Raw genomic sequence first — 144,179 nt, forward strand, 5'->3', positions numbered from 1 at the left:
CACATCATCAGATTTTTTATTCACTTGATTTTTAGATTCACTTGTTGATAGATATGTAATTGTTGTTCATAATTTTTATCTTTACCTTTTTCTTCTTCTTCCTCTTCTTAAAGAATACCCTTCAGCATTTCATATAATACTGGTTTGGTGGTGGTGAACTCCTTTAGCTTTTTCTTATCTGTGAAGCTCTTTATCTGACCTTCATTCTGAATGATAGCTTTGCTGGGTAAAGTAATCTTGGTTGTAGGTTCTTGCTATTCATCACTTTGAATATTTCATGCCACTCCCTTCTGGCCTGCAGAGTTTCTGTTGAGAAATCAGCTGACAATCTTATGGGTACTCCCTTGTAGGTAACTGACTTTTTTTCTCTTGCTGCTTTTAAGATTCTCTTTTTGTCTTTTGCTCTTGGCATTTTAATTACGATGTGTCTTGGTGTGGTCCTCTTTGGATTCCTTTTGTTTGGGGTTCTCTGCACTTCCTGAACTTGTAAGTCTATTTCTTTCATCAGGTAGGGGAAGTTTTCTGTCATTATTTCTTCTAATAGGCTTTCAATATCTTGCTCTCTCTCTTCTTCTGGCACCCCCATAATTCGGATGTTGGTATGTTTGAACTTGTCCCAGAGGCTCCTTACACTATCTTCATATTTTTGGATTCTTTTTTCTTTTTGTTTTTCTGGATGGGTGTTTTTTGCTTCTTTGTATTTCAAATCTTTGACTTGATTCTTGCGATCCTCTATTCTTCTGTTGGATCTCTGTATATTATTCTTTATTTCAGTAAGTGTTTTCTTAATTTCTGACTGGCCCTTTTCCATTTTTTTGGCATTCTCATTAAGATCCTTGAAGGTCTCACTAAGTTCCTTGGAGGTTTGTAGAAGATTCTTGAGTAACCTTATAACTGTGGTTTTGAACTCCAAATCCAGTAATCTGCTTTCCTCCATTTCTTCCATTTGTGACATGTTTCTTCGTCTCTGTATCTTGGCCGCTTCCCTGTGTTGATAGAGTGGCTTTGTGTGGTAGGTGTCCCACTGGGCCCAGTGGCTCAGCCTCCCCAATCATCTGAAGTGGACACTCTTGGTTCACCCCTTCATGGGCTGGGTGCATAGTCCTGTTATAGTTAAGCCTTGAATGCTGTTGGTATCCCTGAGAGGAAATGGCCTCCAGGTCAATTGACTGCTAGGACCTGCTGTGTCTATAGTGGAAGAACTGCTGTGCTGGAGACACCCTTATGGGGCAGGATTTGCTTCAGTGGGGCTTTGGTGCTCACTGAGTCTGCTTCTTGAGTGTGTCACTTATGGATGTGAGGAGTTGAAATCTGGTATCTGACCACTGGGTACACTGGCTTCTGGATCTCCAAGGAGGTGCAAATTCAACCACTGTGTGAGTCCGCCCAGCAGGAGCTACCACGAGATCTGCAGATTTCTCCTCTTTGTTTGGGCTTTGGAAATTTTGGAGCTCTCTGACCCAGCTGTAGTTTGTTACTTTAGGCTGCAAAAGGGCACATGATTCATTTGCGCCACTGAGCACAGCTCGGGTGGGGCAGGGTCTCAGAGAATCACCCGGGCAGAGCAAACAGTGGTGGCTGTCGTCAGCCATCTCCGAGACTCCGCCCTCATCCCTGAGTCCCGCACCCCCACATTAACAATGATCCCTGTGAGCAGTTCTGCAAGAAAGCCACCCTTGCTTTCCGACATGATGCCAGACAGTCTAGTTTCTCCCTGTAGGAGTCTGGGTCCCTAGAGACTCACGGGAAATGAGGTCAGTGCAGTCGGGAGCTTGTATCCCTTTCCGATTGAAAAAAATCGTGCACCCAGGAGCAGCCTGGTATGCGCGTCTCCTTACCTTTGCTCTTAGCGCCTCGGAACCTCCTACCCAACCTCAATGTGCTTTTTTCTTCCCTTCTAGTTGTAGAACTTCCACTCAGCCAGCTTTCCCGTGGTTCTGGATGATCACCATTTTGTCTTTTCATTGTAGTTTTAATGTGGTTGTGGGGAGCAGCACGTACAGGTATATACCCTTTGCTGCCATCTTCGTTCAAAGAGCATTATTCTTAATACTTATTTGTCTTCCTAGATTTTGGACTTGCTTGGAGCCTGACATTCCTCTTTCCTTCCAATTCCTCCTTCTTGTAATGGGACCCTCTCTCCTATATCTGTCCTCCTATTATATTTTGGAAGCAAGTAACTTACCTGGTTTCACAAATTCACAGCTGAGAGGATTTTGTGTTTGTGTGTGTGTGTGTCAATATGAATAGTACCTCACCAATAGTATCTCACCAATACTTAATTTATAAGATTATGATTTGAGAGAGCATGTGGGATTTCAGAAGCAAGAAGCAGGCACTGTAGATTGTTCAAGAGTGTGGGAGACAGACATCAGAGAGAAATGCTGTAGGCTTGCCAGGCAGCTTTAAAGATGCATTAGAGAATGGCTATCATACATTGACTGTGAGATCCATCATTATGGTTCATGTTTTCCCCAGCACATGCATTTGCCCAGGTCCAGAAGCAGAATTCAATCTGATTGGGGCTTGGGATTTTCTAGGTAAGCACCATAGAGGAGATAGCAGCAAGAAGGTGAGGGCTTTTGCAAGAGCCTGTGGAATCTGAGTTAGGCAGGAAGAGAACCGAGGACACAGAGAAGAATCACCAGAGAAAGTGAGCTGAGGGCTGAGGGAGGGGAGCTCAGGGAGAGCTTGAGGTTGAGATTAGGGTGGTGGCTACAGTAGTTGGTTATGGTGGGTTTTCATGTCTGACTGAGGTGGTGGAAGACAAGATAATTGGAGGAGAAGAGGCCAGGGAAGGGAGAGGCCAGATTATTTGAAGGTTTATCTGTGAGGATAATTGCCAACATTATGACAGTAATGCTGGGAAGAGAGACAGGAGTCCAGAGGCTAATATCAGTCCTGAGGTCTCCAGATGACTGTGAAGAAGGGACAGTTGAGCGGTGTGGCTGATGGCATGCATTTCCATGGAGCAGTGGAACTTCAGGGAGAAGCAAGAGACAATAATCAGAAGTGGTAATAAGGAAGAATTGGGGTACTTCCTCCCTTCCCCTCCAGCTCCAGAGAGCTTAGTAGAGAAGCAGCTACCCTTGAGAGGTTATCAGAAGCGGTGTTCTTAGGGTAGAGCCAGGTTTTAGTGAGAACAAAAATCTATGGCACATTCAGAGAAGGAGCCCAGTTGGAGGGGATCTTACTGGTGGCAGACCGGCCTACCTTGGGCTCTGTAAATCAGAGTCCTGGTTCAGTATCTTAATAATCGACACTCAAATTATGGTGGATGTAAGAATGGGGGTGATTGTTCTGATATTTTGAGACTTCCTGGCCCTCACATCTGGGACATCCAGCTCATCACTTGCTGAGTAGACAAGTGATTAAAATAAATGAATGGATGTCAGGAACAGTTCAGACTGGATGGAACTAAAGATATGTGCTCCTCTGTCTGCTCCTACTGAAGGTTGGGCCCACAAACATAGCTTTCTCTACCTGACTTTCAAGGTCCTTCCTATTCTAGCCCATTCCAACCTATCCTATCTTGTTTCCTACTCTTTCCAAATTCAGACTCTCTACCCGACAGATTGGGCTCCTAGCTGTCCTCTCCAAACACCACACTCATTCCTGATTCTTGGCCTTCGCACGGGAATTTCCTCCTGCTAGAATGGCCTATTGTAATCACATTTCCCCAGCCATTTCTTTCCTGTCCTTCAAGGTGAAGGCCAGTCCCATTCATCGGCAAACCTTTCCTGATATTAAAACCTGCCCTTCTCAGATTTTCTATAGCTCTTATGAAAGATACCACACACTGTAGAGTGAGTTATATCTTGTCTTTTATTATTCATTATTTAAAAAAGATTAATCTTGCTTTTCCAGATGAATCCTGAGTTTCTTGAGGGGAGGAATGTGTTTTCTAGTTGGTGTGCTCTCTTTTTTGCAGTCTCTCCCTCTGCCAAGCTCAGCATCCTGCAGGCTCTGTCCAACTGTAGGTTGTTCCAGCCACTTATGTTGGCTCTTGCCTTTCTCCTTTGATTTTCCTGACTCTGCAGATTTCCTGTCCTCCCTGACTCCCCCCCAACCCCCACCCTCTGGTGTGGGGTTCTCCTTACACCATGGTTTATCTGGCTTGCCTTCCATCTCCTTGAGTACAGGGCTCACACAATTGAGATCAGGATTCTCTTCTTTCTTCTCTGTCTCTTTCCCCCCGTTTTAGCCATTCTAAAGCCTTTACCAGTCCCCATTGAAGCAATGTCAAGGTTTATCTTCCAACCTGGCTACTTCCCCACAGACTAGAGTTACTTCCCTAAGTACATACTGAACATTTCCATGTGGATGGCCTGATGTGTCCTCCAACTCAACATGTTTAAAATCAAAACTGGCATCTCTCTTTTGATATTAGTTTTGATAGCAACACCAGTCTCTTTGAGCACTGAAAGGTTCTTTTGGCTTCTCTGTGGCCTGTGGGGTAAAATTTAAACTGTCATGATGCACAAGGACCTTGTAGTGATCTGGCCTCCACTGACCTCTCCAGCTTCATTTTCCTGACCATCCAACTTAAATCCAACGCTACTTAACTTCTCCATGCTCCCCCCAATGTAACATTCAAGTACATATCTTCATATTCTTGTCCATGCTCTTTCTTCTGCCTGGATGCCATTCCTTCCTTCTCTATCTGGGGAAGCTCCTAGATCCTTGTAAGTTGTTTGGGAATAGGCATCATTATTAAGCTACTTGTTCATACTGATTTATGGAAGAAAGATTAAGAGCTCATGATGGACATATGGAATGTGGGGTACTGGCAGACATCTCCAGGGGCAGCAAGTTAACAGCAAGTTCAAATTTGACATCTTTAAAGCAGTCTTTACAATTTTATGAAAAATTAAATAAGAAGAGGTCACAAATAATGTGACATCTACATTAATGATGCTGGGCCAATTTGTTATCTACCATTAATTGCTCATCTTTTCCCTCGATCCTGGGCTTTTATAATATCCTTACTCAGGTGGTGCGACCCACCGATTTATCAACTCGATTAACCCTCTTAACATTTGAGATTTATGAGGTGCAAGCCAGTCTTTCAGCTGCACTTTAATTGTGTTAACTGCAAATGCAATTAATTGTGTCACCTTTGGGGAAGAATTTCACAGCTACATTTGGGGGAGGGTGGTAAGTCCCTTATTAAAGTAGTATGTGTTGAAATTGTCAAGAGAAAGCCCAGATTCTATGATTTTTGTGAGGCTTGACTATATCCATCTTTTTTTTTTTCTTCCTGATTGCTGTTCATCAAGGCCACTGGTAGCTGCTTGCTTGCTGCAGTTACTTGGGGGATATTAGCAAATGAGAGTCATTTTACTTTTGGTAATACTGGCTGTCGAAATCAATACCCCGTGCCTCCCAGAAGACATAGGGTACCTGTTCTCCGGACTTGATTGGCTCTTCATCATCTCTTACTCAGGCTCCCTGCCCAAGGCCGGGCTCCTTGGGAAGGGCTCAAATGCCCTTTCCTGCTTCCAGCATGTGCTTGACTCCTGCCTGTAGTCACTCCGGGTCCTCACATAATAAATCACTTAACCTGTTTCTAAAACAAGGTCAGATTGTGCTGTGATTCTTAAAAAGGGATTTGAAAATCTCTATTTAGGTGCAATTTTCATGGTAGATCTTTTGGCCAAAAATGAGGACATTAACAGGGTCTATGGTGAAAGGTGTGTGTGTATTGGGGGAGGAGCTAAGGCAGGTCAGGGTTCTGCTTTGACCAAGGAACCTTTGCAATGTTTGAATGGGCTTCCATGCCATGAGCATGGGGGATGCTTAATATATCAATGTAAATAAAAATGGCATGCAGAGGGCTCACTTTTGAGGTTACCTTGTGCAGATTTGGGAATCCTCCATCTTTGTGGGTTTCCGAAATATCATAAATATATATTCTCGATGAGGCTCACTGTTTTTTTTTTTTTTTTCTTTTCTTCTCTTTTTTCTCCATGGCACTGATTTGCAGCCTGAAACCTGACCTGAAGACTCAGGTCCTATCAGTGAAGTAAAAGGCCAGCCCGGACTCAAGAGTCATTCAGGATTTTCTGTGTTGCAATTAAGCCTGCGCAGCTCACCACAGCCACAGAGGCGCTGTTTATTCAGGGAAAGTGCTCTGTAATTTATTTAAAATAATCCATCTCTCCCAAATAAAGGGGCCATTGAAGGCCCCCCCTGCAGGCCTCTGATGAAAGGCCCTCTCAGGATGCTGTTTCACTGGTCACAGCTAAATGTCCGACACAAGTGATTCAGGCTCCCTGCCCCCCACTCCCGGTTCTCTCCCACTATTTTTTCTTTTTTTAAATAAGATTTTACTAAACCTGCTTGTTTTCTTTTACACCAGTAATCAAACTAGGCTCTCCCCACCATTTTTTTTTTAAATAAAATAAAATAAAAATACACATTGGCCATTAAAAATGATTAATGCCAGCCAATTTGATAATCGCTGAGCAGGAGGTGCCAGCCATCCTGGGATTTAGTGCAGCCTCGGACCCGGCTTCTTTATGGCCCTTGGCTAATGAGGAATCGCATTAGGCTTTTTACTGTATATGAATTGATTAGCTGAAAATGAGATTACGTCCATGGTGCAACACCCGCCACAAAGAGCCCTTTCTTTCCCAACACTTCCCCGTGCCAGGGCGCTGCGTGAGCTCCAAAATGTGCTTTTCTCCGGGTTTTCCAGAAAAGTCTTGGATGAGCCCAGGTGTGGCTTTTGCAGAAACAGGCTTATCGATGTAAATCTCCAAAACAAACACATGAACAGACAAACGCAGGGGTAGGAGGCCACTTGTCTTTGGGTTGTAGGTTTGACAGGTTCCAAGGACACAGGTAATGCAGGTAACGTGAACAGGACCTGGCTTCTGAGTCAAACTGGCCTGAGTGGAGAGCTGGGCTCTGACACTCACTTGCTCTATGTTGTGGGGCCAACCATTTAACTTCCCTGAGCTTTGCTTTCTTCATTTGTACAATGGGATAGTAACATATCTTTATAGGGTTATTAGGACTAAATGGAATAATATGTATAAAATTAGCACAAGGCCTTTAAAAAATCTACTTTTTCCCCTTCCTCCCTCCTCCCTTCCTTCTTCCTCCCTCCCTCCCTCCCTCCCTCCCTCCCTCCCTCCCTCCCTCCCTCCCTCCTTCCCTCCCTCCCTCCCTCTCTCCCTTCCTTCCTTCCTTCCTTCCTTCCTTCCTTCCTTCCTTCCTTCCTTCCTTCCTTCCTTCCTTCCTTCCTTCCTTCCTTTCCTCTAGATGAAAAGGAGTTACTGAAGTTGCTTATTAAACTTACTCAGAAAGGAGCAGCTCCCAGAACTGAAGTGCCGGGGTCCAACCCCAGCGGGTCCAGGGGTTCCCCAAAGGTGTGGACGGAGTCGGCGAAGAAGGAATGTCACGGAGACAGCGTTCAGTTGATCAGCAGCCTAGCCAGGATCTCCAGCCCGGATCTCCAGCGAGGTTCTGTAGCCATGTTCCCTCGCTAGGTTCTCCAGCCAGGTTCTGTCCAGGCTCTCCAGTCAGGTTCAGTGTCCAGGTTCCAGTCAGGTTCTCCTGCCAATCTCTGTAGTCAGGTTCAGTCCAGGATCCCTTGCCATGTTCTCCCGCTAGGCTCTGTCTCTAGGCTCCGAGGCCAGTCCCGGTCCAGGATCCTCTGGCATGCTCTCGCCAGCGAAGTTCTTCTGTCTCTAGGCTCCGTGTAGGTTCTGTCTTCTGAATTCTGTCTCCTGAGTTCTGTCTCTTTCTGTCTTGTTACAACTGTATTTATACCAGTTGATTCAATCCTATCAATCTCTATTACAAAGGTTAGGGCGTTTCTTATCTCCATTCCAGGGAGAAAAGATTATGTAGTTTAAGCATGATTGTTCGTAGTTAAAGGGATTAATTACCCGCCTGGCACTTAGTTGAGGGGTTTTATTCCCTCCCTAACTTCAGGGGAAAATCCCTACCTGGGGATTCAACCTTTCTCGGAGAGGTGACTTTGGTTAAAACACAGCGCCAAGAAGGTGAGCAAACATATTAAGAACCGTATGCCATATATGCCAGGTCCCTTGAAACAGCAAGGATGGACCGGCTCCCGGCACTGAAGGTGAAAATGGCAGTATTCTGTCCAGGAAAAAACCATCTAGTCATCTGGCTGAGACAAGACAGGCCCTGCAGTCATATTGCAGAGACCACCTCTGTCTGTGTGTGCATGGTCCATGAGCTAATGGCGGTTTTTCCATTTTTAGTATTTTTTTAATTTATTGATTTTAGATAAAGAGAGATAGAAAGATAGACAGATAGATAGATAGATAGATAGATAGATAGATAGATAGATAGATAGAGACATTGATTTGTTGTTCCACTTATTTGTGCATTCATTGGATGATTCTTATATGTGCCCTGAATGGTGATAGAACTGGCAACCTTGGCATATCGGTATGACCTCTAACAAACTCAGCTACCCAGCCAGGGCCTCGTTTTTACATTTTTAAATGGTTGAGAAAGATAAATCAAAAGAAAAATACATTTTCAAAGATGAAACACATCAAATGTCATTATAGATCAGCATTCATAGGTGAGCATTTGTAATCAATCTTGATTTTGATAATAGGGAGCACCAACTTTAAACCCCAGTTATGCCAAATGTTAGCCCTCAAAAAAGAATTATATTTTCATCACACAAATATCATTAAAAACGCTCAATTTTAATGATATTTTAACCATAAAATATTTCTGGGATCTAACTTTCTTGTGACATAAGTGTCTCAGTTTTGCCCTTTGCTCCACAAACCCTAAAATGTTTACGGCCTGACTCTTCACAGATATACTGGCTAACCTGCTGCAGTGGTCTCTCACAGACACGCACTTCCTTTGGGGGAATTAGTTGTTAATCTGTGTGTTGGAGGTGGAGAAGGAAGGGTCTAGGGTTTCTAACTCAAATACAAATTTGAAGAGAGATTTATGTGCTCACTCTATTGGTCTCTGCCTTTACCTCATAATCTTCTCATTGTCCTAAATGGAATCTAGCCATAGCCGCTTTGGCTCAGTGGATAGAGCATTGGCGTGTGGACTGAAGGGTCCCGGATTTGATTCCATGGGCCTTGGTTTCAGGCTTGATCCCTGACCCTGGTGGGGCTTGTGTGGGAGGCAGCTAATCCATATGTTTCTCCCACATCGATGTTCCTTTTTCTCTGTCTCTCCCCCTCCCTTCCACTCTCTCTAAAAAAAAAATGGAAAAATATCCTTGGATGAGGATTTAAAAGGAAAAAAAGGCATCTACAGTGATTCTGGCTGCCGTCAATAGCAGGAAGATATCAAGACTGGGGGAAGGAACATATGAGCAGAAACAAGTAATTTTCCTTTGCTGATTCCTTGACTTTCCTTCAATAGGTGACATTTATTGGACACTGATTTCATGCTCACAGCACAAATAGTTTACATGCATTTCCTACTGATTTCATGCTCCCAGAACAAATAGTTTACATGCATTTCCTACTGGGGTATAAGCTCCAGGAGGCCAGGGCTCACATTTGTGCTGGGCACCACTGTATTCTTGCAACTCGGGGTGGTGCCCCACTCTACAGCAGGCATGTGATAAAGCATATGTTGAGTTATCTCATTTATTCTCACTTATTACCTGGTCCCCCCATTTTCCAGGTTAGGACACAGAGGCTCCCTCCACTTTACCAATTGATCTACACTGAGAAAGTGTAGGAGCCAGTATCTGAAGTGGGACTGCCCCCCTCCCCACATCCCTCAGAGAAGTGAGCTAAACTTGAGGATGAGGGGCTTTGCCAAAACCCTGGTTTGTCAGAAGAATAAATGAGATAATAAACTAGTAAACCTTTTGATATAGTATATAGCAAGCACTCCCTAAGTTATGGTTTTGTTATGGTGACAAAACCATAGCACATCAGGTCCTCGAATAACATCATTTTATTTAAAATCATGCTGTTATAACGTTGATGAGATGCCTAGGAACTTAACTCTGTATCAATTAGCCTATGGTAAAATTGGTTTCATTATAGGCTGTTTTGCTTAAAGTTGCAGAAGCTATCAGTGTCACTTTCCTGTATGTATGATGAAATCTTAACTGTTCTGGAAGGAAATTTGAAACCATGAGGAGGTGACATTGGGACCAGAGGTTTTCATGAGTAGATATTGAATATAAGCGCAAGGGGGTGGGTATAAAGTGGGACAGCTGCTTTCACCAAATGCATTTATTTCTTGACATTCTACTACATGTTGTGTTGGGCATTGAGATGGTTATTTCTATGTCTCAACTTGACTGAGTCATGGGATGTCCAGATTTTTGGTTAAACATTGTTCTAAATGTGTCTCTGAAGGGGTTTCAGGATGAAATTAACATTTGAATTGGTGGACTGAGGGAGGCAAACTACCCTCCTCAGTGTATGTGTGGTCTCACCCAATCTACTGAAAGCCCGAATAGAACAAAAGGTGGAGTGAGGTAGCATCTTCTCTCTCTCTCTCTCTCTCTCTCTCTCTCTCTCTCTCTCTCTCTCTCTCCCTCCCTCCCTCCCTCCCTCTCTCCCTCCCCCCCCTTCTGTCTTTGACCTGGGACATCAATGTTCTCCTGCCTTTGGGCTTGGCCCTGGACTAGAACTTATACCATTTTCTTTCCTGGATCTCAGACCTTCTGACTTGTACTGAAACTATATCATTGGCTCTCCTGTGTCTGGACTTCTCAGCCTCCATGACCATGTGCATAAATTTCTTATGATAAATCTCTGGAGAACCCTGACTAATACAGATTTGGGTACTAAGAGCAGATCAAGGAGCAGAAGGGAAGGAAGAGTTTTCAGAATTGGTTCTGGGGTTTCTGAACTTGACTCTTTGATTAGATTAAAGGTGCTAATGACTATTTCCAGGAGTAAAGAGCACCGAGAGTCCCTGGCAAGATCTGCGATAGAGATACGCAAAATATCTTCTAAGAAGCAGGGATGTGGGTGACTGTGTATGTGATATTTTCAAACATTTTTAGAAAAATTAATGAATAAAGTAGAGTTGGCTGCTTGCCGCTAATGTTGCTGGACAAAGTGATGAAAGAAAAGGATGAGGCCAGGGATTCGGATTCCCAGCTCTAGTGCTGCATGAGTAAACCAAGAGCTTCTGTGTGTGAGCTGAGATTTGTGAAAATTAAATGCAGAATCTCATTCTGCAATAGACTGAATTAAAAAGAAAGTTGATTTATCAGCCTCACTGGGTGTCTACTTTTTTATTTTAATATATTCTTATTGATTTCAGAGAGGGAGAGAGAGATAAAAACATCAGTCATGAGAGAATCACTGAACGGCTGCCTCCTGCATGCCCTAGACTGTGGATCAAGTGTGCAACCTGGGCATGTGCCCTGACCAGGAATCGAACTGTGACCTCCTGATTCATAGGTCAATGCTCAACCTCTGAGTCACACTGACTGGGCTACTTTTATTTTATTTTTTTAAAATATGTTTTTATTGCTTTTTAGAGAGAGGAAGGGAGAGGAATAGATAGAAACATTGATCAGCTGCCTCCTGCATGCTCCCTAGTGGGGATCAAGTCTGCAACTCGAGCATGTGCCCTGACTGGGAATAGAACCTGGGGCCTCTTGGTTCATGGTTGGATGTTCAACTACTGAGTCACACTGGCCATGGCAGAGTGTCTACTTTTAAATTGAGGACATGGAAAAGACTGGGATACTGAAAGCTATGATGAGGATGTGTGGGAAGAGACTGATGAAGCTGGGAACAGTAAGCTTTTAATTTCTAATGAGGTGTTTTTTTTTGTTTGTTTGTTTTTGTTTTTTGCCAGTGGAAGTGCCCTTCCTATTTCCTATGGAAGAGGCCTCTCCATCCTCACCTGAGGGGATCAACCCTGCATTGCTTGAGGAAAACTTAATGCCTCCCCTGGGCTGTTCTCCTTGGCATCCACCCCACTCCCCCCTTTTTGCTTTTAGACCTAAAGATGAGGTGCAAAGTATTACCCATAAGGAGGTATGATGCACTCATAAACAATGACTTGAGTTTTCTTATTTATGCAGACCTAAATATGGGAAATGTGTATGGGAATGGATATTAAGGGGTGGGATAATGATGGAAAGAATATACAGTTGGGTTAGGCTGAACTTATTGGTATGGGCTTACTGAGCAGAGATTCTGTATTTAATGTGTAGCTCAGGGAGTTAGAAAAGGGCTCCAACAGTTTGGTTGGTTGGGTGGTTGAAACATAGACTTGAAAAAGGTGGCCCACAGTGGGAAAGTTAGAAATGCTGAACTTACTGGTTTTAATGTAGGTGGAAGGATTCAGAGGCTTAAGGGGGTTGGAAATGTTACTAGGAGGATCCAGAAGACATAGTGTTGACCAGTACTTTGAGAAATAAATCTGTGAGGGGAGCCCTGGCATCATCAAAGAGCTCTGTGATTGCTCTCCTGTGTAGGCCAGAACTTATAATAGGGACTGCAGTCACTGAACTGAGACATGTAAATGCAATGGGAGTGACTGCATCCCAGGGCATTGGGGGTCTAGTGGTGGCACTTAACTACCAAAGGTGAGGTAGATGTGGTTTCCATAATGGACAGCAAAGTCAACCCAGCAATCAGATTACTCTGACTTGGGAAGACCAATGGCATTGGGTAGTCGATCATGTTGCTTCTAGAAATGAAAGAGATAGGAAGCCTACTAAATTCTTATTTGATCTATAAAAGCAGAAAAATTCTAGGTCAAGTGAAAAAAGTTGAACATGAATCACAAAAACAGAAAGTCACAGTCTTGAACTAGTTTAGTATAGACCCAGGACCCCTCAAATGAAGGGGAGACCGGGTCCCCTTGAGGAAGGATCCCAGTACACTGCCAACATTTATACTGTTAATCTTTCTCTCAGTCTTCCCCAAAGGCTGTGACCTTTGACCAGAGTAACTGTACCTCAGGGAAAAGGGAATAATCAGAACTTCCAGGAGCTACTGGACACTGGCTTTGAACGAAGTCAAATTCCAAGAGACCCAAATGTCACTGGGTCCACCAGTCAGAGGAGGGCTTGTGGAGGTCAGGTGGTCAATGGAGTTTTAGCTCAGGGCCAGTGGGGCCTCTGGTTCCCTCCCCAGTTGTGAGTGCACCATCGGGATAGATGTACTCAGCAGCTGACAGAATTGGAACCTCACACTGGCTTCCTGACCTATGGAATGAAGGCTGCTATGGTGGGAAGTGGAAGGTAGTAAAACTGCCTCTACCCAGGAAGATAGTAAACCTAAAGCAATACTGAATTCCCGTAGGGACTGCACAGGTTAGTGCCACTACCAAGGATCAGAAAGATGCAGGGTGGTAATTTCCACCAGACCCCCTTTCGACTCACCTGCTTGGCCTGTGCAGAGGACAGATGGATCTTGGAGAATGACAGCGGATTATCGTAAACTTAACCAGGTGGTGACGGCAATTGAAGTGCCAGATGTGGTTTCATTTCTTGAGCAAATTAACACATTCCCTGATGTCTGATATGCAGTTATTAACTGGGAAATGCTTTCTTCTCAATAGCTGTTCATAAAGACCACCAGAAGCAGTTTGAATTTCGGCTATCAGGGCCAGCTACACAATTTCATTATCCTACCACGGGGATATATTATCTCTCCAGCTCTGTGCCAGCATTTAGTTCACAGGGCTCTTGATTGCCATTCCCTTCCACAAGGTACCGCAGTGGCTTATTGCATTGATTATGCTGTAGTGATTGGACCCAGGGAGTCAGAAATAGCAATTTTTCTAGACTTATTGTTAAGACATTTGCATGTTAGAGAGTGGGAAGTGAATCTAACAAAAATTCTGGGGCCTTCTATCTTAGCAGAATTTCTAGTGATCTGGTGGTATGAGGCATGTCAAGATATCCCTTCTAAGGTAAAAGATAAGTTCTTGCATCTGACCCACCATCTGACAACTGGAAAAGAGATACAAATTCAAGTCTCTTTGAATTTCAGAGGCACCGTATGCCTCATTTGGGTATATTACTTGGTCCATTTACCAAGTGACCTGAAAATCTGCTGGTTTTGAGTAGGGCCCAGAATAGAGAAGGCTCTGCACAGGTCCAGGGTTCTTGGCCCATATAATTCAGCAGTTCCATTAATGGCAGATAGGGATGCTGTCTGGAGCCTTTGGGATCCCTTATTGGGGAATCATAGCACAGGGCCTTATGATTTTGGTGCAAAACCCTGACATTCTCCACAGATAAGTACTCTCTTTTTGAGAAATAGCTATTGGCTTGCAACTGAGCCTTAGTAGAGACGGGATGCTTAACCATGAACCACCAAATTACTATTCAACCTGAGCTGCCAATCATGATTTGGGTGCTATCTGACTCACTAAGCCATAAATCTGTGTGTGCCCAGCCAACACTCCATCATCAAATGATGCCGGGAGCCGGTCCATCCTTGCTGTTTCAAGGGACCTGGCATATATGGCATACGGTTCTTAATATGTTTGCTCACCTTCTTGGCGCTGTGTTTTAACCAAGGTCACCTCTCCGAGAAAGGTTGAATCCCCAGGTAGGGATTTTCCCCTGAAGTTAGGGAGGGAATAAAACCCCTCAACTAAGTGCCAGGCGGGTAATTAATCCCTTTAACTACGAACAATCATGCTTAAACTACATAATCTTTTCTCCCTGGAATGGAGATAAGAAACGCCCTAACCTTTGTAATAGAGATTGATAGGATTGAATCAACTGGTATAAATACAGTTGTAACAAGACAGAAACACTCAGAACTCAGAACACAGAACTAAGGACACAAGGCTTGGAAGACAGGACCAAGAGAGACAGAGCCTAGGCACAGAACCTACACAGAACGTTCTCTAGAGACAGAAGAACTTCGCTGGCGAGAGCATGCCGGAGGATCCTGGAGAGGGACTGGCCTCGGAGCCTAGAGACAGAGCATAGCGGGAGAACATGGCAAGGGATCCTGGACTGAACCTGACTACAGAGATTGGCAGGAGAACCTGACTGGAACCTGGACACTGAACCTGACTGGAGAGCCTGGACAGAACCTGGCTGGAGAACCTAGCGAGGGAACATGGCTACAGAACCTCGCTGGAAATCCGAAGCAGAACCTCTCTGGAGATCCGGGCTAGAGATCCTGGCTAGGTTGCTGATCAACTGAACGCTGTCTCCGTGCCCTTCCTTCTTCGCCGACTCCGTCCACACCTTTGGGGACCCCTGGACCTGCTGGGGTTGGACCCCGGCATCTGGCGCCCGAACAGGGACCCCTAGGTAAGCGCCCCGCACTCGGGACGGATCGGACTCCACCGTAGGAAGAAGGTGGATAGTCTTCACCGACTCCGTCCACACCTTTGGGAACCCCTGGAACAGGATTCCCATAGGTAAGCCCCCCCCCCATTGAGAACCCCCACACTCGGGACGGATAGGACTCCACCAGGGTGCTACAGACCCCCCTATAGAGGATAAGTAGGGTAAGAAGGTGGATAGTACAGAACTTAGATTGAGAAGATGTGCCATACTGAGTCCAAAGAAGGAAGACTCTGTATTGATCCTTAGATTGAGAAGATGTGCCATACTGAGTCCAAAAAAGAAGACTCTGTATTGATCTTTAGATTAAGAAGATGTGCCATACTGAGTCTAAAGAAAAAAGACTCTGCATTGATCTTTTAACATATGTGCTTGCTAGCAGAGGAATTAAGGTTACTCCCAGTCAGACAGAACGTTTTATACAAGAAGTATGTCCATGCTTTTCTGAGGAAGGAAAGGTAAATGTAATGGCATGGGAGAAGGTAGGCCCAAGGAGCCTTATCCTTAACCCCACTGCAGCCTTTCTACCCTGGGAAAGTGCAGGATTGGCAAGCTCTCCCTGGGATGATAGATCAGGACTCAGGTAATAGCGGAAAGCGCCAATCCTACTCTTAAAATGGATATAAGAGAGCATTTGAGGTTTTTCTTTTTAATGCTTGCTTTTAAAAAATAAAAAAGGGGGAATTTGCCGGGAGCCGGTCCATCCTTGCTGTTTCAAGGGACCTGGCATATATGGCATACGGTTCTTAATATGTTTGCTCACCTTCTTGGCGCTGTGTTTTAACCAAGGTCACCTCTCCGAGAAAGGTTGAATCCCCAGGTAGGGATTTTCCCCTGAAGTTAGGGAGGGAATAAAACCCCTCAACTAAGTGCCAGGCGGGTAATTAATCCCTTTAACTATGAACAATCATGCTTAAACTACATAATCTTTTCTCCCTGGAATGGAGATAAGAAACGCCCTAACCTTTGTAATAGAGATTGATAGGATTGAATCAACTGGTATAAATACAGTTGTAACAAGACAGAAACGCTCAGAACTCAGAACACAGAACTAAGGACACAAGGCTTGGAAGACAGGACCAAGAGAGACAGAGCCTAGGCACAGAACCTACACAGAACGTTCTCTAGAGACAGAAGAACTTCGCTGGCGAGAGCATGCCGGAGGATCCTGGAGAGGGACTGGCCTCGGAGCCTAGAGACAGAGCATAGCGGGAGAACATGGCAAGGGATCCTGGACTGAACCTGACTACAGAGATTGGCAGGAGAACCTGACTGGAACCTGGACACTGAACCTGACTGGAGAGCCTGGACAGAACCTGGCTGGAGAACCTAGCGAGGGAACATGGCTACAGAACCTCGCTGGAAATCCGAAGCAGAACCTCTCTGGAGATCCGGGCTAGAGATCCTGGCTAGGTTGCTGATCAACTGAACGCTGTCTCCGTGCCCTTCCTTCTTCGCCGACTCCGTCCACACCTTTGGGGACCCCTGGACCTGCTGGGGTTGGACCCCGGCAAAATGAAAGTGGTACAGACATGAGTAGACCTGAGCAGGCCCTGAAAGCAGTGGCCCAGATGCTGCTGGTGCCCACTCCTGCTACCCTGCTTCCTTCCTTCCTGCCTGCACATGTGGCCTCACGGGGATTCCCTCCCATCGGCTGACAGGAAGAAATTTGGTTTATAGGTGGTTGTATGTGAGGTGCATGTCCATGCACCTGAACATGGACAACTACAGCATTACAGCCACGGACTGGGACATTCCTGAGCGTGGTGAAGGGAAGTCCTCCCTGTGGGCAGAACTTTGAGCAGTTCACCTTGCTTGGAAGGAGAAATGGCCAGATATGTGGTCATGTCCCAAGGCATGGGTATGGCCAATGGTTTGGCTTGATGGTCAGAGACTTGGAAGGAACATGATTAAATAATTTGTGACAAGGAGAAGACATATATGGAGACACCTCTGTGAATAAGCAAATAATGTAAAGATATCTGTGTCCCATAGGAATGGTCACCTAAAAGTGACCTCAGCAGAGGAGGATTTTAATGCCTGTTTCCCAGTGATGTCAGAATGATGGGCTGAAGCTAAGTCTGTAGACTCTCCTTCCCAGCTGCTTGGCACAGAATTAGTATGAACTAATGTTAACTTCCGTTTTTCCATAGACATTTTCCTCTGTCCACTTCTACCACCTTCCTTTCTTCTGTGTGTAATACCATAATGTGGCAAGCATTTGTGAAATCTGCCAGTTAATTAGTTGCATGCTGTGTTGCTGGGTGGCTTAATCCCCTTTCCTAGTACTCCTGGGACTATATGAAATATAAGACAAGCATTCTTACCATAAATTTAATGAACAGAAAATGCCACATTCCATCTGTATCAAAATTAAGTATGTACGTTGTGTATCGACACAGAATGCCTGGGAGGCCTTGTTCTAGAAAACCTGTTTGCTCTGCCTGCCCACAGTTCTTGGAAGTTGGCTTTTCCTAATGTTGGCTTTGTGACTTCGCTGGTATCAGAGAATGTCACTGAATGAAGGGACTTTGGCCACCCCAGAGCCCACACTCATAGTGGATTAAGCTCATGGGTTCAGACCGACTGCCTGAGTCCAAATGCCAGCTCCAGTACCAGCAAGGACAAGTTCCTGTAACTGTGCCTCAGCATTCTCTGTAAAATGGATTAGCCAGAGTAATGAATGCCAGTTGCTGAAACAGAGCACCCTCAGTAGCTAGACACACTTCACTGTCTGATGAGGGAGAGTGTGGAAGGTTGTGAATGTTGGGGGTGGAGGAGCCATACCTGAAGGCAGATGCATCCTTTTTACCCACATTCCATAAGCCAGAATCCAGGTCCTTTTCTAAATGAAGGGGAACAGTGGTGGGAAACCTGACTTTTCTGAGTGTTGAAGGGTCATGCATTGGTGGGGCGAACTCCCGACATTATCACTGCTACAGCGGGCATAATGTCCTCTCTTTCCCAAGAATGCTGTGATGATGGCATGAGTCAACTCACGTTGAGTGCTCAGAGCATTGCCTTCCACATGTAAGCCACATGTATCACCTCTTATTCTCCGCCTCCTCTCACCAGTGGCACTGCCAGCAGGCTGACCTTCCTTCTGTGCTCTAGTTTCAGGGAACCCCAGGGAGGTAGAAACCACCATCTCCAGGCTATTGCCAGATGCTCAGCTGGAAACGTGGCTAAAATTTGCCCAGGTTGCCCACTTTTGGTAATTCGTGCCTCTTGCCATTGACTTTGGCTGCTCAGTTGGCTTTAGGTGACTGGTATTTCCCGTCAACTTCTTGCTGATTTCATGGGTGTGGAGAGTGGAAAGGGAGACTTGATTAGCTTTTGGGGAAGAGTAGTCACCAACTTAAACCTTTCCTATCCCTTTTCTTTGTCTAAGGGTTATTTCCCACCTTTATTGGGTTCTCCACTTAACTGCATGCCAACTTCACTTATTCATTTATTAATTTAAAAAATACTTATTGAGTGTCAGTTATATAGATGGCATTGCTGGGGAATATATCAGTAAACCAAAAAATTCATAAACCTTGCTTTTTAATGTCAGAAATAAGGTGGGAACCAACAATAAACATAAATGTAGGTATAATAATGCTATATCAGTTCTGAGTGACATGGAACAAAAATAAGCATTGTGGACAAGATATTGTTATGAACTAAATGTTTGTGTGCTCCTCGTTCATATATTGAAATCTAACCCTCCATGTGACAGTAGAGGAGGGTGGGGCCTTTTAAAGATAATTAGGCCATGAGGGTGGAGCCCTCATAAATGGGATTCATGCCCATAAAAGAAGAGACCAAAGAGCAAGCCACGTGAGGGTAAAGAGAAAAGTTAGCAGAGGGCATGCACTAGACCAGCCATGGGCAAACTATGGCCCGCGGCCCAGATCCAGCCCGTTTGAAATGAATAAAACTAAAAAAAAAAAAAAAAAAAAGACCGTACCCTTTTATGTAATGATGTTTACTTTGAATTTATATTAGTTCACACAAACACTCCATCCATGCTTTTGTTCCGGCCCTCCGGTCCAGTTTAAGAACCCACTGTGGCCCTCAAGTCAAAAAGTTTGCCCACCCCTGCACTAGACCCTAACTGAACTGCTCCTTGAATTTGGACTCATTCTCCAGAACTGTGAGAAATAAGTGTTGTCTAAACTCCCCTAGTAAATGGTGATTTATTGCAGCAGCGCCAGATGACTAAGGCGAGATACCTTGTTGGATGCACCAGAGATGGGGAAAGTGATATTTTTAAAAATTGATTAACTATTTTTAGGGAAGATTTAAGTTTACAGATAAACTGAGCAGAAAGCACAGGGAGTTCCCATGTACCATTTCTTTCCCCGTACAGTCTCCCCTATTATTAACTTCTTACATCATTGTGTACATGTGTTCCAACCGATGCACCGATACTGATAGAGTATTGTTACCAGAGCCCATGATTCAAGTTAGGGTTCACTGTGCTACAGTTCTACGGGTGACCTGCAGTTTAAAAGGGGTGGTGTCACAGCATGCCTTGCACCCGCCAGTCATCCTCTCAGCCCTCCTTTTTATTCCACCTTGACTGAGCTATGGCTCATCTACCTGTTGGGCACCACTTGGCCATTCTGATGAAGGCACGTGCAAACCTGGATGTGCAAGGATGTGAAGCATGTCACAGGAAAACCTTTGACCAGCGGAGGGTGGGAGCTGGTGGACAGGAATCTGAAACAGTTGAAGAGAAGGCTAAATGGATCTAAGGTTCTCAGTGAGCACCTGTGATAGAGGCCCAGAGTGGGAAGAGATTGCTCAGGACATAGCTCCCTGGGGGATGTTCTGGGCTCCTAGTACGGTGAGTGTGTGGGTAGGAGGAGGAATACAGAGGAGTTGAATGCACAGATCCTTCGGCCCAGGCCTCTCACCTTAGTTTACATCACTGTTATTTTTTCCCTTGTTATTATTAAGCAATGTATTCAAACTTTTATAAAAGAAAAATAAATACCTGCTTTTTAAAGAGCAGTTTCCAGTGACTCATTCAGGAGGAAATCTCCTATGAACGAGGATATTGGAAGACTGAGTAATGTGAACTGTGTTTGTTTTTCTGGCCTGGACTTACATCCTATGAAGGTTTCTCATCGATAGCTCTGGAGGTTGAAATAAAGTTTTCATCCCCTCTCCGTGCCCCGGCAAAGGCTGCCGAGACCAGCTCTCCATCCTGCTGGGAGGCCACAGCACGGCTGGACGGTGACCCAGACTGACCACATCTCGGGGTTGTTTAAAGCAGTTCAGTTTCCATATTCATTTAGTCACTGGGCTTTTTATGTGTGATTTTTGGTGACCATGAAATTGAGAGATGAAGAGGGCTGGATGCCTCCAGGAGCACTGTGGCCAAAGCTCTGTGTGCGTTCCCCTTGCTTTGCCAGCGCACTTACCCTGACGGCGGCTCTCCTGTCCCTGTCCTCAGTCCTCCCCGTGGCACCAAGAGTCCAAGAGTCACAGATTTTGGGGGATTAGGCAGAATGACTGTCCCCTCGTGTGACCAGGAATGTTAAATTTTTTGCCTTTTGTTTATTGTTCTCTTATTCTGAAATACAGAAATGAGGTAGAAAGTGTTAATAGCATGAACTTCAGAAATAATTTTTAAAATTGTTATAACACCAGCTATTCGGAAGGCTTGCCAGGTCCTCTTGTAAACACTTTACATAGAATATGTCATATTATGATCATCACTATTTCACTGTCAAATCAGGGACTGGGAGTTGAATTCCATCAGTCTGGCTTCAGAATCTGTGCTCTAAAATGCTAGTATAAAAAACAAGAAAGAACCTGGCCGGTGTGGCACAGTGGTTGAGCATCGACCAACCTATGAACCAAGAGGTCACCAGTTTGATTCCTGGTTGGGGCACATGCAGGGTTTTGGGCTTGAATCCCCAGTGGAGGGCGTGCAGGAGGAAGCCAATTGGTGTTTCTCTCTCATTGGTGCTTCTATCTCTCTCCCTTTCTCCCTACCCCTCTCTCTAAAATCAATAATATATATATATATATATATATTTTAAATGAGAAGGGAAAGGAATCATCACAGCCAACCTCAATTACTCATTTGTAAATTTACTCATGGGGCACAGAGAGGGGAACTGACTCTCCTAAAATCACATAATATGTTAGTGGCCGCTCATTTCCAGTCTGAAGTTCTTTTCCTCCCTGTGGGGTGCCTCTCCATCCCTGAGGTTTAGGGAGGAAGCATGAGGAGTTGGGGCCTGAAGCAGACAGATATTGAATGACCTTTTATTCGAGATGGAGTAACTTGCCTAGAAAGGCATGAGGGAGGTGGTGCAGCGAGTGGGGAGCATGTGGGTGGGGATGGAGGATGCTGAATTTAGAAATCATGCTGCATTAGGCTCTGGCCAACCTCCAACGATTTTTATTCATTATTATTATTTTTATGGGAAAAGGAACCTGCAACAATTTAGGCTCAGCTATTTGCCTGCAGGCATTGGTTGTCAAGTTTGGATCCAATGCCAGTTCAGCACAGTGGGTGTTCATGGGTGGTGGTGGTGGTGGTGGTGGTGGTGGTGGTGTGTGTGTGTGTGTGTGTGTGTGTGTCTGTGGGCTCAGCTGTTTGCATGTGCCCTTCTCTGTGTGTGTCCATGGTGTTGGCATAAGAGGCAGTCCATCCTATGACTTGCTCGCTACTTCTTACCTCCAACACACCTCCCTAATGTGTCAAGAATTATAAATTAATCACCTGGCTGGTTTGCACTGAACGTACTAGTGTTTATGAAAGGGAATTCATTGGATATGCCTGTTAATGGAACACGTGTAATAATACTAAAGCCTGTGATTAAAAAGAAATTTAAGGCCCATGAGTTTTTAATAGAAAAACATGTCATTTGAGTGTTTATTTGCTCGTGTAAAATGGCTGAGATTTTTTAAGGGGAGGGGTGCCGATTTTAATTTTAGAAGGACTTACCACACTGCAAGTCAGCAGGGCTTTGGCAGGATCCCTTTGAGATTGTGTTTAAGCAGGGGACTCCCTTGATAGAGCAGAAACTATTTTTAGCTTTGTGCTTTGTTTGAAAATATATTGCAGAGTGGTTCTATCCATGGGTTTCATTCATTCATTCAACAGAAATGTATCTCATGCCTGTCATGTATCAGGCCCTGGGCTAGGCTGTGATTCAGAGATGCAAACACTTGGTTCTTGACCTTCAATGGCCATAGGGTGATGGAGGGCAGACATGTGAAGAAAAAAATCCCAATACTTGTCTTGATGGAGGTGAGCAATGAGGATATTTCAGGAATCTGAGGCTGCTCAGACAGAGAAGGTGGGATTTACTGGTAAGCTGAGATGTATCCAGTTCATCAAGATAGGAGAGGCCATTCCATGGCTAGCATTGCAAATTCCTGGGGTCTTGGGAGCAAGTTGTGTTGAGAAACGCCTAAGTTGTTTCTACTTTTAGAGTGTGCCAGTTATCTAAAAATAATTGCTGCTTAAATTCTCTCATTCATCCATTTATTTCTTCAGTTGCATGCAGATGCTATTCTGTTCATATGTTGTTGACATATACATACACATATATGTATACAGCTGTATACACATATACATGTATGTGTAATATTCCTTGGTGGAGTGCGGTATGTTGATTTTCTTAAGTTTTAGTGGATTTAATCATCCACATTATTTTACAGTGAGGTGTAGAAAGTTCTGCATGTAAAATGAAGCTAGTTGATTTTGGCTTTTCAGAAGTTTGCCTGTGGGTTTTTTAGAAATCTTCTTATTTTCCAGGGAAAGTTTGCATAATTTATCCACAAATCCTATTTATGTTTCGAAATGGCAAGGAGAACAAACTGCTTTGGGTTTCAGGGAACTGGAAGACTGCAAAATCCCTACCTGTGTTCAGGACATCTGAGTAGAGTTTAGGCGTTTGGGATGCCTTTAAGAGAAAAGCTGTTTTTGTTTCACATTTTACTTTCAGCCTTGCTGATAGATTTTAGAAAAATCAAAATAAGAAAGACCCTGTGTACGTAGGCTTTCTAAAACTCAGAAAATATGCATTTATTGATTGTTCATTCACTACATATTGGTCAAGCATTCATAATGAAATTTAAAGGGGATGAGAGATGTAACCAATCCAACATCTGCTCTGAAGAAGCTATCAGTCTGTTGAGGGTGAGGACAGATAAAGGGTTGGAGGAAATGGTAGAGGTTGTTATGAAACCATTCTTGACAAAGAAGAGGCAAAGACAAGGTTGTTATGGAACAGTTCTTGACAAAGAAGAGGCATAAGTCTTGAAGAGCTAGAGCAGATGAATAATTGTGGACTAGGACAGGGAGGTGATGCTGAGCCATCATCTGATTTTTGAATGATCAGTAAGATGTCAGAAATTAGATTGTAAATATATGCTTTGAGGCTACACAACTCTGCTTCTTCCCAGACATAGAAATGATAGATAAAGCATAATAAAGGGGGAAATCCTCCACAGTTCAAAAAAAGGGTACACATCTCTGTGGTTCACAAAATAAAAAAATTAAGGGGCACTGAGAGCTTTGAGGGAGTCCTGGTGGTCTCTAGATTCCCCCGGAGGCTTGGAGCTAAAATCCTGTGAGGTAACTGGGACTTAGCTGCCTAATAGTGCAATGATCACTCATCAGTGCTAAGGTGCTGTTCTGTTCTCTCTCCTGTTGTGAAAAGTGGCTGTCTTTTTTAGTCTGTATGAAGTGTGTACATTCCAATTATGGGTTAAGAGAATCTCTTGGCTCAGTGACTATATCTGTGAATGCTTCTAAAGCAAGAGCTCCTAGCTTCCATTATAAGGCCTAGTTCTGGCCAGCAGCTCTAGGGGCTCAGGTGAAGGCAGAAAAAACTAGACACAGAGGAGTAAATGGAGGCAGGCATTTTGACTCCCACCCTCAGAGAGAAAACCCAAAGTTTTAAAACATATAAAAATATTAAAAGACAGTTAATAAAGTCCATGATTGGATGTGTCATGTCACATGAAAGAAAATTAATAAAACAGTCTGAAAAGACTTGCAAAAATATTTGAGGGATGAGAGCAGGGACACATGAAGGAAAATATCATGAATAAAAAACAGGCTATTAGTGAACCAAGAACATATGTACCTTAAAAATATTTTAGCCCTGGCCAGTGTGGTTCAGTTGGCTGAGTATTGTCCCATGCACCGAAAGGTTACAAGTTCAATTCCTGTGCAGGGCACAAACCCAGGTTGTGGGTTTAATCCCCAGTTGGGGTGTATATTGGAGATAGCTGATCAATGTTTCTCTCTTACATTGAAGTTTCTCTCTCTCTCCCTCTCCCTTCATCTCTCTATAAAATCAATAAAAATGCACATAAAATATTTTAAAAATAAGTTGGAAAATAAAAATATAATCATAGATCTAAAACATTCAATAGATGGACTAAACTCTAGACAGGACAAGGCTGAATGACAATAAATTGGAAGATAGTACTAAGTAATTTGTCTAAAATATAGAAGGAGCTATAAAGAAATAAAAATTATGAGAAGTGTGGAGAAGAGATTTTTGAAGATTTAATGGCTATGAATCACCCAGAGTGAAAGAAAAGACAGGAGAAATAAGTAGGATGAATAAAAAGAAATCTAAACCTAGACTATGATACTAAAATTCCAGAACATTAAATTTAAAAAGACCAGTCTTAAAGGTAATAGAGAGAAGAGTTAAATTAATGAAATAATGACAAATGCACTGATAGTAATTTCTCCTTATTAGAATAGTAGCCATAGGCAATGGAACAATATCTTCAAATGATGAGAGAAAATAACTGCCACTTTATAATTTTATACCCAAGTAAACTATCATTTTAAAAAATGAGGCTTAAAGAAAAAAAATTCAGACAACGATTAAGAGAATTTACCATTCATAGCTCTTATTAAAAGAGCCAATGAAGGATGTACTTAGCAAATGAAGAAAGCTAAGGCATAGATACAACTAAAAATAGTGAACAGAGAAATTAACAAAGTATCTTAGTGCATAAAAGTGAAAATAACTTAAAAATAAAAGTATGGATTTAAATGTCTAGATAATACAAAAAAGAAGATTGGTTCTAGGCATTAAAAAGACAGATATAAACATGATGAAGTCCTTGACTTATTTATGGGAGGACAAAAATAGTAAATAATTTTAAACTTCTCTGAAAATTATGAAATGTTAATGTTAAGTACTGAAATAGAAAAACAATTTATATATTGAAAACCAGGAGTGAAAAAAATGTAGGTATCACAGAGAATGCAAAAATTGAGAATAAAAAAGAAGTATAGAATAGAATGATGTGATGATTAATTTTATGTGTCAACTTGACTGAGGTAAGGTATGCCCAGTTCGCTGGCAAAACATTATTTCTGAGTGTGTCTGTGAGGGTGTTTACAGAAGCAAATAACATTTGAATTGGTAAACTGAGTAAAGCAGAAGGCTGTGCCCAGTGTGGTGGGCAATACCAAACCACTGAGAGCTGGAATGGAACAAAAAGGTGGAGGAAGGGCCAAGTCTCTCTCTGCTTAGGTTGAGACGTTCATTATCTCCTCTCCTGGGACAGGGGTTCTCTTGGTTCTTGGCCTTCAGACCCAGATCAGGATTTTTACCATCAGCTCCCCAGGTCTCAGGCCTTCAACTCGGACTGAATTTCACCACCAACTTCCCTGGTTCTCCAGTTTGCCGATGGCAGATCTTGGGACTCTGTCATCATGTAAGCCAATTCCTGTAATAAGTCTCCTCTTGTATATATCTTTATTTATATACTAGAGGCCAGTGCATGAAATTCATGCACAGGCAGGGTCCCTAGGCCTGGCGGGCAATCAGGGCCAATCTGTGGGGTGACCCCCGCTGACACCCACCTTGGCTGGCCTGGGGCCTGTGGTGTGGGGGTAGCTCCTGCATTGAGTGTCTGCCTCCTGGTGGTCAGTATGCATCATAGTGACTGGTAGTTCCACTGGTCGTTCCACCATTTGGTCGATTTGCATATTAGCCTTTTATTTTATAGGATTTCCTATTGGTTCTGTTTCTCTGGAGGATCCTAATACAAATGATATATGGAAATCATAAAAAATACTTATATAGGACTTGTTGTGTTGAATAGCATTAAAAACCTGAAAGATAAATTTAATTTTTATTTAGCTTATTTAAATTTTTTTGTTGTTGTTAATCCTCATCAGAAGATATTTTTCCATTTAGAGAGGGTGAAAGGGAGGGGGAGAGACAGAGAGAGAAACATTGATGTGAGAGAGTCAAACCAAACATTGATTGGATGCCCCCCCCCCCCCAACCCCATGTGCCCTGATCAAGGCTGAGGATGGAGCCTGCAACTGAGGTATGTACCCTTGACTGGAATGGAACCTGGGACTCTTCAGTCTGCAGGCTGATGCTCTCTCCAACCGAGTAGGGCTGAACGATTAATTTTAAATATATAAAAGTCAGTTGCAGAATGAAATATACAGTGTGATAATATTCTTTAAAATTTTACAAACTGTGGAAAACAATGCTACTTTAAAATGAATAAATGCATATCTTATTTGTATAAAATTTTTTAAAGGATAAGAAGGACAAAAATCAACATCAGGATAGTGGTTAGAAGATAAGAGGCTGAGGAAAAAACAGAGTTTCAATTCTATCTGTAATGCTTTCCTTTACAATAGCAAATTAAGCATATTTTAAGATGTGTTTGAGATGGGTGATGGCACATTATTTTCTTTGTTTCAAAATTTCGCACAGATTTTGATGTGAGGACCATGTGGGAAGCCTCTCTCTCTCTCTCTCTCTCTCTCTCTCTCTCTCTCTCTCTCTCTCTCTCTCTCTCTCTCATTCTTTTCTGGCAGTGATTTTAAGCCATGGTGGAATTTCCATAGAATCCTTCATCTATGCCACTCTGCCTCTTCTACTTGTCTGGAAGGTCTCAGTCATCTAAAAGAAAAACATCAAAATTGTTCTGTTAATGATGGAATCACCCAACTTCTTAAGGCCTTCCTTCTAAGGAAGGGCTGCTGGCTTCACCCAGCAAGCAGTCCCCACTCTTCCATATGCCTGACTCTTCCATACCTCTGTGCCTTTGCACACCATCCCTCCCATCCCCTTCAGGAACGGCCTTGCCTCCTAGTTTGCTGGGGAAATCCCTCTTGTTTTCTTCCGATTCCCTGCAGATAGAAGTTTCTTTAGGCAGAGATCCTGTCTGTCTCCTCCGGTGCTAAATGCCCCTCTCCTGTCGCATTTGTGGAATGAATGTATTTTTATGTGGGAGCCCAGAGTTGAAGTCACTGCTCCTTGAAGCCTTTCTTGACATAGCTTCCTTTACCTCCAAAACTTCTGCTCCAGATACAGTTGATCATGACAATTTTTCTTTGTTAATCCTAACCCAAGGATATTTTCCCATTGATTTTTTTAAAGGGAGTCAAAGGGAAGGTGGGGGAGAGAGAGAGTCAAGAGAAAGAGAAAAATCGATGTCAGATTGGTTGCCTCCTATACACACCCTGACTGGGTCCAAGCATCAAACCTGCACCCCAGGTATGTACCCATGACTGGCAATCAAACCCATGACCCTTTGGTGCATAGGCTGATGCTCTAACCACTCAGCACACTGGCCAGGGAGAATCATGGCAATTTTTTAATGACGGTTGCAATAGTACATCATATTGTAAATAATTGTCTCACATAGAACAAGACAGACTTTCAATACATACTTGCTGAGTTGACATATATCCAGGTGCAGGTTGTGTTCTGTGCATCTCCTGAGGCACTCAGCATCCTCCGGATGGTGCCTCCCCTCCCTGAGGCTTGGCTGCAGGGCCCCAGCACAGGTAGATCCTCAGCCACTTCTGGGGGAATCTAGAATTAGTTGCTTAAAATGTTGCTTAATCTAGGAGAGGTTAAGATAATGTGAAACGTGGGGAGATGAACTGATAGGAAACCTCACCTTACCTACCCAGGTCTGTGACCACTGAGTGGCCTCGGCCTGCACAAGCCCTCCTGCAAGGAGGACTCTGGGGCTCTCTCAGCCCCCCTGCTGCCATCTGTTGATGATTACTGTCTGGTCTCCAATGAGAATGTGTGATATTTCATATTTCCTCACCACTTGAACAAACATGGGGCAATAACAGAAAGGTACTTGGCCACAGGAGTAGAAAGATGTATTTGCATGAAAGAGTCAGTGTACACCTTGGGCCGGGCAAACAACTGCCTTCTCTTTGCACAGTTATGAGAAGTGCCCATGTTTCAGGACTGGGAGAATAGGTACATTGACTGAGGTTATATTTTTGGAAGAAAACTCTTAAAAATCCAAAATATCAAGAAGATTGGAAAACAAAACATAACCACCTCTTTTTACAACTGATGTGATTTTTCTCTTAATGAGCGACCGTGAAGTTTTCCCAGGTAATTTTCAGCACTTTTTTAGGGAAAGTTGATGCCCTTGCCAAGTACTAAGAAAGAATAAAAGTATTTTGTATATTTGCAAAAGAGCTCTCCTAATTGAAAGCCCCCACCCCTGTTTTTCAGTCCTGTTGGGGGCAGGGAGAAGAGGTTTCTAGTTTCATGTGCAGGTGGGGAAGTTGAACTTCCTGTTTTAAGAATCACAGGAGGATTCAACAGGGACACACTTTCTGCTCTGCTTTTTTCATACAATAAACTCTGGGTTACTGATGTGATCTGAAATAGGCATTTTTGATTTATTAAGAATTTGGATTGGAAGCAGAGAAAAGTCCGGCTGCCAATGGCAAAGAGATCCACACGGTCATTGCCATCTTCAGGGACTTGGCAGCTGGGGTGGTGAAATGAGGCAGGGGTGGGCTCTGCTTTGAGAACTGGAAGAGAAAATGAATCATTCCCTGGTCTTGTTCTCATCATCATTCATTTCCATTTGAGAACAGTCAATATTTATCATAAATGCATTCTTTATCCTTGACATCTGTTATGAAAATGTGCAGACATATTGAAAAGTTGAAAGAATTTCACAGTGAATTCCAATGTACCTACCACCTAGACTCGGTCATTAATGACTTGCTCTGCTTTCTTTATCTCTCTCATTTATCTATCTCTCTTTCTATCCATCAATCAATCCATATTATTATTTTTGATGCATTTAAAAATATTTTGCAGGTAGTCATAGATGCTTTCACTGTCCACTGTTATCCAAGATAAAAACTTCAGTTATCTTGGATGCCTATTCCTTTACCCCAAAGGTCCGTCCACTGTCTGTAGTAGGCTTTGTGCTGGGTACTGGATAGTCTGTGCACAAAAATGAAATTCAGTGGCCACTGGGAGGCAGGAGTCAAATGACAATAAAGACAAACAAGTTCCTAATTATACACAGGGCTCATAGCCATAAAAGGGAAAACAAGTAGACTAAAATGCCATCTCTAAGACAGATGCCTAGCCTTTAATCCACCCCGCCACTAAACCAACATCCTAGAACACTACCTGCGGGATAAATCCCAAGCCCCTCGCTTGACACTGCAATACTTTTAGGACATGGTTAAGCAAAATTTATTTCTACTGGAGGTCTATCCATTGGCTTCCTATTATGTTCTGGGTGCACTGGCATTAAATACTGTGGCTATTAGAATAAACCCCTTATAGTCTCTAGCTTTGAAAAGTTTATGGTCAATTGAGGAAAGAGATAATTTCAATATGATGCTTAAAATGCTGTGTGAGTTCAGAGGAAGGATGACCTAGTACAACCTTGGGTCCAGGTTAAGGACATCTTCCCAGAGAAAAATGGATGCTGTTAATCCTGAAGAATGAAGATGTGTCCAGGTAAAGAAGGATGGGAAAGTATCCCAGCAAAGAAAAGAAAAAAAAATTAGGCAAAAATCCCTGTGGGAAGGAGAAGCAAAAAACCACTCAGTATATACCAGAGCATAAATCATGAAGTCCAGTGGGTAGTGATGAGGCTTGGCTGCTGGCCCACACAGGGCCTGAGTAATCGGCAAAGAGAGTGAGCATCTTTTCTGTAGGGAAGGAGGAGCTTCGAGGAGTTAGAAAGACAATGCAAAGGACAGGTAGAGGGCACTAGAATGAGCAATACTGGAAGCAGAACAAGAAGTTAGGAGTGTGCTGCAGTAATCAATGTAAGACAAGCAGATGTCACTGGTAGCAAAGATGAAGAAATAGGGACAGATTGAGAGAAGGCATGAAAGGCAAAGTCAGGGGCATTTAAAGAATGGAGTGAATGCCCTAACCGATTTGGCTCAGTGGATAGAGTGTCAGCCTGCGGACTCAAGAGTCCGAGGTTCGATTCTGGTCAAGGGCATATACCTTGGTTGCGGGCACATCCCCAGTAGGGAGTGTGCAGGAGGCAGCTGATCGATGTTTCTCACTCATCGATGATTCTCCTTTCTATCCCTCTCCCTTCCTCTCTGTAAAAAAAAATCAATAAAATATATTGAAAAAAAAAAGAATGGAGCGAATGAGCACAGAGGGAGATGAAGGGGATGATCAAGAATGAATCCTGATCTTCTGACTGGATGGGTGAGTGAGTGGTGCAACCAATAACTACTGAAGACTAAGAACATTATGAAAAATGGGACAATAATGAATTTAATATTGGAGGTTAAGTTTGAAGTGCTTGGGAAAATCCAAGTGAAGATGTCCACAGCCTGGTAGACATGCAAATTTGAAGCTCAAGAGAGAACTTTGGACATCTAGGTAGATGCTGGTTAAAAACATAAAAGTAGATGTGGTCCCTTAGGTTTATCCCATGTGAGGGGTGAGGGAGCCAGGGCATTTTTATACCATCTGTCATTAGTCATGATTGAAAGCTTCAGGGAGGTGGAGTGTGTTAGAGATAAACAAGAAAATAAGTTCAAATTCCTTGACTCTCTGAGTTGACTTGGCTAGAACCCAAATGTCCTGCTTTCTATTTCAGTTTTATCTTTCTTGTACATTCATTCCTCCTCCATTCTCAATGGTATGCTCTCCATTCATTTGTTCATTCATTCATTCATTCATTCATTCATTCATAAGCTCAATAAACATTGATTAGGTACCTCCCACGTGCTAGCAAGGGCTAACTACCGTCTCTCCGAAGGTTCTGGGGGCAGAACCTTCCACATATGTACAACCTCAACATCACTCACTTCCAACTGTTTTCACTTCCTGAAAGGGGAGTTGTGTTTCTATTTGGAGGAAGACCTGAAGGATAGGAAAGTCAGAGTGACATCTCCGGGGGGTGGGGAGGGGGGGGGAGAGAGGCGGCCCTGGGAACTTGAATGACTTGGTGTTGAAGCGATGTGGAAAATGATCACTCGCCGAGAGACCCTGCACTACTTCGGCTTATGAAAAACTATAAAGAACTCCCTGTCTGCATTTACAAAAGGAAAATTCATGTTTCCTATGGCCTTTAACTCCTAATCTTTACTGGTTTCAAGAGGGTACTCCAGGCAGTAGAGTGCTTAATAAATATTATATTGTTTGCTAATGGCAATGCTATTTGGGGGTGATATTTCCTTCTGAATGTGCTAGCCTGGTTTAACAAATCTGCTGTGTGTAGTTTCACCTTTCATTGTGTTGGTAGAGTTGTCTCAAGGGCACCTTCAGCAGGGGCCAAGGAACAGCTCAGAAATGCAGAAGTGAATGAGTCTGCCGGATGCAGTAATAGTTTTGTCTGCACTGACTTCCCCTTTGTGTAGGAATGTAACCCATACCAAAGGGCTCTGATGTGCTAAATAAATGTGTGCATTCTTACTGAAGATGTGAGATGCTTAAAGGGCTGGCAGGAACATTTATCTACATACTTGTCTTGTTTGTATACCCTTTTGTATATACTGATGGTCAGTTCCAACCTACCTTCACCCTCCTCCAAATCCAGCACTTTAGATTTAGTTGGATAATTGACAGATGTTATAGCTATCTTTCTTTCTAACCCTCCCTTACCCCTGAAGGCATTGAATGCCATTTCTGGGTAATTATTACATGTGAGGTATAAAGACATGGAGTTCATGACCATTGTCTACTTGGACTCAAACCAACTGAACATTGAATCTTGTTTCTGCCAGTAGCTGATCTTTCTTTATTAGCTTCCAAACATATCCAAAAAAGCAATTCATTTTAAATAAAAACAAAAAACAAACTATCTTCATCTCCTATCTTCCTACTACTATCTTATTTTGTTTACTTCATTATAGTTAAATTTCTTAGAGTTATCTACAACTCTACATATTCTGTAGCCTCTGCAGCTAGGCTCTAGCTACTACTATTTCATGGAAAATATTCGTCTTAAGGTGAAAATATTTCCTGTAGATCAGTTTTTAACCATTATATTGTATTTGCAGAGGTAGCCTTGTGTTGATAGCATTTTCCATTTTTTATTGGTTTGTGTTTGCTAGTGTACTCAAGAGAAAACTTATATATTTTTTGCTGGACATTTTGTATATAATTTGGATAAACTCTCTTATCTTAGATGAACTACTGGTTATTTTGTAATATGAATCCATGGAGGTATCAGAATCGTGGTCAATGGGGAAATAAATAAGACTTCTTTCACACTCAATTGTGCTTTTTCTTAAAAAAAATACTCAAGGAGCTAAGCACAGAAATCAAACCCCCATTACAAACAATATAGTTAAGTAGGACAACAAGTTTAAAACAAAATATACAAGAAAACATACTTTTGTAAAATTATGATTTTATCGATCCTTTACCATTCTCCATCATTGTTTAGTCTAGCTCAGGTTTTCATTTTGACTTAATTATTAACTACTGATGTTCCTTAAACATTGCCAACTTTATACTTCCTGGTGAAAGTTCTGCTTGGCTGTATAAACATGTGCCCCTTGATAGGCAAGGTGTTTTTCGAATGTTTAAGAAACGCTCATGAGAAGAAGTGGAGGTGAACTCATCTGGTTGATTCTCTGGCCAACCTGAAGTCTGTTGACTTTAACGCTCCTAGGATCTACCAAGCCTAAGAGCTGTAACTGCTTTGTTACAGCATTAGGAGCAGAGTTCTTATTTTCCCTGACTCCTGAGTTAGTTGTTTTTGGGCTTTAGGTTTAATTTTGACTAAAGTTATATGAACAATGTAATTTGAAGATACACATAGTCTAATAGGACAAAAATAGTGATGTTTCCCGACCACCCATCTTCTGGACCTCACTCACACAGTTTTGTTTATCCTTTGGACATTTGTATCCATATCCTATCTAATAAAAGAGAAACATGGTAATTAGCCATACCTCTGCTACCCTTCCCATTGGCTAATCAGGGCGATATGCAAATTAACTGCCAGCCAAGATGGTGGCCAGCAGCCAGGCAGCTTGAAGTGAACATGAGGCTTGCTTGCTTCAGTGATGGAGGAAGCCAATGTTTCCCGCCTGCGCTGCTGGCCTCTGAGCTTGCAGTTTGAAACATTGCTATAAATATAGAAGCTAAACAAAACCCCAGAAACCTGCTTTCAGCCAGCTGGGATCTCAGAGCTGGAGTTGAAACAGTGTTTCGATTATAGAACCCAAAAAACCAGATCCCTGCTTCCAGCAGCCGAGGCCTCAGAGCTGGAGCCAATCCTCAGAGCTAAAGCTGGCCCAGAATAAAAAAAGAAAAAAAGGAGTGGTTGGGAGCTTCAGTCACCCGCCAGCCTGAAAATAGCCCTCAGCCCCTCACCCAGATTGTCAGGCACCCCAGTGGGGACCCCCACCCTGAAGGGGGTGTGACCAGCTACAAACAGCCATCAGCCCTTCACCCAGGCTGGCCAGGCACCCAAGCGGGACCCCCATCTTGATCCAGGACACCCTTCAGGGCAAACGAGCCGGCCCCCACCCGTGCACCAGGCCTCTATCCTATATAGTAAAAGGGTAATATGCCTCCCAGCACCGGGATCAGCGGAGCCGTGAGGCCTCCCGGCACTGGGATCAGCGTGACAGGGGGGAGCTCCCCAACCCCCTGATCGCCCTGCGGCTCTGTGTGTAACATGGTGCGGCACCCCAACTCCCCCCCACCCCACGGGCCCTGCTCTGTGTGTGATGGGGTAGAGCCATAACCTCCCCATCGGCCCTGCCCTGAGTGTGACAGTGGCGGTGCCCCAACCCCCTGATCAGCCCTGCTCTGTGGGTGATAGAGGGCGGCGCTGCAACCCCCTGATTGGCCCTGCTCTATGTGTGACAGGGGGTGGTGCTGCAACCTCTCCATCGACCCTGCCTTGAGTGTGACAGGGGGCGGTGTCCCAACCCCCCAATCGGCCCTACCCTGAGTGTGACTGAGGGTGGCATCACAACCTCCCAATCCCCCCTGCTCTGTTCGTGACAGGGGGCGGCGCCCCAACTCCCCAATCAGCCCTGCTCTGAGCCCGACCAGGGGCTGCACCTAGGGATTGGGCCTGCTCTCTGCCACCCGGGAGCAGGCCTAAGCCAGCAGGTCGTTATCTCCCGAGGGGTCCCAGACTGCGAGAGGGCACAGGCCGGGCTGAGGGACCCCTCCCCCCCAGTGCACAAATTTTTGTGCACTGGGCCTCTAGTTCCTAGATAACATGCTTACCCCACTGTTCCTGGATGTGTCAGTTTTAGGCCTTACTGATTGACTGATTTCCTGCAATGGAAGACAAAGATGTGGCTGTCTTCCCTGCCTCCCCTTTGCCAACATTTACACATTTTATCATCTCTACCCTACGATTATCCATTATATTATGTTGAAGCCTATGAAATTGTCATTATTCTTGGGCAAAAGTGTTTGAATATTGGCAATAATTTTAGTTAAAACAAAATGCAGTGTTTATAATAATAGCTGAGCAATGTGGCACATTATAAATACTTTCACTCTATTGTAGAATGTTTAATTTTGTTTGTTAATATACTTTATTGCTAACTCTTCCACAAGTTCTCTCCCAATTTGCTGAAACAGATAAGTGTAGCATTTGATTTTTATCACCTGGGAGACTTCTCTGTTTGGAGCCTTTTGGCTTAATCTAGTGGACTAGCTACTTTCTGGAATTGCCATTAGGATACTCATAAACCATCATTCTAAAGATGCCCTGTCTCTTGTGTGGGAGTCTCTGTTTCTAATATCTATGACTTCCACATTTTTTTATTCACTCCCCTTAGTGGAGGGCCTGCTTTGCTAGTTTCCTGAGAGAGGGAGAAAAAGAGTTAACTTTAAAAAAAAATCTGACATGTCCTTATTCTCTACTTACACTGAACTGATATTTCACTGCCTAAGTTGGTGTATTAGTCAGAGTTCTCCAGGGAAAGAGAAATGATAAGATGTATAGATAGGTAGAGACCCGAGAGCCCAGGAGATGTCAATAATTAGAATGCAGACTTTTACACAGTCTTCTTGTTTTCTGTGCACCCAACTTGAACTTGATGTAGTGTCCCCTAATCCACAGACATACTTTCTGTTTTACCTCCCCTAGAGAATACACCTGTATTTACTGCCAGAGTTGGAGTGGAGGAGAGGATATGGAGACCCAATGGCTTTTTAAAGAGACTTTCAACCTACCTATCCATTTTCATTTCCAGGTTTATGTTCATCTCCATAAGGTGCTGAGGGTGCTAATTCCTGAACTTTATAGAGGTACCCTGGTTCAAGTTGGCTACTCCTCACCAATGTGGTGTCTTCTAGGTCAGTTTTTAGTCATTCTTCTCTGTTCCTTAACCCCCCAAATTTCTGTGGCTACTATTTCCTTTCCAGTTCTCTTTGTCCTTGTGATTTATACCTTAAAACATCCCTTTACTATTATTTCAGTGAGGTGTTCAGGGAAGGTGATATTAAATGTGTGTTCAGTCCCCAATCTTCACTTGAAAGCTAGATCTTGCTTCTTTTACTGTTTGGTCAAAGGTAGGGAGAAGTGAGGGGAAATTCCATAACATTGTTATGTCCCTAAAATTCAGTCATTGTCTTTCTTTCTCCTCATCAAAATGGGTAATTTTTGCTTTTAATCATCTAAGTTGTTTCATCCTTTGAACTGCACATTTATGAAAAAATATTTCAAGTTTACTTACTAAATTATGAACTATACAATATATCTAGAACTTCTATAAGTAATCTTGAAATATTTCATAAACATTCATCATGTACAAAATCTTGTTATCTAGCTATATTCTCAAGCATTTTATGATCTGATGTGAAAAATTGGTCTATAAAGTAAAAAGAGGTAATAAATCAAGATAATAATACAGCAGTTTTATTAACTTCTACATGGCTGCATTCCACATACCCAGACACAAACTGATCATCGTCATGTGACTGTGTGATGACCTCCTCATTTCTGAGTGACTCGGATCCGTGAAGAAAGCACTTTATGATGATGAAGTGCCTTACTTAGCACATGTTTCTGATTTCCACCTCTCTGGAGGGTTTAGCATGAAAACTCTCAGAAGTAAGATAAGTGTGGCCCAACTGGGAAATGATGGGGCTTGTAGTGGCTGTTTGTTATTATGACCAAGTTCATCTACATGTAACAGATTATTTCAAGTTTCCTAAACCGGGCGATTTTATGGAGATAGAACCACCTGCTTTAGTTAGGTAACAGAGTACCTGGCTCCAGGACGACATCGTGCCATTTCACAATCCTAAGGATGGCTTGTTATTGTCCCCGATGGCAGAATAAGCTCCCTGTTCTCATTCCAACCAACAGGAAAAACAAAGGGCAAAGAAGGGGCTGTCCTTTCACCTTGGGGACACTTTCAGGAAGCAACACACATCTTACTGGTCAAAACCTGGTCAAATGGCCACACTTAACTGTGGGAGTCATGGAAAATGCATCTATTGCAGGCAGTCTGTAACTTTGATTATCAGGATTTCCATGTCTAAGGAAGGAAGAAAGAAGTCAGCTCAAGGATTCTGAAAAGAATGGTTCAGTTTGTTTGCATCAAGCACACTGGTGTCAGGGTTCAGTGTAATATCATTTAAGTGTCTTTGACAGGAAATTGGATGAGGAATCTCTATTAAAAATAGATCACGGAGTTGTGCTATTTGTGACTGAATTTTTTAAAAGAAATTATTAATTTTTTTCTTTCTTTTTTTTATTGTTTTATTGCTTAAAGTATTACAAAGGGTATTACATATGTGTCCTTTTTTTTCCCTGTCCTTGACAATCCCCTGGCCTATTTTTATTGATTTCAGAGAGGAAGGGAGAGGGAGAGATAGAGATAAAAACATCAATGATAAGGATCATTGATCAGCTGTCTCCTACATGCAGTCTTACTGGGGATCGAGCCTGCAACCTGGGCATGTGATCTCCTGGTTCATAGGTTGATGCTCAGACACTGAGCCACACCAGCCAGTCTAAACATTTTTTAATAAAAACATATTTAGGGTGGTAAAAGACACTTGGTTTTTCTGTAATCCCTAAAGCATATTTAAGGAGGTCAGACTCTGAGACTTTGGTTGGTTGGAAAGAGCCTGCTTTTGGAAGCAGATGCATCTGAGTTTGAATCCAGGTAGTTAGTTACTCACTGTGTGACTCTGGCAAGTCACACAACCTCTCTGTGCTTCAATATTTTAAACAAAACAAAGCACTTCTTCTTCGGGGGTCCCTCTGGACTCTGAGGTGCCCAGATTTAGGAGGGATCATGGCCAGCGCTCCCAGTGGAGTGAATCTAGGAGCTGATGTAGCCCTGACACATTTCCTGGCTGTCTATCAACAGAATTAACTTATCATCGAAGGTTCCTTGATGAGGCACCTCTCACACCAGGAGTGGCCCGGGAAGGTTGTGGAATGTGCTTTCATGTCAGAACCCCCTCCTGCCAAGCCTGCCTTAGGAATGGCTTAATTCTTTGACTCTGCTGTAGGAGGGAAGGAAAAGACAGAGAAGCGCAAGCAGGTGCCAGCAGCAGGGGGTACAGCCTCCCAGCCGGCTCCAGATCACGTTTCAAGCACAGGGATTCGCCCAGCACAGCGTCCCAGGCAGCCTCTAATGAGTGGCCCCCTCGTTCTGTCAGTGTGGAAACATAGGAGACTTTAATTAAGATGGAGGGGCTGCCCATAGGGAAGGGGTTGGAGGCTGTTCAGCTCCTGAGCTCAGCAAGCATGACTCATCCCCCAAGCTGGGGGCCGGGCTCTGAGACCATCAGGTTCCCTCACACAGATGCTCCCCTTTTCCCCATTTCTAATTGAGGGAAGATACGCTTTATTTGAAGTGAGAATCCCCCTGTGTTCATGAATGTCCTCCACTCCTGCAAATGAGCGCAGAGGGAGTCATAATTCAGGGAGTGCAGACAGAAGGCGGTCCAGTGATCTCACGGAGGAGTCGCTGGGCAAAGCAGGGCAGGGGATTGGAGAGCGTGGCTGCTCAGGCCCATCCTGAACTACAGAGTTTTCTTCTCCCTGCTCTGGGCAAGAAGGGGCAAAGCCCTCCCTGCCTCTGGGGGCAGTGGGGCAGGCGGAGGCTCTAGAAATGGGAAGGGGACGCGGCCCGTGGAAATCCCTGATCAATCAGTCTGGCAGCAGAACCTGTGGGATGTTTGTGGAACATCTGATACATGATTGCAGGAACCCAGTATACATTAGTTTCAAATGTTCTCTAAAGCATTCCCAGAAAAAGGGAACCTGGACCCTTTGAGCACGAAAGTGAGTTTCTGACTTTGCTGCGAACGTGAAACTGGCTGGAGACCTGCCCATGTGCAGGTGGTAAGTGGTGTTTCCTTCTTTCTTTCACAAGTAGCATTTTCCTTTATTCATTCACGTATTTATACTGTGAATAATGACTGGGTTGGGGTCTCACCAAAAGGCCCCACCCAATCCTGGGGAATTGCTTCTCCCCAGCCCCCTGCTTCAGCCTTTGTTCATCTTTGTACCTGCGCGACAAGGTCAAGACTGGCAGGTGGGCCTTTCACACCTGCGCACCATAGCCGCCCATCCTCTCATCCTGGAGTAACCATGTTCTTCCCAACCAAGGCTAATTTGTTCAGTCAGGGGTGGCAGTGGTCTTTGCAGGGCCCAGAACTAAATGAAAACACTGGGTAGAGAAGTCAGTGTCCCCCTCCCATGGCCCACTGCCTCAACCCTTGAGGGGCAGTGACCCCCACATGCTGTAACCGCCCCAATGGAGTTCGCTCAGTGCCAGGGTTGGGGGTGGGCGAGAGGACTTCATTGCATTGTCTGTAGAGCAACCCCAGGTGCTGCCAGCCCCAGTCATAGCTGGCTACTGCCTGCTCCTGAGGTGCTGGGAGGGGGGGGGGCGCGGGGACAGATACCTACTGGAACAAGAGGGCGATGGCAGGCACCCAGGGCGGTACCCTCCCAACACAACTCTGCCTTGTGCAGAGAGTAGAAATGATTCTGGGATGGGTGGAGGGACCCCGGGAGCCAACCAGGACCTCAGTGGGCAGCTAAAGATCCACCCGGGAAGGGGGACAGCTTGTTTGCCAGGGCTCTGTACCCTCAGCACACATTCCACTGGCAAACAGAAAATCAAAGGTACATGTATTAAGGATTTTGAGACCTTAGAGGTTTAGCCAGGGGTCCTCAAACTACGGCCTGCGGGCCATATGCAAATACAAATCTTGTATTTGTTCCCGTTTTGTTTTGTTTTTTTTTACCTCAAAATAAGATATGTGCAGTGTGCATAGGAATTTGTTCATAGTTTTTTTCCAAACTATAGTCCGGCCCTCCAACGGTCTGAGAGACAGTGAACTGGCCCCCTGTTTAAAAAGTTTGAGGACCCCTGGTTTAGACGAAGTGCAGGGCCCTTCTGAGCTACCCAGGCCACGTGCTCACAACTTGGTCCTGACCCCACTTCTCTGCTGGGATGGAAAATGTCCCCTCCCCTATTCTCTGAGAGACACTGGGTCAATAATGCCATCTCCCCCGCATCCCTCTCCATGCCTGTCCTCTGCTTCTTCACCCCTGGACTATACATTCAAATTTCAACTGTTTTTTGGATGCTGCAGCACATTTTTCTGTAGACACGCCCGTTTCTCCCTCTTCACAGGTGGACTTTGTGGATGAGGAGCCAACATTTATTGTGTCTTCACTGCTTCATGTCTCATTCAGCCTTAGTCACTCCCAATGAGACAAACACCTTTCTCTCCACAAAAACTCCCCTTGCAAAGGCCATCGCCGAATGCCTAGTCACTCCACCCAGAGGGCAGGTTTTCATTTTCTCTGATATTTGACAATGTTGGGAATTCCTCTTCTTGGTATCTGTGGCCAACTCTCTTCAGGCTCCTTCTCAGTCAACTCCCAAGTCTGGAGGCCAGAAGCCTGGAATCAAGGTGTGGGCAGGTCTGCCCCTCTGACGCAAAGGTACCACTTTGCCTCTTGCAGCTCCTGGTGGCCCCAGGCATTCACGGGCTTGTGGCTGCATCACTCTGTTCTTTGCCTTGGTCTTCACATGCCGTCTTCTCCCTGAGTGTCCCTGTTTCTTCACATGACATTCTTTTTATAAGAAGACCAGTCACATTGGGTAAGACACCGCCCCCCCTCTCACCCTGCCTGCTCTAGTGAGATCTCTTCTTAACTTACTACCTCTGTAATGGCCCTATTTCCAAAAAAAATCACATTCTGAGATAGTGGCAGTCAGGATGTCAACATATCTTTTTTGGAACACACAATTCAAGCCATAACATATTGTAAAAGTAAAGTAACATGGATAAAAATGCAGTTCATTTAATTTCTCCAACTTCAGTTTATTCATCTATGTAATGCAGAGAATAACACTTGCTCTGCCTACCTATGTATTAAAGATCAAATCTAATAGTGAATATGGAAGATTTTAGGAACTCAAGCACACTTTGCAAGTATTTGCTCCTTTTGATGATTGCCAGATAGTGCGTTCTCAGACACGATGCTTTCCACTCGTGGTGTGGAAAGTCCTTATGAGGCTTGTAGCACACACTGGGGCTCTGTTTCTTCCCGAAGGTCCTGGCAGCCCCATGTTTATTAACTCTGACTACATTTTCCCAGCAAGCAGGTACTGCTGGGCTGTGAAATGAGGTGAGATTTCATGCCAGATGGAAGGGCACATCGGAGGAATGGGGGAAGAGGAGCAGAGGGACTAGGGCTTTAGGTTTAGGGAGCACTGGAGTCAGAGTCCATCACAAATCACAGTGCCTTTCCCACTTACCCCGGTTTCCACAGCTGGAGCCACCTGACAAGCTGTGCTGGTTCTGGTTCTTGGAAGCATCAAGTCTTGAACAGTTGAATTTGAGGTGCTTTAGGAGCCACTTCAAGACGGCCTTCCTGACCTTGCCAGGAATAAGCCTTGCCTCATGGCTATTGTGATAGGAATACTTTCTCGGTTCTCAGTAACTGGTCTCTTGCCTCCAGAACCCTTTCACTCTACTCCTTTCCAGACTTACCTTCCCCACCCTCTGCGGGCCTGGATTTTACCATCACTCACACTTGAAAGAAACGTCTGATGGCTGTTACACAGCAAGCCAGAGGAAGACAAATTTTATCAGCCACAGACCCACTGCTGACTCACTACTGCCCCCTATCAGCCAGTCTGTGTAGTGCAGAAATGCCTGTGGGAAGTTGCCCTTGTAGCAATCATCTAAGATGCTGTGGTGAGGGGGGACGGCTTTGGGGGAAGAAGGTTCTCTGGTAGTATGTGAAATAGGGTGGGAAAAAAAGCTTCAGACCCTGGCTATGGCACTTACTGAGTCATCTTGGTCATTACCTTGGTTCCCTTATCTGTAAAATATATTTTAAAGAAGTTATACAATTAATATAGGTTCCTTAGAGAAGATTTGAAAAATCCAAAATAAACAGAGGATTAAGCAAATGAAAATATACTTCCAATCCCACCACCAAAACACACTGATAACATATCCTTCTGGCTATATTTTAAAATATTTTTATTGATTTCAGAGAGGAAGGGAGAGAGAGAGAGAAAGAGAGAGAGATAGAAACATCAATGATGAGAGAGAATCATTGATCGGCTGCCTCATGCACACCCCTTACTGGGGATCAAGACTGCAACCCGGGTATGTGCCCTTGACTGGAATTGAACCCGGGACCCTTCAGTCCATACACAGGCACTCTATCCACTGAGCCAAACCATATAGGGCTAAAATATTTTTATACATGCATTAAGAAATTATTGTATAGTAGTTAATGTATTGTTTTGTACATAATAGAGAAACCTCTAACTAGCAATAGATTAACACAATAATATTTTATTTTTTTCCTCAGGTTGAATTCAAGTGGGTGCTTCTGATTGGAGGGTGTCTCTCCTCCTAGTGATGAGTCAGAGGCCCAGGCTCCTGCCATCTTGTGGCTCTGCCATCTTTGATCCAGGACTACTAGGAGTGTTGGGATCTTCAAGGGAACTTTTTATATGATGACCTGGAAGTAGCCATGGCATTTTCTCTCATAGTTCATTGTATAGAACTTAGTTGTAAGTTAGTATTATGTTAAGTAATACATTAGTAGTATGGTCACAATTAGCTCTAAGAAAGGCTGAGCAATGTGGAGTGTTTGAGAGTTCAGAGGAAAAGGACATACGTTTGATGAACTTCTAGTTCAACCCTTTTCATTCAAAAACTTCTCTAAGTACATATTTTATAGATTATATTTGTACTGAAAAAAAGCCTCTCATATATTACATAATGCCTCTAAACTGCAGATAAATAATATTTTCCTAATATTACAGTTCGGGACTGTGAGATGAAAACTGAAATAACCTGTCTGAGGCCCCTCAGCCACTATACAGCAGAGTTGGTCCTCAACGCCTCACCTCTAGACTTCTTTGACAGTGCTTTGTAATGACATGTATTCAGAACAGCAGAAGGAAGAAGGGCAATGAGACTGTTGTCATGATAAACACCAGGAAGATAATCTAGAGCAGCGCTCACCAACCAGTGGTCCATCTGTGAGGTCCAAAAGTTTGGTGACCGCTGGTTTAAGGAAACCTTTGGAGCAGCGGTTGCCAACTGATGCTCCGCGGACCATTGGTAGTCCGTGAGGTCTGAAAGGTTGGTGACTGCTGATCTAGAGAGCATCTTGACGCCCAATTGAGTAAGAGATCTCACTGCTCATATGTTTCAAACCATATATATGTATATGACAGAAAAATAATAAACCAAAAACTGTCAACAAAAAGCAACATGAATGAGGCGTGGTGAGCTGCAAATGTTGAGAGTGCTCATCACTTAAAGTAAGTGGTTGGTTTGGCCCATGGCCACTGTTCTTTGAGTTAACTTTGACCCATGACTTAGTTGACTGATTGACTAGCATGTAAAACCATTCAACCCATGCCTGAGATTTTTAAGAGAGGAAAACAGGCCTTGCCTGTTTGTGCATAACAACTTGACTTTTGGAACCAAGGAAATGTTTTGTTAGGCTGACTATTTCTTTTTTGCACAATATCCCATTGAGGGTCATGGGTCCCTGAGGTGTGAAAATAACTGGGAAAATTCAGAATTCAACTAATGCCTATTTGCTAGGTTCTGAGCATACAGAAGGCTCGCAGAAGCCAAGAGCATGTTGATCAACACACAGAACAAACTTCCAGTCCTCCTGTAAAGTGACCCCTCGACGTGTGATATATGTATATTGAGTGCCCTGCTGTGACTAAGAGCTATCTCAAAAAAGAAAAAATATGGTCACCTCCTGAAGCATGTATAAATTGCTTTTTTAGACCCTATAAAATTTTAGCTAGCACCAAACATAGAACTTCATTCATCATCCTACAAGTGAGGACTGCCAAGGGAAGCCGGCTCTTCCTGAGCCGAAAGTGGCAACACTCCAGGATTGGCAGAAATCAAATGAATCATTTCCTGCTTTTAGTTTTAGATAAATAATCAAAAAAGATTGTCTAGATTATGATCCAAAGGCCATTTTTCATAGTTCTGAGGACCCAGGATCCTTAAGAACTTCAGGTAGAAGCTCAGATGGTAGGTAAACCCACAAAGTGCAACCTAAATTTTTAACAGTGAAAACTTTTGATATCTGTGTGGTGAGTGTATTAAGCACTTTTTTATGTCCTTATTTTGATGTTTTGACATCAGGGGACTTGCTGACTCTGGAGTGACTGCCCCTCACAGGGTTAACTAATTCCTAGAGATAGTAAATAACTCCCTTGGAAGCTTAACTTTCATACTCAAACTGACCAATCCTGAGCCTATATCCCCAACCAGCTCCTCTAGCTGGCTGTCACACTCTGGGCCATATCGCTTGCCCTAATTACCCCAGGGCCAGGTACCAGACAACTAGGGACTGCCCCTGTGCTCAGGAGCCCACTGCAGTGATTCAAACGACCCAATCCTAAGCCTGTTTACTCTGCCTCACCTGCTCTTTCCTGTTTCTCTCCTCTGCCTCCCAACTGGCCCGGTGCTTCCCTATGGGACCTCTCATGCCATGGCGTGGACCCTTCTCTTTGGATCTGTGATTAGAACAAACTATCCAATGGCAACTGTCCAGGTCTGTTGGCCTTGTCATACCTGAATAATAATAAAACCTACATTTTAAAATAGTGACATGAAAAAGCATGAAAATATGACTCAAGGACTTGGGTTCCAGTCCCAATTCTGTCACTATTTTCCTGGGATCTTATGAGATCTTGAGCAAGTATCCTCATTACTCGGAGTGCCAGTTCTCTTGTCTCAAAAATGAGGTAGCTATATATCTCCAAATGATTCCTAAAATGTCTTCAAATACCCAAATGCTAGGGGTTTCTTTCTTTAGCATGGGCAGGCTATTTTTTATACAGACTTCCAAATTATGTGATTTCTTCAATAAGCATTTATGGAATATCTGCACTGAAATAGACACTAAGAATCCAAAGATGGATACAAAAAATTCTTGTTTTCAAATGCATAATGTGACTTTCACATCTATGTTGATACCTGTAGAGGTCCTTGCAGGTTCTCCTAAGAAGGCCTGATCTGCCCCCAAAGCACTGGTAAGCCCTCATCTTAAAAGGTGAAGCATAAGCTGAGAAAATACAGAATTAACATTGAATATATACACTGAGTGGCCAGATTATTATGACCACCCCATCAGTACTTCATTGGGCCACCTTTTGCCTTCAATACTGTGGCAATTCTTCTTGGAATTGACTCCACGAGATGTTGAAAGGTGATGCGAGGAATCTGACACCATGCCTGATGAATAGCACTGTCCAGTTCTGTGAGATTTGATGGTTGTGGAACCAACTGCCTGATGGCTCTTTTAACTTCATCCCACAAATGCTCAATTGGATTGAGATCTGGTGATTGTGGGGGCCACCTAAGCAAGGTAAAGTCTCCCTCATGTTCTTGAAACCACTCCTGCACAATATGAGCACCATGGTTGGCGCATTGTCTTGTTGGAAGAAGCCATCTCCATTGGGATATGCCATCAACATGATAGGATGAACCTGATTAGCAATGATACTTAGGTATGTTGTGCTATTCAGACATTGTTCCACATGAATTAAAGGGTCCAAATCATGCTTGGAAAACATGCCCCAAACCATAACACTGCTCCTACCAACTTGAGGGGTTGTACTCATGCATGTGGGGTGCATGCTTTCATGCTGAATCCGCCAAATTCTCACTCTGCCATGTGCATGATGCAACTGGGAACGTGATTCATCGGACCACATGACTTTTTTCCAATGCTCAACTGTCCAATCCTTGTGTTTCTGTGCGAATTGGAGATGTTTTATCTTGGTAACTGCAGACAGCAAAGGTGTTCGAACAGGCCTTCGGCTTCCATATCCATACGATGCAGTGTATGGCTAATCTGTCTACAAACGTCAGGTGGTCATAATAATCTGGCCACTCAGTGTAGACTAGATATGATGATGAAATGCCCCTCCTTTTCCTACTGCATGTGTGCAGATGTTCCTAAACTGCGTAGTCCAGCAAGAGGGAAAGATGCCATTGGCTCCAGAGGTTTCCGTATTTCTAAGCTCCTATATGGTCTTCGAAGTTTCTTAATTAGTGATGCTCTATAATTGTACTCATTGCTCAAGAGCTCCAGGTTCCTTGGGGAAATGTTTTTCATACTGATAGCACCTTCTACCCTATTGCACCTACAAAGTGTCCCATGCTCCCTCAAAAATCAGGAGATTTTTCTGGGATTTCTGGTTTCTGTTTTTTTGTTTTCTTGGGGCGGGGGGGTGAGGGGTGAGGTAGGGATGTCAGAAAAAGACAAACTCCACCCTGAATTCCACTTTTCAGAGTTTTCTTCCATTACAACTGTCTCCTTATTCTGTGTATTCTTTATCTCCATGGCTACCTCATTGGCATTAGCCACAGTTTAAACTTTGTATTGCTGCCTCTCTGGCATTTTGCTGTTCCCCATTTTCAGGTATACTTTCCTAAGCCTGTAGTAGGGATACTATTTTCAAAAAAATATTAAAACAAGGTATTTTTCCTTCCCAGTAAACTATGTTGCCTGGCAATCCCCTCCAGGCAATGAATCAACGCCATTCATTGCTTTAGGGAGATCGTGGCTACCAACTAGAACAAAGAATTCATTGCTCAATTTTGAGTTTCATACTAGATTTTTGAAAACTAAATAGAGAGATAATAGTCTTGACAGCCTACTTTTCATGGAGTGATATTTTTTAAGTCCCCCAAATTTCCAGTTACTTAAAAACAACAACAACAACAACACAGGTCTGAATATCTGAGCTTTATTGCCTGTAGCGGTTATGTAGAGAAGACGAAGAGTATGTAAGTTTTCAAACAGGAGGGGAAAGCCTTGCTGATGTGGGGAAGAGACCCAGGGGGGGAGGATGGAGATACAACCCAGGGCTTGCTGAGGCCACCCACAGTCTTTACCCTCAGGATCTCCACTCAAGTTGGGGAACATGCTGGACGTGTCATGGACAGGCTGAGGGAGAAGCTGAAAGGGGAGAGAGCTTGCTTCCGTTTCCTTTTACATTTCTGGAAGGAGAACGTTTGAGTGTCCAACATGTACCAAAGGTGATGGCAGTTGAGCAGCAGTGGGGTTTGGCTGAGGATGGAGAGTGGCTCTGACAATGACACCTGCAGTCTTTGAGGAAAATTGAAGAACTCTGTGGGATCTCTATTATAAAGGTATTAATCCCATATATGAGGGCTCTATTCTCATGACCTAAGTACCTCCCAAAGGTCCCACCTCTTAATACCATCACATAGGGCAATAGGATTTCAACATATGATTTTTTTGGGGGGGGGGCACAAATGTTTAGACCATAGCGGATATCCTCACTAAGAGGGTATCATTTGAATAAAGGGTGGGAAAGATGGGGCATGAGCCAGGTAGACACCTAGGCAATGAGCACATCAACAGGAGTGAACAGCAAATGCAAATGGCCCGTGGTAGAAGTATTCCTATTGTGTGTGAGATGCTACAAGGAGGCCAGTGGGATTAGGAGGACAGAGTTGGAGTAAGTCATAAAATGACAGAGGCAAGACCCTGTAAGGACTTTGTGTGCATTGAGTGATGTGGGGCATCCAGAGGGTTCTGAGCAGAGGGGACATGATGTAGTTACTGGTGTTGAGCAGAAGCCTAGGCAACAATCTAGTGAGAGGTAATGGTGTCAGTTGGGGAGGCAAGGGGAGGGACCAAACTGGATATTTGTTCTCACCATGCGGTATGCTTACGCCTTTCACCATAAATGCTCTTCACAAAGAATTCAACTTTTTACATGACCATTTTTTTGGTAATATACTAGTATTTTTATTGATTTCAGAGGGGATGGGAGAGGGAGAGAGAGAGAGAGATAGAAATATCAATGATGAGAGAGAATCATTGATCGCTGCTTCCTGCACAACCCCCACTGGGGATTGAGCCCTGCAACTCAGGCATGTGCCCTGACTTAGAATTGAACTGTGACCTCCTGATTCGACGGTCGATGATCAGCCTCTGAGCCATACCAACTGGGCAACCTTTTTATTTTTTTAATATAGCTTTTTTCCCCCCACTTAAAAACAAAGGAAATAAAGGTGGAGTAATATTGCCACATTATAATTCAGGCAAAGGCACACTCAATAGTTCACTCAATGCAGCAATCTGTTGTTGGACACCATCAGGTGGAACGTTAGAATCACACCTCCTGTCTTAAGGAACTGAAGATGCTTTATGAGTGGGATGGAGAGGTCACACCTCCTACAGTTCCTCAGCCTGTGGTGTGAAGGCTCTGTTTACAGATGCTTCTTAAGAAACTTCTAATTTATCCCTCACTGTGCCCTGAAGATGTTCCTCTGCTCTATCCGTTTATTTTTAAGAGAGGTTTGGGTGCCAGATCACCAAAAGTTTGAAAAATGAAGAAAATAATGCCCCAAGAAGGGAGCTCTTTCTGGAGAATGCCACCCAGCGCCCCACACACTGTCCCCGTTCACTGTCACAGCTTCTCCTCTTCATGCTGAGAATTCACTGAGTTGTCCTTGCTTTCCATGTCATCTCCAGCTATATTTATTTACTTCAAGCTACTTTTCATTGCTTGAGTGGACATTTTAAAATTATATTTTTATTTACCTTTTTTCTTTTTCGTTTGCTCTGTAAAAATTGCTTGGGTATCTTGCGTCACAATAGAATATTCATCATAACTTCCGCATGAAAATGAATGGACATTTTAAAAAGTTAGTAGCACAGTCTTGCACTATACTGGTTAGTGAACGTCATTGTTTCTGTTGTTTAAAGCACCCCGACTATGGTTTTTGGTTGTGGCTGCATGAGCTGACTAAGGCATCTCTCCTCTATTTACCAAACATGTCCAGTGTACTACTTCTTTGGACATCTATATTTTCTTGCTCCTGTGGTTAGAATGCTTTCTAGCTCAGTTATCAGCTCCTTCAAGTGTGTGCTTACCCATCATGCTGTCAATTGGGCTTCCCCATGGTCAGCAAACTGCGGCTCGCAAGCCACATGCAGCTCTTTGGCCCTTTGAATGTGGCTCTTCCTAAGCCTTAGGAGTACCCTAATTAAGTTAATAACAATGTACCTACTTCTATAGTTTAAGTTTAAAAAATTTGGCTCTCAAAAGAAATTTCAATCGTACTGTTGATATTTGGCTCTGTTGACTAATGAGTTTGCCGACCACTGCTCTAGTCAACCATCTAAAAAGTTAGAATTGTAGCCTCCCCCTTGTGTAATAACCCTGGATTCTCTATATCCTTTCCCTGCTTTATTTTGCTCAGAGCATGTGGAGTCTCTAACATTTGTATATTGTACTTATTTAATTCTTATCCTGAATCTCTTCCCATTAGATTGAACACTTCGTGAAGGCAGGGGTTTTGTCTTTAGTGCGCTGCTACATCCATGTCTCCAATGGCATTTGGTGTGTAACTGGGACCCAATAAATATTTGTAGAGTCAATGAATGAAGTCAGGACATTTTTTTCTCGTTGACATTATGTCTAAATTAGAAATCAACACTCACACATTCCACACTGTTGTCGATGCCTCGGTTGAATTTTGTTTTTTCCTTCTTGGGTCCCGAAGCCTTCCTAGCCTCTGCGGCTAAAGTCTCTTAGGGTTGAGTTTGGGTCCAGCCCACCTAGCTGCTCAAGGCTGTGCGCTGAGACAGTATAATGTGTGGTTCCTGCACAGAGCCCTCATTAGAGAGAGTATCCAGGGTTCACTTGATTCCAATTCCATTTTCATCTGTGGTTCTTTCTTGCCATTCCAAGCCTGAGGTTGACTTTGGAACATCGTCTTTCTTGAGTTCCCACAATATTTGCTCTAGACTAATGAAAAAATGAATGATCATAAATATAATTACTCTGAAGGCCTGGGGATATTTTTGGTATACTTGGAAGGAAGATGGGTTTGAAAGAAAAGCAATTGACAGCAGAGGACTTCAGGCATTTTTTCCTCCATTGAAGCTTTAGGAAACAAAATTAAATGGAATATCTCATACCCATTTAAGTTTGGAACAAATAAAAAAATAAAATAAGAAATATGACATATATGAGCCAAAATATTACCTTGAGTACTGTTAAAAGTTGCTGGATAGACTAGTAGGAGGGCCAAAGAGGCCAGAGCCCAGGACCAGCTAGACATCACCACCCAGCCCTTGCAGTGGACAAAGCTGGTCTCCACCTGGTCAGCGGGGTGGGACCTCCCTGGTGACAGCAGAGGCCATTGGCTTCCCACAGTCAGCTGTCCAAAGAAGAAGCATAAGGATGGCCAGGTCTCTAGTCAGGGAGCACTCATGGCATTTCTTTCCTGTGGATGGAGCCTTTCCCAAACTCATCTGTTCATGGAATCCTTTTGTTGTGCGGAGTCTTGGGGAACTGGCGAAGCAAGCAAATGGTAGATGGGTAATGGAGGTGCCCCCATCTCATGAAATAACACAGGTATCAGTTCTCTGTGAGGTTCAATTGATCCTCCTACTGGAAAACATGTGTGGAATCTCAATAATGTACCATGCCTTGGGCTACTAAGGATAGGAGAGAGGAAGACACAAAGGCAAATAAGACAAACCCTGGCTTTCAAAGAATGTATAATCTAAGTGGGTGAGGTGGATACTTAAACTCTTAAGACCATTTGTGGACCTAGTTAGAAGAGTGTTGGTGGTGTGATGTGATGGGTCCTCTCATCTTATGTCACAGACCAGGTGACCTCAGCAAGGGGGAGGAGCATTGCTTGAGTTCGCTTCTTCATATGATCTTGACTCTAAAAATGGAAAGTGATATTAGAAAAGTGAAGTTAGTTAGTTGGACCAGTGAATTGAATTTTAATTATTTAAGATTTTTGTTGGACAAAATAAAAGTTAGAAACAAGTTACACACAGGCTCAGTCTCCTGCAGTCTGTGGGCCTAAATAATGTGGAGTAAGCAAAGGGATCTGAGTTCAAACTCCGACTTCCCTAATAACAGACGGTGTGACTTTGGACAAATGACTCAACCTCTCCAAAAACTTTTCTTGTCTATCTATAAGATGGGGGTAATCGTAACATAAGCCTTCTCACCTCCCAGAATCCTGAAGGGCAGGTAAGAGAGGGGATGTGAAATCCACCTATGAACTATAATATGCTAAACTAGAGTAGCTACATGATTACATGCATATGAAGTTTCTGGTACTGTGAGAGAAGTCCACAGCCTTGTTTTATATCTTTAATTCTGAATTTCAATACAAAATCTGGAAATATACAGATAGTGCTCATCTCAACCATGTTTTATTTTTTCTCCTAAATTTTGGGATAAGCTCTATGATTTTTTATGAGGTGCCTTTACTATGTGGATTATTTTAAAAGCATAGAGAAGAGGCACACTAAAATCCTATAAGAAATATCTTTGTTTTATGCCCAATTTTACTAAGTCAATTTTTCTTTAAATGCATTAATACTAAAAAACAAACCACTAAAAAAGGCTTCTGAAAGGAGAGATATTTTACCCAAAGTATCAGCATGAAGCGATTTTTATGACTGCTTTAAAACCCCCTTAAATTAGGGGGTTGTAATGGAAAGTCTGACAGGCTCACATAAGGCAGTTCAAAAATATACTTTTAACACTTAACACATACTGGACATGAAATGTATTTTTAACATGCTATATGTTTATTACAGATTAAATACTTAAAAATGGAAAAACAGCCCTAATGTTTCTTAAATATTTGCTTTATATAGTCAGAACACATTGCAAATTGTAACCATGAAGAGTACATGTTAAGTGTTTAACTAACATCAAATGCAATAAAATATTTCATTTGAAATGTTAAGCAGGCGATAAAAATGTCATATGAGACGACAGATTACAGTTTCACCCCAAATTCTTTCTAATTAAGGTGATACTATGGAGAGAGACACTCGATTGGCTACAGTCCTGAACTTGTGACTATCATGGTTGATTGGTGCCTTAATCCATCTTTCCCCCAAGAGATCTGTGGATGAGCATATGAAACAGATGCTCAAACATCTTGAAAGGTGAGCAAGATGTTGCCTCCTCCTGGAAGACCTTCCCGATTACTTTCAGGAGGGTTTAGGCACATCTTTTCTGCACCTTGTGTCAACCTGCATGACATCCTATATAATAAAACCCTAATATGCAAATTATCCTCTCGACCTGGGGGAAGGGAGCCTCTTCCTTTTTGTGAATTCTGTGCACTGGGCCTCTAGTTATATGATAATACACTTTATCACATGAAGCTGAACAGAGAGTGCTAACTCTATCATTATTAGTTGGGTGACCTTGGGCAAGTTTCCTAATTTCTTTGTGCCTCAGTTTCTCCTGTTGTAAAATGGATTTGATCCTAGGACCTAGTTCATTGGGTTGTTGTGAGGATGGAGTGAATTGAAATGTGCGATGTACTTGAACAGGTCCCAGCACCAAGTGTTAGTTAACAGTTAACATGGACTCATTCTAATGTCTGGAATGGCTTATAGTAAGAAAACAGTTAAGAAACATTTGGGGTTCTCCACCATTTTAAAGTAATTAATATGCAATAAACATATAACATGTTAACATAATTTTATGTGTAATATGTGTTCAATGTTATTTTTTTATTTTTAATCATTTAGGATTATTAGAGGGTTCAGTTCATCTCTCCCACTGGATTGTCATTTCCATCAGAGTTTTTGCTAATTTGTATAGATGCACCACTAGATACCTGTTTGCCTAATCCAGTGGTTGGCAAACTGCGGCTCAGCAAACTGCAGCTCTTTGGCCCCTTGAGTGTGGCTCTTCCACAAAATACCGGCTCTTCCACAAAATACCGACTTCTGCGCATGGGCCACGAAGTTTCAATCGCACTGTATGTGCGCGCCTGCATGTGCTATTCTGTGGAAGAGCCACACTCAAGGGGCCAAAGAGCCGCATATGGCTCACGAGCTGCGGTTTGCCGACCACAGGCCTAATCAATCTAATTGTTTTTTTGCAGTTTTTAGAGCTTCAGAGATTCCTTTAATACCATTCCTTTAATACCACTAATTATAGAAGTCACTTCTAAATTGCAAAGGGCTTGCCTTTTGAACCAAAAATCCAACTTCAATTAATGTGTCCATAAAATAACATCCCAAGCAAGGCAAACAGAAATGAATTTTGGCATTGCTGCAGATATTGTGAAAATACTTCCTAAGTCTATGACCCTAGCCAGTTATATAAACTCACTGTGCCTTAATTTCCTTATCTGCACAGTGAGAATAATAAAATATCTCCTTCACAGGCTAAATGAATTCACATTTAGAAAGTGTTTAGAACAGTGCCTGGCACCTAATAAGTGCTCAGTAAATGTAGGTTCATGTTACCTATTATAATTGTTACAACAATCTATACTAATAAAAGGATAATATGCTAATTAGACTGGGAGACCTTCCGGATGTCCTTCCAGACAAAGCCATGATGGTGGAGATGAGGCAGAGGTGGTTATGATTGATCAGGCCAGGAGGGGAGGGCAGTTGGAGGTGATCAGGCTGGCAGCGGGGGGGGCAGTTGGGTGCGAGCAGGCCAGCAGAGGGGACAGTTGCGGATGAGCAGGCTGAGGGGGGGGGGGCAGTTGGGGGAGAGAAGGCCAGCCGGTAGAGTGGTTAGGGGCGATCAGGCAGGCAGGCAGGTGAGTGATTAGGAGCCAGCGGTCTCTGTGGGATCAGGCCTAAACTGGCAGTTGGACATCCCTCGAGGGGTCCCAGGTTGGAGAGGGTGCAGGCTGGGCTGAGGGACACCCCTCCCCACCCCCCCATGCATGAATTTCATGCACTGGGCTGCTAGTTACTTATAATTGCTTAACTAATAATTATACTAATTATTATATATTAAATGTCTACTATATAGTGCATTTACTATTAGCATACTGAAGACATTCTATTTTGGTTTTGCTCTTGTATATTTTTATTCTTGCTTTCCATTTATATCTTTGTTAATATGCTCCTGGAAGCAGAGGGATTGTGTACTTTATTTCCATTGTAATTCCCAAAGATCTTCTGGAAAGATAGTCGATTTTCCTGTCTTCCCCACCCCCTGGTCCCAAGTAAATATTGCCAGAGCTTGAGGATAGAACTCTGCTATAAGTGAGTACAGACATTTCCAAGCAGCCAAAATGTCAACCTCTTAGATGAATAGATTCTCTTAAGATAACTGATCAAAATTCTCTCTCTCTTCCTTTAAAAGAAAATATTGGCAGCTTAAAAAAATTAGAAGGAAACAAGTAATTGAGTGCAGCTGGCTCAGCTTGCCAACAAAAGTGTCTCCCAGAGTCAACCTGGCTCAGAGTACTTGGAAATTAATGCTGCAAATTAATTTGAAGTTTAAGGCAATTTTTCACACAAGTGCTTTTAACACTAATCTCAGATTTGGCGATTGCTGGCATTGCCTCTGACCTCATCTTTTTATTTCTGCATCAGTAATAGGCCCATTACTTTATTTAGAAAAATTTCAGGATTTGATACATTGTCATGGTTTATAATTGAATTCTTTCTTTTAAATTCCTGTGATGCTGTTGTTAAAAAGACTGTCTGTGCCTTTGTTTATTTATCTTATACAAGTGATTTCTACAACTTTGGGCAAAAAGTCAAAATAGTTTCTGAAATGCAGCTAATAATTCCTCCAACTAGTCTGCTTTTAAGGCAAGTGCAGGGGAGGCGGTGAGCTTATTGGAGTTTGGGCACTAAATATACACTTGACAAAACTAATGAAAGACCTTTGGGGACCATGGAGCATATACTTGTGTCACCAATTTTCTAAATCAGCAGCTTTATTGAGATATAACCACAAATACCATAAAATTAATCCTTTTAAGGTGAACAATTCAGTAGTTTTTAATCTCTTCACAGAGTTTTGCAATGGTCACCATGATCTAATTTCAGGAAATTTCCATCACACATGAACCCATGAATACTATGTGCCAACTTTGTTCCTAGGCACTGGGGGTGCCACGTTGTGCAAGACAACATTCAGGGGGCTCTCAGCCTCCTGAAATGATTTCCTTCCTGCTGTCCCCCTGCTGCTGACTCCTGGCCAGCAGAGGACTTCAAAGGAAAGTTGGCTTTAAGAAGGCAGAGGGAATTTGTGTCAGATTAGAAAGTGCAATGGGAGTTTATGGCAAAAGGAGACAGTCAATGAAGCAAGTTAAGGGGTGAGGTTGGGGAGGGGAGGAGCATCCATATGGCATTGGAGTGAGGGGCAGGTAAATTATGGCTTTACTAGTAATGTGGGGAGACCTGTATGCCACACAAGGATCCCATAGTTCACAGGAGTTCAGGGCTGTGAAGGTCCCTGGACATCACACAGGCACAAAAAGGTGAAATAACTTACTCCAGGACCCATGGGCCCAGGAAGGAAGAAGCCAAACCAGAATTCTTGTCTCCCTACAGCCTCGCGCTCTTTGCTGTTTAATGCTGCATTGGGATCTTCTTTGTGTGCTTGGTGAAAGCCATGGCATCAACCCTCCCTTTTCATGACTATCTCCAGGTAAGTGGGTGGATGCAGTAGAAAGAAGTGACCTGGGAATGAGGTATGTAGATGCCAGTAGGAAGCTGACCAGGAAACTGAAAACTCAGTGAGTCTGGACCACCATCTCCTGGCCTCTGCCCAGGCCCCAATCTGGCAAACCTGCCTGGGACCCCTCCCGCCAAAGTGGACTGTTTGTAGGCACATTTCCTTCAGGGTCCTCTGAGGGCCTCAGAAACAGTGTGCACGTTTGATAATCCTGGCCCTGTTCCAAATGAGAATGCCTGCTGTAGAGAAATGCAGATGCCTTCTGCCTATTTGGGCCAAAAAGGTAAGCCCCACCTACAGAATTATTAGTTCTTGAAAATGCACTACTTCTACCCTTTCCATTGAAATTTAATCCCATTCAATTAAAATATCATGGCAGACTTCATGAGGGCACAGATGCCCTAGAAAAATGGTTGCGGGGGAGTTCCTTGGCTATGAATAATCCTTCAATGTGGAGGCGACCACACACGTGCTTAAAAATGTAAACAGTTCTGATGGCAATGGAACAATTCAATAATGTTGACTTGAATTTTTAGCACAACTTTCTTGTAAGGTTAAATTTTGGTTGGGTTGATCATAAGCTGATATATCTGGGTTTTGTCTCAGCACTAAGCTCTCTCTTTCTCTTTGCTCCCCCCTCAGCCCCTGAAGCCTTTCTTATGCCATTTGCCTCAGTTTCTCCCCTGCTCCTTCATGCCAGCGTGCTGGTTACAAATACTCTACTCTGATGACAGAATGACTGACGCTGTAGGAATTCTCCATCCAGGCAGTGATGTAGACCAGGTGGTGACCTCACACTGGTGTCTACATTAAGTCCCATTGGATTAAGGCTCTATCTCCTTAATAGATTGACCTACTTATTACAGAGCAAGTGCTATTCCTTAGTTTGGAATCCTGGGGCCCCCATCCTGACCCTCATTCATTGTCTTTCTTATGTCCCATCATTTAAACCAACCCTGGCCCATTCCTCCTCTGCCCTGGATTCAGAGCCCAAATGACACCATTATCTCCTCTCCATCCATTCAAATCTTTCCCACGGATCATGGCTCTATGTATTCTCCCGTTCTCACCTTAGAGCCTTTTCTGAAATTTAATTCCTTTCATCTATAATCCTCTGTTGTATACTATTTGGCTTTGTTGTACTATGTTAAAGTGTGTTTTGCTTCCAGCTGAGGGTGAGATCCTTGAGTCAGGAGCAGTTTATTATATAGCCTGGTATTCTCCTTGCTATGTCTTTTGTACAGTAGATGTTCAATGGTCATTTGTGGATTCATGTATTGCCATCAACTGAAATTGTCATTTCAGTAAAGCAAAGCTTTTTGGAAGTAGATTTAGGACCACGTGGATTTGTATGACTTGATCAAACCCCCCAAAAGTCAAATACCTACTTGGAGGGCCATATAAAGGCATTGGCTCTGGAGTCTGTGGGTTCAGCTTGTAGCTGGGCTCTGAGGTACACTAGCCATGATATGTCGGCAGCATCCCTGCTCTCTGAACCCATTTGTTCACTAGTCAGAGGAGAGAATAACAACAACAACAAAATACCCATCTCAGGTTGATAGTTAGGATTGAATTAAACCATAAAATAGCATTCTCAAGACAGCATGAGGTCTGGAGTTAAACTGCCTGGGCATAGCTCTGCTACTTCCTAGCTATATGACCCTGGGCAAGTTACCCAACCTGTCTGTGTCATACTTTCTTCATCTGAAAAAGAGGGATTAAAAATAATAAAACCTATCTTTTAGGGTTTTTTATTAGGATGGAATGACACTAATTTGTAAGGTAATTAGCATAGTGCTTGGCATATAGCTTGTTAAAGAACTGAACACTAAGAATGCATATAAATCACTCTGATCTGCAGCCACATAGATCAATGTTCAGTTACTGTCAGACTCTATTACTTCTTCAGCAGGAAAAGCCACTGTGGCCACAGCCAGTAATGCTGCTACTCCTGACAGCAAACCTTCGACCCAGCTTGTGTAGTCAACACACTCAAATCCCACCTTTACTTTCTAGGCTTCCATGTGAGAAAATGTAGGTCTTCGGTGTTCCTATCTATACTAATAAAAGGGTAATATGCTAATTAGACCAGGAGACCTTCTGGACATCCTTCCGGACAAAGCCATGGTGGTGGGGCCAAGGCAGAGGCGGTTAGGGATGATCAGGCCAGGAGGGGAGGGCAGTTGAGGGCGAGCAGGCCAGCAGTGTGGGGGCAGTTGGGGGTGATCAGGCTGGCAGGGGGGCCTTTGGAGGTGATCAGGCTGGCAGGGGGAGGCAGTTGGGGCAAGCAGACTGGTGGGGGGCAGTTGGGGGCAAGAAGGCCGGAAGGCAGAGTGGTTAGGGGCAATCAGGCAGGCAGGCAGGTGAGTGGTTAGGAGCCAGCAGTCCCGGATTGTGAGAGGGATCCCAGATTGGAGAGGATGCAGGCAGGGCTGAGGGACATCCCCCCAACTCCCCCCCAGACTACTAGTACTATTATAATTGATTCAGCTCTTTAATAGTTCCTCTATTTTATTTTATTGTGGGTTTTTCTCATGTTTTGCCCCTTTCCCCTCTAGACTGTGCTTTGGTCATCTAGACCGGATCCTATAAGAAACTTGGTACACTTTTGGATTCCATTGGGGCGGGGGTTTACTATCTGATACCTCAAGTCTCTGTGCATTTGCAATGGCATTTATCTTCTGGAAAATCCATCTCTATCTTTTGCTTTCTGGTGAAGTTCCACTTGTCCTTCAAGATAGCTAAAACATCTTGTCAATTATCCCTTTTACTCTCTGCAGGATAATTCATCCCTTATCTGTCCATGGTTGTGTGCAGTTTTTATATGGCATTGACTGCAAATCCATGAGTAGAGTAGGACCATTACTTACTTTTATAGTCCCTGCATCCACAAAGAAGTTGGCATAAAGTTGACACATGTATTCGTCAGGTGAGACTAGGATATGCTGAGTAACAAACAACCCCAAATTTCAGTTACTTAACACAACAGTTTATTTCTTACTTTTATTAATGTACCATGCGTGACAGCAGGAGGTGCTTCTCTATACAGTCACTTGGGGTCCAGGGCTAAAGGAGACTCGAGCATCTAGGGTAAGATCTGAAATTCATAGTCTCCTCTGTGCTATGTCAGCAGAAGAAAGAGAAAGACTCAAGATTTATGCATAATCTTCTCATGGTCCCAACCTGGAAGTGATACATGTAACTTCACTTATGTTTCTTTGATCATAACCAGCCTATGGCTACACCTAACTGTGCAAGGAGGAATGTACAAAGCAAAGACTTACTCTGTGGTGAATAACACTGTCTCTGTACCAGAACTCAGTGAATATTTGTTGCATAGGTGAAGGGGGCATTGTAGCCCAGTGGAAAATGTGTCTGCCTTATGTCCAACAACAAAACTAGACTTGACAACACAGACCTGAAAAAAGACATCTGGTATCCTGAAGTCTCAGATTCCTCCTATGAAAAGTGTGGGAAAAAATACATACCTTACTCTTAGTTTTGTTTTGATTGTGAGATGATATATGCAAAGCATTTAGCACAACCACTGATACTTAGTAAAATGACTGTGGTTTGGTCCTTGTGCTAGTTACTGGCTATTCCCTGTGTTCATATACTTTACCTCCTTTCCCTCTTCCTTTCCCCAGAAAGTTGTCTCTAAGAGCTGCTCTACCCAGGCCCCTTTGCTTCCTGCCTTCTGGTTGAGTTCAGCCAGTGGGAAGCACAGTGAGAGGATGGGAGAGAAAAAGGAGATGGAGGTTGATGCATTGGTTTCTCTCACTCCCATCCTGACTCCAGATGCTTCTGGCAATGTCTGACCACCCCTTTCTCAGGGCTCTGATCTCAACTGAGCTATCACAGTTTCCTCTCCTGCCCCTATGGGTCTACGTATGGTTATAGCTTCTTGCTGTTGCTAGTCTCTGGGTGCTTCAACATCCCATTTGGTTTCTTTAGCCCCAACCACATCTCTGTAAATAGTCTGCTCTTTAAAGTCTACTCACAAATCCTCCTGAGTATGCTGTCTGCTTCCTGCCCTGACCGTAGCTGATATTTACCCATCTAGACTCTGAACTCCTTGGGGCATAAGCAATGACTTATTTTTTTTTATAATTCTCAAGCCCAGCCCAGTGTCCAAGATAGAGGATATATTCACAATTTTTTTAAAAAGGAAGCTGTACTAGCTAATATTCATTGATTGCTTTCCATGTCTCAGGTAACATCACTTACAATTTCAACCATCTGTAAGGTAGTTACCACCATTGCCCTCTAATTTTATATGATGGTATCAAGGTTCAGGAAGGTTGAGCTCCCTGTCTTGCATTGTCTAACTAGAAAGTGATGAATCTGGGACTTGAACTCCACATGTTTGATTATGGGTTGCATGCTTATAACTCACATGTTAAATCAGTTTCTGGATCTTAAATGGAGGCTAAAAGGTTATAGTGACATCTCTAGGCTTCCAAGATCTTTTGGGTAGACAGCACAAAGACGTTCATTGACACTCCTTCTAAAAGTGTAGAAAATAAGGCTGCCTTTGTTTCTTGTGGGGTTCTAGGTCTATGGTTTAATTGATGTACAAATAAAATTTCAGTGTAAGTACAGGACAAGTTTGCCTAAGGCTTTTCATTTGCCTTCTCCAAGGTGCTGCCTCGTTAATGAGGCTATTGAGAGAAAGTTAGGCTCTAAGTCTGTGGGTGGGATTTGGGGGTATGGGTGATAGCCCATAATGGACGTCTGTGTCTGAAGCTTTCATGGGCTGGAGCTGAGGGTGGAGGGTGGTCATTTCAGCCAAGATAGGAAAGCTAATGAGAGGAGAGCTACTCATGAGTGGCTTAGAAATATAGATGCAACTTGGAGCCTGAGAAAATGCTTTGAGACTGTCCCTCTGCATGCCAACCGGAAGTGTACTCCCCTGTTCTCTAAACAAATGAATACTGAATCCTGTCAATATAAATCAGCTGCTAGGTCATCTCTGGATGATCATTAATTCATTTAACAAATACGTATTGAATGTCTACCTGTGTCAAGTGCCACAGGGAACTTGGAGAGGCATTCATAAACAGTACGCCTCAATATTCCATATTTTAGTAGAGATGGTAATAACCATGAAAAATATGCAAATTTGATCTTAGGTTAGAGGTGATGGTGATAAGGGCTACAAACAGAAGTAAAGCAGGGCACAGGGAGGAGTGCCAAGAGGGTATGGCTTTATGTAAATTTGACAGGGTAGTCCTCAACAAGCAGGTGACACTGGAATGACATGGTGAGGGAGTGAGCCATGGGGTATCTGATGAAAGGACCAGAAACAAGTCCAAGTGCAAAGGCTCCAAGGCCAGAGCTGCATGGTGTGTCTGCAGATCTGCAAGGAGCCCAGTTTGGCTGAGCAGAGTGCTTGAGGGGTGAGAGTGGTAGGAGCTGAGGTGGGAGAAAATTGAATGGTGCACTTTGTCAGCCACTGAAAGGGCTTCAACTTTGATTGAAACTGAGACAGGAAGTTATTAGAAAGTTGACAACCGAAGAGTAGATGACTTGGTTTAGTATTAACAGAATCTCTGTGGTTGTAGGGTTGAGCAAGGGTGGAGGCAAAGTACTATTGATACATGATGGTAGCTTAAGGTGGTGGGGGTACAGGTGGTATGAACATTTTTTTCAGGATGGAGGGAATTTTCTTTCTCTAGAGCTCCGTCCTTAGCCATGTTCTCACTAACATTTATATCAACAGCAGGAAATCTGCTAAACACATCTGTCCCAACCCCTGAATGAGGATATGTCCTAAATGAGAAGGGCAGATGACAGAAGGGGAATCCGGGATCAGTGAGACAAATTAGTTGCTTTCCCAAACCAACCATTGAGATAAGTGAGTCATGCCATCACATTGATACTCAGGACTTAAATTTGCTGTAAGTTATATATGTATGATGTGGCTGTCAAAAAATTTAATGTTATATCACTAGAGTATAGTACTTAGAAAAGAGAGGTGAGGTATTGAGAATTCTTTAACTAAACCTCATCTCATATATTGGCATAGTTTTATATGCTCAAAAGGATAGCCAAGCTGAGTAGAAGTAAGAGAAAAGTCAACAGACTAATTATGAAGAGACAAAACTATGTGACATAATAATGACTCAAGGAATTAGAGATGCTATCTCTGGAGAAGAATTTCACAGGGTGGGAGAGGTGACACCCAGTTTTAAATTACTGATGCTCAATGTGATTAATAGAAAATACTTAGATTTTCTTATGCGATTCCAGTGTAAACCTATTGGCAGAAGTCCTGAATGGATATATTTCAATTTTATGTAAAAAATGCCTAGCATCCAGAGATGCCCAAAGATGAAGTAATTTAAACTAAAAAGTCATGAGTCTTCTATCCCTGGAGGTGCACAGACAGAAGCACAGGTGAACTGCTAGACTGCATTATCTTCCCAAGACCTTCCAACTCAGAGATGCTCATCATCTATGATTCTAGATTTGTGGGACCCACAGCACTTGTATCTTAATTTTTGTGCTGGGTTGTAAATTCTATAAAAACAACACACATTATTCATCTTTGTTTTCCCCGCAGCATTTATCACAATGTTTTACTTATTTTCAACACTAAAATAATTCTGGGAGAAAGAACAAGTATGTGGTTTGTGAAACTATTATAGAGTTGATTTCAACACTGTTTTAGAGCCACACTAGATTTGTAGCATTTGGGTAGGAGTAGTATCTAGAAACATACTAATTCTATTTTTGACTGACATATACCTGGAAGGGGAAATAAGTTTATTTTTTTTATTTTTTTTTTAAAATATATTTTATTGATTTTTTACAGAGAGGAAGGGAGAGAGATAAGAGAGTTAGAAACATCGATGAGAGAGAAACATCGATCAGCTGCCTCCTGCACATCTCCCACTGGGGATGTGCCCGCAACCCAGGTACATGCCCTTGACCGGAATCGAACCTGGTACCCTTCAGTCCGCAGGCCGACGCTCTATCCACTGAGCCAAACCAGTTTCGGCAATAAGTTTATTTTTAATTTTAATCTCATAGGTGAAATTTTTAAGCCTCTATTTTCTCTTTTTTCTATTAAAGCCCTGCTTCTGGAGGGTCTGCCCAAGGAGAGAACTGGGTAGCCAGTGCAGGGCTGTGATGGTTTCGGCAAGGAGCCAGGAGTATATGTGTGTGTGTGGGGGGGGGGGGGGGGCGGGAGGGAGGCGAGGGGGCAGGACCAGTGATAATTCTGTAATCCTTAGGACCTGCCAAGGGTCATAGCTTCATGAAACAAGTCAAGGGCTAAGTTCATGAGGCTAGAGCAAGGCCCTAAGTTCATGGGCTAAGTTCATGAGGCTAGAACAAGGCCCTAAGTAGAACCTGGCTCAAGGATATCACCATGGACATGACTCAGAAAGATGACAAACTTAAGAAGTGATCTGCAGTGCTGGAGATCATGACTCATCTTTGTGGATTTCCTTCTATCACAGATTCTCATATATGAGCTACGTTGTCTAGTCTACTTAGGACCATAGGCTTGATAGTGCTCAGAATAAAACAGCTCTTGTTCTATGTTCTCTCCATCTCTTTCTTCCCAGAGTCAACAAAAGAGGACTAGTCTGCGGCTATACTTTCTTTATGAATTGATTTTGGTTTAGAGAAAAGGCAGATGTAATGCAGTCTCCAGGAGCCAAAATAATGTCCCTTTGACTTTCTTCTTTTGTTCAGGAGCATAATGAGAATCAGGGGAACTGGGAGGGGCTCTTCATGGTTCCACCTGCCATTGGCTTGAACCTAAGATTGCACACTCACTGAACTTCAGGAATCTGCCCAGCTTTCAGGGTTTCCCTTCTTTTGATAACCACGTGTTATTGAAGGGGAATCTTCAGCATTTTGGGTTCATACAGTCATGACCTTCTCAGCCCTCATGAGTGCCTTGGAAGGAACCATTTCTGGGTCAGTCTCATCTATAAGGCAGAGGCATGAGGGTAAGAGTTGGAGCCAAGTATTCAGAGCCTTGTTATCACCACAGACCGTGTCTGCCAGCAGGGAATGTTGTGTTTATTCCACTGAGTAGGAGTGAACGATTCCTTTCTGTTGTTGCACCATTTCCCTGAAGCTGAATGATGGGCCTGAGAAGGCCTACTGTTCATCCAACATCTGTTTCTTCTATTTCCAGCCTCCTTGTTGTTTTGAAGTGTTCGGAATCAGTGTTTTAAGTGCATGAGGGCATAATATTCAGGATATTAATACACACTAGAGACAGTTCTGCCTACTGGAAAGCCAGGTACTACAGGGTCATAAAAGTCATTTGATACCTTGTAAAGCCCAAGACACCTCACCAATGCCCAGGCCCCGTTACTTGATGTAGTCAGGTGATAACATGTGTACACTTGTACAGCCCTCTCCAGCAAGTGCCAAAAGTTCATGCTAAGTACTACATAAATTATCACCTAATTAAGTACTGTTATGGTTTGGATTGGGGGAAGTGTAAACTTGATTCTCCTTGGAGAGCAATATGCAGAAATATGATGTGGAATTAATTGTATGGGTCTAGGTCAAAGATCAAAGTACAAGTGCAATTGACTTTGCAAAGGAAGAATTTGAAAAGGAGTTTTGTTGGTATCTTAATAATTTCATTTTTCATGACTAGGTTTCTGCCATCCTATAACCTTGTTCACCTGCTTCTTGCTCCCTTAGTTCTCTGTAAATGGGTTCACAAGGCATCCTCTTTCTTCCCTTCTTCAGTCTCCATCTACCCTAGTTCCTTAACCAATACCAACTGAGGTAAGAAGGACTTAAGCTAAATTAGAAGACTTTGGGTTTGAATGTTGGCACTCATAATTCCTGACTGACATCAGGCAAATTACCTACCTGTGAGAACCTTAGTTTCCTCATCTGTATAATGGGGTCCATAATAGTTCCCATATCATTAGGTTGTTGTGTATAAATGAGATAATTCCCATAATGCACTTGCATGATGCCACAGGGCTCAATAAACATTAGCCACTACCTAGCATCTTCTCTTCCTTTTTTGGGCAGGGGCATAGAGCCCTTTGATGAAGGAGAGTCATCCTTCTTAGTTTTGGGGTTTCAACAAATTCTCCACCCCAGATATTCTTCAACTTAAGGGGCCCTTCACCTATTGATTTAATTCAATAGATTAATTTATTACTTTGTATGTACCAGGTACTGTGCTATTTGCTAGTTTCTGAGGATGCAAATTTTCTGATCTTGAATTCCTTCTGTGATTCTATTCTTGGAACCAGGTATTTACTTTGGTTCCCTGGGAAGCTGTCTCTGCCCACTCCCCACCCCAGCTCAATTAATGTTCCCATTGGACTTTATTAATTATCTATGTGTGGCAGAATGAACAGGAACTTGGGCTCTGGAATTTAATTCTTGTGACTTTGGGAAGGTTATTTTATTTCACTGTAACTCAATTTCCTCATCTGTTTTATGAGGCTTACAATAGCCCCCACCTCATTGGTTTTATGCTCTTCACTTGCCCATTTGTTCTCATATCCATTGTTCACTTTTTTCTGCAGACTTATTTTCCAGGCTCTTTCACCTTCCTGCTGTGTTCAGTCAATGGGAGTCACTTGTGAGAGATTTATATACTTACGACAGGAGATCGTATTAATTTTTAATAAGGAGTTTCAAGAATATTGCTACAAAAGGGCAATTATTTCACCAGAATAATCAGTTAATAAAATTACCTGATTTTCCAAAGACTTCTGATAATTAAAGTTTCAATTATGAGTGGTTCTCCTGCTCTCCTTTTGTTTAACTAAACTTATTTTTTTCTGTTATCTTTCCAAACTAATTAATATCGCATTTTGAACTATTGTACGCATTGCCAAAGCAATGTATACAGTCTCTCTAGTCATGAAATGTTCTTCTATTTCCTTAAATGTAACTTAATGCCTTGTAACTTAATGCTGCTGTGCCTTATACATGTTATTCTCTCAAACAGGAACCTCCTTTTCTCCATCTTTGACTGGTAACCTCCTGGGTATTCTTAATGTTTAATTCAAAGGTCTTCTCACCAGAAAATCATTTTCTTAGCTTAAGGTCTGGGTTACAATCCGCCTTTCCATTCCCAGTACACTTTTGCCCACTCTTTTGTATCATATACTACATGTTTAATACACTAACTATGATGTATTACATTGCCGGGGTCCAACCCCAGCAGGTCCAGGGGTCCCCAAAGGTGTGGACGGAGTCGGCGAAGAAGGAATGACACGGAGACAGCGTTCAGTTGATCAGCAGCCTAGCCAGGATCTCTAGCCCGGATCTCCAGCTAAGTTCTGGTCTGGATCTCCAGAGAGGTTCTGCTTCGGATCTCCAGCCAGGTTCTGTGGCCATGTTCCCTCGCTAGGTTCTCCAGCCAGGTTCTGTCTGAGATCTCCAGCCAGGTTCGGTCACCAGGTTCTAGTCAGGTTCTCTTGCCAATTTCTGTAGTCAGGTTCAGTCCAGGATCTTTTGCCATGTTCTCTCCAGCGAAGTTCTTCTGTCTCTAGAGAACGTTCTGTGTAGGTTCTGTGCCTAGGTTCTGTCTCTCTAAGTTCTGTGTTCTAAGTTCTGTCTCTTTCTGTGTTGTTACATCTGTATTTATACCAGTTGATTCAATCCTATCAATCTCTATTCCAAAGGTTAGGGTGTTTCTTATCTCCATTCCAGGGAGTAAAGATTATGTAGCTTAAGCATGATTGTTCATAGTTAAAGTGATTAATTACCCGCCTGGCACTTAGTCAAGAGGTTTTATTCCCTCCCTAACTTCAGGGAAAAATCCCTACCTGGGGAAACAACCTTTCTCAGAGAGGTGACCTTGGTTAAAACACACAGCGCTAAGAAGGTGAGCAAACATATTAAGAACAGTATGCTATATATGCCAGGTCCCTTGAAACAGCAAGCATGGACCGGCTCCCGGCATTACATATTATTGTATACTCACTGAATTACTTATTTGTCAACCCTCTATACTATTAATACTTTTGGAGAAAGAAATTTATATTATTGGTACTAACTACCTCCTTGGCACACAACAACAATTTGTGGAATGAATGAATGGATGATTGAGTTATCTAGGGGCCATGCTGAATATGGATCAAATTCATTTTCCCAGTCTGAATCTTTTTATGAACAGAATTCTGACTGCATTGAAGTACTTTTTTATTTTCAAATTCAGACCTACCCTATTGGTTATTATGGTGTCAGGGCCAGTGGTGGAAACATTTCACTAGATTTACTAGTAGCAGAGCAAGAAGAAAGAGGTTGGAGAACACTTCAAATATCAGCAGGTTGACTGAGGGAGCTAGAGTCTTTATTTCCAGTCCAAGAACTGGATGTTTTCTCGGGGTGGGGAGGTCAGAATGCAATTACCTTGTGTGGGTCTTTCAGCTGACAGCATTAATTAGAAATAGCCTCACTCAGGTTTGAGTGGCGTGAGCTCAGAAAGACCCTATGAGGTTGAATCTGTCTTAAATCTCTCTGCTTGAATCATCTTGGTACCAACTCCTCCAAACTCATGGTGCCTCGACAGTTTCCTTTCTCTGCAATGAAATGTGTATGTTGGCCAGGGTAGGCTGGGCAGAGGCATTTCTGGCTTGGCTTATTCCTGGAGAAATGTTATAGTTAATTGGGTAAAAACTTTGAAAGAAATGACTAAAAAGAACAGAAAAACATTGTCTTTAAGCAAGTTACCTTCAAAATGAAGTTACCTTCATTTACCTAGAAGCCATATTTTGGCTTGTAAACATTTAAGGACGTTTGGGCTGAGGTGGGCAATCAAGAAGAAATCTCATGGCCCATCACAGAATAATGAAAGCTATGAGGGAACATGGAGGTTTAATAAATACCATTCCCTCCTATCCATGCTCTGGCTTCTCTGTCTCTGTTGAGAAACAGGATGAAAGAGCAAGGCAAATAGGGCCAAAATACCACCTCTTGGTCAATAGTGGCAATATTAGAATGGAGGACATAGCTTAGTGAGACAGCCAAACAGAGGGACTAAGTCTCAGGATCACAGGACTTGAGTAGAAGATAACAGAGGACAAATGTATCCTATGGGCAACTTGCTTCCAAGAGGAAGAAGAAGGGACTGGTCTGGCCATGCCTCTCTTTATTTTCTCTAAAACTCACCCATTGGATCTATCTTCCTCTTCTGCTAGGATGCAGTTTGTGAGGGGCAGTGATACTAAGAACAACACTATGTTGACTGGTTTCCCTCTCTGTGGAAGGAAAGATTTAGAATAGGAAAGAAGCACCCGGTCCCTACTCCATCCGAGCATCAAGCACCCACCATGCATCCCGCACATTGCTCACTTGAGCCAATGTGACCCTCACTAAAGCCCAGTATGTGCTAGGTACCATTCATATTCTGAGATTTGGGCATGAATCAGTATTCTGATTATTTGGTAAGTGAACTCCACCATTTGCTAGCTTTGTTACCATAGGCAAATGATGTAATTCTGTGACTGACATTAAACTGCAAAATGGAGACAACAGCAGTACATACCTCATAGTGTATCATGAGGATTAATTAATTAGAACATACAATATAGAACATAGTTTATATATTATATTGAACTTAACAAGCAGTTTAGCTGTGTGATATTATTTTCACTTATACAAAACAACAATAAAGCCCAGGGAAGTTGAGTAATTTACTGACAGTGCTATAGATAATAAATGTCATCACAGAGGTTATTGGAATCTGGGTCTGTCTGATCCCAGCACCCATGCTTTTTCTGCTTCATATGCATCTCTCAAAATGTTTCAAACTGGTTGTCAAAGTATCTATATATATAAAGAGCCAGGGTCCATAATGACCGGAAGCTTGACCAAACACCAGAAGTCAGTGCCGGGTTGCCATGGCGACCCAACACTAACTGCCAAGGGGGGCTGCGGATCAGGCCAAGAGAGAGGCCTGCAGAGAGAGAAGCAGGGTCTGATCTGCAGCCTCTGTGGCAGCTGTTGATCAGCTGCTGCCTCTCTCTCTCTGGGCTTCCCCAGCAGCCACGCCTCTATTTCTCTCCAGGCCTCTGCAGGGGCTGCTGATCAGCCCCGCCCCTTTGATCAGGCCCAGAGATAGGTCTGGAGATGCTGACTGGCATCAAAACCAACCAGTCAGAACGTAATCTGGGTGAACAGCGAAGGCAGAACCTAAGGTGGGGGCTGAGGAGGGGTTTTAAGGGCAACAGCTGTTTGGTGTAAGGTGTAAGAAAGTGGTTCAATTTTTTAATGACCGCTTTGGCAGTATAATTCTTATGGCTGGCTATCAGTCCAGATATAGGGATTATGTGTTTTTGTCTGTCAAGAGCATCTCCTCCTGCTGAAAAAGGCTCCCCCTGCCCCCTCCCCCCCATTTAAGCAACCCAGCAATCCTATCCTATATAATCTATCTATACTACTAAAAGGGTAATATGCTAATTAGACCAGGTCGACCAGGACATCTTCCTGACATCTGACTTCCTTATGGACAAAGCCATGGTGGTAGGGGCTGAGGCAGAGGACGTTAGGGGTGAGATCAGACCAGCAGGGGAGGGCAGCTGGGAGTAACCAGACCGGCAGGGGAGGGCATTTGGGGGGCGAGATCAGACCAGCAGGGGAGGGCAGTTTGGGGTGAGATCAAGCCTGTGGGGGTGGGGGTGGGGTAGTTGGGGGAAGAATCAGGCCAGCAAGGGAAGGAAGTTGGGGGCGAGATCAGACTGGCAGGAGAGGGCAGTTGGGGGCGATTGAGCCAGCAGGGGAGCAGTTAGGCGTTGATCAGGCTGGCAGGGGAGTGGTTAAGGGGTGATCAGTCTGGCAGGCAGAAGCGGTTAGGGGCAATCAGGCAGGCAGGCAGGAGAGTGGTTGGGAGCCAGCAGTCCCAGATTGTGAGAGGGATGTCTCACAGGGATCAGGACTAAATCAGGAGTCGGACATCCCCTGAGGGGTTCCAGATTGGAGAGGGTGCAGGCTGGGCTGAGGGACATGCCCCCCCCCCAGTGCACGAATTTCATGCACTGGGCCTCTAGTGAAGTAATAATGATGTCCAAATGGGAAAGATATGCTAATATTTAATGGACTGATTAAACTGACTCCCCATTCCCCTTCCATGGTGATCAATGGCATCTTCCTTAGTTACAGCTGGGACAATGCCCTAGTTTCTCCCACTGCACAGAACTCTGCTGGTGATAATCCTGCAAGAGGAGAATGACCTCTCTCTAACTGGGTCCTACTCCACCACCTGGACCCTGGAACATCACCTTGAGATCCCATAAAGTCCCATGAGCAGCTTCAGAACTTTTTGGTTTTGGCTGCCTTTTTCATAGGTATTATAATTCAGTTGATGGAGTTGTTTGGGAAATAGGCAATTATTTTGTATTCTGAGTACTTAATCTCAATATGTGGAGGGAGAGGAAGCCCCCACTTCATATCACCAAGAAATTTTTGGAACACCAGCTGAGTGTTCCACAACTCAACTCAATTCTGCACTAGCCACCCCTGATATAGCATCAGATTCCACAGGGTGAAGGCTCAGTCCTACAAGACTGCCTTTCCCCACACCAACTTCAGATGCCAGTGGAAGGCTAAGGCTGTTACCTGGATTTCTGACCCACCAGCTACAGACTGTAGGCTCCCACAAACCCCTTCTTGGACCTCAGATTCCAGTCATAAGTCCAGGTTGCCATCTGACCTTCTGACCATCTGACTATAAATCAGATGTTCACAGGAGTCCCTTATTCCTTGGGTTTAATTAATTCACTAGTTTGGCTCAGAGAGCTGAGGATACATATTAATTACAAGGTTACTATCCTATCTAATAAAAGAGAAACATGGTAATTGGCGTACGACCGCTACCCTTCCCATTGGCTAATCAGGGCGATATGAAAATTAACTGCCAGCCAAGATGGTGGCCGGCAGCCAGGCAGCTTGAAACTAACATGAGGCTTGCTTGCTTCAGTGACGGAGGACTCCAACGTTCCCCACCTGCCGCTGCAGGCCTCTGAGCTGGCAGTTTGAAACATAGTTACAAAAATAGAAGCTAAACAAAACCCCAGAAACCAGTTTTCAGCTAGCCGGGATCTCAGACCTGGAGTTGATACAGAGTTTCGATTGTAGAACCTAAACAAACCAGATACCTGCTTTCAACAGCCGAGGCCTAAGAGCTGGAGCCTCAGAGCTAAAGCTGGCTCAGAATTAAAAAAAAGAAAAAAGAAAAAAAGAAGCAGTTGGGAGCTTCAGTCCCAGCCTGAAAACAGCCCTCAGCCCCTCACCCAGACTGGCCAGGCACCCCAGTGGGGACCCCCACCCTGAAGGGTGTGTGACCAGCTGCAAACAGCCATCATCCCCTCATCCAGGCTGGCCAGGCACCCCAGTGGGGACCCCCACCCTGATCCAGGACACCCTTCAGGGAAAACCAGCCAGCCCCCACCCATGCACCAGGCCTCTATTCTATATAGTAAAAGGGTAATATGCTTCCCAGCACTGGGATCAGCGGAGCCGCAAGGTCACCCGGCACCAGGATCAGTATGACAGGGGGCAGCGCCCAAACCCCCTGATCATCCTGTGGCTCTGTGTGTGACAGGGGGCGGGGCCACAACTTCTCTATCGGCCCTGCTCTGTTCCTGACAGGGGAAGGTGCCCCAACCCCCTGATTGGCCCTGCTCTGTGCCTGATAGGGGGGAGCTCCCCAACCTCCTGATCACCCTGCGGCTCTGTGTGTGACAGGGTGCAGCACCCCAACCCCCCCATCCCACGGGCCCTGCTCTGTGTGTGACGGGGTAGAGCCATAACCTCCCCATCGGCCCTGCCCTGAGTGTGAGAGTGGCGGCGCCCCAACCCCCTGATCGGCCCTGCTCTGTGGGTGATAGAGGGCGGTGCCCTAACCCACTGATCCGCCCTGCTCTGTGCGTGACAGGGGGCAGCACCCCAACCCCCTGATTGGCCCTGCTCTGTGCGTGACAGGGGGTGGCGCCGCAACCTCCCCATCGACCCTGCCTTGAGTGTGACAGGGGGCGGTGTCCCAACCCCCCAATTGGCCCTACCCTGAGCATAACTGAGGGTGGCATCTCAACCTCCCAATCCGCCCTGCTCTGTGCATGACAGGGGGCGGCGCCCCAATTCCCCAATCGGCCCTGCTCTGAGCCCGACCAGGGCTGCACCTAGGGATTAGGCCTGCTCTCTGCCACCCGGGAGTAGGCCTAAGCCAGCAGGTCATTATTGCCTGAGGGATCCCAGACTGCGAGAGGGCACAGGCCGGGCTGAGGGACCCCCTTCTCCCCCCCCGCCCCCCGAGTGCACAAATTTTTGTGCACCGGGCCTCTAGTATCTATATATAAAACCCTAATATGCAAATAGACCAAACAACTGAACAACCAGTCACTATGATGTGTGCTGACCACCAGGGGGCGTGTGTGGAACATGGCGGGTGTCGGCTGTGGTGGGATGGTGGAGCAGGTGAGTGGGGACACCAGACCAAGGCAGGACACCAGTTGTTGTCACTGGGGCTAGCTTCTGGTGGTTACTGAAAATTCTTTGCTCCTGTGCACCGCAGCTTGGCGCCATCACCGGTGCGAGTGGCGGCTGCCGGCTCCGATAACCCCTCAGGGCTTCTCCACCTCCCCCTGCTCCTGAGGGGTGATCGGGCAGCAGTTGCTGCTCACACCCACTGATGGAGCTGGCCCCACTCACACCTGCTGCTGGTGCTGGCCCCAATGGCTCCGCACCCTCAGTGGGTGAGAGCGGGGCCGGCACTGTCAGCGGGTGAGAGCAGTGGCAGTGGGAGTAGAGCTTCTGGCAGAAAGGGGACTGGGGGCCACGGTGGGAGGGGTCAGGCAGGGGTATAGAGGATGGACTGAGACCCACCCCTATGCCCACCGCAGCCTTGTGACCCACAGTTCCTTTCAAGGCGCACAAATTAGTGCACTGGGATCCTAGTTTTATTATAAAAGGATGTTAACTGCTAAATGGACTAGCCAATGGGAGAGATGCATAGGGCTAGGTATGGGGAAGGGGCACAGAGCTTCCATGCTCAAATTCTGTCCTTTTGTTTTTTTATGGAGGCTTTATTATACACATGTGACTGATTAAATCACTGTGTATTGGCATCTGATACAACCTCCAGCCCCTCTCCTCTCTCTGAGGGCCAGGGGGTCTGATGAAAAATTCCAACCCTTTAATCACAAGTTTGTTTCTCCTGGTTACCTGCCCCAATATTTAGGTGGGGGTCCAAAAGTCACCTCATTAACGTAACAAAGGCCACTTTGTTGCTCTCATCACTTAGAAAATTCCAATGGTTTTGGGAGCTGTGAGCCAGAAAATATGCGCGAAGACCAAATATATACTTTTTATAATATATTTCTTATAAATCAGGTCATAAGAGCATTCCAGGCTCTTCATTATTCTCTGATCCTACTACCATCTTCTCCGGTAGGGCCCCTGGTCAACATTCTTTTTCTTTAGAAAAACATAAGTAATGATGATAGCTCTTCTTTAGTGAGTGCTAATTATGCACCTGATATTTTTCTAATTGTTCAGCTTTATTAAAGCAAGCTATCCTGACAATAATCCTTTGAAGTAAGTAATCTTTTCCTATTAAACTTAGGCAGGGTGGCTTCAGTTTGTAAGCTGTTTACTAGGTAGCTACCTTGCCTCTCATGCATTACAAAAAAAAAAAAAAAATTGAGTCACACCAGGACATTTTTGGTTCCCAAACAACCATCCTCCACTAAGGTTTTCTTTCCTATGCCTTACACAGTCTCCTACTGACACTTAAGACCCAGATCTCATTCTCCTCTCCCAACTGCCTGGACTCACCCAACCAAATTTGATGGCTTCCATTTTGATGCCATCGTTGTCCCCGTCAATCATTTCTACTATAACCATGCATTATTCTAGCACTTTTTTATTAGTAAGATGCCATATTTTATTGAGGTATAACAGTCAAAGAAATATAAAGATCTTAAGCATACAGTTGAGTCAATTTTGACAAATGCATACCATCTGTATGTTGCATCCCTATGAAATACAGAACACTTCCATCCTCTAGAAGTTTCTTCATGCCCATGTTAGTGGATTTTTGCACTTCCTTCTCACTGACCCAGCCACTGTTTTGATTTCTTCTTTTACTGTTTTGTTTAGTTTTGCCGAGAACTTCATGTGAATGGAATCCTACAGTATGTGCCCTTTTGTACTCATTGTTCTTTCACTCGGCACAACATTTTGAGATTAATTTCATATCGTTGCCTGTGTCGGTAGTTTCTACCTTTTATTATCAAGTAGCATTCCATTATATAAGTATATTGATATTTGTTTGTTAAATGGATTTCCTGAAATTTGTATATTTTTCTGTTGGGTTATTTGTATTTTTTTTTCAGTTTTTCTTTTTTGTGAATAAAGAACTGTGAACATTCTTGGGCAAATATTTTTGTGGACATGGAATCTAAGTTTTCCCTTAGGTAAATACAGATACTGATAAGTGGAATTCATGGATCATAGGTAGAGATATGTTTAATTTTATAGGAAACTGCCAAACCATTTCCAAAGCAGTTGACCATTTTATATGCTCACCAACAATGTATGAGAATTCCAGTTGCTTCTTATCCTCATCAACACTCCAGCCTTCTAAATTTTAATGGGCATGTTAATGTAAGAAACATTGAAACCTGTGAAGAATTTTTATGAGTTTATTTAACCAAACTGTTAACAAATGCTGGGAAGCAGAATCTCCGTGGGTTGAGATAATGTTATGGAGAATGGCAGTTTTGCACCTTGTTTTATACATTCCAATCAAAAGAGGAGACCTAAGTGGGCTACATGAAATCGATTGGTGATAGATTAGGCAGGTGGGAGAAAGCAAAGTGGGGAAACCTCTGGGATTGGATAAAAAGTGAAATGATAAAGATACTTCTTTTTAAAAATATTTTTATTAATTTCAGAGAGGAAGGGAGTGGGAGAAAAAGATAGAAACATCAATGATGAGAGAGAATCATTGATGGGCTGCCTCTTGCATGCCCCACTCTGGGGATGGAGCCCACACCTGGGTATATGCTCTGATTGGGAATTGAATCATGACCTCCTGGTTCATAGGTTGACACTCAACCCCTGAGCCACACATGCCAGGTGACTCATACTTCTTTTAGTTAGATAGGTGCAGGATAGTTAATAGTCAATAATTAATAACAATGAGGGGAGTTGTGGTCTCTGCAGAGCAGTACCTGTGCTTTGAGGAGTCTGGAAGAGGAAAATTACTTTGACATTCAAAACTATGCTATTAGATGTAAAAGGACAATTGATTGGCTCAGTTAAGGTAAAGATTGACCTTTGTCAGGGGAAGATACTGGCCTAGGACATGACAACCCACTGTAAACTACTTTTAGTTAAAAAATTTGTTAACTGCCCTCTTCTGCCGGCCTGATCTCACATAGTGACTGACTGTTCAGTTGTTCGGTCTATTTGCATATTAGGGATATATAGATATAGATATAGATATAGATATAGATATAGATATAGATATAGATATAGATAGATAGTAATCTAGTAATACATATCCTCAGTTCTATGAGCCAAACTAGTGAATTAATTAAACCCATATCTACACCCCTGCCCAGCCCCTCATCAAAAAATTACATTAAAAAGTGTTAATTTCAGACCATCCTTTGGGGTTACTTTAGTTCTCTGAGTTTGCAAGGCTGCCACACAATCCTTCCCTGAGCTAGTCCACAGGTGTATAGTGGTATTTCCATATAGTTTTAATTTCCATTTTCTGATGATAAATAATGTTGAACATTTTGTCATGTACTTTTTGAGTATTCATAGACCTTCCTTTGTGAGATTTCTACTCAATTTGTTTTCCATCTACCCCTGTCATTTCTATATAGGTTACTTGAATTTTTATTTTTGAATTTTAGGTATTCTTTCTATATTCTGAACACAACCCTTTGTCCAATTTATGCTGAAGATATTTTCTTTCATTGTATGACTTGTCTAGTCAATGTCCTGAATGGTGTCTTTTGATGAATTGAAGTCCAATTTAATGAAGTTTATCAATTTTATTTTTCTTTTATGAGTGGTACTTTTAGAATTCTACCCAGAACATCTGTGCCTAGAGCAAGGCTATGAAGTTTGCCTTTACCTTTAGGTTCATAATCTATTTTGAGTTATTTTTTGTGTATGGTATGAGGTAAGGGTTTACATGGTTCGCCCCCTCCCTCCATATCTACTTATTCTAGCACAAGTTATTGAAAACTTCTTACCTCATTGACTAGCTTTGTATATTTTGTCAAAACCTAATTGACTGTATGAGTGGGAGTATACCACTGGCCTTGTTCTCATTCCCAAGTGAAAAGCTTTATGTTGATTGGATTTTTAAACTAACCTTGCATTTCTCAGATGAACTCTTCATAATCATGATACATTGTTCTTTTAATATATTATTGCTGGATTTGAATGGCTAATATTTATTTATTTTTTTATTGTCTAAAGTTTTACATATGTCTCCCTTTTCCCCGATTGACCCCCTCCCCCAGCCATTCCCACCTGGGTAAGCCCCCATCGCCCCAGTGTCTGTGTCCATTGGTTATGCTAATATGCATGCATACAAGTCCTTTGGTTGCTCTCTAACCCCCCACAACTCCCCTGCCTGAATGGCTAATATTTAAGAAATATGTATTTTATGTATATTTATATGCAATAGTGATCATTAATTTTCTTATTTTGAGGTTTTTGGGGTCATTGTTATGCAAAATTAGTATTATTTTTACTTACTTATAGAATTGACCAGTGACACCATCTTACTCTGGAGCTTTCTTTGTTGTTTGCTTTTTATTTATTAATTTAATTTAATTAATGCATAGACTACTCAGATTTTCTACTTTTTGTTGGGTGTGTAGGATCAATAGTGTTATTTCTCCTTTCATTCCTGATACTGATAATTTGTGCGTTCTGTCTTTTTATTAATTAGTTTAGGTAAAGATTTATCAAAATTATTGATCTTTTCAAAGAGCTAAATTTTGGGTTTATTGATTTCCTTTATTCTTATTTATTTTCTATTTATTGATTTCTATTACATTTATTTTATTTCTTCCTCCTACTGACTTCAGATTTAATGTCCTCTTCTTTTTCTAGCTTCTATGGAAGAAGCTTAGATAATTTACTTTAAACCTTTATTATTTTCTAACATAAGCATATGGAACTATAAGACTTCCCTTAAGCGGTGATTTTGTTGCACCCCAGTGCATGTTTAGATATGTCTTAGTCATCTGTCAGTTCAAGATATTTTTTAATTTAGCTTATTCTTCTTTGAACTTTGTTAATCTGCATATGTTACTTAATTTTCAAGTATTTAGAGATTTTCCAAATATATTTTGATATTGATTTTTAAATTCTGTTGTATTTATTAATTGTTATTGAATTTATCGGGGTGACATTGGTTAATAAAGTTATATAGGTTTCAAGGTACAAATATATAATATGCCATCTGTATGTTGTATTCTGTTGTATTCTAGAGCATATGTTCTGTATGATTTCAACCTATTCAACTATTTTAAAACATTTTTATGGCCTAATAAATGTTTGATATTGGTGAGTATTTCATTGACAAGTGAAAAGAATGTGTATTCTGCAGTTGATGATTGTAGTGTTTTGTAAATAATCAATAAGGCCAATTTGGTTTGATAGTGCTGTTTAGATTTTCTAGATTATTCCTAAATATTTGTTTTTTGCACCAAATACTGACACAGTAATGTTGTGATCTCCAGTTATTATTTTATGTTTTTCTATTTGTTCATATCGTTTTTTAGTTTTTTGTCTTATGTGATCTGAAGCTTTCTTATTTGGTAAATATGTATTTAGTATTGCTGTTTCTTCTTGATGAATTGACCATGCTATCATTTTAAAATGTCTCCCTGATAAAGTCTGTATCCTCAAGTCTGTTTTGTCTGTATTAATATAGCCATTGAGCTGTCTATGACTTCTATTGCATATTATGTGTTTTCTTATTTTTTATCTTTAATGTATCTTGCCTTTCAATTTAAGGGCATCTAAGAATATACAGCATACTAGAGGCCTGGTGCACAAAATTCGTGCAAGGGGCTCAGCCCTTGCAGCCCCGGATTTGTCCAGAAAGACATCCGGAAGGTTGCTCAGCTGTCCGGACTAATTAGCATGTTAAGTTTTTATTAGTACAGTTGGTTGAGTCTTGCTTTCTGTTTTTAATTCAATCTTGTAATTTATTCCATTGATTGGTGTTTTTATTCCATTTACATCATTACTGATATTATTTTATTTTACATATCATTTTGATATTTGTTTTCTGTTTGTCTATTATGAACTAATACTCTGTTCTTTACATAAGACCTTTACAAAAATATATTTCCATTAGTCCTTCCTAACCTTTATGCTATTTTTTCTACACATTTTACTTGTATATATATTATTTTTCCTTTGAGTCAATTATTTTTAATGAAATTAAGAAACAAGAACACAAGTATTTTACATTTACCCATATATTTTCTACTTCTGGTTGTGCGTGTGTGTGCATGTGGGGGCTCCAAATATAAGTTTCTTAGACTACTTGACATTATCCTACTAAGGCTCTGCTCATTTTTTCAGGCTTTTATTTTTTAATTTTTTCTTTGTGTTAGTTTGAATGGTTTCTATTTCCGTATCTTTTAATCACAGCTATTTTATCTGGAAGCATCACATTTGTTGTTAAACCATTCCATTGATTTTTTCACTTCCAATATTATAATTTTATTTTTAGGTGTAGGGTTTTTATTTACTTCTTTCTTTATAGAAGCTTTGTTACAACAATCCTAGGAAACCAACACTCTAAGCCTTACAAAGATTGCCCTCTCTTATGCAGCGTAGTGACTGACCTGGGACTTAGAAGACTCCTGAGAACATTTTTGGATATCATTCCACTTACCTGTCAGTTCCATCTCTGCCCCCTCAGTTCAGCAAGACCATGCTCTGCTTGGACGTCACCTGCCTGCAGCTCAGGCCAGAAACGTCCTCCAGGAAGGAAGCTGAGTAGGTCATTCCTCATGTGCTCCTCTCTTCTCCCAAGTGGCGTATCTCTACAGTGACTGTTGCTCAGTGTCTGAATTATTTCATGCGTTTCAAGTTTTAAAAGTTTATGGTAGGAGGATAGTCCTGTAACAATTGCTTCATTATGACTGTTTTGTGTAATTTTCCATGTGCCAGACTATCCTTTTACTGTATATGGGTAATTGTACGAGAAATGATCAGGTTATGTCCCCTCTTTCAAGAGGTACAACAGCATATTTCATGGACTGGGTGGTGACCTGGGTCCATTTCAAGTCCTGCCTGAGATGGCAGCTTGGGACTGCATTTAACTCCAACCCACAATGGATGTGGACCTCATCTTTGAGGAACCTCGGGGTAGGGGAATGGCCAGCTGAAGGAGAGACATTGCCCATGGCAGATGAGTCATAGTTGGAGCGGCCAACAGGGAAGCTTCCAAACAATGTCTAAAGCATCCACAGGGAAGAGTCACTGCTGTCCATTTGCTAGGTCCAGAGAACACGAAGCCACCCACTCCAGCCAGATTGCCCTCTCTGTTCCTCTTCTCCTTGGCAGCCCATTCTCTTTGATTTTCATGAGGTGTGGAGCAGCAGCTAGTGAGTAGAGGAGGACATGGAAGAGAAAGAGGACAGAAGCCAAATATATCCTTTTGCACGAACAGCTATCCACCTAGCCTTTCTTGGGGTGTGGGTGGGAGAAGTCCAGCCTTGAATGAAGATTGAAATGGGAATAATGCCTTGGGGAGACACATTCAAGAACTCAACTGAGATTGTGTTTTGTGACTTAATATGGCTGTAGAACTAAATGAGTGAAATAAAAAGTTACAGTTTTTGACAGTTTTACATCTACCCCCTCTGAACATATTTGAAAATTGGCCATAAGTGACAAAAATGCAATGTTTCATCACATCCAATGGGTTGTGCTTGTCTAATAAACAGGCTGAACTTTGCAAATTCTCTTCAACTACTGACAGCAATTTCATGTAATTCCTCTCCAATCCTCAGACCAGATGAGGTCTTGCAATATTGTGCACACAAACTGAAAGCCCATTGCACTTGGAAGATCAAAGATTTTACAAGTTGTTTGCCAGGGTTGTCACAAGACTCAAGTCTGTGTGTTAAGGAATCTGGTAGCATGAAATCCCCTCCTCTCTTCTAAGACCTTTGTCAGAAATGGGGAGGGGGTGTTCCTATTTTTGACAGGGCAGAAGGGTGTCAATTAAATTACTTGGAAGGTTACTTTTTGCCGGGAGCCAGTCCATGCTTGCTGTTTCAAAGGACCTGGCATATATGGCAGACTGTTCTTAAAATGTTTGCTCACCTTCTTGGCACTATGTGTTTTAACCAAGGTCTCCTCTCTGAGAAAGGTTGTTTCCCCAGGTAGGGATTTTCCCCTGAAGTTAGGGAGGGAATAAAACCCCTCAACTAAGTGCCAGGCGGGTAATTAATCACTTTAACTATGAACAATCATGCTTAAGCTACATAATCTTTACTCCCTGGAATGGAGATAAGAAACGCCCTAACCTTTGTAATAGAGATTGATAGGATTGAATCAACTGGTATAAATACAGATGTAACAAGACAGAAAGAGACAGAACTTAGAACACAGAACCTAGGCACAGAACCTACACAGAACGTTCTCTAGAGACAGAAGAACTTCGCTGGAGAGAACATGGCAAAAGATCCTGGACAGAAACTGGCCTCAGAACCTAGAGACAGAACCTAGCGAGAGAACATGGTGAAAGATCCTGGACTGAACCTGACTACAGAAATTGGCAAGAGAACCTGACTAGAACCTGGTGACTGAACCTGGCTGGAGAACCTGGACAGAACCTGGCTGGAGAACCTAGTGAGGGAATATGGCTACAGAACCTGGCTGGAGAACCTGGAGAACCTAGCAAGAGAACATGGACACAGAACCTGGTTGGAGATCCAAAGCAGAACCTCTCTGGAGATCCAGACCAGAACTTGGCTGGAGATCCTGGATAGGATGCTGATCAACTGAACGCTGCCTCCGAGTCTTTCCTTCTTCACCGACTCCGTCCACACCTTTGGGGACCCCTGGACCCGCTGGGGTTGGACCCCGGTAACTTTTAATGTTGATTTTATTAATCAAGGACAACGATGGGGAAAGGGGTAGTAACTTAAAAGCCCACTAATGATGATTGACAGGTAGGCACAAGGCCTATGCCAGAAGCTACTTTTTGGTAGCTCCCGTTGTACAAATCGTCTCTCTTGGCTACTTCTTGGGTAACTCTCCACAGTGAGTTTTACTTGGAAAGACAAACAGCATTATAACGGAAGAAAGTTCCACTCTATGGCATTAGAATTATCACACAGCAAAATTGCTGTCTGCGGCCAAAGGACACCTTGTCATAGTGTCAGAGAAAGCATGGCTGAAGGTATCCTGGGGAAAAAGAGAAGCCTGTCTAGACAGATTGGAACGTCTCGTGTGCCTAATTAAACAGTCCCTCTTAGAACCAGGGCTGTATGAAAAGCTTACTTGTTTATTAATTACTTGTGAAACACGTTTAAAGAGGTGCCATGCACTTCATCCTCTTCCATGGATTCATGGGGACTGGGAGCCCAAAAGGACCCTAGGGATCCAATACTCCAATGCTATAAGTTTCCAGATGAGCAACACCAAAGATCAGAGAGATCAGAGTGGATGACAAGGCTGAGCAGTGCCGCGGTGGCAATGACAACATGAGAATCAAGGTTTTCGACACCTGGTCCAGTGCTCTTTCCCCCATGCCAGCCTGCTGCTGTATAGACAGATGATGTGACCACCCAGAGATGCTGCTGGGAAGGCTCGTTGTGGCTGTTTATTTCCCCACCTATCTTATTTATGAGCATTCCCTCATTACTGGTACTCCATTTGGGCTGTCAGGCTGTCTATCTGCTTAAAAAATATAAATACCCCTGAGTGGATGGAGTAACAGAAGCTAGGCTTGGATTCTCCTAGATGCAGCCCCTGAGACAAGGATTTGAGTAGTTTGTTTTGGAGATGATTCTGGGAGCATGGGTGTGGGAGTGGGGAGGAGACAGGGAAGACAAGGAAGTGAAGAGAGGTAGGCTGTTGAAAAGGTAACTGCCTCAGGCCATCCAGGCTCATGCTCTTCGGGAAATTCTGGGAGGAAATGTCAAATATATTTCAGAGTTGTCCCATCAAAAGGGCAAGGAACTTGGATAGTTATCCTTTCACTCCCATCTATTGTTGATTGACAGCTACTCCCAGGAGCCATGGATCAATCCTTCCTCCTCCCATATGTCATGCTTGGGTTAGGTGCTAAGACAAAGGATCACCAATGTGTGTAGTAGGTCCCTGTGGGCACATTTGTGCTTTCAGAGTTCCTTCCCAGCTTAGTATAAACTAGACTGTCCGAATGCTTGCCTTCAAGATACCTAACGGCAGAGCAGTGAGGAAGATAGCTGATTTGTTAGGGGCGTGAGGAGTTGTGATGAAGAGTTTGGGTAAATGGAACCCTGAGAACAGCAGGCCTATATGGTTTGAGATGACTTTACAATGCAGGATCCTGGAGGTCTCACCTGTTTTTAAGTTACTTGACACATCTTAATGAATCACAGCTAACAATTTATAGTCACCAGCCTGACCACAGCCTTCCTCTCCACTTCTACACTCAGCCCCCAAATTATATAAAATATGGGGAGTCAGGGGGGAAAGACACCATAAAATTCAGCTTACCTTCAATGATCTCAATCTGTTTAAAGTCAAGCCAAACATTTCCGTTTCACTTTATTTATGACTCAATTCAATAAGATCAAACATTCATTGATTAACTTTTATGTGCACAACAAGTGTGTCTATTATGACCTTACTTTGAGTATATCACCTTGAGGTAGGTTTGTTAAAAGATTGGGACATCTTGTGTCTGTTTACTGATCTCAATCTCCAAATATGCTGCCACCCTGCTCATCAACAAACTGCATTTGCATTTGAGCATGTAAAGTTAATTACTTAATATCAAATTTTAGAAGCACCCGCTCCCCGCTTTTCCCCCCCTGAAATCCTGCTGTGTGGGCTGCCCTGGCTGCTACTTCTCAAAATCAGAGAATAACCACGTTTAGAATAAAAGTGGATTTTGTTCTTTCTTTATGAATATTGCCATGCTTCCTCGGGATCGCCTGTCCCAGCATTGTAACAAGGTCAGCTTTTGCCTCCCCAGGACTGTTAGTTTTGATGATAAACTTGGTGTGGACTTTAGCATCTGAGTTGGCACTGGTTCCATCTATTAGGTGTTTGTAGAAGATGAATTGGGGTCATTTCTGAAGAGGGCTTTTTTTTAATATATATATAATGAAGACGATTGTAAAAGTTAAGAATTGAGACACAAACCACTGAAAATCAGGAGTTCTTATAACCCCCAAATCTTGCTTTGAAACTTACAAAGGTTTAATGATGAGTGTTATATAATCAATAAAGTTGTTTAAAAATATGCGCTATCCTAACCTCATCACCCGAGTGACCTATCCTGGGCTAGTTACCTTTACTTTGGAAATTTCCCCTTTTCCCACATTTACACAGGTTAAAATAACTTCAAATTGTGGAGCACAGATTTCAGGGGGAAGAATGGAGATTGGGAATTATTTTTCAGCCTCACCTTTTTCTTAGCGACTATCCATTCAGAGCTATTGACCCATTGAAGGGTCACATAAACAAAAATGACATGTCAGGGCAGGCGAGAGAAACAAGGCAGCCAGAGTAGAAAGGCAGGGAGTGTTTGTGAAGGAAGAATGTCATTCAAAGGCTTCTTTTATGCCTGTTGTGAGAGGCCACCCGGATGGCCAGGGAGCTGAAGCAGGCCATGCTGTTGTGAGAAACAACAATGGAGACTCTGGGATGTCATAATACAAACACCATCTCCAACAGGAGGGAAGCTGCCTTGCAGCCTGCCGGTCCCCATGACTGCTCCCCCTGCCCTGGTTCCCCCTGTCCTCTGCCTCCCTCCCCACACCCCTCACTTCTTCCCATGATCCTGCTTGGGTCCAATGTCCCTCAGACACCTGGTTGAACAATAAACATGAGTGACTGTGGTGGTCCTGTCAGCCCCAGCACTTTGTGAAATGACCACAGATCTACAGCCTGGCTGGAATTGACTTCCCAGACTAGCCCACAGCTTCACATGGATAGGCATAGAGGTCTGCCTTACTCTGTCCTGGCCCTCATCATCCTAAGGTCTCCAGGAGCCAGGAACTGCCAGGAACACATCTCTGCATAAACCACCCCCCACCCCGAGTCAGTTACAAATCAGACCCTGTGCTTACAAACTCCTCCATTTAGAAAGGAGCACTTTGCAGGGATCAAATATTTATGCGTGGCAAACACTTGAAACTTTGATGATTTATTCAGATTTTATAACTTATAGTAAAAATAAATTCTTGCTCAGTATCATATATATCTATATTTATATGAAAGATTTCTTTACTCCACACGTGGAGTGTCCAAGATGCTGGATGAAAAAATGTGTCTGTTTTCCTGCGTGTTTGCTGTGTGTGTGTGTGTGTGTGTGTGTGTTTTCATGGTCTCCATAAATCCAGAGAACTCCTTCTTGGACCACTCGCCTCTCTCAATAGGAGCGTGTTTTCACTGGGATTTCCACGTTCATAATTATTCTTCTCATTTCTCTGCCATGAGAAGACAAGCTGGTGTTTCATTGCTTTGGGGAAGTTAATAATATGGTAGGCAAAACATCAGGAAAAATTATAATGAATGAAGCTATACAAGTCGCAGGGAAACACATGTTGCTGTTTAAAATGTTCCTGTCATAAATCCTGGAAATTTCACTATAGTCACAAGCAAATAACTCTTTAGCGCATAAACACTCAATTAATTAAATGTAATATGCTATATAAGTTTGAATGAGTTATAAATAGAGAAATGGTCAAATAATGGTACTTGAAACCACTGGCTAATAGGAGTCCATCTCTTATTCTGAATTTCTCAACTGGCCTGAGACCCTCCCACAGCCCTCTTTTAAAAATTGCATACACAGTTTATAAATATACTGACTGGTTATTCAGTGCAGAGCGACCAAGCCTCACACCCAGATTTAAAAACAACCAACAAAACTTTTCTCGTTTTAAATTTCTATCTCTTGGGATGTGTCCGGAGCAGTTGTTGGAAGAGTTCTGTTTTCTCCATTATTTCCAGTTTATGGATGTATGGGCTTCATTATCCTCCTGCTCCTCTTAAGTTTCTTGAACCGTTTTTATATGGTGCTTAAGGGGACATATCTCACCTGACTGATATTTTGTAATCCCTAAATAGCTACTTCTCAGAGGTGATTCTGAAAGTACTTGGGACAGAGGGGCAACCATTTGGAGACATGAAAAGCCTTTTCTGACACTGGGCTGGGTTAGATGGCTATTCTGTGGGCTTTTATATCACCACATGCCTGTCAATGTCTTCACAGTAATGATTTATTCACTCATTCATTGATTCACTCATTCACTCACTCATTCACTCATTCATTCATTCACTCATCCATTTAGCAGAGGTACAGTCTAGGCCTGCTACTGAGCCAGCATTGGAGGCCATGATGATCCAGCCATGAAAAGCCCTCTGGATCTCAGGGCCCACTATGTTTTTATATGTTTAGTTGAACTAAAATAAAATAATTTTATGAAAGGAAAGGGCCTTGGAGACTTGCTCTTCAACACCTTCATTGCATGACAAGGAGATTCTGACCTGAGTCAGGCTGAATCTTACTTTTGGTGACTGGACCCAGAGCTTAGTTCTTTTTTAGTGCATTTCCTAAACGATGTGGTCTCGGATCACTATCTTTTAATTGTGCAACAAACACTTGTAAAAACCATGTAACTATCACAGAGCAGATGAGGGCAGGAGCAGGCCTTTTTGAGAAGAGTTTTTGGGCCACTTTTCTTTTTATAGAAACCAGGAAAATCAAATTTGCTGATACAGAGGCATTGACTTGGCCTTAAATTAAAACACTACAACAACTAATTATAGAAGTGATAGCTCTTAGTATTAAGCATAATGCATAACTGTATAGAAGTGTTAGAACTATCATTTTTTTTTCTATAAGATACAGAGAATAAAGGAAGTCAGGTTGGCATGACTCAGTTTGCCATATTATCAACAACAGCAACAAAACAAACAAAAAACTCCCAAATTTCGAAGGCTGTAACAACACACACTTATTTCTGCTGTGTTAGAGAATGTGGTCGGCTGCCATCCAGGAACTAGGACAGTGATGGCGAACCTATGACACACGTGTCAGAGGTGATACACGAACTCATTTTTTTGGTTGATTTTTCTTTGTTAAATGGCATTTAAATATATAAAATAAATATCAAAAATATAAATCTTTGTTTTACTATGGTTGCAAATATCAAAAATATTCTATATGTGACACGGCACCAGAGTCAAGTTAGGGTTTTTCAAAATGCTGACACGCCGAGCTCAAAAGGTTCACCATCACTAAACTAGGAGGAAGGGGCAGCTCCTACTGGGGTGGTACTGTCTTGGTGGTGGAGAGAAATGAGCAGGAGAGAGTCTGAAGATATGCATGCCATGGATTCTAAGCCTTCTGCATAGGCAGGATGTGTGTCAAGTCAACTTGCCAGTACCCTACTTGTTGGGGTTGGGGATGTGTGCCGTCCACTTACAGGCACAGAGAGAACATGCTTAGGAACAACATGAGCTCCAATCCCAGGCACAGAACATTTGTCAGCTGGGGTGATGTAACTTTTGGCCCCTCTTGCTCTTTGCCTGCCACCAAGAGCTCCTGCCCCTCTCTTACCCAGCAGACTCCTGCTCCCCTTTGGGTCAGATATGGACATCCAAGGAGGCGGGATTAGTCTCTCCTTCTACGGCTCAGTGTCCAGACCTCTTGGGAATTTATCAACTCTGTTGTGTTTCCCTCATTTTTTCCTAAGAGCCTAGCACCGTCTCAGATACAATGTGGGTTCCTCAGAGGTGCTTGCAGTGTAGCGTGTGGCTGGAATGTTTGTAATTAGAACATGGTTGAAAAATAAGCATATTGTGGTTGTCGAGAATTGAAACAATGTTTACAGATGATTTCAGAAATCAAGACCAATGTTTTAAAATTATCTTCACTAAGGAATTGTTTTCTGTGCGACTATCTTCTTGTAATTCCTCTTTGACTAGAAACATGAGCTTTACAGAAGCAGGAATTTTCTGTACATATATTTCTTTGGTGTTAGGTTAATATCTAAATACCTTGAGGTGCCCAGAGAAGAATATTAATACATTTAATCATGCTGATTTGTACATAGCAGGTTCTTCATAGATTTTTTAAAAACCCTAATTTTCATATAATAAAAAAAGAAGGAGATACTTGTGGACGTTAGTAATAAATGTAGGGATATATTCTGAAACACTTCTTGGGTAGAGAAACTAAGACACATGAGTATTTCTAAGGCTAAATCCTCTATTAGAATTTTGTTAAAAGCAGAAGGAAGAAGGGGAGAATAAGAGAGGGAAGATACTGCGTAGAAAAGGTCTGAGTATTTAGTAATTAACTGATCACTGAGATGCAGATATCAGGCATGTTCTGAGCATCTGAGTGACTCCGAATATGGAATCCCAGGGATCCAGAGATCCCTCTTCCTGGTTCTCTGACATTAGAGCCATTCAGAAGTCTCCAGAATGACCAGGACTGCAATGCTATTGGCCCTCTGTTACTGAATCCTTCATCTCATCTCCTGCTGAGAGCACTTGAGGACCAACCTCCACTGACTGACATCCTTTTTTGTGTCATAAATGCTTTGCAGTTTAAAAGGGTGCTGTCTTAGGAAGGAGAAAGCAAGAACAACAGGAAGAGTGATGTAGGTGAAGGGTAAAGAGATAGAGAGGAGAGGTCACCAGAGAGAGATAAAGAGAAAAGAAAGAGGGATAAAGAGGGAAGAAAAGGGATGGAGATGGTACTTGAATGATGCATGTATATCTATTGTATATTGAGAGCAGAGGAAGGGGAAGAGAGAGAGAGGGAGGGGAGAAAGTGAGGTTGTGGAAGAAAGAGAATAAACAACCAGCTCCTCCCCTGATAATTTACTCTCCCCCAGATGTTAGGACAATGAAAGGAACAAAGTTCCCATTTCTTGAAGACTTTCTGCTCAACAAGTACTTGGCCTCCTCCTAGAGGTGACGAAACTGTGGCTCAGGATCAAGAGCCAATGTCAATGTCCTGATTCAATAGAGAGGCCGCTAATTATTTAAATATGCATATAAACCTGAAAGACAGGGTGGAGAGCCTCCTTGCTGATTTGAAGGAGCCTGTATGAGGAAATTGAGCCCAGAGGTGGGGGCTGTGAGAGATGGCTGTGTGGGGGAGACATTCCTTAATGATCCAAGAAGATAACCTGTGCTACATGGACTTGGCCCATGCTGAGTTAATCTGGGGCTCTCCGAGCTTTAATATGCTAATGTGCACCTGGACTCGAAGAGGCCAGCGTGTAGACTTCCTCACATCTGTCTGACTCCAGCCCATCTGCACATCTCCGAAGCCTCTGACTCAGGCCTGCAGTAGGAACCTGTCAGTCAGCTGCCAGGACTCACTGCTCCTTCCTGCTTGCTGTCCCTACATCTTCATCCCTCCACATATTTTCCATGAGAGATGCCAGGTGCATGTTACATGGCCCCATGCCTCTGCAACACCAGTGTTTCCAGAGCTTCTCCAGAATTTTTACTTATTTATTTATTTTTATTATTTAAATTAATTTTAGAGAGGAAGGGAGAGAGAGATAGAAACATCAGTGATGAGAGAGAATCATCAATCGGCTGCCTCCTGCAGCCCCCTACTGGGGATCGAGCCTGCAACCTGGCAAAGTGCCCTGACCTGTAATTGAAGTGTAACCTCTGGGTTCAAGGCTCCATATGCAACCACTGAGCCACACCGTCTGGGCTCTCTAGGATTTTTAGAGTCAAAACTAAGATTAGCATCTCTCTAGGAGCCTGCAAGTCAGAGTAGGAGAAGGAAGCCACTCCATGTGGTCCCACCGGCCAGGGAGTGAGGGTGAGGATGGAGCAGGTGCAGGAGAAGATGGGTGGGTAGTGGTGGGATGGCTTTTCAGCCTCCTGGCCCAAGCCCTGCCTTTTCCCAATGTAATAACCCAGCTCCCAACCCCATCAGACACCTGACCTCCTTGCATGGAATCCCTTTGGCTGCTTGGGCCAGTTTCCTCAGGGTTTCTGCTGTCTAAGTAATGAAGTAATCAAAATGAGCACCATGTAATCAAACAAAAATACATGTAAAGTCTTTAAAATAAATAAAACACGAGTTTTGCTTGCATGGAAGGAAACATTAAGAAAATGAAAGTGGGACAACGGGGTGTAAGTGGGAGGGGAGAGGTTGTATTTAGTGAGCCAAGTGCTAAGGATGTAACAGGAGCAGGTTCAGTTCCACCCACAGAATGAAAGATCCTTTGCACCATCTAAAATACTGTCACATTTGTTCCTCCATAAACACATTCTTAATGGATCCATGAAGATCCCCATGGAGACAGCATCCTCGGACACACAAACGAGTAAGGCACGGTCTCTGCCTGAAGGAGTCTCACTGTCCGTGAGTAAGAATAACTACAAATATACTCTGAGTGGCCAGATTATTATGACCACCTGACATTTGTAGGCAAATTAGCTATAGTTTCATGCTGAAGTTGCTGAAGGGCCAGACCATTATAAATAGGGAAGCAGGTTGTTTACCACAACAGTAGAGGTGATTTTTTTTCTGAAGATATGGGTAAACAACGTGATTTAACAGCCTTTGAATGTGGGATATATATACACTGAGTGGCCAGATTATTATGACCACCCCATCAGTACTTTGTTGGGCCACCTTTTGCCTTCAATACTGTGGCAATTCTTCTTGGCATTGACTCCACAAGATGTTGAAAGGTGATGCGAGGAATCTGACACCGTGCCTGATGGATAGCACTGTCCAATTCTGTGAGATCTGATGGTTGTGGAACCAGCTGCCTGATGGCTCTTTTAACTTCATCCCACAAATGCTCAATTGGATTGAGATCTGGTGATTGTGGGGGCCACCTAAGCAAGGTAAAGTCTCCCTCATGTTCTTGAAACCACTCCTGCACAATATGAGCACCGTGGCATGGCGCATTGTCTGGTTGGAAGAAGCCATCTCCATTGGGATATGCCATCAACATGATAGGATGAACCTGATCAGCAGCGATACTTAGGTATGTTGTGCTATTCAGACGTTGTTCCACATGAATTAAAGGGCCCAAATCATGCCAGGAAAACATGCCCCAAACCATAGCACTGCCCCCACCAGCTTGAAGGGTTGTACTCATGCATGTGGGGTGCATGTTTTCATGCTGTTTCCACCAAATTCTCACTCTACCATGTTCATGATGCAACTGGAAACGTGATTCATCGGACCACATGACTTTTTTCTAATGCTCAACTGTCCAATCCTTGTGTTTCTGTGCTAATTAGAGATGTTATATCTTGGTAACTGCAGACAGCAAAGGTGTTTGAACAGGCCTTTGGCTTCCATATCCCATATGATGCAGTGTATGGCTAATTTGCCTACAAATGTCAGGTGGTCATAATAATCTGGCCACTCAGTGTACAAACAAACAACGTGTATACATACATATGACATGTGCTCTCTTCTGTGTATTTCCTTCAGCCCATCGACACCCTTCTGCTAACCTGCTTTGCCTCCTAGGACATGGCCTCTGCAAGGCACGCCAGGGCCAGGCTCCCTCCTCAGCCTGCACAGAGGTCTCTCAGAAGGAGGATCCGGGAAAGGGAGAAGGCCGATCCCTCTGCCTTCCTTGGAGCTTCCAGAGACTGCACTGGTAGTGGCCCAGGCTCCCTATTGTTCTAGCTCCTCAGAGAGTATGTTTCAGGGTGGATGCAGACCTGACCTTTGGTGACACAGCCTCCATCATTCAAGCCTCTGGTGCAGCAGGGAAAGCAGTTCCCTGCCCTGCCAGCCTCTGATGGTCTCAGCATGTCCCGTTTGCGCTTTTAGCCAATGTCATCATCACCACTTTCTTATATTAAACTAGGAGCCCAGTTCACAAAATCGCACGGCTTGCCCACTCATCCGCCACCCTGCCTTGACACCCTAACCTCTCCACACAGAGCTCCAGCGTGCCTGGCCCAGCTCCCCAACCCCTCTGGCCTTCTCTGGCCACTTCAAGCCCTGTCCTCAATCCCTCGAGTCACCTCAGGCTGGTCCCGCCTTCTCCGGGAGCCTCCCCACTTTTTCCCTATCTCCCGAGCAATGCAGGGGCTCTGCCCCATCATGGCACCAGAGGAGAGTGTGGAAACCTCCCGCCTGCTACACTGTGCTCCTTCCCCAGGCAGGTGAGCAGTGGGGCACTCTGAGTGTGAGCAGTGGGTGGTGAAGGATTGGTGAGGGGGAGTACTACGGGCTCTCACCCCCACCCTCCTGGGCACGGGCTTCCTCTGGGTGCCTCCCCGCTTCCACCCCGTCTCCGGGAGCAATGCCCTGCTGCACACGCACAGGCAGCCTCCTCCTTAGCGGTCGTGACTGTGACATCATTAGGACCAATTAGCATATTACCTCTTTACATGTATAGACTAGGGGCCTGGTGCATGAAATTCGTGCATGGGGGAGGGGGGTCCCCTCAGCCCAGCCTGCACCCTCTCCAATCTGGAACCCCTTGGGGGGGATGTCATACTGCTGGTTTAGGCCCAGGGATCGGGCCTAAACCGGCAGTCAGACATCCCTCTCACAATCCTGGACCGCTGGCTCCTAATCGCTCATCTGCCTGCCTGCCTGGTCACCCCTTACTGCCCCCCTCCCCCCGCCAGCCTGGTTGCCCCCAACTGCCCCCCATGCTGGCTTAGTTGCCCCTCACTGCCCCCCATCAGCCTAATTGCCCCCAACTGCCCCCCTGCTGGCCTGATCACCCCAACTGCATGCCCCCCGCCAGCCTGGTTGCCCCCAACTGCCCCCCTCTGCCTGCCTGGTCGCTCCAACTGCCCCCCCCCCCACCCCGCCGGCCTGGTCATAGGCAACCATCTTGTGAAGGTTAATTTGCATATTACCTCTTTATATGATTACCCCTCATGCCCTCTTGCAAGGCTTCCCTTTATCAGAATGGACCAGGTGATACACCATCTAAAGTGTCCTCATAGAGAAAACCAACATGGGGGAGGAGTGGGTAGTAGCTCAGAAAAGTGTTCATGGTGGAGGTGCCTGTGAACTGACTGGTGAGAGGCCCGGAGGCATTGCCCACACAAAGGAAAAAGGGATATTCTAAGGAAAACTACTGGTAAGCATATGTTTCCTGACTTTAGGGTTCATGGGGTAAACTTGTTTATAGAGGAAAGCAGGGCCAGGCCATGAGGGTCCATGCATAGTATACATGTCCAATTCTAGTTTGGATGCACTCTGGGTACAAAGAGAGAGCCAAAATAGCAGGGATGCAGGGAAAGGTGAACTCGAGGGAAATAAACACATGTGTCTGGACCAAGGAGAACAGCCAGAAACCAAAAAGGCACATACGTAAAAAAGAAGTTCAAAGGCCGGAGCAATAATATTCTCTTAGGTCTGCACTGGATTGCTCTGCAGCTGCTCTGAGGGTTTACCCATCTATCATCCTATGCAGTGTGCTTGCTTCTTTTTTTAAAAAATTTCTTTATTGATTAAGGTATTAGTATGTGTCCTTATCCACCCATTGCTCCTCCACCCCCCACTCATGCCCTCACCTCCCCTGGTATCTGTGTCCATTAGTTAGGCTTATATGCATGCATACAAGTCCTTTGGTTGATTTCTCCCCCTTACCCCTGCTCTCCCCCCTACCTTCCCTCTGAGGTTTGATGGTCTGATCAATGCTTCTCTGTCTCTGGATCTGTTTTTGTTCATCAGTTTATGTTGTTCATTATATTCTACAAATGAGTGAGATCATGTGATATTTATCTTTCTCTGACTGGCTTATTTGACTTAGCATAATGCTCTCTAGTTCTACCCATGCTGTTGCAAATGGTAAGAATTCCTTATTTTTTACAGCAGTGTAGTATTCCATTGTGTAGATGTACCAGTTTTTTAATCCACTCATCTGCTGATGGGCACTTAGGCTGTTTCCAAATCTTAGCTATGGTGAATTGTGCCACTATGAACATAGGGGTACATATATCCTTTCTGATTGGTGTTTCCAGTTTCTTGGGATATATTCCTAGAAGTGGGATCACTGGGTCAAATAGGCTTCTTGATTTAGTTTTTGATTGGCCAACATTTGCTGAGCTGATGCGATGCCTGAGGTCAGGCTCTGTGGTTGGCCTGGGGCATACAGAGGCGAAGCAGGCTGGGTCCTGCCCTAGAGGCTCTCAGAACCCGATGGGGGAGGCAGGGAGGTGAAGGGAAAAGTTCCCTCTACTGGGGCAGGAGTGAGCCAGGGAAGGGGTGGGACTGCAAAAGCTTGGTGGCTTACAGTTTGGAGAGGTTTGCAAGTGAAATTGTCAAAATTCGGTGACACCTTTGGGGTTCATGGGGAGGAAGAACTAGGAATAAACTTCCAGACTTTCAGGATCATCATGTGCCCGGAAGCTAGTGCCTTGTGATGTTCTCAGGACAGATGTGACTCGGGGTGATGAATAAACCATGGCATTGACAGGCTATGATAGGCATGGAGAGACCAACGCAATGCTGGGACTACTCTGGGACTCCAACCGGGAGGCAAGCATTGATCGCTTTTGTGTTTGTGCTCTTCTTACAGTTTATTGGGGGGTGGAAAAGGGGTGGAGACCCATAGTAACAGCTCTTGAGAAAATGCATATTCTGTTTTGAAAGGGCAAGAACATTAGTGTCTTACCTCCTTGGGGTTAAAACCCAGTTCTATCACTTAATTATGTGGCTTTGAGCAAATTGCTTCTCAGTTCCAGTATCCCCACCTCTAGTGGCCAATGTTAGTAAATGAAATGGGTCCTGACGCTGCTCTCCCAGTGTGGACATTCGCATCACTGAGACACTGGAATAGAAAGGGCTTAGTGAATTTTCATTTCACTAAAAGGAGAAAGGCCTTAGTGACTGTCCTGGCGTATGCAAAGTGACTCCTAAATATTAATTTCCATTTACCTTACCCTCTGTCTATTTTTTAAAATATGTTTTTATCCATCTCAGAGAGAAAGAGAGGAGAGAGAGAGAGAGAGAGAGAGAGAGAGAGAGAGAGAGAGAGACCAATGGTGAGAGAGAATCATTGATTGGCTGCCTCCTGCAGACCCTACATGGGATCAAGCCAGCATCTGCCCTGACCAGGCATTGAACTGTCTTTATAGGTTGACACTCAACCACTGAGCCATGCTGCCTGGGCACCCTCTGGCTTTTAAGTGCTTGTGTAAGATTGTGTATTTTAAACTGTCAAGGGAATAATCTATCCTTGTGTTTTAGAAGATGCACAGCTACCTTCCTCATGAGTAGGTTGATGAGGGAGGATTTCAATAGAAAATGCTATGTTTTAAATAATAATAAAATAACCCTTAGGATATATTCCAGATACCCAGGCATAACTGAAATTTAAATACATTTTTTTAAAAATGCTCAGTTGGCTCTTCAAACATTTGGAGGCATTTTCAGGTATTTGGGGTTCTTCCATGTATGACATATACAATGTTTTTGTAATGCTGGCAATTTGGTGACAGATGCGGCCGAAGCCCCATAGAAAGGAGTCCGTAAAAACGAGGAAGCAATTAAAGCATTTTTAGTTCCCTCCGAGGCTTGCAAAAATTGCTTAAATATAGCCATCCAAAACAACATCCATTTTTTTTTTATCAAAGCCAAATTGAAATGTTATTTAGTGCTTGACCTTTTGGCCAGGAATAGATGTCAAGTTTTTTCTTTTTATTGTTATTTTTAATTTAAACAAATGTTGTCTTGGATGCTTTCCCTTTAGGAGAATGTTTGTGAGTCTCAGAGGAAACTCCAAGCATGTTTTTCCCTTGCTGTAACATTTACAAAGGATACTGCTTCTCTCCTTGCAGTGAGTGCTGCAAATATCCCACACATCCCGTGGCAAATGGCTTGGTCAGTTCCCACTCTCTTCTCCTTCATGTCTCTGCCATTTGGAATCCAGGGGACCTTTCAAGGCCCAGCTCAATTTGCCTGTAGTGGAAAGAGCTTAGATTTTGCCGCCAGGGGAAAATCGTAATAGTGAGACATTTGGGCTCTAAACTCAGGCAAGTTCAAATCCCTGGGGCTGCTTGCTTGAACTTGCTGAGCCTCGCTCTTCCCTTCCATCAAATGAACCTCAGTATTCTCTACCTTTAATATGTCAAATGGGAGTCATCATACTTCATAGGGTTGCTGAGAGGAAGACATATGTAACAGTCAGCTGCCATGACCACTGCCCAACATCCAACCCCCTTCCATTGATATTAGCTTCAATTGGAGTTTGGATATCTCCATGAAGAGACTGTCCATTCTGGTGACCTGCCTCTCATGGCCAAGAGGTGTCTATGTGACCAACATGAGAACAATCATTTAGAGGTTCTCTCCCTGGAATTTGAGTCTTGGGGGAAGGGACACCGAGACAGAAAATATTTGGAGTTCTTCCCCTTAATGACTGTGCCTTTAAGCCCCAGGACTCCATTCCTGGGTCTCCAGAATCAACCGTAGCTCCTGCTTTTTGTGAAATCTGTTTTTTAAGTTTTCCCTTCCATTTGGTGCACTACTCTCAGCATTTCCAGTAATTTTTTTCTCAAGTTAAACATAATTTATTTCTGTTGCTAATAATCAAAGAACTGCCAAAAAATATTAGCTCCTTTGCCCTGTCTTCCTTCCAACAGAAACTCTTTGTGTTCCTCTGTAATGAATTAGCATGCTTTCCTCCCCCCAGGTCAGACAGGGTTGCTTGTATTACTGTTAATGATTCTTAGCCCACTCTGCCTCGTGGAGGCATTAGCTCGCAGCCCTGGTTCCTTCTTGGACCCGGTTTCTTAGGGCAGGAAGTCTGTATAGGATCTCAGTACTCTGTGTGTGGTGGAGCCTTTGTCTTGCTGACTTGCTCATACTCCCAGGTGTGTGGCCCTGCAGGAGAGGGCATGTCCTTAAGGGCTAGTTTTCCAACAAAATGGCATCCAGGCCAGATGTCTTTGGGAACTTCTGCAAACCATCGGGCTGAGAAATCTCATGGTCAAAACAAATCAAATACAAATAAAACAAAGTGTGTGAAACTTAGTATTTCTAAATTAATTTGAAGCCTACCTTTAATATGGCTTTGGGTAGGGCTACAGTGGAGTTGTTGGGACAGTGGTGCTGCTGAGAACCCACAGCCTGAGCTGTGGCATTTTGTGGCCTTCTAGAATGGAGGGGCACACTCCCAGGGTTTCTGGATCACTCCAGTTTTCTCAGTGGAATCCAATTGAATTTATTAACATTTCAACCAAATATCTATTTTTGAACAAGTATGTGTTGAGGATTCCTTTACTCAATAACAAGACAACTACTTCGTATTAGGCCCGTAGCCAGTCTTAGGATACAAGGATGAATAACATGCAGTTTCTGTCTCTAGGGGTTAGAACAATGGGGTGAGCCCAACACAAGGATGGTGATTTCAGCAAAGCCAGGCAAGTGCTGGCCTGTAGCAGGTGTAAAACAATGCAGGACGGTAGAAGGTGGCTTGTTGTTCCTGCTAGGGTTGTTTAGGGAAAGGCATTGTGGATTATAGCACTCCTGGGCTGAATCTGGAGAGATGAATAGGAGTTATTTATCTTTGCTAATAATAATGTCATAGTCCTGACCTAACCGGTTTGGCTTAGTGGATAGAGCGTCAGCCTGCGGACTGAAAGGTCCCAGGTTCGATTCTGGCCAAGAGCATATACCTTGGTTGCGGGCACATCCCCAGTGGGAGGTGTGCAGGAGGCAGCTGATCGATGTTTCTCTCTCATCAATGTTTCTAACTAACACTCTCCTTTCCTCTCTGTGAAAAATCAATAAAATATATTTTAAAAAAAGTAATGTCATAGTCCTGCTTAAAGTGTGCAAAGTGTTTACATGGAGGGAGACCCTTTATGTGTTTTTATAACAACACCCCCCTGGGAACCACTGTTGACCCCCCCCACCTCCCCTAATTTACTCCTGTGGAAACTGAGGTACAGAGAGACATTTGTACCTGAGACCCATGCCCCTAGGCCCAAAAAAGAGTTAAGTATCTTCACCTTCGTAGCCCCTCACACCACTCTTTCCTGTGGATCTTACCCAGGGATTTTAAGTATCATCTTCCCATTAGCAGAATGTGTGCCATCTAGTGAGACTGGGGGCACTTCTTCTAAAGGGCCACCTGCCCTTTCAGGTTTGTAGCATGAAGAGTATGGCCTGGCACTTGTCAGGCTTTCTCATCATTACTTGTTTCATTATTTTCAACCTGTAAACATTGGTCTCACAGTACTTACAGGTTTACATGTCTTAGCTCCCTGTTATTTGAGTCTTGGGGGAAGAGACACCAAGACAGAAAATACTAGGAGTTCTTCCCATTAATGATTTTACCTTTAAGCCATCCAGACTCCATTCCTGGGTCTCCAGAAACCACCCTATGTTCTGTTTTTTGTGAAATCTGGATCCGACAGGTTCTTCATATTTGAACATTTTATTTGATCAATAGTAAAATTCCAGATCATAGATATAAATGTGCATATTTATATGTATAAATATTTGTTGGCATAGATATTTGCTGTACGAGTCTGAACTGAGTTAATGAAGTCTGGGTGAGCCTCCATCCTGGAACAATAAGAGCCTTGTTTCCAAAAAAGAGAGAAAGGTGTGTTTCTAGGGCCACGGTGGACTGAGGTGCATGAGGCTGGGATACACCCAGCATGGCCTTTGTCAGTCCTGAGGTCTGGGGTTGATGCTAATGCTCTGCACTCCAGGTAGTGGCCTCGCCTTCCATTTGCAGAATCACCTGAATTGTCTTACTTCTATTATACCTCAGGACCTGTGCTCTAGTACATTGTGGTTTTCCACTAATTAGATTACTTGACTGGGGACACTGAGATTCAGAAAAATGAAATTGCCTTCCTTGATGAAATGTTGGGGGATGGTGACTTGGAATCCTTTCTCTTTCCTGCAAACCATACCTATGCTATGCAGCTCTTACCTGACAGGTATTCTAGAAAACTGTAACCTAAGAAGAAGAAAAGAAATAAGCAATGGAGGCCAAGCTGCAGCTGCCCAGCTTCCACCTAGGACGAGCTGGGAATGGATTCTACATTTCCATGCTGACCTCCTTTGATGTCACAGAAAGTTGGACCTTAAGAGGCTCTCCTCTTAAATTACATACCTTTAAAAAAGAAACATAGTCTTTATTTCTCTCCAACGCTTTAGGTTTCTAATGTTCATAATGCGCTACAGTCTTGGATTGTAATTACCAAGATAAATGACAAACATATTTTTTAAAAAAGTACGTTTCCTGGCAGAGGCAGCCTGACAGGCCGCTTTGGTCTGTTTCCACGTGTCCTGGATGAGGTGCGTTGGCAAGAGCCACTGAAGAAATTTTCATCTCTCTTGAGCCCAGATCCTAATTTTCTGCAAAATGCCTCCACATTTTCCATATGGATTTTTCACATGTTCTATATCTTCCTGGGCCAAAGAGGTCTAAGTTTAAAACCTAGGATAGCATTCTTACCTGAGAGGTTGGTAACTGCCATCATCATTGGGTAATTATTGCCTTCACCTTGTCCTTGGCTTCTATCTGACCTGTTTTGCCCATGCTCATTTTTCTATTAGTTGATATTTAAAGCATACACACCCATGCGCATGAGCACACACACACACACACACATGCACACACCCTTAAAAATGTAATGAACCTAGAAAGTTGCAAAGGAAGTCAAGTGTAATGTTCAAATGTCAAGGGTTGTAGTAACATGTGTGAGCCTCAGATGTTTATCTATCTCATCCACTGGGGGATCCAGGAAGAGACTTTGCCCAGACATATTCGATGTGACAAAGACTGTTACTGAAACAAAGTGCACCTGCCCTTTCCCCTAAGTACCCCCATGTCACACTTTTTGGGCCATAAAAGAAGAATCTATAGGAGAGGGAGCTGGGCCTGAAGCCAGATGACTAGAGTCCACAGCTCAACCCTTACATTGCTGCTTAAGTGCTCTGCGCACCTTGGCCAAGTCTCTTGATCTCCCTATTAGTTCCTTCAACTTTAAAATAGTCCTTGTTCTGCCTGTTTCACAGGATGTAGCATTAAAATGAAATTTTTTCTGGAATATGTCAAATATTGCGCATAAACACTTATGAGCAGGTAATCATTTAAGCTTCAGAGGTTTTGCTGTTTATCAAAAGTTGAAGTCCTCATCTCCTTTTATTTTATTTATTTATTTTTTTATTAAATCTTTATTGTTCAGATTATTACATTTGTTCCTCTTTATTTCCCCCCCCATAACTCCCCTCCTCCCAGTTCCCGCCCCACCCTCCGCCCTCATTCCCCACCCACTGTCCTCATCCATAGGTGCACGATTTTTGTCCAGTCTCTTCCCACATCTCCCACACCCCTTTCCCCCCCAAGAATAGTCAGTCCATTCCCTTTCTATGTCCCTGATTCTATTATAATCACCAGTTCATTCTGTTCATCAGATTATTTATTCACTTGATTCTTAGATTCACTTGTTGATAGATGCATATTTGTTGTTCATAATTTGTATCTTTACCTTTTGCTTCCTCTTCCTCTTCTTAAAGGATACCTTTCAGCATTTCATATAATCCTGGTTTGGTGGTGATGAACTCCTTTAGCTTTTCCTTATCTGTGAAGCTCTTTATCTGACCTTCAATTCTGAATGATAGCTTTGCTGGATAAAGTAATCTTGGTTGTAGGTTCTTGGTATTCATCACTTTGAATATTTCTTGCCACTCCCTTCTGGCCTGCAAAGTTTCTGTTGAGAAATCAGCTGACAGTCGTATGGGTATTCCCTTGTAGGTAACTGAGTTTCTTTCTCTTGCTGTTTTTAAGATTCTTTCTTTATCTTTTGCTCTTGGCATTTTAATTATGATGTGTCTTGGTGTGGTCCTCTTTGGATTCCTTTTGTTTGGGGTTCTCCGCGCTTCTTGGACCTGTAAGTCCATTTCTTTCACCAGGTGGGGGAAGTTTTCTGTCATTATTTCTTCAAATAGGTTTTCAATATCTTGCTCTCTCTCATCTTCTGGCACCCCTATAATTCTGATGTTGGTACGCTTGAAGCTGTCCCAGAGGCTCCTTACACTATCCTCGCATTTTTGGATTCTTTTTTCATTTTGCTTTTCCGGTTGGGTGTTTTTTGCTTCCTCGCATTTTAAATCATTGACTTGATTCTTGCGCTCCTCTGGTCTGCTGTCGGGCATCTGTATAATATTCGTTATTTCAGTCCGTGTATGCTTAATTTCTGGTTGGTTCCCCAGTATAAGATCGAGGGTCTTATTAGTTTTCGTGTAGATCTCATTAAGTTTATCGGCAGCTTCTAAACAGTTCTTGAGAGACCTTAAAAGTGTGGTTCTGAACTCTATATCTTCCTTTGACAATTTTGTCCTGTTTCTTTGTCTCCGCATTTTGTTATGCTTCCTTGGTGCGCCCCCTAGTGGTCTTTGTTCGCAGTCTTATAATTAAATCTTGATTGTTGTAGCTAATTCCAGGGAGGGTTTGACCTCCAGGCCAAGTGGCTATGAGAATCAGCTGTGACAGCAGTGAGAGAACTTCTGTCCTCTAGGGAGGTGCTAATCTAGCCTTTGCCTGAGGCTATCTGGCAAATGCCTCTGTGCAGGGCTTGGGCGGGGCGGGTCGCACAGGATCAACAGGGTGGGCCGGAGAGAGCAGTTATGGCGGCTCTCAGTCCTGTCCCCAGGGGCTCTGCCTCTCTGAGTCCCAGCACCCGCTGCAAAGCTGGGAGAGAAAGCTGCACTCGCTCTGACCGAAGCCAGACAGTCTCGCTTCTCCCGTTTGAGTCTGGGTCCCTAAAGACTCGCCTGTATCTGGAGCTCAGAGTCTGCGACTCCCTCCTGATTGAAAACAACAACCGCGCCCTCCGCCGCCAGCCCGCTCCGCGCACTCTGCACCTCAGAATTTGACTTCAGCACTGCGCCTCCTCTGAGTGTCCGTATGCGTTTCTCTTTCCTCCTAGTTGTAGGACTTCCACTCAGCCAGCGTTCCTGTGGTTCTGGGTGATGTCCCTTCCGTTTTTTGGTTTCACTTTTGAAGTAGTTGTTCAAAGCAGCAAACTCCGGCGTTAACCTATGCCGCCATCTTGGTTCTCTGGTCCCTCATCTCCTTTTAACTGTATTTCATCCACTGGTCAGAAAAGACAAATTCTTTTACAAGGAGACCGAGCTGTGGAGAAACAGCTTAGTTTGATTTTTATTTAAATTATTAGTTTTGCCTTTATCCTCTTTGATTAGCATTTGAATGCATTCTTGACTTTTAAAAAATATGTTTTTGATTTTAGAGAGAGAGAGGAAGGGAAAGGGAGAGATACAAAGAAACATCAATGATGAGAGAGAAACATTGACTGGCTGCCTCCTGAATGCCCTCTCCTGGGGATCAGGCCAACAACCCCAAGCATGTGCCCTGACTGGGAATTGAACCAGTGACCTTTTGCTTCATGGGTTGATGCTCAACCACTGAGCAGCATTGGCTGGGCTATGATCTTGACTTTTCACAGTACAAGAGAGTGACCTGGTGTGTGTGGGGGGATCTGTGTCCTTACTAAGTGCCTCATTGGACGGTTTGATATGACTGGCCTGGCTGACTGGGGGAATGCCTGCATGTTGAGATGGTGACATGCCTCATGGAAGAACTGTCTAAGTCCATCAAATGTATGAGCATGTCCTCCAATGGCAAGACCTTTAATGTAATCCTCTGCTTTTGCTTAGAGTCATGTACTATAATCTCCATTTGTGGTCCTCCAAGAACAATTTCCTTTTGGAACAACCCCATTTGGTAGCAATTTGAATAGTATTGTTTGTTATGGCTTAAATTGTATCTCTCTCTCATATTCATATGTTAATGTGTAACCCCCAGGACATTAGAATGTGCCTTTATTTGAAGGTAGGGTCTTTACAGAAGTACTAAGTTAAAAATCACTTGTTAGGGTGGTGAATCATAATCTAATATGACTGATTTTACAGTTACACAGAATAATCAATCAATATCTCCATCAGGAGGTGGCTTTAGAGGTAAATTGGGAAAAATCAAAAAGGAGCTAAATTTATGGATTGTAGGGTCAGAGAGAAGTGTAAACTCAAAGGCTTTACATATTAAAGAAAAGAGAGGCTAGTGTGGTTAGATGAACATGCCTGATACTGAGAGATTGGGAGCTACACCTGTACAAATTCCTATGGGACCTGTTTGGGTATTCTAAAATGTAGCCTAGTTCACAGATATAAGCTTACATGTGGAGCACCCCTTCCTGTAAGATATTTCTTATATCAATGCATGCTTACAAAACGCTGTATATAGATTTGGAGAAAAAAGAATATACTCTTTTGAAGCCCCCCTTTTATCCAGTATCTCAAGGACTTCTTTCCCAAACCCCATGGCAGGTCAGCAAGTGAAGCAATGGATCAAGAGGAAAGGAATGATTCTTCTTTCAAAAGAGAAAACCATGACCCAGAAACTTTAGATACGCACTTAGCGAGAGACCAAGTCCCTGGTGCCCATAAGTCCTGACCCTCACTCAGTATAACTGGCCTGCTCACTGTGGGTGAATCAGCACAGCACTGGGGGTTGACCAGAGTGAGCTGCACTAAGAAGGTCCAGCTATTGGATCCTCCTCCTTCTCCAATGTCTGCGCAGTGTTGCCTCCTCTAGGAAATCTTCCTGTTTTGCCACTGAACCCGACCTCTCCTTCCTCCAGAGAGGCACCCTCTCTTAGGACCTCACTGTATATCTTTCCATGTGCATGTCTTATTTCCCCACAAGAGAATGATCTTCATTCATTTAATGTCCTTTCATAGGGCATGGTTTACTGATATTGAATGAATGAATTTATGTGGGAGGACTAAATGAAAATATTGAATAGACCCAAAATTCCACTCCCAGGTATCCATCTCAAAAAATGTCTACAAACAGATCTGCATGCAAATGTTCATAGCAACTTTATTCATAACAGCCTGCAAACTAGAAACAACTTAATGCCCAGCAGCTGGGGAATAGATAGATAATTTTGATATATCCATGCAATGAGCTAAAAAAGAACAAACTACTGATACATGCTACATTGTGGATGGACCTCAAAATTTCTGTGCTAAGTGAAAGAAGCTAAATATAAGAGCCCATGCATTATATGGTCTTATTCAAATGAGGTGTTCAGAAAAGAAAAATTCATAGGGACATGAAGTAGATGAATGATTATCTGGGGTTAGGGACAGGAATGGGCTTACTATAATTGAGCACAGGGGATCTTACTGGGGGAGAAAATGAAATGTTACAAAATGGATTTTCAGTAATGGCTGAATCACTTGGTAAATTAACTAGAAATCATTGAATTATACAATTATATAAAGGGAGGTATATTTTATGATATGTAAAAAATGTCTCAACAAAGCTATTTGTAAAAAAGAATAAAAATAATATTCAGGACCACTAGGGGGTAGGATGAAAATGAAAATGGAGGCAGACGTTGTTCTGCTTCCTCTGCAATGTAAACACATTAATATAAAGACCTAATACAACACTCCATACTCTAGAGCAGTGATGGCGAACCTTTTTAGCTCGGTGTGACAGCACTTTGAAAAACCCTAACTTAACTCTGGTGCCGTGTCTCATATAGAAATTTTTTGATATTTGCAACCATAGTAAAACAAAGACTTATATTTTTGATATTTATTTTATATATTTAAATGCCATTTAACAAAGAAAAATCAACCAAAAAAATGAGTTCGCATGTCAGAGGTGATTCGCGTGTCATAGATTCGCCATCACTGCTCTAGAGTTTTCAAAAGTTACAGAGCATTCTGCCAATTCATATAATCACCAATAGTATCTGAAATCAGGCTTACAAATTGTGAATCCATAGTCCTGCTTCTATTTTGTCTGTGGTGGGATAATATTCACATTTTCCCTTGATGTAAAGAAAAAAGACTCGTCACGCTACATCCAAGTGACCTGTCTCTCCTCAACTATTATTTTTCATTTAAATGTATAAACATAAGAACAGTTAGTGAATCCTGATAGCACTTAAAAAATGAGAGATTAGTTCCACCAATAAGAAGGCCCCCTGGAGATGATGGCATTGGAGCTGAAGCTCTTGTCCTAAATTTATTCACTGAAATTTTTCATAGACAAAACTGTATTTGGCATACCTGCTCTAGAAATAGCTCATTGAGACTTTTGCATAATGGCTAGCAAAGTAGTTTGCAAAAGAAAACATAATTAGTCACTCAACCTTGTCCTTCAACCTGAACGACAGGACCACTTCCTAAAAAATAAGGCCATTTGGAATAGCATTGGGTGTGCCCCTTTCTAGCAGGAAGGAGACTGGACTTTTTTTTTCACTAGTGCATTTCAACTATCCAAGGCAACATTCTCTAGACTCCAAGAATTGCCCCCAAAATCTACAATCTGTGTATCACGTTAGGTTTTGAACTATTTAGCAAAGGAAGTGCTTGCAGCCAACTGGAAGGAGCTATTCACTTCTATCAGGTAGAGCACTTATTATTCTTGGGAATATCTGCAGCCATCTCTGCCATGGTTTTCAAGCCAACTTCGACTTCCTATGAGGTCGAAGGGAAGCTCAGAGAAGTGCCCCAGCCACTTTCATTTGCAATATTGTGGCAAGAGTCTAGGAATTATGAGCATTTTCTAAGACATGGTTTTGGCTTTTCCCCTTAAGTTTCTTATGGCATCAATAAGACCAACCACTTCAAAACTGGTTTAGAATAATCTTTGGATAATCTAAAATTTGCAAGGTACATATATATTTCTACCTGGTAACCAGGTTAGGAATTGTGACATGTTGATTATGAAATAACCAGAATGTAGCCGATATCAAAGAGAGTTGGAAGTCTTGGAAGGTAAGAGCTAGTAAGGGTTCTAAGTCTAACTCATTTATTTTGAGAAGGGGAACTTGAGGACTGGACAAGTTGATTGCTTTCCTGAGGTCAAACACATCACATCAGCAGCAAAGCCAGAACTAAACTGAAATTGTCCAGACTTTCAGGTCATTATTATTCTCACCCCTGTGGCCAAATTCCTCCCACTTCCTGCCAGTGCACTTCCTGTGGATGTGGCTGTGAATAAAATCTATACACATTCACCCACTCATCCATCCAGGTATGTGTGCAGTGAAGATGCAGTTAATGATGGCTGTGAGCCAGATGTAGTATTAAGGTCATAGACACTTTATCTGATAGTAAAAGGTAAGAAGTCACTTGAACTGTTTATTTTGTCTATGAATCTCAATAATAGTTTTTATGGGTTTAGCACATAGCTCATCCATGACTAAAGAACCCTAATTTTTTTAAAGGAAAACTTAGAAAAATTACCTAGATAGTATTTGTTTTGTTGTACAAAGAATCTACCAGTGCTGGGTGAATTGCCACCAGCAGAATTCCTGTCAACAGTGCTTTTTAATTATTTCTGAGTGACACAGCTGAAATGGGAGCAGGTAATGAGAGAAGAGCTTGGTAGAATGGTCACCTGGACCACTACTGATTATGAGCATACTGATGATGAAGGACAAGACTATTCATCCTGAGTTCTGGGTGCTGGATTCTCCACAAGTGGCTGTTGAGTAGCATTCAGAGGAGTAAAGATTTCTGTAAGATTCCCTGATGTTGGTGTTCAGTAGAATAGCTTGTGATTTAGCAGGAATTGTCATGGAGCACATATTTAGAGGTGGAGAATTGCACAGATTTTTAAAAGCATATTAGAAATGTCTCTTTACAGAATGGCTTGTTTGAAGAAATTCTGTTTTCATTTTCAATCTTTCTTAAATAGTTGTAATTTCCTACTATCATCATAACAAATTACACAGAATAAATTAAGGGCCACATCATGAAATTTTGGATTCATTGATACAACAGATATTTTGGAATGCACCATGTGGGTCTCTATGATAGGCTCTGGGGATATAATGGAGACAGGAAACAAACCTGGCCCCTACCCATCAGGTCTTGACCATATGGAGGTTAGTGGAGGAGAAGATCACACAAGTAAATGGAACACTGCAAGTGCAGCAGGTTCCCTAAGCAGAGTTCAGATTGCTCTGCTTCTCTGAAAGACACATGATGCTATAAGAGCAGATGATGAGCAATTTGACCTGGTCATGGAGGTGAGAGCCATTCCTCTGAGGTAGAGGTGACTAAGCTGAGAGGTAGGAATGAGCATGTTTGCAAAGTTTCTGTTGTGACTAAGGGGGGATGGTTCTCTTGAGTGTGATGAAGATGATGACATGAGACAAAGCCCAGAGCATTGTAGGATGTTTACTTTATTCAAAGAATTATGAGAAAAGATTGGAGGGTATTCTCCATGAAAGTGGAATAGGTAAAGTTGGCCACTTTCTGAAGAATGGATTATAGGAGAGAAACTGAGGCTACAGGTAGGCCATTTAGGAACTTTTGTAGCTTGTCCTTAATGGTGATATATATGGAGAAGTGTGGACAGAGAGAAGAACTATTTGGGAGTGATTATATTAGGGGCAGGCAGTAGTGAAATATGAGGGGTGATGGAGAGGGAGAGGACTAAGATAGATCTTAAGTTTCTGGCTTGCATAATTAAATGGGTTAGAGTATTATTCCTCTGTAACAGGGAACTCAGGCAAATGACCAGGTATTGGACAAAGGGCATGAGTATGACTTTGGATATATTGAGTTGTAGTAGTTTTGAAATATCTAACAGGTGATGGCAATTAGGCAATTTGACATAGGGGACTCTACATGTAGATTGGCTCTTCCAAAAGTGGGCCACAGAGTACGGATGGCCCCTGAAACTTACATCTTACATCATTTGTCCAGCAGAGAAACTAATCTTGATGTTCCTGGTCCCAAAACCAAAAGTCCTGGGAAGCTTCTTGTCCTGATTTCAGTCAGGTGCCAATACTTGGTCAACATAATTATATAGATAGAGTCATGGAATACCTGGTGGCTTCTATGAGAATGATTTGGCTTTTGGGAAGGGGCAATTACCAAGAGGAGGTGGAGGAAGAGGGTAGATAATATAAAATTATATTCTAATAGTGCTAGGCTAATTAAATGTAGGAAACTAATTTTTAGATGAATCTACATATTATTTTGGTTATTTCCGGAGCTCTGGGGTGTGGGGTGTGAAAGAACAGAGGGCTAAAAGGCAATAAAAGCAGCTGAGGGAAATATACAAAGGAATGCCCTGCTATGAGTATTACATTACACGGTATTATCATTATATATTTATGGGCCTGTCTATTTTAACAGACTGCAAAATTCCTGAAGGCTGGGATCATTTCTTATTTATTCATGTGCTTTCAGTGACTAGAAAAATACCTGCTCAGAAATTTTCGATGGCTAGTTATTGAATGAACACACTAATAAAAGCATGTGTGAAAAGTTGAGGGCAATGAGATTTTGAATTAGCTCTTGAACCTTTCTAGACTTTGGTTGTACGTCTGTGTAACGGTCTCCTTGAACTATTCTCTATGTCATCATTCTAATCGTCTATTCTATCAAAACATATTTTTGCCAAGCATTTAACTTCTGACTGTCTGTGCAGATGTTGTCCAAGTAGTTGATAATTTCAAATTCTGTGTTAGTTTTCTACTCTCCAAACTATTGGAACATGAGGTAGTGAAGAAAGCACATGGGGTTTAAATCAAATGCATATGAGTTTAAGTTATAGCTCCCCCACTCACTAACTCTGTACCACTGGGTAATTTATTTAACATTATAAACTTTAGTTTTTTTAACTTCTAAAATAAGAATGATAATGTCTAACTTGCAAAGCTTTTGTGATGGTTGGAAAGAGTGGATTTATATCCTTGAAACATTGAGAGGATTATCCTGTGAAGTATATGGTTATCTAACTACTATATTAAACTCCTGAAACTAAAACAAAATAATATTGAATGTGTAAATAAAAGAAAAAAAGAATGGATTTGTAGACATTGAAACTTAGGAGGTCCTAGCATATGGTAGCTACTACTTTTCTCCCCTTTACGCCTTGGTGTGAGTGGGCCTTGGGTCTGAGTTGTGGTAATAAGAACATATTTGCCAGTTTTTGTTAAGTTGACCATACTTCACCCTTTTTTTCTGTTCTGCGTGGTTTTGGGTGGTTTGATTCAATTGGTTTCAATCAGTATATCCACAGACCATCAATATTCCACAGGCTAGATTGATAATACCAAATAATACTGACCTTTTCCCAATTATCAGAAAAAGAATTAAAATGTGTTTTAAATTTCTAGTTTTTACTTTATAAGTGTTTTTCTTTTTTTAATTTTGGGACTTCTCTGTTTTAGTTAAAACAACCCCCAGATCTTTTTTTTTTTTTTTTTAGAATTTCAGTTTTGTTTAAAAAACATTTCTGGGTACCTACAATAAAGTGGGCACATTGCTATATTACTGTAGATACAAATAAGACTTGGGTTCTTCCTTCTTGGATCTTATAGCTGAATGTGTGGAGGGGTAGTGACAGGGGACACACTTGCACTAAGTTTTGAATATAAAATCTGTGTTAGATGGATGAAGGAGTGGGTGCAGGTGTGCCAGGAAAAGAGCCAAGCATGAGCAGTAGGAAGGATGGTATTACCAACTTTAAGGACAGACTCAATAGACAATGGCATTCCTAAATGAGCACCAGGAGACCAGGAGAGAAGCACCTGGTAAAGGCTGGGAAACCATGGAGAACCTCTCTTGAACCCAAAGGAAGGTGAACTCAGTGACCTATAGAAAGACACAGATAATTGACACAAAAGACTGTGTCAAACAATACCCACATGCTTAATATTATAATATTTAATCTCCCACTGGCATAAAATTATGTGACTTGGTTTTACTCTTATCTTGGACAGTATCATTTGGCATATGTCTTCCAGGGTCTTCTTAGCTGGAGAAGAGAGAGATGAAGGAGACGTACTGACTCTCAACGCCCTTTAACTGAAAGTAATACCTATCAATTCTAATTATGATCTATGGACCAGAACTAGTCCAGTGGCCCCAAACTAACTACAATGGAGGCTGGGCAATAGACTTGGAGAAACCATGTATATTTGGTAGCATTAATGGTCTTTGCCACATGTAAGAATGAATTGTTAATACTGATTAACTTCATTTCCACTATAAGATCTGGACTACTGTTGAACATAAAGTGACCTAATCCAGCAAAGATAAAAAAAAAAAAAAGAAATACTCATGGACACAGATAATAGTATGGTGATTGTCAGAGGGAAGGGGGTTTGGAGGAGATTAGAGAGGGTAAAGGGGGAATAATGGTTATGGAAAGAGACTTGATTTGAGGTGGTAAAGGATGCAAGATGATGTATTGTGGAATTGTATACCTGAAATCTATATAATTTTATTAACCAGTGCCACCTCAATAAATTCAGTAAAAAGTGACCATAATCTGCAATTACTTCTTGACCTAATTATTTCAAATGTAAACTTTGTTTAATGTTCAAGTTGAACCACAGTCTCTCTGGGTCCCTCAGGATAAAATTCTGATATGAAGCATTTACTTTTATGAGATTCTATTATAATTAAACAAGAAAAATTATCAATAAACACTTTATGATAAAAATAAAATGAGATAAAATTTTAATAATTTTAACAAATTTTAGGAATGATTAGATTTTGTAGTTCAGATATCATTTCAGCAGTCTTGATCACCTTTCACAGATGAGGCAATTCAATAAGAAAGAATAATAGGGGTTCTAGGAACAGACATTCTAGTAAAAAAGGCGGCTTTCTACTCAGTTGTAGCACTTTCCACATAGTAGGCTCAAGGTTGCTCCAGTGGAAACTAAGAAATGAAGGTTTTCTGTCATTACAAAGAAAAAGGAGGAAGAAACTACCATTTCTGTGTCATCTACTATTGGATAGGACTGTTGATGGGTGCTTTGCATTTAAGGATCTCATTTCATGATCACACCAATCCCATTCAGTAGGCATCTTTTGCCTCAAGTTACTGCTAAAGAAACTGAGGTACAGAGGTTTAAATGATGCAGGTCACCCAATAAGTAGAAGAGAAGCAATCAAGCTGGGTCGTTCTACATCTGATTTTCTCATTTTTTCTTCTTATAGCACACTGTTTCTTGTTAGAAAACCAATCTCTTGCCTTCATTGGCAATGGGTGCTGTTGGGAGCATGGGGTTGCTATTGTTTAAGCACTTTGCAACAACAAAAATGGAACTCAGGTCATGAGCTACAGAAAAATCTGTCCCCCCTTTGGAGGGTCTTGTACAAATAAGCTATTTGTTTTTGTCAAGGACAGGGTTTGGTTTCATGGGATACGACTTTGTTTTCAACGACTCATTAAAGAAAGATGACTTACTGCCCTGTTTTCTAAATCTAGTCACAGACCACAATCACTTGCAGGAAATGGAATGTTTACTCGAGTTTATTATACAAGGCTCTGGATATGAGCTGTGGGATTTTTACACCTCATAGCAACGGTATTACAATTTATTTACAACTTCATGTTGGCAGCTGCACAAACTCTTATGAGAAAGGACAATCACACCTTGGGGACCAGTAATTATAGGCAAAGGTATAAATTGGGCAAAGTAGTGTAAGCATTTGGCACTTAAGTTGAAGAGAATAGAAATGGCTCTGGCAACAGGACAGAAAGCCAGTCTCTTGTTCGTTATGAGGCCATGAACTAATTAAACTGAACTTGTCAGAATAGACGGATGAATAGATTGAACTGGATTTTGGCACTGACTGGTCCCACACTCATGAAAACCAAGTTGTTTTAGTGATGTCATCATTTGGAACTTCTAACGATGATATCACTTTTGACAGAATTAATGTGGAATTAATACCATATGTATAAGCACTAATAGGTATTGACTTTGAACACTCCGTGATCATTGGAGGTTGGTTTCCAAAGGAAAACAATGAGATATGCCTTCCAAGCATCTCCAGTGATCAGATATCAAACCCAGATCAGACATGGACTTCAACAGGTTTATTAGCATTCCTTCATGACAAATCCATGGATGTTTCTCTGAAAAATATTTGCATAGGAACATGTGTTTAAAGTATGTTTTATTTGTAGTAACATTGAACTAGGGGATGAGAGGATTTAAAATTAAATTCACAGCTAACTTAAAAGAAATTGCCCAGAGGGTTTTTCTTAATAAAATGCTTGGATTTTCATTAAAATTAAAACTAAGACATGAAATATTCTTATTAATCAAAGCAGTGGTTCTGGTTTTGAATTTGCTGGAGTACATGGGCTTGCACTTCCTTTTATCACCCATGCAGGTACTCTCTGGGTGAAATCATCATTTTTATGTTCATCACGACAGGTTCTTTTGAATCTTGGGCGTGGGATTAGGTCTAGCAGTTTTTATTCATTAAGCAACTGTTTAATTCCTTCTATGTTTAGAGCCTGTTTGTATCTCTTTAGATTCTTTTTAAGTAATTCCTTACATTTGCATAGAAATGAAACTATAGGAAGGGTGATTGAATTAATGCAACATAAACCCTGGTTATATATGAGTTAACAGGTAAGCAAAGGAATGGGGAATGAATCCAACATGGCACCTTGAATGATTGGTGAGGTTGGAGGTAAGCCAGGTATTCTTTGGAATAGTATGATGCAACTTACTTAGCTGGATTGTCATGGGACACTTTTTATGGTTTATCCTTTTAATCCTTATAACAGTAACTTTACAATGAAAGAGACAGGGTTTTGCTCAGGGTAACATAATTGATCTCCCATGGGTCCCACTCAACAGGTTTTGCTTTTTCTAGTAACCAAGTACTTTTCCTGCTTACCAGGTAAGAAGCAGGTATGTCAGATGCGGAAGGAGCAGGTAAGGCGTGTGTTCATGGCTGGAAGGCAGCATGGTGCACTAGACGACCCTGCTTCCAGGGCTGGCTTGGCCACATGCCCATTGCCTCGTTGTGGCAAATCCAATCCCACAGCCTCTTGTGTGTGTTCCTCTTCTGGGATGCCAACATTGCCTCACAGGGGCTCCCGTGAAAACCCAAGCCCACACCAGTCAGTGCTATAAAGTACTGTTTAAATGTTTCTTCTTATTATTGAAGAGTTGCGGTATTTCTCACTGGGCTAGATCAGTAATCTTTGTTTATGTGAGTATTATACAAAACATGCTTGGCTTATGGGAAAAGTTAGCTACCCAGTGCAGTATTATAAAGAGGGGTATCCTTTCCTTTCATAAAGATTAGAAAGAAGATAGAAATGAAACCCATGATGCCCTCCAGCATGGAATTTGGAATTTGGAATTTGTAATAAGGCTGTCCCAATAACTTTGTCAGTCGCTCGCTGTGATTCCTTGGGCAAGACAATCAAAGTTTCTAAGCATCAGTTTCCAAAATATGGGAATGATAATATCTCCCTGTGTGGGTTGTTGTGTTACTTTGCTAGGGCTGCCATAACAAAGTACCACCAACTGGGTGGGTTAAGACAACAGTAATTGACTGTCTCACAGTTCTGAAAGCTAGACATCCAAGATCTAGGTGCTGGCTGGGTGGCTGGTGTTCTTCTGACAGCTCTGAGGAAAATCGGCCCCATGCCTTTCTTCTCTGGTGGTTGCTGTCCATCTTTGGTGTTCCTTGGCTTGTAGAATCATCACCCGATCTCTGTCTTCATCTTCACGAGATATTTTCCCTTCATGCCTGTCCAAATTTTATTTTTCTAGAAGAACATAATTCATATTGGATTACAGCCCATCCGAATGACCTCATCTTAACTAATTACATCTGAAGACTTTATACCCAAGTAAGATCTCATTTCGGGGTACTGAGGGCTAGGACTTCAACATATGGATTTAGGGATGGGGAAAGTAATTCAACGTGCAACCGTTGTTGTATGGACAGAAAATGAAAGAATGTACATGAAAGACTGTACATGAAATGCCTAGTCCATTTGCTCCTGGTTGATAGTCTTTGCCAGTGGGGCTTCATCCCTGTTTGTCAATGATGCTCTGGCATTGGAAGGAAAGTTATAATGTGGAATTAATCTCTTTATGGCTCTGTACAGAAACCTTATCACAAGGATGAGAAGCAGTGTTTGTTGTCATTAATTATTGTTTTCTCACAGTTCCCTTGGACTTTTCCCTTAGTTTGTGAACATTTGAAGGAAGTCCAGCCCTTCACGCCAACCAACATGTCTTTCCCAGCCACCTGCTTTGGAGACAAATCTTTTCTTCCAGATGACTCCCAGGGGTTCTGTACCAGATGTGTGAAATGTTCCAGGCTATCTTTTCATCATTTATATTAAAACTAGAGGTCCAGGGCATGAAATTTGTGCACTTGGTTGGGGTGGGGGGGGGTTCCCCTCACCCTGGCCTGCACCCTCTTGCAGTCCGGGAGCCCTTGAGGGATGTCTGACTGATGGCTTAGGCCCCTGGGGAGCAGACCTAAACTGTCAGTCAGACATACTTAGCACTGCCGTGGAGGTGGGAGCCCAGCTTCTGGCTGAGTGGTGCTCTCCCTATGGGAGCACATGACCAGCAGGACGCAGCTCCTGCATTGAGCGTCTGCCTCCTGGTGGTCAGTTGCATGTCATAGCAACCGGTTGTTCCACCTTTTGGTCAATTTGCATATTAACCTTTTATTATATAGGATAAAACACAACTTTGCAAAAATTTTTTTCCTAATGTACTCTTTAGAAAGAGCATATTAGTGTTTCATTAGAAAGAGCAGACTGTTTCCCAAATATATTAATAGATATTAATATCTGTAAATAGATAACAAAAATAACCTTTTATTGGACAAATTTTCCCATGTAGGTATGCCAATATGCTGTTATTCATGCAGTAACCCAGGAAGATCAATATTATCATTTCCCTTTTATAGATGAGGAAACTGAGACTTAGATTAAATCTACCATTAGAGGTTACTAGCTGGGAAATAGCCAAAGCAGACCTCAGATTCAGTAGTGTTTTCTCCGTCTGTGCTGATTCCATAGGTCAATAGGAAAAAGGATGGTGGGGATGTCTGTAGGTGCGAGAAGGCCTCCCTGATCCTGGGATGGCACTCTCTGCCACTGTCATCTAGCATCCTTGAACCTCAATGTCCTCATCAGATAAATGGAGACCATAATACCATTTACAATGGGAGGCAATTTATAAGGATTAGATGTGAAAACCTATGATGCAGGATTCAGCTGATGCTGGAGGCTCTGATGTTTTATTAAAGAAAGAAGACAGTGAGCAAATGAATGAATGGATGAGTGAGAAGCTGCATCAAAATGTGAGGACTAAACCCGAGTTATAATAAAATATCAGGAAATGGGATTGAGCAGAGCTGCTAGAATTGTATTAAAGAGCTATAAAAGGAAGAGTCAATTACAGAAGAAACCAATTCCAATTTGGAAGAACCTATTGATCATTGCTGTGTGTGAGGCCATGTGCTCAACGTCATGCATGCAGTGTTATTTACTCCTCACAGGGACCCAGGAAGTAGATGTTATGTCCACCATCAATTTACAGATGGGACACAGAGAAGTTAAGCAGTTTGCCTAAGGTTACCCAGCTTTCACAGGTCACAGAGCCAGATTGTGACCATGGGCAAGCTGACCTCAGAGCCAGCTCTCAGCTACCACATTTGCAGCCTCCCTCATGGAAAGTTCCATGCAGCTGACAAGAGATGAGGCTTAGGCTCTTAAGTTGCTTCTTATTGAACAAGATGCTTCAACTTAGGCCCCAGATTTCTGCTCTGTAAATTGGAGTTTACTATCTACATCATTGGGCTGCAGTGACGATTCAAATGAATTCATTCTTATTAAATGCTTAGAACAGTTCCTGTAATATAGTAAGTGCTTAATAAAAGTTAACTGCTGTACAGTTATTAGGACTGTTGTGCAATTTGGCAGGATCAAAGTCACAGTGTAACTTTAGGCAAAGGCCTCCAGCTTCACTTTCTGTTATAAGGCTCAGGATCTCTAGAAACAGTACAATATTTCAGTACCAGGACAGCTGGCTGGACTCAGAGTCTTAGAAATTGTTAACCTGAAAATGAGTCTTCCATCAAGAGACAGGCCTGGCCGGTGTTGGTCACAGTTTGATTCTGGTCAGGGCAGATACTCAGGTTTTGGGCTCCATCCCCAATGTGGGGCGTGCAGGAGGCAGTCAATTGATGGTTCTCTCTCATCATTGATGTTTCCATCTCTCTCTCTCTCCCTCTCCTTTCCTCTCTGATAAAAATATATTTATAAAGAGACAGAACTTGAGTGTTTCCTGGTAAACCATTAAGCTCTCCTATAGAAACACACTTATAGTGCTCTATAGGGTTTTAAGCTGACTGATTCTTGGTAAAAAATATTTCTGATAATTTTGCAATTATAAACATGCATTACTATTTACTGCATCCTAGGCACTGTTCTAAGCACCTTTCATGTATTATCTTATTTAATTCTTAAAGCAAATCTATGAAATAATATTCTTACATTCTCCATCATATGGATGATGAAGCTAAAGCACAGAAGACTTACTAGTAACTTGCCAAAGGCAATTAGCTGGTAAAAGGGAGACCTAGGATTTGACCCTAGATGTACAACCCAAGACCTCATTGATGTAACCACTCTGATTAATCACTCCTGTAGCACTAAGATTCATATTTGGCTAAATGAAAATAGCAAAACATGTTTCATTTTATAAAATAAAATTTAATTCTACTTTCTATGCTTGGATAATTTAAGGTTATAATATCATTGGACTGGACATGCTGCCACCAAAATATCTGGTATAAAAAAAATTCACTATTTATGGTAGTCTCTCTGTTGTAGGCAGAATAAGGGTTCCTCCAAAGATAATCTATGTCCTAACCTCAAGAGTCTATGAATATGTTACCTTATATGGCAAATGGGACTTTGCAAATGGAATTAAGTTAAAGATCTTGAGATGGGGAGATAAAAGAGAGAGGAGGGAAGGAGAGCTTGGGATTGAAGATGCTAGCTTTGAGGATGGAGGAGGGGCCCTTGGTCAGACAGGATGCCTCCTTAAGAACTGGAATAGGCAAGGAAACAGTCTTCCCTGGAATCCTGGAAGGAAGGTTGTCCTGGTGATCCATTTTGGACTTCAGAACTATATGTAAAAAAAAACGTTGCTTTAAACTCCTACATTTGTGGTAATTTGTTACAGCAGCAAAAGGAAACTAATATACTCCCATATGACACTCCCAGTGGGTTTGGTGCTAACCATATGAATTCTCCTTTTTTCCCTCCACCCCCATGGGTTGTTTTTTGTTTGTTTGTTTGCTTGTTTGTTTTCTCTTGCTCAAAGATAAAGGAGAATGACCTAGCAATTCCACTCCTAGGCATATGGGAAAAAGATATGAAAATCTATGTCTATACAGAAACTTGCCCACAAATATTTATAATTTTATTTATAACAACCAAAATGTGGAAACAACCTAACTGTACATCTATTGATGAATGGATACATAAAATGTGTTATATTCATTTAATGAGATATTATCCAGCCATAAAATGGAATGAGATACTGATAAATGCTGAAACATGGATGAATCTTGGAAGCATTTTCCTTAGGGAAGGAAGCCAGCCGTATAAGCCCACATTGCATGCTTCCACTTATGTGAAAGTCTAGAATAGACAAATCTGTGGAGACAAATTTGTGGTTTCCAGGGGCTGGTGGTAGGGAGTGGGAGGTAGAGTTTGACTGCTAATAAGTGTGACATTTTTCTAGGGTGACACAAAGGTTCTAACAGAGTATGGCAGTGGTTACACAACTCATAGAATATATGAAAAATCAGTGAATTGTACACTTGAAAAGGGTGAATTTTATAGTAGGGGAATAACATCTCAATAAAAATGCTAAGAAAAGAGATAAGGGAGCAGGTATTTATACCCTAAGCCATAGGTATTCCCATGTTTTATTTTATTGGTGTATTTGTTCGGGTTCTTTAGAGAAATAGAACCAACATATATTATATATATTTGGTGATATACAATATGTAATCTACAATATGCAACAGAAAACATACCATATATATAATTTAATTAAATATACTATGTAATTCCATATCATTAATTTAACATAATATATACACAGTTTAAGCAGGTGACTTCCTGAACACATGACCCGGCAGGCCCCGTGCTGAGTGAAGGGAAAAATCCATATTATAGAAATACTCTTCTTGGTAGTTCTGACACAAGCTTCACAATTAAGTGCCGATTTTCAGTGTGAAAAGATGATGCCTTGTTCAAATTAGCAACTTCCAGCTAGGTCTAGTGCACATGAGAATCATGCTCTCTAAGGTTCTAATCACCTCAGGGAACACAATATTTTTTCTGGCCCCAGGTCACCTTCCCCCACACCTTTTACAATGTGTGGCATTTTAATCAATGTCAACCTGCTGCTTCGGAAATGGAGGCGTGGAAGTGCCTGATACCTTATTTCTTTCCCGGGTCCTGGCAGCATTCGACTCCGCAGGAAGATCTATGCTCCTTTCCTCACTGCATGGCTGAGCAGTAAATTACGCCCTCATTAATGTCCATGAAAACTGAGCCTGCACTCAGTGCATGCGTATCCAAAAAAAGAAGGAAGGAGATGCTGCCACTTAAAACAAAAAGGCTCGGCCAGACTCCGCAGGGATATGACATGGATTGTGGAAGGAATAGGGGACTGACTAGGTTCAGAGTACTCTGACAGTAAAAACAGGGCTCGGGGGGAGAAAGGGAGAGCAGGAGAGAGGGCCCTGGAGCAGCAGAAAATCTGGGCAAGCTTAGAATTCTGGGCTTGTTGTGAGCCTTCTTGCCAACTGACTCACTATTGGTTTTGATTTTGGGTCATCTGCCATGTTCGAGCTCACCCTTCCTCAGAAGTGGGACGTGACCCTCGGTTGCTTGATGGGGTGCCGTCCCCACTCCTCTGAGGACCAGGCCTGATGAGTGAGAGCGCTGCTCCGAATGTGTCCTTCCCTTTGCTATGTAACAAATTGCCCTCAAACTCAGTAGCATGCAACAATAAATATTCCAGCTCGTCAGCAGGGATCAGATCACCTAGATGGGCTTGGCAGGCTAGGCTGGGCTCACTCACATGTCTGCAACTGGGCTAGGCTTGCTCTGTCTGTAGGTCGGCTCTGTTCCTCATCCTTTTCTGGGGCCAGTGGGCTAGCCTGGGCATATGTCTTTTGCATGGCTAGAGCAGAAGGCAAGAGAAGCAAGCCCAACGGTTCAAGTGTTTTTATTTTATTTTATTTTATTTTATTTTATTTTATTATTTTATTGTTTAAGGTATTACAAATAATAGTACATATGTCTCTCTCTCTTTTATTTTCCCCACTGACCAGCCCCCGGCCTCCCCTACCCCCCCCCCCCAGCACTTGCCCTCGTCCCCTCACCCCCAGTGTCTTGTGTCTGTTGGTTGTGCTTATACGCGTGCATACAAGTCCTTTGGTTGATCTCTTAACCCCCAATCCTCTCCTACCTTCCCGCTATAGTTTGACAGTCTGTTTGATCCTTCTTTGCCTCTGTCTATTTTTGTTCAACAGTTTGTTATGTTCTTTGTTAACCATAAATGAGTGAGATCATGTGGTATTTATCAACTGTTTTATGAGTCAGCTTGTATCATACTCACCAACATAACATTGCCCCAAAGCAAGGCCATAGTGGGACATATGATGATGTTATAGGGCACGAATATGGGATGGGGAGAATTGGGACCACTATGCTACCTATGAAAAAAGATTGTTTACTTTTACCTATCCTCTGCCCCATCTCCAAAAATCCTTAGTAATTATGACACTTAGAAATATAGCAATGTTGCCTGGCTGGTGTTGCTCAATGGTTGAGCATCATACCATGAATTAGGTCACGGTTTGATTCCTGGTCAGGGCACATGCCCGGGTTGTAGGCTCAATCCCCAGTAGGGGATGTTGCAGGAGGCGGCCAGTGGATGATTGTCTCTCATCATTGATATTTCTCCCTTTCCTTTCTTCTCTCTGAAATCAATAAAAACATTAAAAAAAACTTTAATAAAATATAGCAATGTAACTACAGTGATATTAACTCTTAGGATTTAAAAATTCTCAGAATAATCATAGGCCACTCATTACACAGCAAAGCGCAGAATGTTACATTGAAAGGGGACCTGAGTGCCAATTGATTTCCATGTGTTGGTGTTAGAGGTGGGGAAACTGAACACAGGGGCGATGGTGAGTGGGAGAGCTGGGGTTAGCATGGGAGTCTCAGTCCATTGCACTTCCCACTTTACTATGAACTGCCTGCAGCAATGTAAAGGCAGAAAGAAATGAAGACCCCATTTTACAGATTAGCTAAAGGACAGAGTTACATCCTTGGGGTCAGAGAGCAACTCAGGCCTCTCCACTTTGTGGAACCAGTGGGACCTTCCGAGCTCTTCCTCCCACCTGAGGGCACTCAGCTCATTTTGAAAGAGGAAGAAGGGACCGTTGGCTTGGAAGCCACAATGCCGTGAAGCCAAGGTGTGATACAGAGCTTCCAAATCAGATATGAGCCTGTAATGTGATCTGGCTGGGAGGAAAGTGACTCTGCTGGGGCCAGCCGGTGCGGAGTTGGGCTTCAGGAAGGGGAATAATCCCTTTATATGGCACTGGTGGGACTGCACCTGGGAGCCAGGCCCCTGTTCCAAACCTCGGTACCCAGGCCAGGTGCATGGGGGAGAAGGAAGCCCTCTGATTCATTCCTGGCTGGAGGATATGACCTGGGGGAGAGATTAAAGAGCTTTAATGGCCTTGCCTCCTCCCCCAGCAGGGGATCCCTGACAGCTGGGAGGCCCCCTTGTGGCCCTCTGTACTGAGGCCTTTGGGTCCTTGAATTAGGAGGCCCTTCACTATCTGGCTTTATCATTTCAGTCCCATCACTTGTCTTCTGTCCCCTCCTCTTTGAGCATCTTTCCCCTCTCTGGCCTTTTAGCTTCTCAGATTTTTCCAAAGTCTTTCCTACCTTTGGGCTTCTGTATCTCTACCTCCTTCTGCCTGACCCCAGCTTCCTGCCACCACAGTTCTGTATCAGCCACAATGTCACTTTGTCATTGAGCATTCTCTGACACCTGTGTATCTCCTTGCTCTCTTCATCTCAGCTCATGTGGCTTGCCCAGTGTGTCTCTGTGGTACCAGAAGCTGTGTGTATCTTGTCCCTGGCACATTGCAGGGCTCAGTAAAACTCTGTCAAGGTAATGAAGAGCACCTAGCAATTGTGCTTGATGGCAGTGCGTTTGGCCTGTGTGCCTCTGCTTGTCCTATGCCACCTGACAGGAATGCTGTGCTTCTTTTAAATATATATGTATATATATATATTGATTGATTTCAGAAAGGAAGAGAAAGAGAGAGAGAGAGAGAGAGAGAGAGAGAGAGAGAGAGAGAGATCAATGATGAGAGAGAATCATTGATCAACTGCCTTCTGCATACCCCCTACTGGGGATCAAGCCCGCATGTGCCCTGAGCGGGAATGGAATCATGACCTCCTGGTTCATATGTCAACGCTCAACCATTGAACCACATTGGCTGGGTAATGCTCTGCTTCTTTTCTTGACCTGTCCAGAGGTAGCAAGAAGACACTGGAGAAAGGTACAGAAATTGTGATGCCAGTTCTGGCTCTCCTGATTATCACCTATGTGAATGGAGGGAAATCCCTGCCCCTCTCTGAGCCTTGGTCTCGTGGTTTATAACCTATGGGTAGTGATGCCTTTCTTTCAGGGATGTTGTGAGGATTAAATGCAAAATCCCTTTGTAACCATCACATATTCACAAATACTAGCTCAGTCTCACCTTTAGTCTAACCTTTGTTCCTTACCAGTCATGCCATGATTTCCCTGAATATTTCTTTCCTATCTAAAGATATGGAATAATATTATTTGTCCCATAGCCAGAGCTGTGGGGGTCAGGGAAGGGCGTGGGGACAATGGAAGATGGTGGTAAGGATGTACACGGTCCCCATGGGCAGAGGTAATCATACTATTCCACCCAGCTCCATGCCACCCCCTTTATCATTGGACTGACAGGACCACTGTGGTAGAGATCCTCATGTGTTCATAGATGTGGTATAGGTGAATGCACTTAAACTTGAATTGAAGCCTCCATCTTATATAAAACCTGCCGTTTGAAATTTTAACCCTGCTATTTTGGCTTCTGGAAACACTTGTTTACTTAAATAATTAGAAAAATAAGGCTACTCCCATTCCAGAGAGGCCATAAACTATGCCCCAGACAGAGCTGTCAGTGCTGGCACCAGGCCAGGCCTTGAGATATAGTCTCATTGCCCCTTCCCAGCACGCAGGCCTTCTTTCTCAGAAGGCTCAGAAGTCTCATTCTAAATTTGGGAGACAAAAGAGCTAGAAAAAGTATAAATAGAGAAAGTTTCCTCCATGTTGGAGGGCTCAGAATTTGAAAGACACATTTTTCTGCGGGCCTGTGCAGAATTTAATAATAAAATGTAACTCCCTTTCTCTAAGTGTGGCTTGGTTTTTTCTCCAGTCTTCTGTAACAGAATCTCATCAAGAGGGAATATGAAGGCTGAGGAGGGTTTGGAGTCCTTGGGTTTCATCACTTTTGCAGCTGTTGGTTATCACATGCAGGTAACCATGCCCTGGGTAGCAGTGCCTTGCACATAGTAACTGCTGTCTGCATTTGGCAAGAGGAAAGAAGTAATTGCCATTGAAAACAAAAACTGATTCTGGCCTCATTTTGCCCTCTCAGGGAATGCTCAGATTAATTCCGGCTCAGGACTGTGATTATTTTACTCAGGAAGACACACTGATGGGTGGGCCAGGCTGAGAGACAGACCTGTGGACTGGCTCTGCGTCCAGGGACGTGGCTGAGAGCGTGGATCCATGTCACATGTGACTGACTAGGAGGAAAGCGGGCACCACATAGGACTGAATGCTGGCACCACCCCTGAGCAGCAAGGTGCTTTAGTCCCTTAGTCTGTAGTGTTCTTCTCTGTGCTATGGCCGAGTGTGTGGGGGGAGAGGCATGCCCACCTTGGTGGGTTCTGGAGGATCACTCAGTGGCTGGACACTGGGTACAAATCCTTTTTTTTGTAATTGCAATTAATCTTCATTGCTCACAGATTCCATACTGTCAATTCATCTTGCATGCGAAACTTTGCTGTAACATCCAAAACAGTACTCATGGTGTCTTCCCAGTCACTGGTGAGTCTATCCTGAGTGGTGAAAAATTGGAGTCACCATGCGTGTTTCCAGCTGGGGTGAGCTAAGGCAGGGCTCTGCCTTCTTGTCTCAGCTTCTAACTATAAACAAGGGTCATTTTTATGGTCCATTTAGTCTGCATTTTTGTGCCTTTTGTTTGTGCTGTTTTAGCTGCTCAGCAGCCCCAAGCATAGTGCTGATGTGCTGTCTAGATTTCCTAAAGAAACTGCTTTGGCTTACAGAGAAAATGCATGTATTAGATATGCTTTATTCAGGCCTCGGTTACAAGTACAGTGCTGTTGGCTGTGAGTTTACTGCTAATAAATCAACACTATATATTAAGTAAGGTGTCTTTAAACAGACACACAAATAAAACACGGTTATGTATTGATTGGCTGATGAAAATCTGTGACCAGAGGTTCAGAGGAAGCTAACCTTGTCATTTCCCCTAGGAGCAATGTCTCAGTAAGTGGTAACTTTATAAAATATAGATAATGCAAACATGTGAATCTACTTTGATATCCATTCTCTCAAGAAGGAAATTGCATGGTTGGGGTTTTGAAGAACCAGGAAGATATAAGAGTGATCTCTCTCTGTTTCTTTCTCTCGTCTCTTCTCTCTCTCAATATAGATAGACATAGATTCCAAGAACTGACGGGAGGCCACAGAATCCCACAAAAGTTTTGCAGACTATGAAAACTCTCTCTGCCTGGCTAGGAATGACTCAGACCTGAAGGAAGGTATCTTTACCTTGGTGAAACAGAGGTTGGTGAATTCTGACCAGTAGAGAGAGGTTTCTCTCAGCCATGTATATATACTAGAGGCCTGATGCACGAAAATTCATAGGCCTTCCTTCTCCCGGCTGCCGGCACCAGCTTCCCTCTGGCACCCAGGACGTGGGCTTCCCTTGGGCTGCCCTCAGGCACCGGGACCTGGACTGGCTTCCCCTGGGCCACCTGTAGGCACCCAAGACCCAGCTGGCTTCTTTCCGGCCCTTGCTTCATCAGGAAGGACGTCCAGAATGATGCCTGGAAGATGTCCAGTCTGATTAGCATATTACCCTTTTATTATTATAGATATATAAATAATATATTTTTATTGATTTAGAAAAGAAGGGGGAGAGAGAGAGACATAGAAACATCAATGCTGAGAGAGATCCATAGATCTGCTGCCTCCTGCATGCCTCACACTGAGGATCCAGCCCACAACCCGGGCATATACCCTGACCAGAAATTGAACCATGACCTCCTGGTTCATAGGTCAATGCTCAACCACTGAGCCACACCAGCCAGGCAATCAACACTATATATTAAATAAGGTGTCTCGAGGAGAAATGGGCTGATGCACCAAACAGGTTTGTGTTTCATGCGAACCTGATGTTCTGCTGTTTCTCTGCTATTCATGTGGGTTGATCCACATTCAGGATGTTTTAGAGAATTGGAGAAAATGAAAGTAGGTTTTGCTTGCATACTCTTAACCTGGCTTTAGCACCTAGGAGTGAAATTATTGTATTCATGCTAATAATTCATCACATCCAATGGGATGACCCAAGGAAAACAATGACTTTATGTTCCTTCTGTGTCCCTTCACTTACACTAAAGAACAGAACTCATTCTTGTTTCTGCTCAACATCACAATGTAGAGTTGTTTTTTAAGACATTGGGAAACCTCTAGCAATTTCTGTCTAGGGACTATACTGTCTGATATAGACTCTAAAGTGCCGAATGACCCTTTCAAAGAAAGTGTGACCCCAGAAACTAAAAGGGCTTGGGCATATCCATACTGGGCCTTCATATTAGAGCCATTTTGTTGCATATGCTACTTCATGCAATGCAAATAATTACAATTTTTGGATTTGAGGCAAGCAACAAAAAATCTAAATGCTAAGCTCCTAAATTAATCTTAGTTCACAGTTCCCCTCTATCTGTCCACTTCTCTCTCCCCATCTGTGTCCATCCCAGCCTGTACTTCATTTATTCATTCATTTCCCCTCACCTCCCCTGAGTACTTATGACATAGAAGGAGCTCTAAACTCCTAGGTGCTAGGGCAAAGTCCAACCTTATAAAGACAGTTTTATTCAGTACACTTGTTTTCTCTTGGGTCTACTAGAAGTTTTCTCTACATCTCCATTCATTCTGCATTCTTACCTTTTTATTTCATTGAATAACTATCCATCAAGTGTGTGTAATGGGACCAGAGAGAGGTGGATTAGAGAATTTCAAGTCAATAATGATAGTCTCTGCTTTTAAGTAATTTATAGTTTAGTGGGTTCGCATCTTTTTCCTCCAGAAGACATCTAAGTCTTTGTACTTTAATCTTCTTAAGTCTTCATCTTCATGTGTGAGCATCCCTGAACTTTTTGTCATTATCTTTCATCTCATTTCCTTTGCTTTCTGTCTAAGCAATTTAATTCCTCTTCCACGGTTTGCTTTATCAGCTCTTTAATCACCACCAAATGAATCCCTTTAATCCTGACCTCTCTGTCTCTGCCAAGGTTGGGCCCTGTATTTCCATCCCTCTGCTGTGCAGTTTTCCTTGGTTAAGACCAACGAATGACCACATGCTGCTCTGCTTATGAAGAGGGGCATAGGAAGGAGCCTATTAATTGAATGACAAACAAGTTCATGACACATGTCGTAAGGAATCTTAGGAAACTTACTAATCAAAGAACTCTGGAGTTTTTGAATACAATATTTCAGTAATGTAAGCACTTGAGAAGACACTGGATTAAAATAAGATTTTTGTTTTTTTTTACGAATATAACAATATAACACTTACCTTATTTTTATTTTATTAAACATATTTCTTTAAGTCAAAGAAGTGGATATATTTGAGAACAAACAAAAAATTCAAACAGAAAATCCCCTCCAAAATAAAAATGTAAATTTCAAAGCGAGAACACTAAAGCCCCCATTGTGTTTCAAGTGTATTTCTATAATCCCGCTATCAGAGAGCTTACAGTAAATGCTCATGTTTGATGTGAAGATTTCAAATAAATGACTCAACAAGTTTAAACTGAAATATTGATCCACTCCATCCTCAAAGACACCTGTTCTTTCTCCTTTTTTCACAGTCATGGTTGATAGCACCATAAAAGTAAAATATGCACATTCCTTGAAAAATCAGATGTTAGTATTAAGTAAAAAAATGAAGATTTCCTCATTCTCCATTCTTATCTTCCTTCCTGAGTCCCACTCCTTAGTAGGATTATTTATTTTTATTTCTTCTAGTTGTTACTAAAATAATAAACAATTTATTATTACACTAAAGGCCCGGTGCACAAATTCATGCACAGTGGGGTCCCTCGGCCTGGCCTGGGGGATTGGGCCAAAACTGGCTCTCTGACATCCCCCAAGCAGTCCTGGATTGCAAGAGGGTGCAGGCCAGGCCAAGGGACCCCACTGGTGTACGATCGGGGCTGGGGAGGGACAAAGAAGGTTGGCCAGTTGGGGAGGGACTGCAGGAGGGCTCCAGGGCGTGTCTGGCTCATCTCAGTCCCTATCAGCCAGACCTCAGCAGCAAGCTAACCTATCGGTTGGAGCATCTGCTACCTGGTGGTCAGTGCACATCATAGCAACTGGTCGACCAGTCAACTGTCTGCCCCCTGGTGATCAGAGCACATCATAGTGAGTGGTTGAGCGGCCTTAGCATATCAATAGCATATTATGCTTTGATTGGTTGAATGGCTGACCGGTTGACCAGACACTTAGCATATTAGGCTTTTATTATACTAGAGGCCTGGTTCATAAATTTGTGCAGGGGGAGCGGAGGGGAAGGTGTGTCCCTCAGCCCAACCTGAACCCTCTCCAATCTGGGACCCCTTGAGGGATGTCCAACTGCCCCTTTGGGCCCTATCCCATTGGGCAGTTGGACATCCCTTTCACAATCCAGGACTGCTGGCTCCTAACCGCTTGCCTTTCTGCCTGCCTGATTGCTCCTAACCGCTTCTGCCTACCAGCCTGATCACCCCCTAACTACTCCCCTGCCAGCCTTATTGCCCCTAACTGCCCTCCCCTGCAGGCCTGGTCGCCCCCAACTGCCCTTTCCTGCAGGCCTGGTCCCCCCAAATGCTCTCCCCTGCAGGCCTGGGTTCCCCCCAAATGTCTTCCCCTGCAGGCCTAGTGCCTCCAACTGCCCTCCTCTGCTGGCCCAGTCACCCCTAACTGCCCTCCCCTGCAGGCCTGATCACCCCCAACTGCCCTCCCTTTCAGGCCTGGTCCCTCCCAACTGCCCTCCCCTGCTGGCCAGATCACCCATAACTGCCCTCCCCTGCTAACCATCTTGTGGTGGCCATCTTGAGTCCACATGGGGGCAGCCATCTGTGTGTTGGAGTGATGGTCAATTTGCATATTACTCTTTTATTAGATAGGATAGGACTAGAAGCCCAATGCACAAAATTAGTTTCGAGGCTTGGTCCTCGCAGCCCCAGCTGCCTTGGCTGGCCCTCGCAGCACCTCGCAGCCCCAGCTGGCCCTTGCAGCCCCGACTTTGTCCAGAAGGTTGTCCTGACCAGGAATCAACCACTGAGCAACACCAGCTGGGCCATAATCAAGCAAGATTTTTTTCATCCCAGAAGACTACATGAAGACATATGTTCTTTTATGGCTAAAATTTCTTTATTTTTTTCTCACACTTTGTGTTGTGACTAGGAAGGAATTCTGGGTTTAAACTACCATTTTTTGATTCTTAAAACTTTATGGTCATGGCCCTGCTGTTTTGTAGCATTTTTTGATATTTTATTTTCTGTCGTATTCTTTCTTCTCTTCTAGAACTCTTTTGGATGGAGGATGGCACATCTGGGTTGATCCTTTAAGACTTTAATTTTATGTTACATTATTTTTTGTTTGTTTCTGTTTTGTGTTCCAGGGTATTTTCCACACACCATACTATTATTATTTTTAAAAAAGTTTTCAGTCATCATATTTTTTAATTTCATGAATGCTTCCCTGTCTCCTGGTTAACTATTTTATATCAACCTATGCTTATCTTGTATAATCTGATATTTTCTCAAAAATGTTTGAGAATCTTCACTGGAATCATTTTGAAAGTTCTCATATTTTGTGGAATATCTCTGTTTATCCCATTATTTTTTATTCATTTTGATTTTTCTATTTTGTGCTTTCTCTCCACACATGTTTTAACACTCTTAGTTATTTAAACTTAGTAGCTAAAATTGCTTTCTTTTATAGTTTAAGTTTGTTTCTCTCATATACAGGGTATCCCCCCAAAAATGTATATATACTTTAACAGCTCATAGCTCAAATTTGAAAATGAAATATATTTTAATAAACATTGCCTTTATTATTACTCAAAGTGTGTGTATACTTTTTTGGGGGACATCCTATAGTGCTGTGCATAGGAGAGATATTTAGAGTATAGATATACAGGCATATCTGTCTTTGTCCCATGGCTATCTTTTGGTTGCTAATGAGATGAGGCATTGGTGGCAGAAAAGGTCAGGGGTGCTACCTAACCTCAGAACAAGGGCTGAATACCAGGGTAAGCAACCAAGGGACTATAAAGGGCTAGAACTTTCAGCCCCGCCTCAGGAAGGGGAGGGGAGCTGGAAATTGAGTTCAGTCACCAGTAGACAATGACTTAATCAACCATGCCTACTCTGAGACCTCAATTAAAACCCTAAACAATGCCATTTAGACATTTCAACTTTGAATTCATGATTTTCTCTTGCATCTCATGATTCCTACCTCACGCAGCAATGGCTACAGTACATTTAAGTATAGTTGATATACAATCTTATATTAGTTATGTTAGCTTCAGGTGTACAATATAGTGATTTGACACTTTTATATTTTACAATGGTGATCACCTCACAAGTTTTGGTAATCATTTGTCACCGTGCTAACTTATCACATTATTATCCTCTATATTCCCCTTTACCCTTTTCACCCATCTCCCACCCTCTCTCCTCTGGCAACCATTGCTTTGCCTCTGTTTCTATGAGTTTGTTTTTGGAAACTCATACAACTCCATAATGAAAAAATAATCTGATCAAAAAATGGGCAGAGGACATAAAAAGGCATTTCTTCTTTCCCTTCTAATTCCAGGCCACATCCAGCTCCTCTCCAGCTTTGAGGCTGTGTGTAGGATCCCTGCTTATTTTATTCATTTCTGTATATGCTCATCTCCTACCTGGAGCAGTACGTATGTTCCTGGATCTTCACAGCTCATCCCAAGTTGCAGTTCACACCACCTTGTCCGTGGCTTTGCTGATGACTTGACTGAGATTCAGACTTACCTCTTCCCCAGAGCACTTTGTCCACTCACTCAACAGGTGACTCTCAGTTGGCATGGATGTTCATGTGTATTTACCTGTTTAATTCAGCATTTCTTTCAGCAGGACAGTGTGGGGGGTCTGTGCTTGTTTTTCTCACTGCTGAATACCTACAGCCTAGTACAGTGTCGGGCTTAGAGTAGGCAGTCACACAATGCTTTTAGATTAAATATGTAATCAATGGTGGTATTTCAGGCATTGGTGAAAAAGTATAACAGGAGATGTGAATGTTATGGAGTTGGGCCTCCAGTCACAAGGGTGCCTTCTTGGCATCCCTCACACTACGAAATGCAGGCTTACTGGTCAGCTTGGCCTCATTAGAAGAAATTAAATAAAACTAGGGCAGGGCAGGGAGAGTGACTTGTATAGGGTAATACAGGAAAATCCCTCTGGAGTTGGGAGAGAGCCAGGTCCTCAGCCACAGCCTATCCATTGGAGGCCAGGTCCTCACATTCTATTCCCAATATAAGCCCCCTGGGGGGCCTCTCAAAGTTCCAGTCACACTGTGACCTGCTGGCCCAAAGGGGCCGGAAAGGGAAAGGCTCTGCCAAGTTAAGAGTTTCCAGGCCACTTTACCTACAGTTTGGCTTGGGGTTCCCACTCCCCTTCGTCACTGCCCCGTGGACTCCTGGCCTTAAGAGTTCAATCTTTTCTCCTGTTCAGAAAGAACCAAAGACTTTTTTTTTCTGTAGGATTTTTAAAAATATTTTTTATTTTTTTCTTTATTGATTATGGTATTACATATGTGTCCTTATCCTCCCACTACCTCCCACCCCCCTCTCCACTCATGCGTGGTGTCTGTGTCCATTGGTTAGGCTTATATGCATGCATACAAGTCCTTTGGTTGATCTCTTCCCCTTACCCTTACTCTCCCCTCTCCCTTCCCTCTGAGGTTTGATGGTCTGATCGATGCTTCTCTGTCTCTGGATCTGTTTTTGTTCATCAGTTTATGTTGTTCAATATATTCCACAAATGAGTGAGATCATATGATATTTATCTTTCTCTGACTGGTTTATTTCGCTTAGCATAATGCTCTCCAGTTCCACCCATGCTGTTGCAAATGGTAAGAATTCCTTCTTTTTTACTGCAGCATAGTATTCCATTGTGTAGATGTACCACAGTTTTTTAATCCACTCATCTGCTGATGGGCACTTGGTTGTTTCCAAATCTTAGCTATGGTAAATTGTGCTGCTATGAACATAGGGGTATATATATCCTTTCTGATTGGTGTTTCTAGTTTCCAACCAAAGACTTTTAATTCCACTTTTCTACTCTGGGACTTTGAAATCTTCATTGCTTTGCTTTTGTGGGTTTAGCTTGACCTTTAATGTTCTCTGGGTAGATTCGTGTTATTGGAGGGAACAGGATTTTTGATTCATGAGAGAGAATGGAGAATAAGCTTTGGGATTCAGACCTGTTAGCTTTCTGTGAAAAACAGCTAAATGACTATTAACTATTTAGTGTGTAATGATGGCTTAGCAGTATTTACCACTGATTTAGGCTCCATTACCTAGCTCCATTACCTAGGATATTTTCCTGACTTAGACATTGCTCAGTTCTTTAGCCAACAGCTGTCCACATTTTTTAAAGTCCTGAAACCTCCATAAATTATGATTTCACATTTCTAATTGGCTCCTTTTACTGTTCAATCAAAAAGGTCTCTTGTGCCTTGTAGCACATGTCCCAAAATGAATTTATGCAAATCATAAGAGGAGAACACAGCGAAGGGAAAGTTCAGGTCCTCCTTCACAGGCCAACGCCCATGACCCCTATCCCTGACTCAGCCGCATCTGGAGCAGGTGTGTGATGGAACAAGGGATGAACACACAGGAAAAAAAACACATGAAGAGAAACAATGCTGGAAGGAACAGGCCTGTGGGATTCAACTTTCCTCATCTCCAATAGCTTGCTGTAGGCGATTTGGCATTATCCTCCTGCTTGGTGTTGGTTATAACATCTTATCATTTGGTGTGTTGCAGAGGTTGCCTGTGGGTTCTGCTATGCTGGTGTGCTCTCTATGTTATCATAGGAAATGTGTTGAGAATTAGCGACTATAGAATCATCATTCTGGGGGGAAGAGAGAAGAGCCCACATAAAAACTCAAAGGTCATTATTCCCTGAGGCTAATACTTCAGATGGAAGCCTGAGCATTGCAATCACTCATTCATTGTGACACTCCAGAAATAGGAATTGATTTGGGAGAACAAAGTCAACAGAGACACAGTTTCTAGTCTCAGTGGTGTATATATTCTTTAAAGTTGAGAGTCTGGGGAGATGAGGAGTGAAGAAGCACTGTTGGGTTTGTAATAATAATCATCAAGGTGATGATCTGATAATTTATGGCTTTCACCTAGAGGTTTTAAGGTTTTACAACATAGGCCCATGGAATTCTCTTTACTAGTAGAAGCAGAAGAGGTAGACAGTCTTCTGACACCGACATTTCAGATAAGAAAACTGCAGCTTGGCAAGACTTTGCTTGCTTACTTGTGGTCACAAAGCCCAAAATTGTTGCATTGCAAACCTGATCTTTCTTATCTGCATCCTACACTTTTAACTACAATATTAGTGAGTTTTCAGTGAGGGTGTGGGGACGAGTTTGGGATTTCCAATAACATTTATAGCTTTATCATTCTACAACTCTGTAACATACACAACTCAGGGAGTATCAGTGGAGACTCTGAGAGATGACACACATTCTGGGCATGAGGCCCGTGGGCTGCATGGTGAAGAAGTTAGAGCTCTGAGCTTGAGGTCAAAAGACTGTGACTGTGGTCCTGCCTTTGCTTGCTACTGGCTGTGAGATCTTGGTTTCTTCTTCTTTAAAGTGGGGTGATATTACCAATTTCTTCTATTTCTGAGCACTGGGGAGTAGGAGGAATGAGCTGGTGGGTAAGAAAATATTTGGTAAACTCTATTGAGCTTTGATGTTGTAAGGAAGTACATTATTACATGTATAGTAGACACTGTGAGGTGTGGCGTCTGGTTTATGAACTAATAAAGTAATGACAGCAATCATCCATGACTGCACATTATGTGGTAAGCAGTGTGTTCAGTACTTAGTGTTTTCATTTAATCCTCGAAAGAAACTCTTCAAGGTACACATTATTACTCTTCATTTTATAGAAATGTGCAATCTCAGATTACTCCTTTCTATTTTATAGCAACACACCATCTCATAGAGTCTGAGTAACTGGATTTTTGAAATGAAGCAGTAGATGAGTTAAGAGTCAAACTCAGGTCATTCTGATTTTAAAGCTCCTGCTCCTTCTACCATGTTGCTTTTATTAGACATATTAGCCTAAAATTACTGCTGAATGATAGAACTGGAGGCTGTTTTGGAGATCATCAAATCTGTCAAACCACCTATTAAAATCTTCCAGTAAACAAATGCAAGGCATGATATTGATAGTCTATGTCTAAATCATGGATTTTCTGGTCAAGTAGTAAACACCCAGTGGAAGTTGCTTGAATAGGAAAGGGGCTTCACTGGCTTGCATATATGCGAAAGCAAGCCTGAACCAAAGGAATCGGGCAACATCATCATGATTCGTATTCTTCACCTCTGAGCTCTGTGCTCCTTTGTTCTTTTTTTTTTAAAGTTGTATCAAATGCTCATGATAGCTCTACACTTACATCATCCTTGCTGTGGGTAGTCCCAGGAGAAGAATTCTTTCTTCCATCTTAATCTGATTCTTCCAATCCTCAGACAAGTCATGCAACCCATCACTGAAACAGATACTTTATTCAGGGGATAGACCATGTGGTTGGTTGGGGCCTGGCTCATACACAATTCACTCTGAAACGATGTGTACTGAAATGAAGGGGAGAAATTATTCCTGAAAAAGACATCAGGTTGCTGTTAGCAAAGGACAAGGGTATGACGGTGGGAAGGCAAAACCAATAACTATCCCTCATGCCTGCAAAAGTCCAAATCTATTTGGAGAAGTCATTTAAGTTGCTTCTTTGCTGGATCCCTGTCTTCATATTCTCCCTTGGCATGTTAGAGGTAGGCTCTATGGTTCCTGTTTTGGCATAGTGCTATGTGATACCTCCCCCTCCCACTCAGTATACCTGGGAATGTTGGTGTGCCAAGCATAGAGAGATCCCTAGCAGGTAGCTTAGTGGGCAGGAGCACATGACAGACATGTATGATGAGCGGAGACACTAAGCACCAATATGTTCTTACTGGCATTGGTGGACAATGGCAACCACACACAGGTGACATGGAGACTGGGGGAGAGTAGACCCTCTATCCACTGAAACCATATCTACATCTCACATGCAAGAAAGATTGATCCATTGTCTCTCTTCAGGAAACTCTCTCAGAGGAGCTGTGAAGCTGAAAGAGCCCTTTAGAGAAATCTAGCTTAACTCCTGTTTTGGATGTTTGGCCAAATTGAAACTGAGTAACCTAACTGGCTTTCCTAAGATGATACAAACAGTGAGCTCAGGTCCCAGCTGCAGACCTTGACTTGACACCCCCTGAAGGACAGCTGGGTAATGTAGGTCTTCGGGAGCACACACTTTGTGAATAAGTGAGAGCCTGGCATGCAGTGAGAATGGCCATGTCTGCAGAGAACGCACACAGTTTTGGCCTTGAGTGTTCCCATAAACATTGCTGTGCTGGAGGAATGGTTACAGACCCAGACCTTAATGTTTGTGCTCCTGTTCTGCGTTAGATTAAGTTAAATATTGTTTGTAGATGATACAGATAAATCGGCTCAACCATGAGCCTGTCTGGATGGTTAAAAGGGTGCTGTTTATTTCTCTAAGAGGTTGCCCAGTTGGTTAAGAGGGCTCTTGGACTATTGCCTCATTTCACACACAGCCTTCCTATTTAGTTCAGGACTTGACTTCAGAGAATGCACTTAACTAATTTGCCTGGTTGTCATTTGTCATGCTTCTATTGGACTCAAGTGTCCCACTGGTAGTGAACTTGTCATCTCCCTCCCCCCTGACGCCCTCGTGCCAAGGATGGTGCCAGAAATCTGTGGCCATTCCATCAATGGAAATGAAATTCAGTGTTTGAAAGAGTGATGGATTAATTAGGAAATTAGCAGAGGTCTTCAGGCTTCACATGTATGAAAGTGTAATTGATGAGTGACAAGGAACAGTTGGTCCCTGTGTCCACCAGACAAAGAGAAAAAGAAATGCATGTAAAGCTGTTGGAATGTATATTATTCATTAGGAAGGATGAACTGGCAATGGTTGTGGAACTCATTGAAATGCTTTTGGCTGAAGGAAGGACATTGGCTTTAAGAACCTTCTTGGCTATTCTTACCTGTGTGACATTGGAAATAACCACTGACCCTTTCACCTTATCCTCTGTGGAGTACTCTGAGTACTCTGAGGTGACAACTGAGCTCATGAGGCTGTGGGGAGAATAAAAATTATGTGATTCATGAAGACTCCAGCACAGAGTTTATACATAATAGTTGCTTTGCATGCTAACTCTCATTTTTTCTTTTCTTTCTTCACCTTAATATTTAATAATTTCTATTTATTCAAATAAGTGAAATAGGCTCCCAAAATTAGAAAATAAAAGATGATGAAGACTTGAACTAAGTCAGCTTAAATGGAGAAAGGATGAGAAGGATTGATAATATTAAGAAAAGTTGGATGGACTGGACTTGGTGTGTGAATGGGTGTAGAAGTGAAGAAAGAAGAAGAGACAGTGCTGGTCCCAAGATGGGACACACTGGAGAAAGGCATGGTGCATTGCATTCTCTGGGTAGATCAGTAGGTTAATAATGTTCTCATGGGGCTAAGAAATGACTCCTCTTAGAGTGATTTCTGCAAATCATGGAGTCTACACCAGAAATGGAGAGGTTTTATTTTTCTCCCCCTAAGTCCACAAGGCTCTACTGCTGTGATTTCAACCTGGCTTTGCATCAGAATGATCTGCAGTGCTTTTTCCATATATAGCTTCCTGGCTCTAATTCCAGAGATTCTGATTCATTGGTCTGGGGGAGGGGGTGGGGGGCTTTGGCACCTGCATTCACAGGTGAACTCCGGAGGTGATAATGAACAGCCAGAACTGAGGATTACAAAAGAGGAAGACAGTGTTCACTGTCAACCTTCTATCCACTCAAGACATGTTTCCTAGCCTGTCACCTAAGGGACACACTGGAGCACTCTGAGAGAGCTGATGCCCCATATTTTGCACCTGTTCTCATGGGTCTTTTGAGTAGCTGGTGTCTGGGTCAAATCACTTTGCTTCCCAGTCTCGGGGTCTGGATCCCTGGGCTTCTTGTGCTGAGGCATCTGTCGTGGGAAAGTGGGAAGAGTTTGCTCAGCATGGGAGTCTTTAGAGTTGGCACAGGAACCAGGGGTGTCTCTTTTGGGCATCACTGGACCTGAAAGCAAGTGAATATCCATGATTATACTTCAATCATAGCACTTTATTTTCTAAATAATAAAATAGGTGTAATTGTGCCTTTTTCTCCTATGAGAAATGTAGTCGCAGAATTCAATAACTTTCCTAAGGTAAACCAATAAGGAAAAGTCAGATCTGAGTTTATATCTGAATTCCTTTCCCTTCCCTTGCCCTTTGCCTTTCTTTTCTCTTCTTGCCATATCATCTGTCTGCGTCTTGCACTACATTCCAAGCTTTTTGAGAAGATGGCTCGTATACTCAGCTATGTTTTCTTTTTATATCTAGCTCAGTATTTTGCACATAGTAGATGTTTTTCAAATGTCTAGTGAATAAATGAATACTTCGTTTTGTTTTCTTAACAGTCTCATTGCCTACTTTGCTAATAGAGTGAAAGTTCCCAGAGCATAATAATGGTCCTACATCCTTCTTGGTGTCACTGGAGTGTATACTGTGCAAAACTGTATAGTCAGCACCGAGTGCTCATGAAGTACTTGGAAATGAATGCAAGTTGACTATCTAGAAAAAGGACATTAGTTTCCACACCCACACTGGAGTCGTACCCCGAGGCTCTACTGGTTTGATGCAAATGGTGAGGGGTGTCTGGGATCCATGACTGGCTGAGTGTGGGCAATTGCCCAGGACCTCATGATTTCCTCTCCCGCTCAGAGGCCAAAACTGCAGTTATAGAAGTCAGCCCCAGTCCAAAGAATGACCTTGGACCACATCAAAGGATTGCTCTGTCCTCATTCTGTTCTGGCTCCAGAAAGGCATGATCTCTCCATGGCCTCAGACCACATGACTGGCACCTGCCAGGGGAGGTTTGGCCAGGACAGGAGGCTGGAGCTTGCTCTCTGCCTCTGACACAGCATGGAGCTGATGACCTGGATTTAACTGAAGCTCATGTCATCCTGGGTGACATCTTTCTGGGTGCAGACCTCGAGTTATAACTTTAATTATCTCACCAGTCTCAGCTCATTGTACAAAAGATGCTTGGGAAAAAACATTTTCATATGAAGCACACAGGTTTATTTGATTTTAGTTCTATCAATCTCTGCAAAGCACCTCCCTCAGTAAAATGTGACCCAACTATGGCCTTCAAAATACTCTTTTAGATATTGATACCTTGTTATGAGGGACCCGGCCCCTGGGATTTTCTAGGCAGGCTCCATCCTTCTCACCAGCTCTTCTGGTGCCTACATACATATGACTTTGCCATAATCCTACCCAAAAGTATTCAGCCCAATGACTTAGACCCCAAAACTGTGACTTACAGCCTGTCAAGTACACTTAATAACATCATGCAAAAATGATGGATTATTACTATCACTACTATTATGATAAAACATATAACACTAAACATGTATTTGGAGAGTAGATATTGAGCGTGCATTCTAGAAGCATGTTCTTTGGGTTTGAATTCTCAATTTGCCACTGACGAGTTTAGGGTTTCTCAATTTTAACATTGCTGACATTTTGGGCCATATAATTCTTTGTTGTATGGGAGGAGAGGGTTTGTACTATACAATGTAGGATTTTTAGTGGCATTCCTGGACTCTACCTGCTGGATGTGAATAGCACCTTCCCAATTCTGACAATTTAAAAATGCCTCCAGACATAGCCATCTGTCTCCTGGCCTGGGGGTAAGGTAGGGTGGGAAAGGGCAGGATGGCTCTGGGTAATGACCTTGGGAAATGTTAAGCCTCTCTGGGATTTGATTATTTTTTTAATTGTAAAATGTGTACAATAAAACCCAATTTATCCTGTCGTGAAGACAAGTAACACAAATTTATTAGTATAACTTGGTATAGAGTAAAACACAATGAATACTAGTTACTAACATCAGCTATTTATCATTGTTTACATAGCAAAGATATGAAGCATAGTTAGAGTATACAGACCATGCTAACATTGGAAAACTGGAAATAAAAAGTTTAAGTTGTTTTCCTTCAATTTGCTTAGGAAGTTTGAATCACAGTTAGATATAGAATGATCAGATCTACGTATGCCAGGGTGGTCATTTGAATGACATTGCCAAGGTCCTAATGCTTGAGGTATTTATTATTATTATTATTATTATTATTATTAACCTTTAGATCCAAAGAATTTGTTTATACAAAACTTGCTCAAAGCCTTAATATGAGTGTAAAACAACAAACAATTGATTCTTTTAAAAATATTGAATTTAAAGTAATTAAAGTCTAATTTGGCTTACCCCTTAACTATAGAGCCCCCTCAGGAATTGTCCGAGTTGTTCACTTGGAAAGCCATGCATGGCCCGAGATCATAGCACAAGGGATTTAAGGGTGAACCTCACAAGGTGTATATACCTCCAGCAATTACCTAGAAATCTTGAGTGTGTGCATTTTCCCAGGTTCCATAATATTAATCCAGTTCTCAAAGGGCTTTCTCACCCCCCTACAATAGTGGTTCTCAATCTTCCTAATGCCATGACCCTTTAATACAGTTCCTCATGTTGTAGTGACCCCCAATTTCATTGTTACAAATTGAACATAATTAAAGCATAGTGATTAATCACAAAACAATATTTAATTATATATGTGTTTTCCGATGGTCTTAGGTGACCCCGGTGAAAGGGTCGTTTGACCCCCAAAGTGGTTGCGACCCACAGGTTGAGAACCGCTGCCCTACAAGTAAAGAATCACTTTGCCTTGTTAAGTTAGAATGAGAGGTCAGTCTGGTTGTCTTCAGATCTCTGTTCTCAGGACTTCAATTTTCCCATCTGTAAAATGGGTGTGGTTGAACTATGTGATCTCTAAAGTCCCATTTTTTTCTAACATTCTATAATTTAAAAATCGAGTCCTTAAAAGTCGTACTTCATTTACAAGACTATTGTCAACCTGCCCAAAGGCACTACCAACCTAAATCTTCTCCAGAAACATTTGCTTTTCAAACTCTCAGACTTACTATAGTGCCCATGATTTCACTTGTTGTTGTTTTTGCTACACACAGGAATATACATGCAAGAACTAGGTTTATGAAGTGTTTCACCAGAAAACAGATATCAGAAGTGGCAAGAAAGTCTGAACAGCTTAAAGAGACCGGTCAGGCTTGGTGCAGGAGGCTTATGGGCTGCTAGGACCCCAGTCTTGAATTTTAGCAGGAAAGGAAGTTATGAAGTGGATGTGCTTTTCACTAAGAGATATTTATTTTGCCCCCAGAAACACCTCTCTGGAAGTACCCAGTGGGAGTGAAAGGATGATGTTGACCATACAGACCCTATTGCTTTGATTTGGGGGAAAACTCATAAAACATGAATTTCCTGGTTTTGGTGGTCCCTAAGTACCCAGTAATGTAAAGACTGTTTCCCCTCTAAAGAGTAAGTAGTGCACTCATATTAAAAAAGAAAAAAGGCAAAATAAAAATAAAAAAAGGAGTTCAACTTTTAGAGGCAGTTCAATGCTGAAACCTTAGAAGACAATGTATTTTTTTCCTCAAGAGCATGCAGTTAGAAAATAACTAATTTCTGTTTAAAAGTCAATTGCTATTAATAAATTATCTTCACCCATGATAGATAACAATAGTATATTTATTTATGTTGTCATTAAACTATCATAAAACTCAATTGGGGAACCAAGAAAACAATTTCACAAAAATTACACTAGAGTCTTATAGGAAGAATACTTTAGTTAGGTGATATAGATTGTCGCTAGTGTGTCATCAGACTCTGTCTATCAAACACAAATGTTAAAAGTTTAGATGTAGGATCTATTTATCTTATGGTTTATTACAGGACAGTGCTAGAAAGTACAGTTTTACCACATGCTTTGGTAAAACCAGGAAAACCGAAGATAATCTAGATAGCACCAGGAAAAACATTTTGGTTGAGTAATAGGTACTTAAAAAGGAAAAACAAGGAAAGTAGGTAGAAGTTATAGCAAGGCAGGTTTTATTTAAACTTAGTGTGGGTTTTAATAATTTCTACTGTTTAACAATGGTAGGGTTGACCAACCATCCCAGTTTGGTCAGAGCTGAGGGGATTCCCAGAATGTGAGACGTTCAGTTATAAAACCAGAAAAGTTCTGGGAAAATTAGGAGGGATCAGTCACCATAATGGCAGACTGAGAAAGTTTTGAAGGAATGAGTGTACCATTATTAGAGGTGATGGAGTAGAGACTGCCTGACCAATTCTCAGGGATGTGTGAGAGAAGCTTTTTTGAGGGACAGAAGTATGGGCTCCATAACCTCTGTGGGAGCCACCCAATTCTGGGACACTGAGATAATGTAAAAAAAAAAATCTATGGTGGAACCAACCTCACTGGTAAATTCTGGTATTATAAATCCTTCCATATTTAGCTTTTATATTTAGAATTTAAGGAATTGAATTTTCTAAAAGGATTTCTCATCCCTTGGAAGAATTTCTGCAATAAAGCTATCAATTAAGAAAGTGTTTTCAACAGAGGCAGATGTTCAGTGTATTCATGAGGAGATAAACAAAATAAAAAGATTTATGCTTTTGTTCTATATCTAGCACTCAGCAGGTTTAGACAATTTCTTTAACCTTCTTGATAATTTTCTCACCACTGAAATGAGGATAATAATATCTATTGTGCCCATATTATGGAGTTGTCAGGAGGACCATATAAGCTAGTTTATGTTAAAGCACTATGAACTGCAAAGTATATCAATTTTATTGCAGATATTAACAAATATAATTCTCCTTATCATCCCAAGATGTTGACAAGGCTGATATTGTGCCCATAAGCCAAGTGTATACAAGTTGCATTATTTAAAGTAGGCTACACTATGGTAACAAAGAGATGGCATAACATATAGCTGATATAGCTCTATAGAAGGTTATTTCTAGTTGGTGTTCATTGTTCACCTCAGCCTTTAGAGACCTAGGTACCTTACAACTTAAGGCTCTGGTGCTCCCTGGATTTTTACTTTCTGTCTTCATCCAGCCAATAGGACAGTGAAAAGAGAATATGGAGGTGACACCCATTAAGTCCATTTACATTCTACTGGCTAAAACTCAGTCATATTGCCAAACCATGCCAGAGAGTCTGGAAATTGTAAGCTAGTGTGGACCCAGGACTGTTGGAAGGACCATGGAAGGTATGGTGTGTCAAATCATTGTGAGCTATGATGCTCATGCATATAGGTTTTAGATTTATTCAATACTAGTGGCCCGGTGCACAAAATTTGTACACATTCAAAGGGAATTAATTAGAGGAAATATTTTAATATTGCTATTTGCCCTTTCTCTATAATAGAAGTATCAGAGATTAAAGAAAATTAGTAAAATGTATGTGAAAATCTTCCTCCTGTCAGAGTCTGGGGCATGCCGCGTGACCCAGAGTCAAGTCCCCGCCCACCGCATGCACCTCAAAATTGCGTGAGACCCAGACCCATCCTGCCCCACCCCCATTGGGCAAGATCCAGACCCAGCCAGCCCCACCCCCATCAAGCCCCACCAGGCAGGGGGGGGCAGCCTTAGGTCCCCTGGCCTGGCACCAGGCAGGGGGTGCAGCCTCAGGTCCCATCAACCCCCACCATGTGGGGAGGCAGCTTCAGGGCCCCTGTTAAGCCCTGCCGGGTGGGGGGTATGGCCTGAGGTCCCCTGTCAAGCCCCACCGAGCGGGGGGCACAGCCTCAGGTCCCCTGCCCCAGCCTGGCACCAAACAGCCTCAGGTCCCTGCTGATTGCTTCTTACAGCTCATTACGGGGACCCCGCCTCTACTGTGGGTGCAGTCATCTTGTGACAGCGTGATGAAGTGAGGGCCAATTTGCATATTACCTCTTTATTATATAGGATTATTCTTACTGTCATCCTGGAAAGCTTGACATGAATTTTAATTTAAATGAATAGTCAATAATCTCTGCCTCAAAATTCTCATGAGTAAGCTACAATTGAGGTTAATGTTTAACACTGTCTTGTATTTGGACTTACTTCCTGTTACTAGCCAAGCTTCACTACTCAACTGTGCCATAAGCAACCAGGAAATGCTTGGATGAGACTGAGTGTCAATATTCATCGCTATATATCTATTCTTTTTCAATTAATTAATTTTTCATTTATGGAGCACCTACCATGTTCCAGACATGTTGCTAAGGATTGCATATCCAATAATAGAAAAAACATGGTGCCTTGCCGGCCAGCATGGCTCAGTGGTTGAGCATCAACCCATGAACCAAGAGATCACCAGTTTGATTCCCGGTCAGGATGCATGCCTGGGTGGCAGGCTCAATTTCCAGTGGGGGAATGCAGGAGGCAGCTGATGGATGTTTCTCATTGATTTTTCTGTCTCTCTATTCCTCTCCCTTCCTCTCTCTCTAAAATCAATAAAAGTATATTTAAAAAAAACACAAACAAACAAAACCATGGTGCCTGCCATCAAGGAGCTCAGAGACATTATTGATTTATTTCCTGTGGTTTCTCCAAATATTTTTATTTCTCCTATTTTGTCTATATCAGTCCAATATGCATGAATATTTAAACTGTTCACATAAACTCTGTGATAAAATTTGGGCTTCATATCACAAAATCAGCCCAATTTTCTTTCATATTTTTGGTCCTTTCATACCCAATAAATATCTGTCTGCTGCCTTCAGAAAAGTTTCATTTTAGTAACATGTACTAAACAGTGTGTATAAGAAAAGCCTAAGGAAATAACAGTTCTGAGCTGGGTTATAAAGTTGCTTTCTACCCTCTGGTATCAATTGGATGCTGAGCTTGCCACTAATAGAAACTGTGTCTCAATTAACTTAAACAATAAGAAAGAAAGCTAACATTTCCCATAAAGAGAAGTTCAGCCCAGCCAGTGTTGCTCAGTGGTTGACCCTTGACCTATGAACCAGGTGGTCAGGGTTCAATTTCAGTCAGGGCACATGCCTGGTGCAGGGGTATGCGGGAGGCAGCTGATTGATTCTCTCTCATCATTGATGTTCCTATCTCTTTCTCTTTCTCCCTTCCTCTCTGAAATCAATAAAAGTATTTTTAAAAAAAGAGAGAAGCCCAGAGCTAGAATAGTTCCAAGGTTGATATCAGAACTCAGGAATTATCTATGTCAACAGTATTACACAGTATCTATTACACAGTATGTTCCCTTTCAGGTACAACATGACTGCTCTAGTTTCAATTTTCCAGACATAATATCCAGGAAAAGAGGAAGGACCATCTTACTCCAACTACACCATTGTAGGAACAGGAAAATACTTCACAGAAGTTGCCTATCAAATCTCACCTTTGCCCAAAATGTGGAAAAAGGGCTTGGACACTGACACAGAATTTCTCTGGACTGATTCTAGAAGGTTCTTCAACATGCTTCTGAGTCTAACCTTAAATCTTGGTGCTGTTCACACCAATTCTTATTTCTGTCTCAATTGTGATTCTCTGGGCACCAAGCTCTTTGTCTTCTACTGGAAAAATATCTCCATACAAAAGCCAACCCCTATGTTTCACATTCTCAAAGCAGTGAATTTACTGACTGAAATCTGTACTATGACTACAATTTGCCTCTTTCAATATGGTAAATATCTTGCCCACAAAATCTGTGGAATTCTTGTCTCTTGAGACATATGAAATTGACCTGGACCTGGTCCTCCAAAAGATGATTGTTGTGTTGGCAAGGGGATGGATGGGATGACCTGGAAGGTCTACTCCAGCTCTAATTTTGATGATGTGATTCTAACCAGATGGGGCCAATGGCATATTCGACGTCTATTGATGCTACCTCTGTGATTTTCGTCCTGGGTTTATTCTTCTGGTAACTGTATATTTTCTTTGGCCGGGCTCTCCATTTGTGATGCACAGCATGTGCGTCAAAAAGCCCTTTGTGTCTCACACGGAGCAGGCTGCAAAGTGTTTGTGAAGGGACTGAGCAAATCTAATGTCTGCATCTACATTTTCATTTTCTTATGGAAACCCTGCGATCCTTCACAGATTGTGGCTTTTAGTGTACTTTATTTATTTGAATATGGCCAAAGACATGGCTTCTTAATGTTATGGTGTCATGTCTGCGTGTGAAGAAAAATAATAAACCATAGTACAGTGTCATGCCATGTATGGTTTTCCCCTAATAAGAGAGCAGGACAGCTATTAAAGAGCAATTTAAAGATAGTGGAATAAGCATTAGGTAAATATAATTTGCTTAAAGAGCAGATCTTTTATGACTTTAACAATTATGCATTAGGCATTACATATTACTTGGAAATATGCACTATCTATGTTTCCAGAGGTTTCTTTCTCACCTACTCATGCTACACTGGGAAAAGGAGTGAAAAACAATCAGTACCCTACTGGTAAAAGGACATGAGGGATTTCTTTGTAGTTCATTTTAGGGTTCATCGACACACACCACTGTACCTCATCGTGAGCCCTGCCCTGAACTGCAGATGGAGGCTGGCTAGAGAGATAAATGTATTTGTACTTGGAACTATGCTATTCAAACACTAGACATATTTTTATTTTTTAAAAATCTTCTTTTCTGTATTGAGATGCAACACATGGTATTCACTGGTCTGACCATCTTCTTATGCTGGGGCCTAATGACATAGCTTAGAGGATAAATGATGACATTGCATATAAGATAAAATCTGAGTTTCTCAGCCTAACATATAACGTTTCTTTTTAGTCAGACCTCAAGTTATATCTTCTAGTCTCATTGCACCTTGATATTTCTCTAAGAATGCTCACCTTAAAAACCTAAAACCATTTGTCATTCCCAAGTAAACACTTTCTTGCACATCTTATAGCTTTGGCCTATTCTTCCCTTTGTCTAGGTTTCCCACCCAGCTCACCTGCTCCTAAGGAACTCCTATTCATCCTTCAGAACACAGCTTAAATATCACTTCTTTAAATTTATCAGGCATCTCCTCAACGCTGAATTCTGGGCTTGTTCCTACCTCCATAGAGCTAGTTTAACTAAGTAGGAAAGATAAGAAACTCGATACGGAATTATTATGCAGTATGCATTTTATGATAGGAGTTGTACAGATTGTCTAAGATGATACCACAGTGTAATAGAGTTTTCAAGAAATGTCGTCTTGACCCAGTTCTGAGACCCAGAGGTCAGTCAGTTCTCCTTCTTGAGAAGCTGATGAAGTCCATACCCCCAACCACCTCAGTTACTGGGCTGTCACATTCTGGGCCAGGATACACCTGCCCTAATCTACTCAGAGCTGGATACCAGACAATGAAGGACAAACCCTCTGGCCCAGAGTCTGCTGGAGTTGTTCAGACTAGCCACCCAAAGCCTGCTTACTGTGCCTGCCTGTTCCTTCCCACAGGAACCCCAGTGCAGGTGCTCTTGTACTTTCTCTTCTCCTCTTCCTGGTGCCTGACCTTGGTGCTGTCCCTATGCCCTGCAGGGCATGCTGGGAGCTGAGAGTCACAAAACTGTAAAACCCCTTCCAGTTTCTCTCTCTCTTGATATGCATGTGGCCTTGCCATACCTAGCCCAAGGTAGCATGGTTAAAATAAACAGGGCACCTATTGCAAATTGGTGGGTCCAGAGGTTGAGACCTGCCCTAAAAGACGAGTAGGTGTGAACCAGGTGAGAGATGTCAGTGGGATGGGGAAGAGTGATGAGGGCAGTGGTGCCGGGAGCCGGTCCATCCTTGCTGTTTCAAGGGACCTGGCATATATGGCATATGGTTCTTAATATATTTGCTCACCTTCTTGGCGCTGTGTTTTAACCAAGGTCACCTCTCCGAGAAAGGTTGAATCCCCAGGTAGGGATTTTCCCCTGAAGTTAGGGAGGGAATAAAACCCCTCAAGTAAGTGCCAGGCGGGTAATTAATCCCTTTAACTACGAACAATCATGC

Source organism: Myotis daubentonii, chromosome 1, assembly GCF_963259705.1.
Source record: "Myotis daubentonii chromosome 1, mMyoDau2.1, whole genome shotgun sequence".
Classification (NCBI taxonomy): domain Eukaryota; kingdom Metazoa; phylum Chordata; class Mammalia; order Chiroptera; family Vespertilionidae; genus Myotis; species Myotis daubentonii.